This window comes from Phacochoerus africanus, chromosome X (assembly GCF_016906955.1).
Source record: "Phacochoerus africanus isolate WHEZ1 chromosome X, ROS_Pafr_v1, whole genome shotgun sequence".
Taxonomy (NCBI): Eukaryota; Metazoa; Chordata; class Mammalia; order Artiodactyla; family Suidae; genus Phacochoerus; species Phacochoerus africanus.
In genome coordinates this window covers 100,975,821-101,085,741 of record NC_062560.1, presented here as the reverse complement: position 1 = coordinate 101,085,741, position 109,921 = coordinate 100,975,821, and the positions used below count along the sequence as shown (strand labels likewise).

General features: G+C 40.9%; 1 pseudogene; it reads left to right on the top strand.

The window, feature by feature from the left end:
- The first annotated feature begins 32,077 nt into the window (after nt 1–32,077).
- Nucleotides 32,078–105,783, top strand: LOC125118107 (60S acidic ribosomal protein P1-like; annotated as a pseudogene).
- Nucleotides 105,784–109,921: the final 4,138 nt, after the last annotated feature.

Below are 109,921 nucleotides of genomic sequence, written 5' to 3'. Positions count from 1 at the left end.
TTCCTGTTGTGGCGCAGCAGAAATGAATCCTACTAGTATCCATGATTATGTGGGCTTGATCCCTGGCCTTCCTCAGTGGGTTGGGGATCGGCGTTGCTGTGAGCTGTGGGAGCTGTGGTGTAGGTCACAGACTCTGCTCTGATCCCGTGTTGCTGTGGCTGTGGCCTAGGCTGGCAGCTGTAGCTCCGATTCGAACCCTAGCCTGGGAACTTCCATATGCCACGGGTGCGGCCCTAAAAAGAGTTTCAATCTCAATTCTGAATTTATGGGTTTCTGGGTGATAGAGTTAGATTTTATAGTAATTTATATAGGCTGGCTTCATGGTTTAATTTTAACCATATATTACTGATCCTAATTCAAATGTCAGAGTCTTAGATTAAGAACCCAAAGAGGATTTAAATTATGGGCTTCTGCTGTTTTTCACTTGCCTAATTTACCAATTGCAGTAAAGCATGAATTATAGCCTTGCTATTCTCTGGAAGACCATAACTAATACTAGAAATAATAGTAATTGTTACTACCCCTAAATCAAGAGAAACAGTATAAAAGCAGTAACTGACTTGGGATGTGAATGGCAAATTTATTTATTTTGGAGTGAGAGTGAAAAATAGGTAATTTATATATAATTTAGAGGAAAATATATAGGAATGGTTTTGTGATACTCTGCTGTTATTCAAGAGGGGCTTTGAGTGAAGAGAGATTATTTTGGAAACTGGTGGTTTGGGTGGGGTACTATACATCTTTTTAATCCATCAGTCAAAAAAGTCAGAATTGGGAGTTTCCGTCATGGCTCAGTGATAATGAACCTGACTAGTATCCATGAGGATGCAGGTTTGATCCCTGGCCTCACTCAGTGGGTTAAGGATCCGGCTGTGGTGTAGGTCTCAGACCTGGCTCAGATCTGGCGTGGCTGTGGCTGTGGTGTAGGCGGGCAACTACAGCTCTGATTTGACCCCTAGCCTGGGAACTTCCATATGCCGTAGGTGTGGCATAAAAAGACAAAAAAAAAAAAGTCAGGATTAGTGTTTTAGAATCCATGTTTACTAATGTGACTTCTTAACTATAAAACAGTAATCTGAAATATCAGTATTAGGTATATTATATTTAGTTAGAGTTGTGTTCTATTGAATACAGTGTAGAATGAGGATTGTTATCCTTAGCTGTATGAGAACTTTTAATAATTTGTTATGCAAAAGAGAGTTGCGTTTTAAGGGCACTGAACTAAATGTGCTCCTAGTAAATGAACCTCCAGGCTTTTCCTGCCATACCCCTCAGTCAAGCCTCAGAAAAAAAAAAATCTTTCCTATTTCTCTTCCTAGCCCTTCTCTTAGCAGTGTGCTCTTTCACTTATCCTAAAGATGTCAAAGCTACACTATTGCGGGGGGGATTGGAGAGGGTGGAATTCATTTGTAATCTAATTAAAAGCCATTTATAGATACATGGAGTATTGATGGAGTCCAGCCTAAGTGGGTAGGTGTCTCTCATTCATCAGTGATTGATTTAGAAAAACTCTGAAATCAAGAAATTTATTTAGTAAGATACAGACAACAACCTCATTTTTAAAAAACAAAGTTACCGCTATTATATCTTCTCCCCCCATCTATCATCAACAGAAATGTCCAATTCCTTTCCTAGTAGAGGTTGAATCCAGGCTCTGAAACTAGCCTGACTTCCTATCAGGTTTTACCATTATTTGGCTATGTGATCTTTGTCAAATTACTTAGCTTCTCTGTGCCTCAGTTTCTTCCATAACATGTGTGTAACAGTGTTTTGTACCTTAGGCTTGTTGTCAGCCTTAAGTGTGATAATTCATGTAAAACACTTGCCACAGTATTTGGTATATAGTGAATACTCAGGAAAAGTTAGCTATTACTGTTTGGTCCTGGAATGATAAATGACATCAAAGAGTTAATATCTGTGATTAGTATTTTGTCAGTCTTGATGAACATTATCTTGATAAAATAACATACCATAATGAGAGCAGTACCACCATTTTAACCATTAGGTTGCCAATGGTATAGTCATAATTTAATATACTAATCACTTTGTGAACATTAATCAGCTGCCAGTCAACGGCATATCTGAACAGACCTACTTTATGCATCGTTCCTCTATCAAAACAATTCCTTTAACGAACCATACAGATTTCATCTGATGAATAGAGGTCTGCCGAGGGGATGGTACATCTAAAACAGGAAAATACTAGTAACGGGGCACTGCTTTCATAGTGGAACAGTATGTGAAGCAACATTAGCTAAATTACTGTCAGAATCTTTGACATCCTACTATGCTTTTGCTTTTAGTCATTCTATTCTATGACATTTTGAATAAAATATTTTATTATTTTAGCGTTAGTCACATTTTCCTCTAAAACATGTAATTGAAAATTCTGTAGCATTTGTAAGTTATAATTTAAAAAATATAGCCAGAGGACAAAATTCTCTGCAGGTCAGTGTGGCTCCCAATTTGGTAGGGCAAGTCAATGAAAAAATGAATTCTCTGTTTAGCAAATTCTGCTTTACAGTAAACTTTTCAGAAACTTAGTAATTGTGTTCAGTTAGGGTTACCAATGTAAACATTCAATGCCATAGTGTGTGATTACAGGGGAAACCAGAAAATATGTTCTTCTTCCAACACTTAGACTATAGCTTATGTGTTGTAGCTAGAAATAGAGCAAGGGGTTGTTACAGAGAATGCTTCTTTGGAAATTCCCTTTGGCATGTATTTAGCTTCCTTCTCCCCAGGGCTAGAGACGTCTGTCCTTTTTGCCAGCTGCTCTGTTCAGTTGTCTGGACTATTTTGGGTGGCAGTGGGTTGATTCTAGTGGGGAAACAGCTGTATATCTATGCTTTTTAAAATGTCCTATTGAAATACATTATGAAAAAATTGGGGGTGGAAATCCTTCTTTCTGAAACAGTTTTTGTTTGAATTCTGGGGAATTGGCCAGGCTGAAAACTTTAGAAGCCTGAAGAATGTAGTATAGAAACCAATGCTTTATTAATTTTAAACACCTCCTGTGAAAGGGCACCTTAGCAAACAAGAGAATACTATAGACACTTTGCAGTAAAACACTGGGATCTTCAGATATTGTTATAGGTAAGGGGAAGTTGGGGGGGTTCTAGTGGAATAATAGATGCTACAATCAATTAGATGGGTTGCTCATTACCCAGAGAGATTAATGCGATCCTGGCAGAATCCCTAGTCTCACCAGCAGGGCTCTGCTTAAACCCTATCATGTGCTAAACATTTTCATCAACAACCTGGATGGAAACACAGCCTGCTTGCCAGATTTTAGTATGTCATAAGGATGAATGCAATGGATCTAGAATCATGACACAAAAAGAGCTTGGCCAGCTGGATTGTACTGATGAAATTTGACACACACTGAAAGGTCTGTACTTAGGAATGGTGATGTGTTATTGGTTGGCAGAATATTGTTCATACTTATATTCAATTGCTTTCTTTACTACTTGTTTGAATCTTAGTTTCCTCATCTGTAGATACATACTTATGGTAAAACAACAACAACAAAAAAAGTAGTGCAAAGGGCTATACAATGAAAAGGAAATCCCTCAAACCTCCACTTCCCCAGTCTCTTTCTTCATACATTAAAAAATTCTTCAACAGTGTGTGTAAACCTTCTTTTTTTAAGAAAAACACATAACATGTACAGTATTTTCTCCATGATTTTTTTCACATTTACCTTGTAAGTAATTCCATGTTAGCAGATATGTAACTACATAATTGCCACCCCCCCCCCGTGATTTGCTTTAATTATCTGGTATAGAGATTAAAAGCATAGATTCTGAAGCTACACTACCCAAGTTCAAATCCCAGCTCTACTTACTGGCTGTGTGACATTGGGCAAATTATGTAACCTCTCTGTGCCTGCAGGAGACACAGTTGCCTAAGACATAATTTTGGGAGTCTATGAAAATGTTTTAGGTTTAATTTCATTTAAAATCAGAAGAAAAATGAGTTCCCACTGTGCCTCAGTGGAAAAAAATCTGACTAGCATCCATGAGGACTCAGGTTCAATCCCTGGCCTCGCTCAGTGGGTTAAGGATCTGGCATTGCTCTGGCTGTTGTGTAGGCCGGCAGCTACAGCTCCAATTTCACCCCTAGCCTGGGAACCTCCTTAGCCGCGGGTACGACCCTAAAAAGCAAAACAAAAACAAAAGCAAAAACAAAACCCTTAATGAATATTTAACAATGAATCCAGGCTGGATTATATTTTTCTTTATATACCAAAGCAGTTGTAAAATGTAACTGTCAACATTTTCCTGTGGTGAAAATTATCCCACGACATCTAAAGTGCTCAGGGCCCATGGAAGTCATAATGTGACCCTTTGTGCCAGGGTTTCATCATTTGTGAAATACAAATAAAAATAGTGCCTAATGCATAGAATTGTTATGAAAAACACCTGAGTTAATATTTGGAAAGCCGATAGTGTTTAGCACATACTGATTTCTACATGTTTATTAAATAAGTCTAAAATAGGTAAATTATGGACATAGTAAAAACTCAAGGGATAGTTTAAAAAGTATACAACAAAAAGTAAACCTCTCTTTTTTTTTTCCCTAGGGCCACACCTGCGGCATATGGAGGTTCCCAAGCTAGGGGTCTAATCAGAGCTGTAGCTGCTGGCCTACGCCACAGCCACACCAGATCTGAGCCACGTCTGTGACCCACACCACAGCTCACGGCAACGCCACCCACTGAGCAAGGCCAGGGATCAAACCTGCAACCTCATGGTTCCTAGTCAGGTTCGTTAACCACTGAGCCACAACAGGAACTCCGTAAATCTCTTTCTAATCACTGATCCACAGTCCTGCAGTTTCCTTCCTCAGAAATAACCACTTTTAACATTTTTCATGTATCCTCTAGAGATTGCTTGTATAAATCATATAGGTCTTTTATTTATTTAAACTGTCCCCTATTTGGTGGACATTCAGTTGTTTCTGGCCCTTGCTAGTGCAGTCAGTGCTGCAATAAATACCCCTGTACATAGGCCATCTTGCAAATGTGGGAGTCTAACAGGATAAATTCTCTGAAATATAATTGCTCAGTCAATTGCTTTAAATTTTGATAGATATTGCTAAGTTGATCTCTATGCTGGTTGTACCAAATTACAACACTCCTATCAGAAATGTAAGCATGAATGTTTTACTGCACCTGCATCAAAAATAATGTTATCACGCTTTTGGGACTTTGATAATTTAAGAGGCAAAAATGATATCCCATTGTTAAGTGTACACCTCTTTAATTATGAGCGAACCTCAGTAAATTTGACATTTGAAAATCAATTTCCTTTTTTTGATGAATTGTTAATTCATATCTTTTTTTTTAATACTTTTTCAGTTGCAGGAGCTCTTTATCAAGGAAACTAGAGCTGGGTCTGTAATATGAATTGCCAGTTGTGATATGAATTACTAATAATTGTCCAGTTTGTCTTTTGACTTTGGATATAGTGTTTTTTTCCATGCAGACCTTTTAGAATTTTATGCATTCAAATTTGTCAGTATTTTCTTTATGCCTTCTGGATTGTATGTACGATTTGGAAAGTCTTTTCTCTATTTTGGGATTATTTTTTTAAACACTCCCATGTTATTTTGTGTGATTTTAAGAAAATGTTTAAAACTTTGATCCATTCAGAATTATATTGAGGTGAGGAGTGGTTTTCCCTGCAGAAAAGTTTAACTTTTAATGTAGTCAAATTTATCAAATTTCTCCTTATGGCTTTTGTATTTTGCATCTTGTTTAAATGGAACTTTCTTATCCCAAGGTCGTAAATGTATCCAACTAATTTTTTCTAATATGTTTTAGTTTCTTAAAATCTAATTCCATCTGCGGTTTAACTTGGTGCAAAGAATGTGGTAGGGATCTAGAGTATGTCTAACCAGTTGTCATTACATCATTTTTTGAATACAACCATTTCTCCTACTGATTTGAAATGTGCCTTTTATTCCGAAAAGGCCCATATATATTCAGCTCTATTTCTAGACTGTATTTTGTTCCGTTGCTAAGTCTGTCTGTTTATGCATCAGTATCACACTGTTTTAAATACCATAATGTTAAGCAAATATATATTTATCCCTAGTTTATTAGGAGTATTTTATTTTTATTTTTTATTTTTGTCTTTTTAGGGCTAAACCAGTGGCATATGGAGGTTCCCAGGCTAGGGGTCAAATCAGAGCTGTAGTTGCCGGCCTACACCACAGCCACAGCAATGCCAGATCCCAGTGCTGTGACCTATACCACAGCAACGCCAGATCCTTAACCCACTGAGCAAGGCCAGGGATGAAAACTGCGTCCTCATGGATCCTAGTCAGATTTGTTTCCGCTGAGCCACGATGGGAACTCCTATTAGGAGTATTTTAAATCAGCAATGAATGTTGAATTTTGTCAAATACCTTTTCAGCATCTATGAAAATGATCATATTATTTTTTTTGCCCTTGTTCTATTAATACAGTGAATTACATTTACAGATTTTCCAACATTATAAAAATAAATTTCTCCCCAGAAATAAACCCACTTAGTCACTGGTGTATTATTCTTTCAAAATATTTTGTATAATATTTTTGCATTAATATTCATAAGTGAGATTGAGCTTAAGCTTTCTTTGAAATCTGGAGAAAATTTGGAATCTTTTCTATGCTCTGAAACAGGTTAAATAACATTGGAGTTATTCAGAACTTGAAGATTTGGTAGAATTTATTTGAAATCTCTGGGCTTCATACATTGTGGGGTTACTCTGACAATATTTTCATTTATTTATTTATTTATTTTATTTTTTGTCTTTTTGCTATTTCTTGGGCCGCTCCTGCGGCATATGGAGGTTCCCAGGCTAGGGGTCCAATCGGAGCTGTGGCCGCCAGCCTACGCCAGAGCCACAGCAACGCAGGATCCGAGCCGCGTCTGCAACCTACACCACAGCTCACGGCAACGCCGGATCGTTAACCCACTGAACAAGGGCAGGGACCGAACCCGCAACCTCATGGTTCCTAGTCGGATTCGTTAACCACTGCGCCACGACGGGAACTCCTATTTTCAGTTTCTTTCATAGTAATTGGTAGTATGGTCAGGCCGCTCAAGATGGCTGTTCTCTTGCTCTCTGTATATCCCCTGCCTGACCAGTGCCTGCCTCATCTGTACCCTTTGCACATGACTGACCTTCCTAGGCTCCAGCTAGTGATTGTTCTTATCAAAGGGGTGGTGAGGAGCATGCGTGCTCCTTGCTGGTTTCCCTGGTAACTAATGAGCCAACCTGATGTCAATTCCGCCTATAACTGGCAATCCTTTTCCTAGCCCTGAAGCCAGGATTGCTGCTGCTTCCTGCCTGCTGTCTGTCTCTCTGCCCACCGGCTCCCATGGTGGGGCTTCGCTCCAAGACCCTTTCCCTCCAGGTGTGTAAGATCTCCCAGCTATTAAACTATTGTTGTCTGTAGCTAACTCTATGCTCTTTCTTTGGTCTTAAAGCTGGGCCAGTACAGACCATGTAGGCCTGCAGAATGCAGCCCAATAATGGTTTATTTTCATTCTTTTCAAAGAGTTAATTTCGGTGATTCAGATTTTCCTAGGAAATAGCCCATTGCACCCAAGTTTTGAAATTTATCTGTATAGAGTTGAGTAAATTACTGTATAGTAGTTCTTTTTACTTCGTCCATCTGGTTATTTCTCTTTTCAATTTTGTGATTTTCCTCTTTATTTGTATAAAGTGAGTTTTTTCTTTTTCTTTTTTGGCTACTGCACGTGGAAGTTCCTGGACCAGGAATCAAACACGCACAGCAGTGACCTGAGCCACAGCAGTGAGAATGCCGGACCTTTAACCACTAGGCCACCAGGGAACTCCTAAAATGAGTTTTCGAAAATGGCTTTAATGATAGAATTCATATTACAATTCACCCATTTCAAGTGGACACTTAAAAAAAATAAGTGGACACTTTAATAGGTTTAGTGTGTTCACAGAGCTCTACACCCAGCACCATAATCAATTTTAGGACACATTATACACTCTCAGAAGAAACCTTGTGGCCATTAGTGGTCAATTTCTAACCTCCCTCCAAGATCCTCAGACCTAGGCAAACACTACTCTCTTTCTTTCTGTATAGATTTTCCTAGCCTGGACATTTCATATAAAGGGAATCATATAGGGAGTTCCCGTCATGGTGCAGCAGAAACTAATCCGACTAGGAACCATGAGGATGCACGTTCGATCCCTGGCGTTGCTCACTGGGTTAAGGATCGGTGTTGCCAGGAGCTGTGGTATGGGTTGCAGACATGGCTCGAATCTGGCATGGCTGTGGCATAGGCCAGCAGCTGTAGCTCAGATTAGACCTCTTTGCTGGGAACCTCCATATGCCACAGGTGTGGCCCTAAAAAGCAAAAATAAAATAAAAATAAAATAAGTGGAATCATATAGTATGTGGTCTGTGACTGGCTTTTGATCATGTTAAGGATTATCCATGTTGTTCAAAAGTAAATTTTATTCATTATTATCATTATTTTTGCTTTTTTTAGGTTCCCACCTGTGGTATATGGAGGTTCACAGGCTAGGGGTCTAATTGGAGCTACAGCTGCTGGCCTAGCCACAGCCACAGCAACACCAGATCCTTAACCCACTGAGCGAGGCCAGGGATTGAAACTTTGTCCTCATGGTTCCTAGTCAGATTCGTTTCCACGGCGCCACGATGGGAACTCCTTGAAAGTAAATTTTAAAATGCACATCTATAATGGTTTTTATAATTTCCTTTATTAATTTACCATCTATATTAACCAGCTGGGCTGCCCTAACAAAATAACACTAATTGGGTGACATTTTAAACAACAGAAATTTTATTTTCTCACAAATCTAGAAGATCAAGAAACCCAAGATAAAGGTGTCAGCAGGGTTGGTTTCTCCTGAGCATTTCTCCTTGGCTTGCACGTACGTGGCCTTCTTGTTGAATCCTAATATGATCATTGTTCTGTGTCTGTGTCCTAATCTCTTCTTATAAGGATACCAGTCATATAGGATTATAGCCACCCTGATGACCTCATTTGAACTTAATTAGCTTGTTAAAGGCCCTATCTCCAAATACATTCATATCCTGAATTATTGGATATTAGGATTTCAAGATATGAATTTTGGTGGGACACAATTCGGTCCATAACACCTTTTTTTTTTTTTTTTTAAATCAAGCCTGTATAGTCTAGTGTATTTCTACGTTTATTTTCAATCAGTCTGACCTGAGTCGGTCAAAATGCTCAGTTTGTGTGTGTCCAAAATCTGTCTCTTAAAAATAATTTAAAAACTATTTTTTTCTGATCATAATATACGTTCATTACACAAGATTCAAAACTATAGAAATACATAAACTGAAAAGTTAAAGTCTTGAGCCTCCACTGTCAATAGTTTACAGCGTATTCCTCTAATTTTTCTTCTTGACATACTGATACCAACAATGAAAATGAATCATATTGAACATAGCTTTTATAGCATACTTTTTTCACTTAATATAGCATGCACATATTTCCATGGTGGTACTGATGAATCGGTCATTAAAATATATATATGTATATTGCATTTTATGTGCATGTACAGGATTTATTTAAATATTTCCCTATTGGACATTTGGATTGTTACTAATGGCTGTTTCAAAAAACCATGTACGATGCTGCAGTGAATATCCTTGTGCATTTGTCTTTGTACTCCCATGAAATTCTGTAGAATAATTTTCTAGAAGCTGAAAAACTATATTCAAAAGTTATGAATGTTTTTTCTTAGCACTTTTTGACTTAGAGGCAGTTCCTGTAGAAGGTGGAGCATAACACTACTTTTCCTCCAAGTGAATCAAAAAGGTGTTTAGAGGTCCATGGTGGACCCTGTTCTGTCCTGTCTTTTTGAGGGGCCCATTTTGTGTAATTTCCATGTCCATTTTGGGGAAATGCTGATAGAAAATTATTTATTAAAACTTGGCTGTTAGACTTAATTTTTTTTTTTTTTTTTTTTTTTTTTTGTCTTTTGAGGGCCACACCCCTGGCATATGGAGGTTCCCAGGATAGGGGTCCAATTGGAGCTGTAGCCGCCAGCCTATACCAGAGCCACAGCAATGTGGGATCCGAACCACGTCTGCAACCCACACCACAGCTACAGCAACGCCGGATCCTTAACCCACTGAGCAAGGCCAGGGATCAAACCCGAAACCTCATGGTTACTAGTCGGGTTTGTTAACCACTGAGCCAGGACAGGAACTCCTTAAAAATTTTTTTTAATGAGAAATGTACTACCCGTGTTGGAAAAACCTGTGTATTTGACATTGCATTGTTGGATGCAAATTCTTTTTTTTCCTTTTGGCCTTCTAACAGCTAGTGTATGACTCATTTCCATCTCAGCCATGGGATTATGAATTATGATTATAGCTATTCTCCTTTTCCATTAAAGATAATGAACCCACTCGTGGGTACATTTTCTAAAACATGTTCACAATGATGTTGCCACATAATACTGTAAGAATATAATTATTCTACATCTCTGTTATGTCTGATATATTTTGTTCAAAACATGTTCACAGGGCATAAAGTTTACATCTTAGAATTAAGATTTCTATTTAAAATTAGCCTTCACATCCAATATGCTTGTTATCATACATTCATTCATGATCTATGCTAAGATTTTTGTATTTGCAAACACACAATATTTGTATTAAATATAAACGTCCTTACAACCCAATGTACAATAAATGGTACCTTCCACTGGCATAAAACACAGGGAAGAGGACTGTTTCAGTCTCTCATTACATTTTGTTTTTTTCTTTTCCTGTTACCATGCCAGCAATGGAACAGTTTGGTTGTCACTGTGAACTGCCTAGATTAGCCTTCTACTTCAAATCAACAAAGCCAGCATTATCCAATTACAGCCTAAGAATGGCCTAATCTTCCAGACCAGCTGCCATAGGATGGCATAGGCATCCTTTTAATCAAAATTATAGCATCTTTATTTTTTCATTTTTGCCCATTGCAGTAATGGAAATGCTGAGAAAGAATACAAGAACGAATCTACATTTTGCATTATTTGTTAATTTCTTCTCCCAGCATTTTGATATAATGTAGCATAACATTAAATTCAGAGAAGACTTGCCTTGAAAACAGCACTTTCTGCTATATTCTTTTGTCTTGACTGTTGTTGCTTTGAGATTTCCTAATGAAGACTAAAGTTGTGTTCAGACTCCCTTGATTACTCTTTTATTGTTCCTACTTTAAAAAACATGTTTACTGCTTACAACAGTAATGTATGCTCATTTAAAACCAAAAAAAAAATTTATTTTATTTTATTTTATTTTTTATTTTATTTATTTATTTATTTATTTTGATTTCTTGGGCTGCTTCGGCAGCATGTGGAGGTTCCCAGGCTAGGGGTCGAATTGGAGCTGTTGCCACTGGCCTACACCAGAGCCACAGCAACGCGGGATCCGAGCCGCGTCTGCAACCTACACCACAGCTCACGGCAACGCCGGATCCTTCACCCACTGAACAAGGCCAGGGATCGAACCCGCAACCTCCTGGTTCCTAGTCGGATTCTTTAACCACTGTGCCACGGCGGGAACTCCCCCCCAAAAAATTTTTTTTTAAATTGCAATATATAACAGGTAGTGGGAGTAGGGTGTTTCTCCTCTAGAGACACTTTTTTTTTATTTTTTATTTTTTGTCTTTTTGCCATTTCTTGGGCTGCTCCCGCGGCATATGGAGGTTCCCAGGTTAGGGGTCTAATCGGAGCTGTAGCCACTGGCCTACGCCAGAGCCACAGCAACGCGGGATCTGAGTCGCGCCTGCAACCTACACCACAGCTCACGGCAACACCGGATCCCTAACCCTCTGAGCTAGGCGAGGGACCCGAACCCGCAACCGCATGGTTCCTAGTCGGATTCGTTAACCACTGCGCCACGACAGGAACTCCTAGAGACACTCTTAAGAGTTAGGTGTACATTTTTTGCATACTTCTTCCAACATATATGTTATTTTATTCATAAATGTATACATATACATGTTTTTAACCAAGTTTAATTGAAGTATAGTTAATTTACAATGCTCTGATAATTTTAAGTGTACAGCAAAGTGATTTAGTTACATATATACATATATCCATTCATTTTCAGATTCTTTTCCATGATAGATTATTACAAGATACTGAATACAGTTCCCTGTGCTACACACAGTCCTTGGTGTTTATCTACTTTATATATAATAGTGTGTATATGTTAATCCCAACCTCTTAATTTATCTCTCCCTCCCACCCTCTGATATCCCCTTTGGTAGTCATACGTTTGTTTTCTATATGCATGATTTTTTTTTAATGCCCTGCTCTTCTCTCTTTTTTATTTTTAATTTTTTATTAAAGTATAGTTGATTTACAATGTGCTGCTCTTCTCTGTTTTTAAACTTATTTTTTTAAAATAGGAATTATTTCTCACAGAGACAAGAATAAAAAACAAAATAATGAATGCCTGGGCATCCACTGCTCATCTTCATAAAATATTAACGTTTTAATATTAAAAACAGATTTATAAAATAGAAACAAAAATGTGCAGAGTTGGGATCCCCTATATTTTTACCCTTTCTTGATCTCATTCTCCTTTCTTTACACAGATAACTATTATCACACATTTTGTATACATCATTTAGGTACCCAGAAACAGTAAGTGTTGTTTTCTGGGCTGTTAAAACTTGATATGGGAGTTCCCGCTGTGGCTCACTGGGTTACGAACCCGACTAGTATCCATGAGGATGCAGGTTTGATCCCTGGCCTCATCCAGTGGGTTGAGGATTCCATTTACTGTGGTTGTGGCATAGGCTGGCAGTTGCAGCTCTGATTTGACCCCTAGCCTAGCAAACAAACAAACAAAAAAACCTTCATATGAATTGTGTCATTTTATACATACATATATATTTTATACACACACACACACATACACACACACACACACACACATATATGCATCTTGCTTCTTTTCACTTAGTTTAAGTTCTGCTTACCAACCATTTTTCCTTGCTTTTTTCCTCTTCTACATCTACTCTCCAAACTTCTGGTGGATTAATAAAACTTTCTGTATTCCCTTTATCTCTTCTGTTGTTTTAATAGCTATGGATTATATTTTTATATCTTTAAGGCATTTCAACATTTTATGATGCATACTTAAATAACACTTTTTCTAATAAAGTCAACAAACTATTCTGTCCTTATGCTTACTACCACAAGGATCTTAGCGCATTGTGCCGGATTCACTGTTACTGTTTCAACTATTTTCCAGGAATGTATAGCCTCCCCCATTATGGACATCCCCCACCAGAGTGGCACATTTGTTACAGTTGGTGAACCTACATTGATGCATCATAATCACCCAAAGTCCATAGTTCACATTAAGGTTCGCTCTTGGTGTTTTGCATTCTATGGGTTTGGACTGTGTAATGACATGTATCCATCATTATAATACCATAGAGCTTAGTTTCACTGCCCTAGAAATCCTTCATCCTCCACCTATTCATCCCACCTTCTCCCTTAACACCTAGAAATCACTGATCTTTTCACTATCTCCAAGATTTTGCCTTTTCCAGAGTGTCACAAAGTTGGAAACATACAGTGTGTTTCCTTTTCAAATTTGCTTTTTTCACTTAGTAATATCCACTTAAGTCTCCTCAGTGTCTTTTCATGGCTTGTGACCTCTCTCTCTCTTTGTTTTAAAGTGGTGAGTCTCTAGTTCCATTATCTGGCTGTTCTATAGTTTCTTGACTCAACTACTGAAAGATATCTTGCTTGCTTATAAGTTTTGGCAATTATGAACAAAGTTGCTATAAGCATCTGTGTGTAGGTTTTTGTGTGGACATAAGCTTTTAACTCCTTTAGATAAATACCAAGGAACACAACTGCTGGATTGTATGGTAAGAGTATGTTTAATTTTGTAAGAAACAAAGTGGCTGTCACTTTTTGCATTCCCACCAACAGTGAATTAGAATTTTTTTAAAAATTATAGTTGATTTACAATGTTGTACCATTTTCTGCTATACAGCAAAGTGACCCAGTCATATATATTTGTATATTCATATGCATATATATATATATATATATATACATCGATTCCCTTTCTTATATTATCTTCTATCATGGTCTATCCCAAGAGACTGGATATAGTTCCCTGTGCTATACAGCAGGACCTCATTGCTTATCCATGCTAAATGTAATAGGTTGCATCTACCCACCCAAATTCCCTGTCCATTCTACTCCCTTCCACCTCCCCCTTGGCAACCCAAAGTCTGTTCTCTATGTCTGTGAGTCTGTTTCTCTTTTGTAGATAGATTCATTTTTCTCATATTTTAGATTCCACATATAAATAATATCATATGGTATTTGTCTTTCTCTTCCCTACTTACTTCCCTTAGTATGAGAGTCTCTAGTTGCATCCATGTTGCTGCAAATGGCATTATTTGTCTTTTTAATGGCTGAGTAGTATTCCATTATATATATGTTCCACATCATCTTAATCCATTCATTCTGTCAATGGACATTTAGTTTGTTTCCATGTCTTGACTATTGTGAACAGTGCTGCTATGAAGATACAGGTACATGTATCTTTTTGAATTGTAGTTTCGTCTAGATAAATGCCCAGGAGTGGGATTGCTGGATCATATGATAGTTCTATATTTAGTTTTCTGAGGAACCTCCATACTGTTCTCCATAGTGGTTGTACCAATTTACATTCCCATCAACAGTGTAAGAGGGTTCCCTTTTTACCACACATTTGTTATTTGTAGATTTATTAATGGTGGCCATTCTGACTAGTATGAGGTGGTAGCTCATGTAGTTTTAATTTGCATTTCTCTAATAATTAGTGATGTTGAGCATTTTTTCATGTGCCTACTGGCCATCTGTATGTCTTCTTTGGAGAAATGTCTAAGTCTTTTGCCCATTTTTCGATTAGGTTGTTTTTGTTGTTGTTATTGTTAAGTTGTTGTATGAGTTGTTTATATATGTTGGAGATTAAGCCCTCATTGGTCACATCGTTTGCAACTATTTTCTCCCATTCCATAGGTTGTCTTTCCTTTTTTTTTTTTTAACTTTTAAACTTTTTTTTTCTTGTCTTTTTGTCTTTTCTAGGGCTGCACCCTCGGCATATGGAGGTTCCCAGGCTAGGGGTCTAATCAGAGCTGTAGCTGCCGGCCCGTGCCACAGCCACAGCAATACCAGATCCGAGCTGCATCTGCGGCCTACACCACAACTCACAGCAACGCCAGATCCTTAACCCACTGAGCGAGGCCAGGGGTTGCACCTGCAACTTCATGGTTCCTAGTCGGAATCGTTAACCACTGAGCCATGACGGGAACTCCCCCCCCCCTTTTTTTTTTTTTTCCAAGGGGTGCGCTCATGGCATATGGAAGTTCCTGGGCCAGGGGTCAAATCGGAGCTGCAGCTGCCAGCCTACACCACAGCCACAGCAACACCAGATCTGAGCCATGTCTATGACCTATACCACAGCTAACAGCAGCTCTGGATCCTTAACCCACTGAGCAGGGCCAGGGACCAAACCTGCATCCTCATGGATACTAGTTGGGGTTCATTACCACTGAGCCACAATGGGAACTTTTTTTTTTATGTTTTCCTTTGCTTTGTGAATGAGAATTCTTGTTGCTCTATGTTCTAGCCAGAATTTTATATTTTCAGTATTTTATATTTTGGTCTGTTCTAATAGGTGTTTAGTGGAATCTCATTGTTTTAATTTGTAATTCCCTAATGATACATGATGGTGAGCATCTTTTCATATGATTATTTGCATATATATGGTATATCTTCATTCCTTTACTTTTAACCTATATGTATCTTTATATTTAAAGTGGGTTTCTTGTTGACAACATATAGTTTGGTCTTATTTTTTTATTGTTTTGTACAATTTCTACCTTTTAATTGTGTATTTAGACCACTGACATTTAAAGTGATTATTGATATAGTTGGATTATCTACCATATTTATTAATTTTTTCCATTTCTTGCTCTTTTTCTTTGTTCCTATTTTTGTCTTCTACATTTAAGTTCCTTATGTGGTTTTATTTGAGAATTTTATATGTCTGTTTTGTTTCTTAGCATATCAATTACATTTTTAAAAATATTTTCCTTCGGGAGTTCCGTTGTGGCGCAGTGGTTAACAAATCTGACTAGGAACCATGAGGTTGCGGGTTTGATCCCTGGCCTTGCTCAGTGGGTTAAGGATCTGGTGTTGCCGTGAGCTGTGGTATAGGTCGCAGACGTGGCTCGGATCCTGCATTGCTGTGGCTCTGGCATAGGCCCGCAGCTGCAGCTCTGATTAGACCCCTATCCTGGGAACTTCCATATGCCGCGGGAGTGGCCCTAGAAAAGGCAAAAAAATATATATATATATGTTTTCCTTCCTTGGCCTCGCTCACTGGATTAAGGATCTGGCATTGCTGTGGCTGTGGTGTAGGCTGGCAGCTGTGGCTCTGATTCGACCCGTAGCCTGGGGACCTCCATATGATGCGGGTGTGGCCCTAAAAACCAAAAAAATATATATATTTTTTCTTAGTGGTTATCCTAAAGTTTACAATATATTTTCATAAGTAATCCAAGTTTACTTCCAAATAACACTATATTACGTCACGGGTAGTGTGAGTACCTTCTAATAACAAAATAATCCTAATTCCTTCCTCCTGTCCCTTGTATCATTGTTTGTCACCCATTTTATTTATGCATAAGCATACCTGTGTGTGTGTGTGTGCGCGCACGCGCACACATGCATAAGCTTTATATAATTGAATATGTCTTTGCTATTATTTTGAATAAACTGTTATCTGTTAGATCAAAGGATAAAAAAAGTAAAAACTTTTATTTTGCTTTCACTTATTTCTTCTTTAGTGCTCTTCCTTTCTTTATGTAGATCTAAGTTTCTGACCTATATAATTTTTCCTTCTCTCAGAAGAACTTCTTTTAACATTTTTTGTGAGGTAGATCTACTGGCAAAAAATTCCCTCAATTTTTGTTTAAGTCTTTATTTCTCCTTTACTTTTTTTTTTTTTGTCTTTTTGCCTTTTCTTGAGCCACTTCTGTGGCATCTGGTGGTTCCCAGGCTAGGGGTCTAATTGGAGCTGTAGCCACCGGCCTATACCACAGCCACAGCCAACACGGGATCTGAGCTCCGTCTGCAATCCACACCACAGCTCACGGCAACACCGGATCCTTAACCCACTGAGCAAGGCCAGGGACTGAACCCGCAACCTCACGGTTCCTAGTCGGATTCATTAACCACTGCGCCACGATGGGAACTCCAATTTCTCCTTTACTTTTGAAGGATAAGTTCAGGTGCAGAATTTTAGGTTGGTGGGTTTTTTCCCCCAATATTTTACATATTTAACTCAACTCTTCTTGTTTGCATGGTTTCTGAGAAGTTGGATATAATTCCTATCTTTGTCCTGCTATAGATAAAATTTTTTCCTCTGGCTTATTTCAAGAATTTTTTTTTCTTTTTAGGGTCACACTCACAGCATATGGAAGTTCCCAGACTAGGGGTCGAATCAGAGCTACAGCTGTGGGCCTATGCCAGAGCCACAGCAACGTAGGATCCAAGCCTTGTCTGCAACCTACACCACTGCTCATGGCAACACTGGATCCCTGACTCACTTAGCGAGGCCAGGGATTGAACCTGCATCCTCATGGATACTAGTCAGATTTGTTTCCCCTGCACCACAATAGGAACTCCAAGATTTTTTTTTCCTTACCTTAGATTTTCTGTAATTTGAATATGATATGCCTAAGTGTAGTTATTGGCATTTATCCTACTTGGTATTCTCTGAGCTTCCTGGATGTGTAGTTTGGTTTCTGACATTAATTTGTGGGAAATTCCTAGTCATTGTTGCTTCAAATATTTTTTCTGTTCCTTTCTTTCTTCTTCTGATAGTCCCATTACACATATATTAAACTTTTTGTAGTTGTCCCACAGTTCTTGGATATTCTGTTATTTTTTTCAGCTTTTTTTCCCCTTTGCTTTTTGGTTTTAGAAGTTTCTATTGCAATATCCTTGAATTCAGAGATCCTTTCTTTAACTTTATCCAGTGTACTAATGAGCCTATAAAAAAGGCATTCTCCATTTGTGTTACAGTGTTTTTGATCCCTAGCATTTTATTTTGATTCTTTGTTTAAATTTTCATCTCTTTGCTTACATTATCCACCTGGTCTTGCATGTTCTTTACTTTTTCCATTAGGGCCCTTATATTAATCATAATTATTTTAAATTCCTGACCTGTTAATTCCAACATTCCTGTCATAGCTCAGTCTGGTCCTGATGCTTGCTCTGTCTCTTCAAACTGTGTTTTTGTTTTCGTTTTGTTGCCATTTAGTATGCCTTGTAATTTTTTGCTGAAGGCTTGGCATGATGTTTTAGGTAAAAAGATTTTTGGTTAATAGGATTTTAGTGGTATGGTGGTAAGGTGTAGAATGAGGGGAAGTGTTCTATGGAACTAAGATTAGGTCTCAGGTTTTTAGTGAGCCTATGTTCTGGACTATGAACTTCACAAGTGCTTCTTATTTTTGTTCTACCTTAAGTGGTACAGGATATCTAGAGTGGGCTAGAGTTGGGTTTTTCCCTTCCCCTAGGTTGGTTAGACTCTTATTATTAAAGACTCCAATGGGTTATGTGGTGGTAAAATGGTTTATTTTGAGGGCAGTCCTCATTGAGAACAGAATCTTCTGGTGTACTTAAAAATGGTTACTTTTCTTCTACTGGTAGAATGAGAGGATTTTTCTCAGATACTCACTCTGAGAACCTGCTAGAGCTTCTGGAAGCAAAACTCATACATTGTGGGGACTCCCCTCTGACTGGGCTCCTCTGGTGTTTTTAACTCTTAGACTACACTTAGACTAGCCTGCAGCAATTCGTCAGTTATAGTATAGGTTTTCCTACCCTGGTAATGGTTCCCATGGAGGTTTCCACTTATGGGTTCTTGCTCCAATAAGTTGTGATTCTCTGTATTCACTTATGAGTCTCTCTAAGTTGGGGGCAGCAGTGTGCCCTATGACCTCATTTTTCTGATCTAAAAGAGTTGCTGATTTTTCACTTTGGTCAGTGTTTTACTTGTTAGGATGGAGTGATGCCTTCCAGGCTGCTTATGTGCCTGACTAGAAACTGAAAGTGTCTCTGCCCATTTTAGAATTGGGTTGTCTTTTGATAATTGAATTGGAAGAGTTATCCATATGTTCTGGCATTAAGTCCTAGTTTATTTTTGACTTTGTGGTTCTTTTAGCCCTGTAAATTTGTTTATTTTAGAGTCAAAATTCGTTTATTTTAGAGTGGTCAAATTTATCAGTCTTTTATGGCTTCATGTTTAGTGCCATGTTTAGAAAGACCTTTCCCACTCAAAGGAGAAAAATATTCACATATATTTTCTTCAAGTACACTGTGATTTCATTTAACATTTAAATCCTATCCAATCTTGCTGAGCTCAAGATAAAAATGATTCCAATACTAAGAACATCTTTATTAAAAGTGTGTAGACTTGTTATAATTAGGCAATATTTGTCTGTTTTGTTTGTCTAGAAGCAGGCTGGCATTTGAACAATTGGGAAACTAGTGTGTGGCCTCCTCTCCTCCCACTAGATGCCCTTTGGTCCAATCGCCCAATGCTCTTCTGCTGTCATCCAGCTTTCTTAAGAGTGTGTCACAATCCAAAATTCTCTGCCATATCTGTGTCAAGTATTCCTTCTCGCCCAGCTGTCTGTCATGTTCAAAAGAAGCTAATTTCTTTTCATAACAGCTAATGTATTACTCCTCCAAGAGGTATTTGCTTTTTACTTCCTAGAAATGCAGTGCCTTAAACCAGAGTAAAAGCATCTCTGAAGAGTCTTAGAGGTTGGTCTTCAGGGAGAATTTTTTAAAGTGAGGAACTTTTCTTTCTGAAAGTACTCCATGTCAAGTGATCACCTACTCTCTAGAATGGCCCAGCCTCTAAGATTTTGCTCCTAATGAAGGACTGATTTTTCTTGTTTGTTTTTTATGGCTGTACCTGTGGCATATGGAACTTCCCAAGCTAGGGGTTGAATCAGAGCTGCAGCTGCCAGCCTATACCCCAGCCACAGCAATGCTGGATCCAAGCCACATCTGCAACCTAAACCCCGGCTCATGGCAATGCTGAATCCTTAACCCACTGAGTGATGCTAGGGATTGATCCTATATCCTCATGGATCCTAGTTGGTTTCATAACCTGCTGATCTGTGGTGTAGGTCACAGAAGGCACGGCTCGGATCCTGCATTGCTGTGCCTGTGGGGTAGGCCATCAGCTACAGCTCTGATTTGATCCCTAGCCTGGGAACTAAATAGGCAACAAAAACAAAAAAATCCAGGGTGGGAGTTCCCATCATGGCTCAGTGGCAATGAATATGACTCGCATCCATGAGGATGCAGGTTCGATCCTTGGCCTTGCTCAGTGGGTTAAAGATAAGGCGTTGCCGTGAGCTGTGGTGTAGGTCACAGACATGGCTCAGATCTGGCATTGTTGTGGTTTTGGCATAGGCTGGCGGCTACAGCTCTGATTCGACCCCTAGCCTGGGAACCTCCATATGCTGCGGGTGCGGCCCTAAAAAGACAAAAATTAAAAAAATAAAAAATCCAGGGTGGGCAGGCAGGAGGAGGTGGGAGGGATGGAAATTGGAAGTGGGGTGAAGGTGGAGTGGTGGGCAATAGTCCTGAATAGGTAAAGCTGTATCCCTTCCTCAGACCAAAAGAAAGAGTGGATTATAGTTCCTGGAGAGTTTGCTAAGTGAAAGGCTGGACACATTTTCTATCACCTGCCTTAGATCCCACGTTGCTATGGCTGTGGCATAGGCTGGCAGCTGCACCTCCAATTCAACCCCTAGCCTGGGAACGTCCATGTGCCTCGGGTGCGGCCCTAAAGAGACAAAACAAAAACAAAAACAAAAAACAGAGCTATCTATTAAATTCTCTTCCCATCTTCCTTGTCGACTGATTTGAGATGCAAGCCATGTATTTAAGATCATGGTATGATCTCTCTGAAAATGGTCCCACAAGCTCAAGCTTGTTATCGTTGCACCTTCATATTGACTCTCTCATTCCTTCATTTCCCTCCCTCCTGTTTCCCTGGTAGAGCACTCTAATAACGTATTCAACTGAACCTTATGGTTTCTGTGTGTCAAAAGTGATGAATTTCAACACTTTCACATGATTCAACCACACTGCCCATAAACCATTGCTCTGCCTTCTGGGGAACTGAGGCTAAGAAACACTTAATGGTTTTATCCACGTAGTAACATGCTGACCAGGAGCTCTTGTTAATAGTTATTGTTTATTGAGCAATTGCTAGGTGTCCAGCACTGTGCTAATTGTTCTACATACATAATGTTATTTTTCCCATTTTACTCATGCAGAAGTTCACTGGGCCAGGGTTGGAACTCACACCATAGCAGTAACCAGAGCCACAGCAGTGACAACACCAGACCCTTAACCCATTAAGCCACCAGGGAACTCCTGTCTCTGACTTCTTTCAAGCTACAAAAGTAGAGTCAGGTATGGCAAAAGAGCCAGTATGTCCCACAAACCCTAAAATAATTTGATGTTGGTACTTTAAAGAAAAAAGCTGCTGGCCTCCTGGTTTAGAAAATGCAGTGGGGGAATAAGATGAATGGTGACATAGCTCTTCGTAACCTGCACCTCAGCCCAGTATGTAGGCTATAGAAGAAAAACCAGCCTTGAGATGGCTTTATGGGGCATGGTGTTGTAGGCAGAGAATTACCTTTTAGTTAGCAATGGGAGATGAATTGAGCATTCAGGAAAAAAGTGGAGACATAGGAGTGAACTGTTATTTACCATGGATTAAGAGTTCTAGCCCCGTGCAGTGGAAGTGCTGAGAGAGGGAGAGAGAAGGAGTTCAGAAATTGGATAGAGAAGGGAGGAAGAGAGGATTGGCATTGAGAACATTGTTGGATTGTTGATTCCAGCCAGAGTTTGCAATTTGGGTGGTGCACGGGGATCGTGGCACAAAAAGACAAAAAGGAATTTACCCAAGCTTCTCATTCGGGTCAGGCTGAGCTGCTTCCAGATTGCCTCTAGTTTAGCAAGGAATTCCAAATTGCAAAGGCAAGCTGTCCCTGGCAGGGTGGCTTCCAGGGCAGCCCTAGACCTTTCTAATTTCCTTTTTTTAGCAGTCTGAGAAAAATGTCATCTGGTAATTTTTTAATATAGAATACAATCCTGTTTTTCCCCTATTGGAATGTTCATGGGTTTTACTTTCTGCCAGTGGGATTATAGAGACTGTAAATTCACTTTTTTGTCACCTGGCCAGAGAATGTGCATACTGGTAACTCTTGTTTGATAGTAGGACATTATTTTAAAAATATAGAAGGCATTCCTGAGTCAGAGTCATTTCCTTCTTTCTTTTCTATCTTGAGTACTATTTAGAACCATAAATTCCATCAGGGCAGGGACTATATTTGGCTTTTTCACTGTTGTGTCCTTATTGCCCAGGAGTAATAAAAGCTCCAGACATCTTTTTTTGGATGAATAAGAAATGGTTTTTCCCTTAATGGAATATGATTTAAGTATTAATGTTGAAAGTACTGGAAAATACCACTTTCAGATTTTCCATGAAAACTAGTGCTCACTATAACTGGGGAAAAAACTTACAGATTTTACCAAATTAAAAAAAGGTTGCATAGGAGACCGATTTTTATTTTTGTGCATGGTGTGAAAATATGTTCCAGTTTCATTGATTTACATGTGGCTGTCTAGTTTGCCCAGCACCACTTGCTGAAAAGACTGTCTTTTTCCCATTTTATATTCTTGCCTCCTCTGTCAAAGATTAATTGACCATAGGTGTCAGGGTTTATTTCTGGGTTCTCTATTCTGTTCCATTGGCCTGTATGTCTGTTTTGGTAAGTACCACACTGTCTTGATGACTGGTTTTATAATGTTGCCTGACGTCTGGGAGAGTTATGCCTCCGGATTTGTTCTTTTTCCTCAGGATTGCTTTGGCAATTCTGGGTCTTTCGTGGTTCCATATAAATTTTCAGATTGTTTGTTCTAGTTCTGTGAAGGAGACCGATTTTTAAATAAATCAGGAAAAATTCTGATTGAGTTGTTAACATTGGTGGATTGTAAGAAATGTGTCATTTTCAACATGGTTTCAAATGAATGATGTTTGAGGGGCCTGAGGTGGGGTAGGGAGAGGAGAAGGCAGAAGATAAATGGTGAATGGACACAAAATCTAAGCTCTCAGTCCATTCAGGCAGCTATAATAGACATAGACTGGGTGGCTTAAACAACAAACGTTTATTTCTAACAGTTCTGGGGGTTGGCAAGTTAAATACCAAGGTGCTGGCAGATTCAGTATCTGACAAGAGCCTGTTTCCTGGGCCAGAGGTGGCCAACTTCTGGCTGTATACTTACATGGTGGAAGGGGCAAAGGAGCTTTCTAAGCTCTCTTTTATAAGTCCATTAATCTGATTCATGAGGACTCCACCCTCATGATTAAGTACCCCCCAAAGTCCCCACCTCCTAATACCATTACATAGGAGATTAGGGTTCAACATGTGAATTTTGGAGGGATACACACAGTCAGTGTATAGCACTCTGCTACAATCCATTATACTCAAAATCACAAAAAGAATCATTGCCAAAGTAGAGAAGGAACATAGGTAAGACAAAGAACTGCAGATCTGTGATGGCCGTGGGATGAATAGAAATTGAACCAGGGACCTTGTCTTGTCTTCATCTATTTTAAGAAAGAATATGGACAAGACCAAAGCTTCAAGTTTTTTATTTTGAGAGAGACTGTATCAAATTTGAGCTTTAGAAAGAGGCAGTTTGGCATGGTAGTTTAGAGTCTGGGCTAGTGAGTCCTGGTTCTACCATTTATTAGCTGTATGGCTTTAAGCAACTTATGTAACTCAAGAACTCAAGGTTCATTTGTTATGATGATGATGTTTGGTATCTAGTAAAGAAGACTCCAGTTGTTCTATACTAATTTAGGTGTTGCTTCTTACCAGCCTCTAGTCCAATAACCAAGTGGAAGGTTTTGCTTAATTTTAACTTAGCCTTAACCATTTTGGCACTTTGAGCGTGTCATGGAAGAGGATTTACAGTTTGTTGGAGGAAGTGGTCTGTATTTTTCTCTCTCTCTCTCTCTCTCTCTCCTTTTTCCCAATGAGTTTCTAGGACAAGTATAAAAATCTTGGCATTTTCTTTGGTGTACTTCAAAATGGTAACCATAAGGTGGAGCTCTTCCCTTACTCTAGAATCACAAGTGGTTTGAAATTCAATTTTAAGACTTGAATAGGTAGAGATCAGCTTATCAATGAAAGCAACTTAAAATTGTGATCTTGGTACACTAAAAGTAGTCCTGTTTTTTAAATTAATAAAGCTGTAAAAAGTTTGTACTTCAAATATTCTACAACAGACAAATACTTGCTTCTGGAAAAATCAAAACATCTATTTGAAAATTTTAGCTTCAAATCAGAAACATGAGAAATTCTAAAAAATCAAGACAATCTAAAATCAGTTGAATAATATAAAGCACTATACATAATTAATGCTGTGTGTGTGTGTGTGTGTGTGTGTGTGTGTGTGTGTGTGTGTGTGTACACATCTCAATCTCCTTAGGACTTGGAATCTCCGATTGATGTCTGAATGTGCTTGCTCTTGGGAGGACTATGTCAATCCAAGTCAACTGTGTGAAGTCATTTGCTTACCTATTGCAGGTGTCTGCCCCAGGTATCTAACATGGCTGTAGGCCTTCAATGCTGATGAGGATGATGGCCCCAACTATATACCATGTGACCAGCACAGAATTCCAGACATTCTTACCCTGTTCATGACCAAAGTTCTGGGTCCTTATTCTGTGCTTGGTGGACCAAATCTAATGGCAGGGAGTATCAGAGGCTGGTACAAATTGGATGCGTGAGGTTCATCAGGGCTTGATCAGGAAATTCTTAGCTGGGTCAGAAGAGGGCATACCTGGGTGGTGGGATCATGAATAATTTTTGTATGTATATATAGTGCGTGTGTGTATATTTACACACACACATATATCAATATATCTGATTTGAATCAAATCTTTTATAACTATTCTCTATTGGCTGATCTTTTAAAAAAATTCTTTATAGTGAATGTATAGTAGTTTTATAATCAAAATAAAATAATCTGGAGTTCCTGTCATGGCTCAGTGGTTAACGAACCCGACTAGTAACCATGAGGATGTGGGTTCGATCCCTGGCCTTGCTCAGTGGGTTAAGGATCTGGTGTTGCCGTGAGCTGTGGTGTAGGTCACAGACATGGCTCAGATCTGGCATTTCTATGGCTGTGGTGTAGGCCGGCAGCTGTAGCTCCGATTGGACCCCTAGCTTGGGAATCTCCATATGCCGTGGGCATGCCCTAAAAGGACAAAAGACAGTAAAATAAAATAACCCAATCTCAGTTTTGGAAGAACAAACAAACAAAATAAGCAAAGTCGAAAACTAAATGAGATCCAAACCTCTGGTTTTGGAGTAGAGCGCAGAGTATCATCAAAACTAAAATATGGGGCAAATATGGGTATTGACATTGGGGTATGGAGCCAAGAGTCCAGGTTCTTGAGTGGGGAGAACAAACAGAAATTGATTTGAGAACAATGCGTATGGTGAGGGTAGGTAATCCTGAACAAGTGCTTAGAGAGAAAGGAATCCACCCCTTTAGACTGAGAAAGGCCAAGCCTCACCAGGATCATCCGGGTGCCTGATGAGTTCTGTGGTGTACGTGAGGCAGAAGGCTAGCTCCCCAACTTGGCTCCTGGTTCAGTGCCCCTAAATCATGAGTGGGAGGCCAGTGCAGTTGGCCCTCCAAATCTGTGGGTTCTACATCCTAGGATTTAACCAACTGCATGTTGAAAATGTTTGGGTGAAAGAAAATCCAGAAAATTCCAGAAAGCAAAACTGGAATTTGCCATGCACTGGCAACTATTTACATAGCATTAACATTTAACACCGTCTAGAGATGGTTTAAAAATATATAGGAGGATGTGCATAGGTTATATGCAAATACTGAGCCATTTTATGTAAGGGACTTGAGCATCCCTTGGTGGGGGGCTTGTCCTGGAACCAAACCCCACACATACTGAGGGACTACTGTACTCAATTTCCTGGTCTAGGCTTGTTGGGGGTGGTTCAGGGCTGGGGGGTAGCAGCTTGGGTCTTGATGGGCCAGGTGCAGGCCCCTCTCTTTTCTTGGATTACTGGGCTATTCTCAACAGGTGACATCCTAGGGTTATACATTTATTGGCAGCATTCCTGTATTCTCCATGTCCAGGCATGCAGTGATGTTATACCCATGATACATAACAGCTGGGAATGCTGCATAGGACTCCAGAGGGACTCTCTGGTTGGTCCAAAGAAGCACTTTGGTTAAAGGAGAACCTGAGAAGACTTATCTGCCACCCAAACCCCAGACCAGCTGTGAGTCCTGTTAGTTTTTCCTTAAGTAGAGCTCCTTGGTCCTATCACTGCATTTTTCCTCACAGCGCTTTAGTCTCAGGAATAAGAAAAATTGTGCCTTTTCCTTAGTCCCCAGGTGCTTAATGGAAAGCACTGGAAAGCTGCCTAGCCTTCTGGATCCCCCCTTCCTGTGTGTGTGTGTGTGTGTGTGTGTGTGTGTGTGTGTGTGTGTGTGTGTGTGAGTGTGAGTGAGAGAGAGAGACAAATGTCAAAGGAGCCAGCAGAATTGATACCTGGGCTAGAAAGCCCAGATTCAAAGAATTACTATGACTTATGGGGCACCATGACTTATGGGATTAGAGGAAGCTATCAAAGCTGGAGTACAAATTTAAGGATCTAACATTAAAGAAACAAGAGAAAGTTGGTGGAAAACAATTTAGATAATTAGGAATCTAAAGGATAGATACTAGCAACAGATATTTTAAAAATCTGACTTGGGTGTTTGGCATATTTTGATCAGCAGATACACCTTTTTTACTTATTGGACCTTTATAGCTGTGTTGTATTAGCCAATTACTTGACTTGTTTGTTTCCCTAACTCTACTAAAGTTTTAAAAGACATGGAGTTTCATCAGACAAAAGAATTGACAATGATGGAAGATCCATCATTTTGCCTTTCTTGCCATTGAAAAGTGCCTCGGTGTCTTCACTGGAAAAGAAAGATATTAAGGCCCCAACTTGTTTTTTCTATTTAGATCAGAAATGTCATGTCTTTGTGTAATTGGTTTTATTTTGAAACACAGATTTTTTTTTTCAGGCCAACTTTGTTTCTCTGACCCAATTTTTCCCTCTCTTCTGTCACTTGGCTTATTTAAAATATGAAACTGGGAACTAGGCACTTGAGGCCGCATGATGACTGTGTCACTGATTTGGTATGTGATCTTGGCCAACATGCTTAACAGATGAGGCACATAAAGGTTAAATGGGGTTCTAAGGACTGTAAATACTGACCTGCCTCGTTAAGATATTGTTTAGGTCCAGTACATTTTTTTAACCCAAAGCAAAGCAAATTAAAAAAAAAAAAACACAAAATAAACTCATTTTTCTACTCCCTGTCCCTTTCTTACCTCATATTCCCTTCCCTTCCCATATCTGCTGATCAAATCTAGAGTCGAGATGGTCTGTTTTCAAGATGTCTCTCATCCTTCCTCGTCTGGGTTCTTGAACAGTCCAGTAGCATCTTTTGGATGTACTTTTGGGTGCTTAAATCTTTGCAAATGGGGAGTTCTATTTGGGAAAACATAAAAATCTGTTTTGAATTATCTTATATGGCTCATGTAGATCAATACCAGATACACCGAGGGATCTGGACCTAATCTCAATTCCATCCATGGTTAACAATATGTACTTGAGCTGGTTTTGAGGGGTAATAGAAGGGAAGCCTGAAGTCACCAACCTGCTTGGAAAAAACAGGCTTGCTTGCTAAAAAGCCCACAAGAGGATTTGTGGTGCTCGAAGCCATCTGAGAAACCCTATGATTGCAAGCATCAATTTATTCCTGATACTGGGGTTCCCATTGTGGCTCAGCAGAAACTAATCTGACTAGTATCCATGAGGACACAGCTTTGATCCCTGGCCTTGCGCAGTGGGTTAAACATCCAGCATTTCCATGAGCTGTGGTGTAGGTTGCAGAGGCAGCTCAGATCCCACATTGCTGTGGCTGTGGCTGTGGTGTAGGCTCGCATCTACAGCTCCGATGTGATCCCTAGCCTGGGAACCTCCATATGCCGCGGGTGCGGCCCTAAAAAGCAAAAAAAAAAAAAAATTTTATCCCTAACACTATCAATAAAATGAGTATATTAAATAATTTGCCTACTATGTACCTCATATGCCTATCATGTATAGATTAAAAATAAGAACTGAATATGTGTGAATTTCTTAGAAATATAAGTTCAAGGCAGAACTAAAACAGGGTTCTTGTATTATAACATCTATTTGAAGTTCTGGTGATGTAGATTGTGATTCCTCCTAATGCAGTCTGTAATAGCCAGGACTCCAAATGGCTCTTCTCCTGTTCTAACTTATATGCATAGCTATAACCAAATCTGCTAGGAGGACTATATTAGTGTCTTCTGAGTTGTACCAAGTCGGGGAACTATTTAAAGTTCTTCTTGGAGTTCCCGTCATGGCTCAGTGGTTAACAAATCTGACTAGGAACCATGAGGTTGCGGGTTCGATCCCTGGCCTTGCTCAGTGGGTTAAGGATCCGGCGTTGCCGTGAGCTGTGGTATAGGTCACAGACTAGACTCGGATCTGGCATTGCTGTGGCTGTGGTGTAGGCCGGAGGCTACAGCTCTGATTAGACCCCTAGCCTGGGAACCTCCATATGCCGAGGGAGTGGCCCTAGAAATGGCAAAAAGACAAAAATAAATAAATAAAGCTCTTCTTTAAAATACATAAATCTATACTAGAGTATATCGGTTCAGTCACAAATGAGAGAACTATTCCTCTCCCAACCGTGCAGGCTGGAAAACTTTCCCTCCTAAACACCTTCTCCTTTCTTCTGCTCTCCCTCTCAATCTTGTAGATTTCACCTTCTTTGATGGACATTGTCAATCACCTACTCAAATCCATTCTTCCTCTTTTTTTTTTTTTTTTTTAATAAGAGAAACTGGACTTTTAGCTGGGCACATTTTCTTTTTCTTCTTTTTTTAAAAATGATTTTTATTGAGCTGGGCACATTTTCACTCAGCTTTCCTTGTATGTGTCCATATGACTAAGTTCTAGCTGATGAGATCAAAGTGGGTATGTTCTGTTATTTTCAGATAATTCTTTATTTGTAAATATGATTATTTCAATAAATATGATGTTTTAAGTTTGTCATTTCTTCTGCTCACAAATGTCAGTACAACTCACAAATTCGGAAAACTTAAAAAAGTTAATAGTGAAAAATAAATTTATTTAAAAAGTGAGTATATTACATGATAACTTCAGGAAGTCTCCTTAAAAATTTCGAGATCACACATTTCTTCTCTTCTTCCTCCAGCACACTGTCTGGAACAAGGATGCTGGAATTCCAGCATTCATGGACCACCAAGACTCATACCCTAAAAATGGCAGAGTATACACCTAAGAGTCTGGATCCCTGACATGAAATCCCATGAAGACTTTATGCTGCTGCCGTACTAGTCCTAGACTGCCTGCTTCTGAAATTCTCACTTAAGTCACCTTTATTTTGTAGTGGTACCCACAGAAGAAATAGTTTTGAGGAGAAAAACGATGGGTTTGATTTAGGACATGTGGCGTATGAAGCATTGACATATCATCCAGGGAGAAATGTACAAGAATCAGAGCTATGGAAAGGTAGTAGGGCTGAATTAAACCATGTGACTCTGCTTCTGTCTTCCTGCTGTCTGACGTTGTCATTAAAATCCAGAGGAAATAGAGTTAGTTTCACAGAGTTACTTTGGGAAATGTTGGCCTACACTGGAAGGCCAGCAATCATCTAACTGGTCTTACAGTCACTTCCAACCCTTGCCTTTTGAAGGTATTATATACATTGTCCCCAAAGTAACTTCTGGAAACCTTTTTGACTTGTGCCTAGAGTCTGATTTTCTTATGGTGAAACTCAAGGCCCTCTGCAATCTGGACTGAATCCACTTTTCCAGTGTGTTTTTATTGTGTCTTCTCATGCACCCCATGTTTTAGTCAGACTGTTGTAGTCTCTCTGTCCTGTTTGTGCTCCCCAATTTTCTGTTTTATGTCTTCGCACACACTCAGGATCATCTCTAGCCCATCTGATAGTGTGAAGTAGGAAAAGCTATCTCTTCCTCAAGACACTTCCCTCTGATTGATAGAAAATGGCATTTTCATGTGATCTACTAGAAAACTTTTGTAAGAAATGCGCAAGTTGGGAGTTCCCGTCATGGCTCAGCAGTAATGAACCTGACTGGTATCCATGAGGACGAAGGTTCAATCCCTGGCCTTGCTCAGTGGGTTAGGGATCCATTGCCATGAGCTGTGGTGTAGGTTGCAGACATGGCTCGAATCCTGCATTGCTGTGGCTGTGGCATAGGCCAGCATCTGCAGCTCCAATTCGACCCCTAGCCTGGAAACTTCCATATGCCATGGGTTCGGTCCTAAAAAGCAAAAAAGTTAAATTAATTAATGCACAAGTCACTCATCTTTGGAGTAACAAAGAAGTTATTAAAATATGAACACTTTCAACTAATTGGGATGTCAATAGTGTGGATAGTGCCCCCTTAGATACGGCACTCTTTTCATCTCACAGACTGAAGAACCATGAGTGGGGCCCAGTTCATCTTGTCCCTTTCACCTGAAATCGTAGTATGTGAATCCCACCATCTTCCTATGTCCAAAGGCTACTTGAATGCCCCTGTTACAAAGCTTTTCCTGATCCTTCAAGGTGAAAATAAATCTCTCACCCTAAAAACCAAGTGTATTTTATCTGGAGCCCTCTTGGAGTGTTTATCACTTTCTAATAGTATTCTGTTTGTTTATGTTCATGTCTCATCACTCTACTAGACTTAATGCTCTTTGGGGGCAGGATGCATTTATGATTTACTTTTGTAGCTTCATCATACTTGGCAGAGTACCTTATGGGGCTACTGTATGTCTCAGTTTGCCTAAGCCAAACAGGGCTATGCCTGTTGCTCTGATGTAAGTATTAATAATGACTGATTTCACACCCCAAATGTCCCAGTTAGGATGACAAATTATATAGTCACTCTACTTATGTGATATTCATTCACTAAATAATTAATGGATGAATGAATGAATGGTGGAGATCAAGGAGCCATCCATGTGGAGAAAAGTACTTGAACATGTGCAGTTGGTAAGCTCATCAAAAGAGAGGGAATGCAAAAGATGAGGGCCAAGGACGGGGCCTATACGGGGTGCTTCCATTGAAGGGGTCGAGGAAAAACATTGACCAAGGAGACAGATCCAAGGGAGTCAAAAAGATAGGAGAAAAATCAAGGTCATGTGGCAGAAGCCAGGGAGAGAGCTTTAAGAGATTTCGGAGGGCTGAGGTCAGTATTGGTAAAAACTGTGGCTAGGTCAAGCAAGGTGAATTCTAAGAAAAAGCCAGCAAATCTGCCAATTATTAGGTCATTGCTGACTTTCAAGAGAGCAGTTTCAATAGAGTGTAGTCAAGTGGTGGGGTGGAAGCTCAGTGGTGAGGGGTTAGTGGTGAAAAAGGAGTCAGCGAGCATTGACTACACTTGTGAGAAGTTGTACTTCTGAGAGGAAGGTGACAAATAGGATGGTTACTTGGGTCAAAGTCAAAGGAGCCCTGATGGGTTTATAGACCAAGGGGAAGGTGCCATTAAAACTAGCTGATGGATGGAGTTCTCTTATGGTGCCGTGGGTTAAGGATCTGGCGGCATCACTGCAGTGGCGTGGGTTCAATCCCTGGCCCTGGAACTCCCACATGCTGCAGGCGAGGCCAAAAGAAAAAAAAAGAAAAAAAAAACTAGCTGATGGAACAATTTCTCTCCGGAGTGGAGAAGCGATGGGATCAAGTGTTCCAGCAGAGGACATAGCCTAGGCAAGAAAAAGAGACATGGCTTTCTCTGAGACCCAAGCATTGTGGCACAGGCAAAAGGACCATGTGTCATGCAGTTCGAAGAGAGAAGGGGAACGAGGGAGCCTTCCTGGTCAGTCTTTGCGATGAAGTAGGTGGTGAGGCCATCTGTGCGAGGACGGACAGCTGGGGTAGGACTGGGGACTTGAGAGCAGTGGAAACAGTTTGGATTGAGAACAACTGTTGTACGAAATTCCCGAGGGAGTCAACAAGAGGCCTGCCAAGCTGCCGTGCAAGCCCAGCTGAGCTTCAACTTCCCAGAGCGAGTGAGATCGTTATTTCCACAGAATCCAGAGAAAATGTCCTTCTCAAGCTTATTATCAAAATAAGCTTTTTTTTCCTCCAACCAGGAAGAGAATAAAGGAAAACACGCTGGAAGTTTACAATGTGGCAGAAAGTTATGGGCGTTTAGTCTTTCCCCAAAGTCTGTTATTGTTCAGTCATCTGACAGCCTTAGAGCAACCTGAGTGAAAGTGAACGCTTCCACAGGTTGTTTGTGGGCGGTTAAGAACAGACCTAAAGCTAAGCACCTTCTATGTTCAGAGCTACTCAGGGACAAATCTTGAATTGCTATGTCCAGTTCAGAGCAAAAGCCAACACTGACATTTCTGTGATATGGAGCATGAAGTTGCAAATAGCCCGTGATAAAAACCTGATTTAACCAAGCAAAACCTTTAAGCTTACAAGCGGCCTGTTAAATCCACCAAAGACTAAATGTCAGGAGTTGCCCTTTAAAGCCCAAGTAAATGACCACAGGACTGGTGGCTTAAAATGAGAAAAGTTCAACATCTCCCTTGCCCACAGGTAATCTTTCCAAATGTCGTTTCGTCATATATTCATAATTATTACGGTGTTCTCGAAGGAGGATAACATTTGGAGACAACTGTTTGGCCAAAGTGTTAGGCATTATTTTCTTGAAAACAGAATTTGCTTCCTTTGTTTCAATGGGGAATAAGAGTGGCATGGGTCCAATAGCACAGCTGCCCAAGTGCATAAACAAGTGACTGCAATTCTTTTTCATCCACCTCTCTAAGCAAAGTGCAGGATCTACACATATGCACTTGATTAAGGATATTTTCACATTTGTGTTGCCGGACTCTTCAAATGACACACATCTGAGAGGTGAGCAGTTAAACAGAATATAGGTCTTAAGACATACATGCATAAGGCCCTATAAGCGATTTCACTGAGGTGCCTGTAAATTACTCACAGTTTCCCTCTTTTGTTCTCCCAGTGAAAGGATTGTTTATTAAGCACCACCTGCATTATATTATATGAGTAGTCATTTCCTTTGGAAATAATTAGCTTGTTGTTTATGCACCACTTTAACCTCATCAACTGCTATACCATTTCAGGGGCATTATAGAGGGAGGTAAAAAGCAGACCATTTGGGAGTAGCCTTTCTCCATCTCAGGAGGGGTACGGCTTTCTCATCTCAGCCTGAAACAGTTCCTCTTACTAACTCTGCCGTGTAATTCTAATTAGCGATTGGATGGGGATGAGAAGGGCCATAGGCAAAGGAATCACCCTTCTCTCCTAATGAGCCCAGAAAACCCACTTATTTAAATAATAGGGATTATTACTATTATTACCACATTTATTAACTGCCATTACTCTACCAAGGGTGGTGCTAAATGTTTTTTCTGTTATTTCATGTGATTTTCACAACAGCGATGTGGAATGATTAGAATTTTTTTTTTTTATCAGAAACCTGATCATCGTAGAGGTTAAATGATTTCCCCTAACATCCTAAAGCCAGAAAATAAGTGAAAGAGTTGGGATTTGAATCCAAGTTTTCTGATTTTCTATCCCTCGCTAAATATCGTCAGTGGTTAATTGGAGGAACACATTTCAAGGTTTTGATATTCCAAAATTGGAAGTGCCCCTAAAGGCATATCTTTCTTGGTTCTGAAATGTTCGTGAGCAAGTGTGTACCTTCTCTCAACAATGGATTCTTATTTTTCCTGCCTATGGCTAGCTGTCTTCATTTTGTGCTTTTGTTAATTCACTGACAAATTTGCTCTTCCTTGACTCTTACTTGTTCATCTCTGAGTTCTCGTAGAAGTGGAAAAGGACAAGTTTACAGTCTAAAAATATTGAAGCAGTTTACATGAACGGCTGCTAAATTCCAGAAGAGCTCTGATTGAACCAGCTAGTAATTAGAGACTTAGTTATGCCCTGGGCCCAATCATAGCTGCTGAAACATAACTTCCTACTGCATAAGCCTGATCAAAGATAATTAGAAGAGAGCACAGGTGGTTAGTCTGTCGCCTGGGAGAAGAATTAGAGCTAGTTTCCACCATACAGTATCCAGAAAACTTATATGCTAGCATGCTCCAGGCCACACTCACAAGGGTCCCAATTCTCTTCTTTAGCCTCTAGCTGCTGCTGCCCCCGCTTTACTTTTTAATCTTAGTCCTGCCATTATCTGTGCAGTGGAGGGCAGTACTCCTCAGTAGGTTAGGGTGAGCCAGCAGGCAAAGACTGGAGGGGTACATGACACATTCCCCATCAGCTTGCCCTGTTCTCCCAGTGGCTAACTCAGTGCCTCCAGCATGCTCCAGGTTATTTCTGGAGCCCTGGCCGTGTTATTGATGCAAAGGATGTATTGATGTGATTGTTCATAGTGGGTTCCTACTGAATAGTATTTGCCCATGTAGGTTATTAAGCTTTTAGATCTCTTCAGCCATGGTATAGCTCCAAATCCTAATAGGTTTCCAATGGAATGTGGACCAAATATGCAGTCCAATCTATGAAAAAATTTTTTGCTGAAGGCGTGAATTCTAATACCAATTCCGTGAGCTCTAGGCTTACATGTGATTGGCATACGTAGACCTTAAAGGGGTGCAAGATCAAGAATAACAAACCAGGGCAGTTTCTAGAATTATACTATTACTTACAATTTAGAAAATTAACAAACACACAGCCAGGTCATTTAAACAAAGGGCAGCCTTGGAAAAGACCCTCTGTGGAAACAAATATTCACAATTCTGCAGCATACATCTGGTCCTCAACTATTGAAACACAGAGCACAGGTTTCTTTTCCATCTGATTTCCCATTCCCCCTCTCGTGATTTTTTTTTCTTTTTAGGGCCGCACCCACAGCATATGGAAGTTCCCAGACTAGGGGCTGAATCGGAGCTGAAGCTGCTGGCCTACGCCACAGCCACAGCAATGCCAGATCTGAGCCTCATCTGCAATCTACACCACAGCTCATGGCAAGGCCAAATCCTTAACCCACTGAGCGAGGCCAGGGATTTAACCCACATCCTCATGGTTCCTAGTCGGGGTCTTTAACCACTGAGCCACTAAGGGAACTCCATGATTGTTTCATTAGAAAAATTTTTTTTCCTCCATTGTAATGCATTAGATGAAAAGAGTAACCATATTTCAACCCTATCCCTCAATACTACCTATTTCATGCTAATTTATACTGACATAAAGCTAGGCAAAATGCATAGACTAAAAAGGGCCACTTCAAGTCTAGTAATCACAATTATCTTGAAACCAAAAAGTGTCTGAATTTACATCCTCACAAGTATTGGGACAACACAAATACTGGAGCTAAGTGCGTGCATCTTAATTACAATTCAGTGTTCACAATCAAAAGGAACCTTAGGGAGTTCCCGTCGTGGCGCAGTGGTTAATGAATCCGACTAGGAACCATGAGGTTGCGGGTTCGCTCCCTGGCCTTGCTCAGTAGGTTAAGGATCTGGCGTTGCCCTGAGCTGTGGTGTAGGTCACAGACGCGGCTTGGATCCCGCATTGCTGTGGCTGTGGTGTAGGCCGGTGGCTACAGCTCTGATTCGACCTCTAGCCTGGGAACCTCCATATGCCGAGGGAGTGGCCCAAGAAAATGGCAAAAAGACAAAAAAAAAAAAGGGAACATTAGGAGTCCGATTCTGGTGTTTGTTCCTTTACACATAATAGAGAATACAAACGTGCTTGGAAATGAATATGAGAGGAAAATGTATTTTTTGCTTTCATTGATTTATGTGCTAGAGTGAAGAAATGCTATTTGATACTTGTACGTCAATTACATTTATTTTGCAAAAAGCAATGTTCACCTAGAAAATCTTAGTTCTAGTTGCTTCTATTTCTAGATAACATGGATACTTAATTGTTCAGAAGATTGATTAAACGTTGAATTTAAATAATCTTTATGAAAATCCCATTCGTAACAATTTGGTTATGCTTTTCACACATTTCATTCCCTGAGTTTCAGCCCTTTTCTTTTTCTTTACATATTTTAAAAAGTTTTATTATTGGAATATTAAAGCATATACAAAAGGAAAAAATTTAAAGCAAGATTTCAAAGAGATATTTGCACATGCGTGTTCATTACAGCATTATTGACAATAGCCAAGAGATGGAAGCAACCCAATGTCCATAGATGGATGAATGGATAAGCAAAATGTGGTTCATACATACAGTGGGATATTATTCAGCCTTTAAAAAAGAAGGAAATCCTGTCACATGCTACAACATGGAGGAACCTGAGGACATTATGCCAAGTGAAATAAGCCAGTCACACAAAAAACAAATACTACATAATTCCACTCATGGGTTATCTAAAGTAGTCAAACTGATAGAAACAGAAGGTAAAATGATAGTTTCCAAGGGCCGAGGGGAAGGGAAATTGGGTATAGTGTTTCAGTTTTGCAAGATGGAAAGTTCTAGAGCTCTGCTGTATAACAAAGTAGATATACTTAATGGCTACTGAACAGTAGGCTTCAAAGTGGTTTACACTTTATGTATTTTTAACAGCAATTAAAAATGTTTTAGGAGTTCCCGTCATGGCTCAGCGGTTAACAAACTGACTAGGATCCATGAGGTTGAGGGTTCGATCCCTGGCCTTGCTCAGTGGGTTAAAGATCCGGTGTTGCCGTGAGCTGTGGTATAGGTCACAGACTAGACTCGGATCTGGCATTGCTGTGGCTGTGGTGTAGGCCAGAAGCTACAGCTCTGATTAGACCCCTAGCGTGGGAACCTCCATATGCCCTGGGTGTGGCCTTAGAAAAGAAAAAAAAAAAAAAGTTTAAAAATTAGAGTTCCTGTCGTGGCTCAGCGGAAATGAATCTGACTAGAGCTGTTGTGTGAGCTGTGTGTAGGTTGCAGACGTGGATCGGATCTGGTGTGGCTGTGGCTGTGGGGTAGGCCAGCAGCTACAGCCCCGGTTAGACCCCTAGCCTGGGAACCTCCATATGCCTCAGGTGCGGCCCTAAAAAGACAAAAAAAAAAAAAAAAAGTTTTAAAATTTAAGAAATGAAGTCATATGGGAGTAGATGGGCCCCTCATCCAATATGACTCATGTCCTTTATAAGAAGATGGCCATGTGAAGACACAGGCACCAAGAGACTGTGTGATGATGAAAGCAGAGAGTGGGAGTTAATGCAGCTATAAAGCAAGGGACACCAGATTGCCAGGCAACCACCACCAGAAGCTAGGAAGGCCAAGAGAGGATTCTGCTACAGGTTTCAGAAGGAGCATGGCCCTGCAGCATCTTCATTTCAGGCTCCTAGCCTTCAGCACTGTGAAAGAATAAGTCTCTATTGTTTCAAACAACCCCATTTGTGGTAGTTTATTACAGAAGCTCTAGGAAATTAGTACAAGCAGGGATGATATCTTTGTTCACTGCGGTATGCTCAGCATCTAACTTAATGCCTGGCACATAGTAGATGCTCAATAAATATATTTGTTGAATGAAAAAAAATGTACAAAAATTGAACAGCCATGGTATGCTGGTAAACATTTTAACTACTAGCTCTTGGAGAAGGAGCTGATTTGTAGCACGTGCTGATTTTCATGATGTAAATACTTCCACTGCGGCCAATTTCAAGATACCAGGGTGATGTCAAAATTCCTGAAAATTCAGAAATGGGCTCTCCTGAGCAGGTACTATCCAATTCCAGCACTCCACTGCTAGCATAATGGGCCCTCATGTACTCATTATCTGTTTCCACAATTATCAACTCATGGCCAGTCTTGTTTCATTTCTCCCCTTACCCATTCCTCCCCACCTATGTTATTTGAAGGCAAATACTATTTTGATGAATTAAAATTGATGAAAGAAATTTCATCAGTAATGTTTGATTATGTATCTCTAAAAGATAAGGACAATTTAAATCACAATACTGTTATTGCACCTACAAGATTATAGCTTCTTAATATAATCAGATATCAGGTCATGTTCATATTTCCAATTGTCTCATAAGTATCCTTTCTCTGCATTGCTTGTGTGACGCAGGATTTTAAAAAAGAATTATACTATGCAATTATTTCCTAAGTGTCTTTGTTGATTTAATTTATAGATTCTCTCTCCGTCTCTTAATTTATTATAATTTATTTGTTGAAGAAACTAGATCCTTTGTTCTGAGTTTCCCACTGTGTGATTTTGTTGATTTTTTTTAAAAATCAGGAAGTACATAAGGTCTGGTTGCCTCTTTTAGAATATTAGCATCCACCATTGATGATCAATACCTAGGTATATTAACTCATTAAGGGTTGCAAAATGATGTTCTAACATCCCTTCTTCATTTATCAGCTGGAATATTTCTATCGAGAGTACAAGTTCCTTATATCTACTATTTGGTCCAGCATATGTGGGAAAGGCAGGATAAAATTCTTGAGTTCTTCTCTTTGTTTACTGTCTTTCAAAGTAATACACTGGTTTACTAGTATCCTTCAACAATGACCAATTTTTTTTCTTATCCTAGTTATGAACCCCTGGATTTAAATATATTTGGTGGATTTCAATTTACTGCAGCTAATATTTTCACTGATACTGCGATTATCCCATCTCTGGCCATCAGGGCATTTCAGTCTGACAAGATCCTAGTAGTCTTAGCTGCCTTCCTGTCTAGTATAACAAGATATTCCATTCTCAATTAAAATTCCCGCAGGGTGTTAAAGTCTTCTATCTGCTGTCTTTTTACTTTGTATATGGGTTTTTGATATGCAGAAGTTTTTAACAGTTTCTTTATAATTAAATGTATCTTCCCTTTTTGCTTTTGGATTTTCAGTCATAGGAGAGACTTCCTCCTCGGGTAACAGAGGAATTCTTCCACATTTTCGTGGTACTGATAAATGTTTGCTTCCTTGCTTGCTTGCTTCGTTTAAATTTCTGATCCAGCTGGAATTTATCTTGTTTACGGCATGAGGAATAGATCCATTTTATCTTTTCCCCTTATGGCTATCTAGTTATCCCAGCACCATTTATTACCAGGTCCATATTTTCCTCTCTGACTTGAGGTGCTTCTTTTATTTTAAAGCAAACTTGCGTATGTTATTGGCTCTATTTCTGGATTTTCTGTTCTGTTATTGGTCTGTCTTATTCTATTTTATTTATAGGGACTTTATGGTCTATTTTATTATCAGATTAGGCTAGTGCCCCCCCCCCGAGCTCTTATTTTTCAGGCTTTTTTTGGGGCATATTCTTATTTGTTTGTTCTTCTAAATTAACTATGTAATTATTAATTACAGCTTTTAAAATAAAACATGTTTAACCATCTTACAAGCAACCTAATGTTAGTTTCCTTTATTAGAAAAAGAAGGTAAGGAGTTCCCATAGTGGCTCAGTGGAAATGAATCTGACTAGCATCCATGAGGATGCAGGTTTGATTCCTGGCCTTGCTCAGTGGGTTAAGGATCTGGCGTTGCTGTGAGCTGTGGTGTAGGTTGCAGATGCCACTCAGATCCCATGTTGCTGTGGCTGTGGTATAGGCTAGCAGCTACAGTTCTGACCCCTAGCCTGGGAACTTCCATATGCCATGGGTGCGGCCCTAAAAAGACAAAAAAAAAAGAAAGAAAAAGAAAAGAAGATAGTTATAACCCACTTTCAGCTAAGGGTATGAGAATTTCATTTTTAGTAAGTAGTTTTAATTTTTACCTTGAAATCTCTGATCCATTTGGAATTTATTCTGGTTTGTGACATGAGGAATGAATCCAATTTTATCTTCCATTTGGAAGATTAAAAGGCAAGGTAGGTTATAGGAACGAGGCTGGAGATGTGAGTTAACAGAATCATTGTGAAATTTCATTCACAGAAAACACAAGTAGACCTACCACCCCTTACCATCTGTTATACTACTGCCATTTACACTCTGTCCTCAAACCTCATTGATAGGAAAAACTGTTCAACAGCAAGCCCTATAGTCTAGTTACTTCTCGAGGTCAAGGCGAATGTGTATTACTAAGGCAGGAATGTTGCCAAAGACTCTCCTAGTTTATCTACTTGGAATTAGGATGTTGATAGTACTTTTACTGTGTGGTAATACATTAGAATCTGCTTTCTGGAGATACTGATTAATAGTTATTTGTTTGCATATTTGTTGAACAACGAAAATGCAACTATGTGAGATAACTGTTAATAAGCAGAATTGCGCTAACAGAAATAGGACAGTTCTGGAGAATGAAGTCCTGGGGCACACACAATCCTGACCTGGGAGGTTCCAGTTTCTCAACATTTTGAGCAGAATCATCACTCTTGCTATAAAAGCAAAAAATATACACACATATACAACTTGGCTTTTCCAAACAGCAGCACCAAGTGATAAAATGCATATCATGTTATTTAATTTTCACCATCCTGGCCCCCATCTTTCTGTTAGATAAAGCATACCAACCTCCCCTCCTCCACACCAATATTGTTGTTTGAGGCCTTTACCAGGAGAACTCCATCTTGAAGTGACTTCTACTCAGCTTACGTCAAAGAATAGCTGAAGATGTTTGAGAGACAGTCACTAAAAGGTTAAGCATCCACTCCCTCAGGTTCTCTGAATACAGTTGGACACAATACCTGTGACCCTTTTTTTGAGAGATAGTCTTAAGAAATGGTCACATGAAGCAATTCTGCATCTTTCAGAGAATGATTTGTTAAAAATGATTGCAATACTCACTGTCTTTTAACTAAGAACTCTTAAGAAAAATGCCATCTAAAATACAGTACCAGCCAAAAGCTTGTTTCTTTGGAAGAAGTGGAATTAAGATAGTAGAAACTATACTTTTTTTTTTTTTTTTGGTTTGGCTTGACTGGTCTTGGTTCTCAGGATGCTCAGAAATAAACTGAATACTCAGCATGGTAATTATTTTGTTCCTGGTTCTGGATAAATTCTCTTTTCCTATCTTTATTAGAGTTTTAATAGATATAATTTTTATCTTTATTTTCACCATCTGTGGTGCATAAATCTTTACATTATTTATTTTTTACTATATGTTATAGGCAAATAGGCTATAAATGATAAATAAATAAACGCAAAACAACAGGCAAACAAACCAGACCTTTTCTAGGGTGAAATGATGTTTACTTAAGCATTTATCATATGTATTTGACACTTGGCTGGACTGCTACTCTTAAAACTCTTGACTTGGGCATCTCAATCTGAAGAACGATGTTTTTATGCTTATTTTTTTTTTACTGGCTTCTAAGTCCAGAATGAAGCAAAGACTTTTCCTCTATTTCTCTCTCTCTCTCTCTCTCTCTCTCTCTCTCTCTCTCTCTCTCTTTTTTTTTTTGGTGGGGGTTTGTGTTGGTAGGTTGTTGTTGCGTCTTCAAACTTGGACTCTTATCGTCAACTCACCTTCAGTTATAGAAATTTTGTCTGATGCAAGAAGACCAGGATTTTGCCAGAGGGAATTGTCGAGTGTTGATATAAGCAGCTTGCATCAGGCATCATTTTAATGTGCCAAAGAGTTACTGTTGCAACAGGTGACTTTAAGCATCAGGAAGAAAATAGGAAAGGTGAGGGTGGTGAGGGCCAGGGGTGCTGGCAGTAGTGTTAGCAGATGGGAACAGATTAAGAAGAGGAGAGTTGAAGGCTCTAAGCAGAGTGCATAGCAGAGTGGCCCCGGTATTGGGGCTGGCTCAGAACAGCATTCACTGAAGTAAGCAAGTAAAATAACAGAAGAGACTTAACCCTAACCACACAGAATACTCTCGCCTTTCAATGTTCCATCTCCAAAGCAACATCCTCCTGAGTTAAGCACTGCTCTCCTTCCAAAGGCAGAAATCATCTCTTCTTTGTCTGACATCACATAGTACATCATTCACACTGTTTTTATGGCACTTGCCACTTTTTACTGTATTTGTGGGTTTCTGTCCTTCCCTCCTTGAGGGCAGTTTGTTGATCTTTACCCCCAAGAAGCCTGGCCCCGCTCCTGGACTGTATATAGCAGTTTGTTGATTAATGAATGTCACGATGAGTAAGAGTGCAGACTGAACCCACACTTCCTGTTCAGTGTTGATTGGTTTCTTACACTAATGGGCCTGATTGTTGGCCTATTAAAGAGCAGGATACTCTGAAACCACAATTCTCCCATTAAAATTATCCCAGAACTCCAGTCTCAATAGATCTTAAAATCTTTTAGACTGTGTATGAAAAAATTCATGGAACTACCCTGGGATAACTAAAGATCTCTTGATGCTTTGGAAGCTGTGACCTTTGTGCCTTGGTAGCCCACTGCTTTTCATGCCAAAGTCCCACTTTTTTTTTTTCCGCTTTTTAAGGGCTGCACCCATGACATATGCAAGTTCCCAGGCTAGGGATCTAATTGGAGCTGCAGCTGCCGGCCACAGCCACAGCAATACCAGATCCAAGCCATGTCGTGACCTACACCACAGCTCACGGCAACGCCGGATCCTTAACCAACTGAGCGAGGCTAGGGATCAAACCTGTGTCTTCATGGATACTAGTCAGATTCATTTCCACTGAGCCACAACCAGAACTCCCCACTTTTTTACTAACTGATATGCCAAGGAAAGACTGAAATGCTTCTCTTCTCCCCACCTCCATGGTGGCCTCACTTCAGAAGAGGTGACAGCTTTTGTTTCGATTATAATGTTTCCAAAATCTCTATTCGGCAAAAGCCTCCTGTCCTGCAGAAGTTAGTTTTTTTCTTACAATGGGACAAATAATTTGATCTTCCTCATTGTCCTTCTCCAACTTTGCCACAAAGCATGGCTCTCTCCATGTGGCCACTTTGGTGGCCTTGGATGAGCCTTGTCCACATTTCTCTCTCCTTTGGTTGAAGGGAACAGCATTCTTTTTAATCCCCAGTGCCGTGCTGTTGGAAAGGTACAAGAGTGGAGAGTTAGGTAGCCACAGTCTTGTGTAAGGGACTTCCTCAAGAGGCAGCAAAAGGTCTCCTCATGTGACAGTCTCTCCCAGAGTCACTGTTTCAGGAGCACTAAGGTTTTTGTCTTTGTTATAATATTTATGAAGACCTTAAAATCCCCATTTCCTCACACTGGACTTTCATGAAACAGAGTAGGTCATCAAGTGTTACTGGCCTCTCCCTCACCCGAACTTTATGCCCCCAGCCCCTCAGGCACTCAGACTGTTTCTTTTGGCTTATCGAACTATGTTTGCAGGGCAGAATCTTGTATAGGTCACTTCTTATTTGCGTTAAGGTATTATTGTCGTCTTTTTCAGGATTATGTTCATATTAAGTCTTATCTCCATTTTGTTGAATAAATAGCTTCCCATCTCCTGCTTTAATTATTATTTTTTTCTCCAAATTCAGGCATCAAGAAATAATTATGTAAAAGATTGGGAGGAAGGTGGCAGTTCTCTGGGTATCTCTGACATGTCGATTAGGCCATTTCATATTCCATCTAAGTGTCCTGTTAAGTAGAAGAGCTAGAAAGAGAAGCCAGATTTCCTGAACCCCAGGATAATGTGCTATATACCTCAAAAAAATGAGTAAAAATACAAGCTTTTAGGGGCTAAAGATCATATTCTCTTACAGAGCCTTGACTGCCCCCTCAGGAATGTCTTTATAATTTAATTGATCACTGCAAGCTGGACATTCATCCAAGACGAGCAAACATGCCATGTCAGTGAAGATTGGGTCACTAAGACATGTATTTTGAAATATGAAGATGGAGCAGTGAAGTCAGGCCAAGGAATGTGGGTAGCCTCTAGCAGATGGAAGGGGCAAGGAAATGGAGAAAGGTTCCCTAGAACCTCCAGAAGGAATTAAGCCTCTACTGACACCTTGATTTTAAGACTTCTGACCTGCTAAGATAATAGGTGCATTGTTCTAAGCCATTAAGTTTGCAATGATTTGTTACAGCTGCCACAGAAAATGAATCCAGACCCTGTGCTTTTGATTCCTAGGCCTTAAGAGTCTTGGCTGCCTACCAAAGAAGAACCTAAAGAATACCAGGCCGTCTTAAGGAAAAACAGAAAAACATCCTTTCAGTGGTTACAAACCTAACTGCTATTAAGTATAACTCAGACCATTCAGTAGGAGATACTTAGTTTTACGTTTCACCTTCAAATATGATCAGAAACTCTTAGGTCATCTTTAGAGAGTATAAGAAAGGGAAAGAGAGATTCATTTTTTTACCCAAAACTGATGCTTTGAAAATGTTACAGTTACTGTGGTATCTGGTATCCATCCACTAGATGTCAGGAGAGACGATGACAAGGCTCCTACTGATCGCTCCAACCTTCTACGGGGGTAGATTTCCTGAAGAAACTGAAAAGGCAACAATTGCAGAAATTATATAGTAATTGACATGTAAAATACAATAAATATTCTAAGTTTTTTTGAAATATGTACAACAGCATATAGTCTGTGTTCTCATGGTGCCAAATGAAATATTGGCAGCTCTTTTAAGCAGTTTATGGTGGCCCACAGAGGGTTTTCTGGGCATTTCCCACCGACCTGAGGCTTAACCTACACTTTTTGCACTTTCAAACAACACTTCACCTGGAAAGCTTCTCAGCAGCCCAGCACAAGGGAATTTTATTCACTGGTTTTATTTAAGTTAGATCTTTTTTTTCTTTTTTAGGGCCGTGCCCGTGGCATATGGAGGTTCCCAGGCTAGGGGTCGAATTGGAGCTACAGCTGCCGGCCTACATCACAGCCACAGCAACATCAGATCTGAGCCGCATCTGCAACCTACCCCACAGCTCACGGCAACACTGGATCCCCGGGGCCCACTGATCGAGGCCAGGGATCTAACCTGCATCCTCATAGATACTAGTTGGATTCGCTTCCTCTGAGCCACAATGGGAACTCCAAGTTAGGTCATTTTTGTGGCTCTTCTTAGTGTGCATGTGAGAGAAGCCATTGTGTCTTCAGTAGCACTTAATTTACTTTTCTGGAAGATTTAAGCAATTTGTCCTAGATCCTGTCTGCTTTCTGTTCTCAAACTGACCAGCTTGGTTCTGACTGACTACACTTTTCTCTTTAAATTCCAGTTCTTTTGGTTAGCTCCTGGGTCAGACTGGGTGGGTAAAGTAGGGGAGCACAGAAAGGTTTGACTCTAATAAAGATCGTAAATAACAAACGTTAAAGGCACGGACATCAGATGACTCGTCAGCATGGTAATTGGGGTTAAGAGAACAGAAGCAAAAACACCCCTTAAAAAAGTAGAGCACTTCTTGCTGAACTGTGAGGTCTGTGTGTGTGTGCCTGCTTGAGCGTGTGCATGTGTGCACTCAGGCTGGGTTGATTCTCAGGGTGAAAAAGAAATCATAGATTCTTCTATGGCATGCTTGACACAAATTGCCAAAGAACTGCCCATTGGTTGTACAAACAGCCTGGATCAATAAATTGGACCAGAATTCCTAAGCAGGTTATATCTATGCCAAATACAGTGGAAAGCTGACCTTTTTAAATTCCTGTTATTACACCTCAGTGTCATTAGTATCATGCAGTATTTTCAGATAACATAACATACTTTTAGTCCTTCTTATGGTATGGTGTAATTTTCTATGTTTTTTTTTCTATTCATGAATCTTGCTGAGTATTTCTTACCTTATATCTGTAAAGCTTTCTGGATTTTCTTCTTAACTTACCCATGCTCTCAGATCATCTTTGTCTAACTTTCTTAAGTCACCTATGAGAGCCCTTAACATTCTCTTCCTGTATTCTAAGGAATTAGTAGCCCTGCCCTCCATCAGAAGGTTGAAGCTTTCATACAAACAAAGCTTGTCAAAACGTGGACATTTATCTTCCCCTATGTCTACGTTTTTTAGTGATCTTTTAACTTTTATTCACTCTAATTGATTTTTGAGTATGTAAGACATGCATATGGTGAAAACTCAAACATTAAGAAGACATAAATAAATATATTTTTAAGAAAACTTCAGGGAGTTCCCATCGTGGCTCAGCGGAAATAAACCTGACTAGTATCCATGAAGAAGTGGGTTTGATCCCTGGCCTCGCCCAGTGGGTTAAGGATCTGGTGTTACCATGAGCTGTGGTGTAGGTCGAAGACTCGGCTCGGATCTGGCATTGCTGTGGCTGTGGCATAGGCCGGCAGCTGTAGCTCTGATTTGATCCCTAGCCTGGGGACTTCCATATTCCACAGGTATGGCCCTAAAAAGCAAAATAATAAGAAGGAAAATAAAAAATAAAAAAACCTCAGAAAGTGAAAAATTTTCCTTTTATCATAACCCAGCCATTTCATAACCTTCCCCAGAAGGAAAAGCTATTACCAATTTCTTGTTTATTGTTCAAAGGTATTCTAAGCATTTATATACACAATAGCATACTTTACATAACATACATACAGTAACATTCTTTATATACTCTTCTATACCTCACTTTTTTCATTTAACATTATTTTGGAGGTAGTTCATCTCAGTGCATGTAGAAATGCTGATTCATTGTTTGGATGAACCATAATTTGTTGATGGACATCTAGATGGTTTCCAATTTTTCACTATTACAAACATTGTTCTAATATATATATATTTATATGTATATAAATATATATATATGTGTATATATATATATATATAAAATATATATATATATATATTTGTAAAGTCTTTGCTGTGCATGTGGTAGTATATCTGTAGCATAAATTCCAAGAAAGGGAATTGCTGGGTAAAAGGGTAGGTACACTTTCAGTTTTGACATAAATTGCCAAATTGTTTTCATTGGGATAAAAATATTAAGCCCATAAGCAGTGTATGGGAGTGGCTATTTCTTTACACTCTTATAACAGAATGTGTTATCGAAATTGTTATCTTTATTTATATGATATATATTATAGATCTATGTATTCTAGATTTGATTTGAAGTTCCTTCATGGGTGAGATTGAACATATTTCATATGTTTAAGAGAAATTTGTATTACTTTTTTTGGTGAATTATCTGTTGCCCCATTTAACTGGATAGTGATCAAAATTTTTGACCTTAGTCTTACTGATTTCCAGGAGCAGGAACTCCTCCAGTTTGTCTTTTGATTTCCTGCTGAGGATTTTGTGTGTGTGTGATGTCATATTTTTAGATCATATAGTCAACTTAATCTTTGCTTTTATGGCTTCTGGATTATATAGCATCTTGTCTTTCCCTCCCTGAACTTATTAAAAATTTCACCCATGTTTTCTTCGAGTATTTTTATGGTTCTATCATTTCAGATTTAAGTTTTTAATTCATATGGTATGGGGAATGACATAGTGACTTAATTTTCCAAGGTTTTTTGTTTGTTTGTTTTGTTTTTTGTATTTTTGCCTTTTCGAGGGCGGCACCCACAGCATGTGGAGGTTCTCAGGCTAGGGGTCTAATCAGAGCTGTAGCGGCCGGCCTATACCACAGCCACAGCAACGTCAGATTCAAGCCATGTTTTCGACCTACACCACAGCTCACGGCAACGCCGGATCCTTAACCCACTGAGCGAGGCCAGGGATCGAACTCTCGACCTCATGGTTCCTAGTCGGATTCATTAACCACTGAGCCACGACGGGAATTCCTTCCAAGTATATTTTTAACCATAATTTCCCCTGATTATGTTCATAATAGCTGCTCATTGTAAAAAAAATTTGCAGATATGGAAAAGAAAAAAGAAAAATCACCTATCATTCTATTACTTAGAGATAACTACTGTTAACATACTGTATTTCCTTTTTCTTTTTTTCTATGTATATATAGACATGTAGCTTTTTTCTTACAAGATCAGGATCATATGATATATACAGTTCAATATCTTGCTCTTTTTTAAACTTAATATTATGTAATGAGAAAGTTTCCCATGTCAAATGTGCTTACTCTTGAAATATGAGTACTTTTGTTGTCTGAGTCTTAGAAGCTCTGGAGTGATAGAAACTATTTCTGTACAAATGGAAGTCTCATTTTCTGATGAACATCTACTAAATGCTCATTGATAATATCGTGCTTTCCTTTTCATTATTCTAAATCTTAATTAAAAACTAAGTGCCAACATACTTAATATGGGGCCAACTTCTTTATATAATGCTCTAAGAATGAATCACAGTGCTGTATGTTAGGTAACTATTCAATAATATTTTGATATAATACCATTTTGACATTGAACCACACCAAATTTTTATTTTCTGTGAACAATTTACTATTAGGTTTCTATATCACTTAATGGAATAATCATTTAATAATCACCTCAGCAAACAATTCAAAGGGAATATGGTAGGGAGAGATTTGATTTTTTCTTTTCTTTTCTTTTCTTTTTTTTTTTTTTTTTTTGTCTTTTTAGGGCCATGCCTGCAGCATATGGAGGTTCCCAGGCTAAGGGTTGAATTGGAGCTTCAGCTGCTGGCCTGATATTTATGGGGCTGGGTGGAATTTGATAGAGGTAGAAAGGATAAGACATTTCTGGCAGAAGGTTAAAATGTACTCAAGTTCAAAAGTGGTGATATACCAGGTATATTCATTGAATTGACAGTCCAGCTTGGTTGGTGCATGGGTTACATGAGTAAGAATAGGGCGAAAGACTGAGGAGTTTCTAGGCATTACAGTGCTGAAAGGTTTGGGTTGGTTTTTGTTTTTTGTTTTTTTTTGTTTTTTTGCTTTTTTGCTTTTTAGGGCCTCATCCGTGGCATATGGAAGTTCCCAGGCTAGGGGTCGAATCGGAGCTACAGCTGCCAGCCTGCACTACAGCAACACCGGATACAAGGCATGTCTGGGACCTACAGTGCAGCTCACAGCAATGCTGGATCCTTAACCCACTGAGCAAGGCCAGGGATAAAACCTGTGTCCTCATGGATACTGGTTGGGTGCGTTACCACTGTTAAACATGTACAAAAGTAAACAGAACAATATGTCAACTCCTCATGTAGCCATCACCATGCTGTGGCAGTTATGATCTTTTAACCACTCTTATTTCATCTACATGCCCCATTTCTGCCATATTATTTTGAAGGAAATCCCAGACATCCTATCATTTCATACATAAATGTTTTAGTATATGTCTCTAAAATATAAGGATTCTCTACAAAAACATAACCATGAGACCAAAACATAACCACACCTAACAGAACTGACAATACCTATTTCCTTAAAATGATTTAAGAAGGCATGCCATGACCAGTGCAGTGCTCAACCCAGAAAAGAATATGGCTGCTTCCCCAAGTATAAAATATTGTGTTATTTAATTGAATGAAGTTGATGTTGCATAGAAATTTACCTAAATGCAGATAACAGAAATGAACCATTTTTTATGAGTGGTGAATGTGATAAGTTACTTAACTGACACAGAGTCATTTAGAGATTTTTTTTTTAAGCATGCAATTACGTCAGAGGCCGAGCTTGGAAATTATGTTTCTCAGAAGGATAATGGCATAGTCAATTTTCATTAAAATAAAACTGACAAAATAATTTTCTCAACCTTTTAAAATCTTTCAGAGAAATAATAGGGCTTCATTTCTTTTAATCTTTGGCACCTTTGCCTGGAACTGCCCAAGAAAGAGAGCAATTTTTTTTCCAAAACTAAGGTTAAAGAGAGATAATTAAAGGAAAGGAAGAAATTAAATAGCTCGGTATCCCAATAAATTGTGTCCTTCTAAGGAAACTGCATTATATTAGAATAGATTATTATCTGAGGGTTGGTTGGAAAAGTGCTGCTATCACGGTGGAAATGCAATTATGTTGTGTTGGATGTTGATTAAAAGAGGGCCATTGAAACCCAGAAGCCTCCTTGTTCCCCTGTGTGCCTTCATCCCTGTGACATTAGCCACCTGGAGCCCTGTTTGTTCAGTTGCCCATCTGATAGAATAGCCAATCTCCTCATTTCCTGTGCTGTGGAAAATGATTTTATTCAGCAAGTGACTGAACCCTTCTTTGGAATGGAAATCACTGATGTATTTGAGACAATGTATTTGGCACAAAGCAAAGATGAGTCTTATATTCCTTTTTCTTGCAGACCTTAATCAAAGACTGCTGTTTTGCTTTTAAAGACAACAGAAGGTCTGAGTGGGTTTGGTAGAGCAGAAGTTGCTTTAGAAGTTAAATAGTTTCTTTATTTTAACTTTATTTTCTGAAACCTTACTATTCTCTAACAGAATGGGAGAGGAAAATGAGCGTCTCAGAACACCTGTTCCTACTGCTAAATTTTAGGTGTAATTCGGCTCCTCTGTGAGGTCACAAAGCCATTCATATATAAGGGGACAATTGTACATTATAGTGAGATGCTGATGCTTGTGCTCAATGACTTTAAATTCGAGATAGTTAGAAGTGGGATATGCCAAATGGATGGTCAACAGGGACCTGCTGTATAGCACAGGGAACTCTACTCAATATTCTGTGATAACCTATATGGAGAGAGAGTCTAGAAAAGAATGGATATGTGTATATGTGTAACTGAGTCAGTTTGTTGTACAGCAGAAATTATCACAACTTTGTAAATCAACTATTCTTCAATACAGTTTTTCAAAATGAAAAAAAAAAGAAGTGGGATATGCCCACTTTTAAAAAATTGCACTTTCTTTAAAATATAGTAGTTTAATGAGAAACAGAGGCTTCTGAGTGTAGGAGGCAGAACTTGGCATATATTTTATCTTTCCTCATTTTCTTTTTCTATCAGGCCTTGCTTTTGCTCTTGGGTTGTGGTTTGTTCTCTATTAGTCTGCTGCTAACTACATTAAATATATGCAAATGTAATTCCTCTAGATTATAAGGCTCACTCCTCTTCTGTCTAGCATGGAGATGAGCAAAATTTCACCAGATTAGACTAGATAAATGTAAACTGTGATAGCAGCCCCTTTATCTGTAGTTTGGACTTCCAGCAATCTTAACTGGCCTCGCTGGAAGATGGCCAGAATCTGGAAGGAAACAAAGAAGGCTTTGAGAGTTGGAAAGAACTCTCACAAAGACCACGGACTTTACCCTGTAGGAGAAGAATCAGGAGAGGCAGTCAGATCCTAACCTTAATCAGTAACATTATTTTGAACACAATTCTAATAGACTTCATTATCTGGCTTGCTGGCCCACAGCAAATTAGATGAGAGGCTGTTAGCAGCAGGTCCATTGAGAGCCAGGAGAAATAACAGCTAAAAGTTTGAATGCAAGGGAGGAGTAGAATAAGTAGGATTTAAAAAGACATACAAAAACTGAGAAAAGCTCAGCAGTCTGAGGCCATTGAATGAGGAGGCAAATAGCCCCATGGCCTGCAATAGCCTGGACCTTTAAACATCTCCACCTTTAAGAGTAGGAACTATCTTTCTTCTCTATATGTATTCCTAGCATTTAGCCTATAAAGTAGTACAAAATAGGTTATATTCACTCTACTCCAATGAGGAAGGCAGGAAAAAATTCCATCCAAAAGAAATGTAATTAAAAACACGTGAGTAAATACTTGAGCACATGATTACTGGATCTTATGGTAGGTTTATGTTTAACTTTATAGGAAACTGTTAAACTTTTCCAAAGTGCCATTTTGCATTTCCATTAGCAATGTTTCAGAGTTTCGGTTGGTCCACAGCCTCATTGCACTTGGTTTCGTTACGTTTTAAGCTTTTTTTTTTTTTTTTTTTTTTTTTTGTCTTTTGGCGGCCCGAGGCATATGGAGATTCCCAGGCTAGGGGCTGAACTGGAGCTGTAGCTGCCAGCCTACACCACAGCCACAGCAACTCGGGATATGAGCTGCCTCTGCGACCTACATCACACACCTCATGGCATTGCCGGCTCTTTAACCCACTGAGCAAGGCCAGGGATCAAACCCATGTCTTCATGGATCCTAGTTGGGTTCATTAACCACTGAGCCACAAAGGGAACTCCCTGGTTTTAAGCTGTTTAATATCCTGATAGATAAATAGTGGTATATCATTTTGGTATTAATTTATATTTCTCTAACAGCTTATGATATTGAGTATCTTCTCATGTGCTTGCTTGCTATCTGCATATCTTCTTTGTTGAAGTGTCTGTTCAAATATTTTGTCTTTTTAAAAATTGGGTTAGTGTTTTTCTCCATGTTATCGAGTTTTTGGAGTTCTTTATATATTCTGGGTATGTCTTTTATCAGATCAGTTTTTATCCAAGTGAGGTGAAAACTTATATTCACATAAAAACCTGTACACAAATGCTTATAGCAGTTTTATTTATACTTGCTGAAAAGTGGAAACAATTCAAATATCTTGCAACTAATGAATAGTTTTAGAAATTATAGGAGTTCCTGTTGCGGCTCAGCGGGTTAAGAACCTGACTAGTATCCATGAGGACGCAGGTTCGATTCCTGGCCTCACTCAGTAGGTTAAGGATCCAGCGTTGCTGTGAGCTGCAGTATAGGTCACAGATGCGTCTCAGATCTGGCCTTGCTGTGGCATAGACCAGCAGCTGTAGCTTCAATTTGACCCGTAGCCTGGGAATTTCCATATGCTACAGGTATGGCCCTAAAAAAAATTTTTTTTTAATTATAGTGCCTCTGTAAAATGGATTACTACTCAGCAATAAAAATGAACAAACACCTAATTCACACAATATGGCTGAAATTACAATGCCTGTGCTAAGTGAAAGAAGCAGGTTCAAATGACTGTATACTGTATGATTCCACTTATGTGACATTCTAGAGAAGGATGAACTATAAGGACAGAAAATAGATCAGTGGTTGCCAGGATCTGTGGGATGGGGGCAAGAAGGATGTTTGAAGGGTGATGAACTATTCTATATATTAATTTTCTTGGTGATTTGTCAAAACTCATAGAACTAACATGACAAAAAGAGAATTTTACTCTCTATAAATTATACCTCAGCTTTAAAAAGGAAGTAAAAGGAGAATTGGGGGTAGCAAAAGAAAGTAAGAAAGTAAGCTTTAAAACTATGGAAGATTCAGTATGTGGCCATATTTCTGAAGGGTGTTCAGTAAGCTAGCATATTCAGTTAGTTATTAGAATTCCGTAAGAAGTTTAGCCCTGTTTTTAGGGGAACACAAAATATTTTAATTACCTGAATTTCAACTTATAGGGAATTGTAAATGCAGTAGCATCACGCCTTTTTTTAGCAGTGAGTTACTCATGTGATGGACATATAGTCATGGTAGAAGAAGAGAGGAGGAAAAAACCCATCAAAAAAGATGATTATCAGCTTCTCTGATTTCTCCTTAGTTCACATGCACATGGAAACACACGCTCACACACACACACAGAGGAATTATACTCCACTTTTTCCTTTCTTCCTTTCTTCCTTCTCCTCTACCTCCTCATAGACCAGTCTATCCATCCATCCTTCACACTGGAGCCAAATCTCTTTGTGTCTCAGGCACACAGCCAATAGCTCAATCTCAGATTTACTTATTTCCAGTGAACATTCCTACCAGTGTGAATTTGCTCACATTCGCCCCTTTGCCTGATATACCCTATCCCTTTGGCTCCCCTAATCTCTGAGAGGCAAAATTTATCTTTCAAGATCCAACTCAAAACCTGCTTTCTGCACAATCATCCCATTTATGAGTGGATTTTCCTTCCTTGTGTTTGTTTAGTAGAGTTGCAGAAAATGCTTATTGCATTGACTCCAAGTAAAATAAAAGAATAAATATATGAATATTTTCTCCCATTCCATAGGTTGACTTTTCATTTTGTTTATGGTTTCCTTTGCTGTGCAAAAGCTTTTAAATTAAATTAGGTCCCATTTGTTTATTTTTGTTTTTATTTCCATTCCTCTAGGAGACAGATCCAAAAAGATATTGCTGCAATTTATGTCAGAGTGTTCTGCCTATGTTATTCTCTAGAAATTTTATAGCATTTGTTCTTACATTTGGGTCTTTAATACATTTCGAGTTTATTTTTGTAGATAGTCTGAGAAAATGTTCTGATTTCATTCTTGTATATGTAGCTGTCCAGTTTTCCTAGCACCACTTATTGAAGATACTTTTTCCATTGTATATTTTTGCCTCCTTTGTTGTAGATTAATTAACCATAAGTGCATGGGTTTATTTCTGAGCTCTTTGTTTTGTTCCATTGACTATGTGTCTGTTTTTTTGCCAGTACCATACTGTTTTGATTACTATGGGTTTGTAGTATAGTCTGAAGTCAGGGAGTGTGATTCCCCCAGCTCCATTTTTCTTCCTCCAGATTGCTTTCACTATTTAGGGTCTTTTGTGTTTCCATACAAATTAAAAAAAAATTTGTTCTAGTTCCTTGAAAAATGCCATTGGTAATTTGATAGAGATTGCATTGAATCTGTAGATTTTCTTGGGTAGTATGGTCATTTAACAATATTGATTCTTCCAGTCCAAGAACATAGCATATCTTTCCATCTGTTTGTATTCTTCAGTTTCTTTCATCAGTGTCTTATACTTTTTGGAGTACAGGTATTTTGCTTCCTTAGGTAGGTTTATTACTAGGTACTTTATTTTATTCCTAGGTACTTTATTATTATTTTTGATGTGATGGTAAATGAGATTGTTTCCTTAATTTCTCTTTCTGATATTTCATGGTTAGTGTATAGAAATGCAACAGACTTCTGTATATTACTTTTGTATCCTGTAACTCTACTGAATTCATTGATGAGCTTTAGTAGTTTTTGGTAGCATCTTTAGGATCTTCTATGTATAGTATCATGTCGTCTGCAAACAGTGACACCTTTACTACTTTTCCAATTTGGATTCCTTTTATTTCTTTTTATTCTCTGATTGCTGTGGCTAGGACTTCCAAAACTATGTTGAATAAAATTGGTGAGAATGAGTATCCTTGTCTTGTTCCTGATCTTAGAAGAAATGCTTTTAGCTTTTCACCATTGAGTATGATGTTAGCTGGGGGTTTGTGATAAATGGCTTTTGTTATGTTGAGGTATGTTCCTTCTATGCCTACTTTCTGGAGAGTTTTTATTATAAATAGATGTTGAATTTTGTCAAAAGATTTTTCTGCTTCTATTGACGTGACCATATGGTTTTTATTCTTTAATTTGTTAATGTGGTTTATCACACTAATTGACTTGCAGATATTAAAAATTCCTTGTATCCCTGGGAAAAATCCCACTTTTTCATCTTTTTAATGTATTGCTGGATTTGGTTTACTAGTATTTTGTTGAAGAAAAGGCAACCTATGGATCAAAATAGATATTTCTCCAAAGAAGACATACAGATGGCCAACAGATACATAAAAAAAAATACTCAACTTTGATAATTATTAGAGAAATGCAAATCAAAACTACAATGAGTTATCACCTCATGCCAGCTAGAATGGTCCTCAACAAAAGTTCTGCAAATGATAGGAGTTCTCTTGTGGTGCAGTGCATTGAGGATCTGGCATTCTCACTGCAGCATCTGGGGTTTCTGCTGTGATGCAGGTTTGATCCCTGGCCCAGGAACTTCTATATGCCGTGGGTGTGGCCAAAAAAAAGTCTACAAATAATAAATGCTAGAGTGGGTGTAGAGAGAAGGGAATCCTCCTACACTGTTGGTGGGAATGTAAACTGGTACAGCCTCTAAGGAGAACAGTATGGAGGTTCCTTAAAAAATGAAAAATAGTTACTGTATAATCCAGTTATCCCACTCCTGGGCATATATCTGGAGAAAACTATAACTTGAAAAGATACATGCATCCCAATGTTCATTGCAGCACTGTTTACAATCGCCAAGACATGGAAGCAACCTAAATGTCCATTGACAGATGATTGGGTAAAGAAGATGTGGTACATATACACAATGGGATACTACTCAACCACAAAAAAGTATGAAATATTGCCATTCGCAGCAACATACTTGGACCTAGAGCTTGTCATACTAAGTAAGTCAGATATAGAATGACAAACATCATATGATATCACTTATATGTGGAATCTAAAAAATGATAGAAATGAACTTATTTTCAAAACAGAAATGTACTCAGGGACATAGAAAACAAACTTATGGTTACCAAAGGGGAAAATGGGAGTGGGGGAGAAGGGATATATTAGGAATTGGGGAATAACATATATATACTACTATATATAGGATAACAAATAAGGACCTGCTGTATAGCGTAAGGAACTATGCTCAATATCTTGTAATAACCTATAAGGGAAAAGAATCTGGAAAACAATATGTATATGTATAACTGAATCACTTCACTGTACATTTGCAACTAACACAACATTGTAAATCAACTATAATTCAATTTTATTATTATTATTTTGCTATTTAGGGCCACACCCAAGGCATATGGGTTCCCAAGCTAGGGGTCGAATCAGAGCTGCAGCTGCCAGCCTATGCCACAGCCACAGCAACTTGGGATCCAAGCCACGTCTGTGACCTACACCATAGCTCACGGCAACGCCAGATCCTTAACCCAATGAGCAAGGCCAGGGATCAAACCTGCAACCTCATGGATCCTAGTCAGATTTGTAAACTGCTGAGCCACAGTTTTAAAAGAAAAAACAGGAGTTCCTGTGGTGGTGCAGCAGTAGCAAACCTGACTAGTATCCATGAGGACGAGGGTTTGATCTCTGGCCTCGCTTAGTGGGTTAAGGATCCAGTGTTGCCGTGAGCTGTGATGTAGGCTGCAAACACCGCTCAGATCCCGTGTTGCTGTGGCTCTGGTGTAGGCGGATAGCTACAGCTCAGATTCAACCCTTAGCCTGGGAACTTCTATGTGCTGTGAATGTGGCCCTAAAAGGACAAAACAAAAGAAAAGAAAAAGTAAAAAGAAACAAAAGGAAAAAAAAACATTTGGTAGAATTTGCCAGTGGAAAAACAACCAAAGAACTCTCCCAAACAAAAAAGAACAAAGATGTACACGTTACCGATGCTGGAGAAATGTTGAATAATGAGCCTGTACCATTGGCTTTGTTTGAAGTGGTATAGTGTAGTGGCTAAAAGCATGGAGGCACCACTTGATTTAGGATGGACTACCAGCTCTGTGGTGTACTGGCTGATATATTGGAGAAATTATTTAACCTCCCAGTCTCAGTTTCCTTATCTGTAAAATGGCAATAATAATATTACCTACTTGGAGTTATTGTGAGGAATAAATGAATTAATCTATATTAAGTACCTGGCACAGAGGGAGACCCATGTAAGTGTTGGCTGTCATTATTTTGAAAGCAGTCTTAATACTTACAATTAATTTTAATCAGATGGGCTAAATATGTTAAATCAAAGGCTATGTTGCTTTCAAGGGGATATTACCATTAGAAGACATAGAAATGTAAGATAGCATTTACATTCATCCCATCCAGGCATGTCAGAAAGATCATCAGCACTGGTTCCATTAAGAATTCTAACCTAAGTCTGTGAAAATGTATCATTTCAGCCTGCGTAATAGGACAATAAAGGGGGCTGCATTGGCAGAGGCAGGAGAAGGGGAAGTCAGCTGCGTACAGACCTCTCTGAAGAGAGCCCTTATAGCTGGCCTGTTCCACTAGCAGCCATTTGATATTCTAGGCAGCTGCCTGACACTGAACTTTGGTGCCCCACAGTGTAATTAACAGGCACACACACAGCTGCCTTGTCAAACAATTGGCCAGACTTGGCAGTGCCCGCTGCAGAGGCGGGGTGGTGGCAGGGAGCACCCAGGATATGTTCATCACCTTGGGCACAGAGCTGTCCCATCAACTCCATAATCACACTGCAGCTGCTTCCTAAGCACTTCTCAAAGCAGTGCGCCTACTAATTTCTTAGAGGGATCCCTCCGAATTCCTTGATTCTTAATGATTTTCCATTCTCTAGCTTATAAAACAATCCACTAGCTTGAACTCCTTGATGCTATCCTTGTCAGCTGCGACTGGCCCATTAACTTTTTGTTTGTTTGTTTTTAATTCCCCTCTAAACCACACAAAGACTTTTCACCCCTGTTAACACTGACCAGATAAATCCTGCTCTGGGAAGAAAGTGTTAAAAGGAAGCGTGATGTTAGGGAAAAAGCACAGGACTTGGAATCTGGAGACCTCCCTTCCTTTTTGTTCTAGCTCATTAGTTGCATGACCTTGAGAAAGTCGTTTGTTCTCTCTGGAACTTTGCATCTTAATGTGTACAATTAAGAAGGTTAGGTTAGGAGTTCCCATTGTGGCACAGCATAAACGAATCTGACTAGGAACCATGAGATTGCGGATTTGATCCCTGGCCTCCCTCAGTGGGTTAAGGATCTGGCTTTGCGGTGAGATGTGGTGTAGGTCTCAGACTCTGCTTGGATCTGGTGTTGCTGTGGCTGTGGTGTAGACCCGAAGCTGCAGCTCCAGTTCAACCCCTAGCCTGGGAACCTCTGTATGCCTTGGGCACAGCCTTAAAAAAAAAAAAAAAAAAGTAATGTTAGAGAAGGCATTTCTGGGATATTTATGGCTTTGGATTTCTACTACTTTTAAACCATTTCAGCAACTCTGGACCTTGGGTACTGGATGCAGTGGAATCCTGTGTAAGAATCTCAGAACTGTCCCTATCCTGAAACTGCTCCTTGCCAAATAACAAACTATGCAAAAAAGGATCCCTATCTTTGACATTTCCAGTCTAGTTTGTTTTCCAGCCTTTCTTAAGGGTGCTGCACAATCCTAATATGGGGCTGTATCCAGAATGCTCCAGCAACTTTTGGTGAAAAATTTAAGAACAACACGATCAATTCTAAGTCCATTTTTGCTACTCCATGCAGAGTATATTCCTACCCTGGTCTTGCTCACTTAGGTGATGTTGTTCCACCTTTTATCTGTATCAGCCATGAGGTTGCTAATTTGAGAAGCATTCGGTTGGCTTTAGCTGGGCCCATTTAGTTCATTTTCTTTGCAGTGATGTGTTGGTTGTCTCATATTTAGGGGCCTCCCCTAGAACCTGGAGGACTGCAGTCCACCCATGACCCCCTGCAGTCTCACTGTATGTTCTCTGCACATCCTTATCCATTTGAAATCAGGTTGAGGAGAGCACCAGGGACAGCTCAGATGAGACTGATTGCCTAAAACAGAGGTCAGCAGCCTCAGGGTATGTGCGGTCAGAAGGCTGAGACTCAGAAGAGTCCAGTACTGCTGGTTTTGCCTTGGGGAGTGAGACATGTTTGTGGGTAAGAGCCAATAATGCACATCTCTCCCCAGCTCTGCATTCAATGATATCCAGTTGATACCTGGATAATAACCAGGGTGGAAGTATTTTCACTATAGAATCTGCAAATATTACAAATCAGGGATGTTTATTTTTTCAATCTTTTTTCTTTCTTTTGTTCAGATTGGATAATTTCTATTGATCTATCTTTAAGTTTTCTGGCTCTTTCCTCTGCCATCTCCAATCTGCTATTGGTCTCATGGAGTCAGTTTTTAATTTTGGTTGTATTTTTCAATTCTAAACTTTATATTTAGTTCTTCTTTATATCTTCTACTTCTTTTTTGAGACTTTCCGTTTTTCCAGTTGTCTCAAGAATGTTCATGATCGCTTCAACAAGCATTTTTATATTGGCTGTTTTAAAGTTACTAACAGATAATTACATCTGTGTTATTTTGACACTGATATCTGTTGATTGTATGGTCTCACGTGAATTGAGATTTTCCTGGTTCTTTGTATGCCAAGTATTTTTGGATTGCACACTGGACATTTTGACTGTTATAAGACCCTGAGTCTTATTTAAATCCTATGAAAGATATAAATATTTTAAACGGGAAATCAACCTGGTTAGGTTTGGGATGCAATTTCCAATCCACTTCTGTGGGCTAGTAGTGCCGATTTCAGTTCGATTTTTAAAACCTTCACATTGCTAGTTGGATCTGTCCCAGTTATGTGCCACCTAGTGGTCAGTGTAGGACCTGGACAGTAATCTCTGTCTTGGTTCAGTTCTCAAAGTTTTTGGCATGGTCATTGGGTTCAGGGTGATTAGCATCATATGTTCAGCTTGGGGGTGAGTCCAGAAGTTTATAAACAACCTTTTGGGGTCACTTTCTTGAGGTCCTCTCTCTGTAATCTCCTCAATACTTTCTAACTCCCTGGGACTTCTTTTTTCTGGTCTTCAAGACAGAGATTAAGGACTTTAATTTTCCCACTCTGCTGTGCTTCTGTACCTATGTCCACTTCCTGCGCCACACGACGGGAGGAGAGAAGAACGCAATAACAACAATAACAATAATAATAATGATAATAGTAATAACATGGGGGTTTGCCCATGGGAGTTACAGTTCTACTGATCAAAAATGAAGGTTGTGGCCCATGCAGATTCTTTTACCACCACTGCTTCTGGGTTGTTTAGGACCTGGGCCATGAGACAGTGGAGAGAGATTTAAAAAAAAAACCAAAAAACAAAAAACTGCTTTGACCATTAGGAGTTTCTTTTCCCCATCCTTGAGCCAGGACTAGAGTTTCTCCTGCAGCTTTCTATATTCGTGCTGATGCCAACCTTTGGGTTTTGGCTGTGTTGTGTTTAGTGTGGGGGATAGTACAGAGGGAAAGTGGTAAACTCACCATCAGTTGAGTAATACTTCAGATTCTGGTTTTCTTCCTCCATCTGCCTGCTATACTTTTCAACATTTTCAAATAACTGCTTCATGAATCTATCTTGGTTTTATAGCTGCATTAAGTAAGAGAGAAAGGGTATATTGTGTTTACTATGTCTTGCCTGCCTGGAGCTGAGAGCCCTTTGTTTTTTCACTGAGATCCAGTTGTTAAACGTTCATCAGCACACTACTGGCTGATTGTACCAAGTGTGCTATAAGTAAGGTAACTCCTTACACAATCCCTCATATTACTTTCACGCAGGCCTACCATCTCCCCCCATGTGACTCTGAACAATTAGTTACTCTGCCACTCTAGGCTTCAGTGTTCTCATTTGTATCTTGGGGATAATAATAGTACATGCTTCACTGGGTTGTCGTAGGGGTTAGATGAAATAACACAGTACCTAGAACACATAGTACAGACTCAATAAATGGAAGTGAAACTATTAAAAAAGTTAGAAAAGGCTCATTGTGTTTCAGTCTCTTTCAGAAGCGGAGAAGTATGTATTTGCCCAGAAATAAAACCTAGAGATGAAGAGGCCTTCTAGCACAGTGGTTTAGAGCTTTGGCTTTGGAGCCACTGGGCAAATCTCCAACTAAGCTACTTACTAGCTTTGTGACATTGGGCAAGTCATTTCACCTTTCTGTGCCATCAGTAAAATGAGTTCAATGATAGTACATACTTCACAGAGCTATTGGGAGAATTAAAGGAGATAATACATGAACTATGCTCATTAAATATTGGCACTATTAATATTGTAGCAACTGAATTTAGTGTCCGCTGTGAGTTATGCCCTACAGGGCTATTTAAAGGATGATTCATGAATAAAATGCTTATAGATGATTTTATTAATATACATATGTGTGTATGTGTGTATATATACATATATACATACACATAGTATATCAATATTGCTTTGGGTATAAATAGACACATTTTATATCATATGTTATGTGTACATGTATACACACACAATCATCTACACACACACATCATCTACAGGCATATCTATAAAATATCCAGTAAACAGTCCTCAGGGCCTAGCTCACAGTAGATACCCCCCCCCCCCACACACACACACAGTCTGGGGGTGTTTTGGAATCTGCTGTCTGCCCTAAGACACTACCCAGTCACCTGGTCTCTGCAGCATTGCAGAGCCCAGAGTCACTGTCACGCTCTACTTTAAAACACTTGACAATGCTTACTGGACTATAACGAAGAGAAATTAATGAGGACACAGTTAATCATTCCAGATTGACTAAAGGCTCTGTAACTTCCTGCTTAGCATTGTAGCCCTCAGTTCCCTTCAAGTTAACAGCTTGTGACTCTTTGGCCTGCCCTTTCCATGAGCTGGACTGACTGCTCACCCGACTCTCCACGGTAGCAGCATGTGCATTATTTCTGTTGCAAATGGTTGCCGGAGCTAGAATTAAGAGAAGTGGTTTTGCTGATACATTATTTTGTGGTTTGTCTAACACCCTTTTTCCAGAGCAGCATTTTATTGCCTCTAATTTTCCTTTTTGGGTGGCTGGTTGTATTTACTTTTTTCTTTTTATACAGTCCTTTTGATTTTAAAATGTCTCCATGCTCTAAGGATATTGAGATTCTATTTTACAGCTTTGACAAAGAGTGGCACATTTGAATATTTGATATTCAAAGCTGCAGCAGCAAAAGCTCTTAATGTGATAAGATACTGTACTATGTGTCACCAGCATCTGCTCCCTTTTGGGAGAGAGCCTGGTAGATAGAGTTCTGCACAGGTAGTCCAAACACTGATGTCAAGTCCTGGGTCTGACCTTCATTTCCTTGGAGTCATAGGGCAAGTCGCATCACTGCTCTGGGTTTCACTTTCTGTCGTCTGAGTATATGCAGGCTAGGGGCTCCATTAAGGCCATGAGTGGAGCAGATGGAGGCCACCAGGAGCATAGGATGTTCCTGGGCCCCTGCTGGGAAAGCAAATGATTTAAGGAGCTGGTCTCTAGCCAATCTCTTTTGCTCTTCCTCCCTCAGGCTGATAAAAGTTCTGGAAAGACAAGTTTTCTGTGAACCACGGAGGCTTGAGCCAGATAATTTCTGAGGCCTTTTCGCTCCTAAATTTGGGGATTATCACGGGAGGGACTGGGTTAAAGCAGGTGCAGGAATATAGCTGCAACTGCTGCTGTTATGCTTCGGGGCCCCAAGCAGGAGGGGGAAAAATCTAGTCTTTTAACCTTGTGGGTTTTGTTTCCTCATTTCTGAAATGGGGATAATAATACGTACACTGCTTAGAGCTCTGAGCAGCTGTGAGGAGCAAATGTGACAATGCTGGGAATGTGGTCCTGGTAGCACTCCCAAGCAGAGGTAAGCTGCACTCAGGCCCCATGTGGGGAAATCTGCTCCTTCCCTAGCTTCCCAGTCTGGACACCAAAACATTTTCTTTTGTTATGTTAATTTTATTTATTTATTTTTCTTCTCCTTCTCCTCCTTCTTCTTTCTTCTTCTTCTCCTTTCCTCTTCCCCCCCCCCCCCCCCCCCCCCCCGTCTCTACGGCCACACCCACAGCATACAGAGCTTCCCAGGCTAGGGGGCTAATCGGAGCTGTAGCCACTGGCCTACAGCACAGCCACAGCAATGCCAGATTCTGGCCACATCTGTGATCTACACCACGGCTTGTGGCAATACTAGATCCTTAACCCACTGTGAGAGACCAGGGATTGAACCTGCATTCTCATGGATCCTAGTCTGGTTCTGAGCTGCTGAGCCACGATGGGGACCCAATTTCTTTCTTTTATGGCTGCACCCAAGGGGGTTGGGAGTAGGATTTTCCAGGCAGAGGAAGCAGTGTATGCCAAGGCATTGGGGTGTAGGAAAGTGTGGCGTTTATAGACAGCTGCAATAGCTTGGTTGACTCAGGAACAGAGACTAAGGGGTGGAGTGATGGGAGATGAAGCTGCAGGGATAAGCAGTAGCTGGATCATGAAGGACTTTGGACATCATGCTGGAAGAGAGCAGGAAACTAGTGAATCAACATGATCAGGTCTGTGTTTTTGAGAATATAGTATTGAAAGAGAATTCAAGGCAGTTCCCGTTGTGGCTCAATGGTAATGAACCCGACTAGTGTCCATGAGGATGTGGGTTCAATCCCTGGCCTCGCTCAGTGGGTTAAGGATCTGGTGTTGCCACAAGCTGTGGTGTAGGTCTCAGACGTGGCTTGGATCTGGTGTTGCTGTGGCTGTGGCGTGGGCTGGCGACTGCACCTCCGATTCAATCCCTAGCCATTCGATCCCATATGCTGCAGGTGCGGCCCTGAAAAGACAAAAGAAAAAAAAATGAAGATAATTCAAGACTCTCAAGCAGAGACCAGTTAGGAAATGTGGCAGAAACCCGCAATTTCCAACCAGGATATGGCAAGGTGTTTGGATATAGGGCAGTAGCAGTGTAGATAGAGATTTAAACTTGGCTCTGCTGAGGCAGTAGCAACTGGGCTCTAAGAGCAGTATCAGCTAAGTATTAGCTCTAGAGGTCAAGGCATATAAGGACTGGGAAAAGGCCCTGGATTTGTCTCAAAGGAGGTCTCTGGTACCAGGACTATGGATAAGGATAGCAGGAAGTGATGATGGCAATGCTTTCATGTGCCAAGTGCAAGAGAGCTTTAGAAGGTGCAGTGTGTTGAGGTCAAGTCTAGGACGGTTGATTTTTTTCGTTGCTTTGCTTATGTTAAACAATACAAACTGGTGTTTGCGTTTTTATTTGGCCTATAAAATATTCTAAGTATTTTGAGTCAACAACTAAAAACCATGAGATTTTACATTTTAAAAATCCAAATTTCTGGTTTCTCTTGAGAATCCAGAAGCACTGGCCGCCCTGGCCCTGCATTTGGTCATGGTCATGGTCAGCTAGAGTAACTACTACTTGCTTTAGATATGTTTGCTCTTCAATCTGCCATGAACCTGCCCTCACACTCTTCTGTGGCTTGCTTGGCCGGTGCAGACTTTAAGCTTATGGTCCCCAGGTTATCTCAGGCCTGGCTTTAAAGAGAACTGAAGGCAGCTGGATTGCTCATACAGGATGGTCCTTGTCATCATAGTGAAGAGACTAGGTCATCAGCTGAGAATTAAAGATAACAGAGGAAGGATACGGTTTCAAAAACAAGCCCAGAGACTAGACTTTTAAATCTTGTCTTGATAACAAACATACCAGGCTTTTAAAAAGTCTTCTTACATGTGGAATCTTCTCAAAGGCCTTTTATAAAGCATTTTCTTATTGCTCTGTATTGCGATTGTCAGTTTACATAGATATCTTTCCCACACATCTTGCGAACCTCTTGTGAGTCTGTGCCTTTTTCTTTTCCTTGGCTGTGGGTCTGAAATAAAAGAAGGTGCTGAACATACACATCTGTTGAAAGGAACAAATGGGAGGAGGTAAGACTGTTCCTCTTTGTTGTCAGGGGGACCAGATGAGACAATGTTTGTTAAAATACATAGCACAAAACCTAGCACATAGTACACAATTGCAAGATGAGTATTCAGCTATAAGCAAATAAATATCAGTTCAGTGGTTCAAATATCATGGTACCATGACCTAGTTAAGTGTCATACTGTGGGGTTTTTTCCTTCTTGCATATGAAAATATTTAATGAGCAGACACTCAAGAAAAGCTGGATCAGAGTTCCCTGGTGGTTCAGTGGGTTAAGGATCTGACATTGTCACTGCTATGGTGCCAGTTACTGCTGTGGTGTGGGTTTGATCCCTGGCCTGGGAATTTCTGCATGCCACTGGTGTGTACAAAAGCAACAAAAAGAAAAGCTGATTTCCTTCCCTCCCTCTTCCCCTTCTCTGATGCCTATGTTCCTACGTTCCTTTGACCATGATAGCAAGGCCCTTACATGTAGTCTCTCCCACTCAGCAGGGCCCTCATCTATACACTCAATTCATTGGTTGTATATTATAAGCCTGTTACATGTACAGCTCTGTAGTAGGCACTGTGGAGATAGCAGAGGTAAGATTCAGTTCCTGCTTCTTGCTCTTTGCCTGGTAAGGGAATTAGACACATAATCAAAGAGCTTTATATACACAAAGCAAACTATTCTGTGTTGTACAAGAGAAGATAGAATGCCCTTAGCATTTTTGAGGGAGGAGCCCGGGAGTTTGGAAGAATCAGTAAAGGCTTCCTGGGAGTTCCCTCGTGGCTCAAGGGTTAATGAATCTGACTAGCATCCATGAGGACACAGGTTTGATCCCTGGCCTTGCTCAGTGGGTTAAGGATCCAGCGTTGCCGTGAGTTGTGGTATAGGTTGCAGATGCGGCTCGGATCCTGCATTGCTGTGGCTGTGGCGTAGGCCAGCAGCTATAGCTCCGATTCGACCCCTAGCCTGGGAAGCTCCATATGTCATGGGTGTGCCCCCCCCCAAAAAAAAAAGCAAGAGAAGAAAAGGCTTCCTGAAGGAGGTGATAGCAAAGATGGCACTGAAAGGAAGAGATTTCAGCATGTGGAAGTGGACGGGCTGCAGAGGCAGCTCTCTGCCTGCAGAAAATGTTTCCCTTGGAATTGTGCCTGGTTGTCAGAGGCCTTTTGAAAGTCTAAATCAAGTAGACATACTGGTTCCTCTTTTGCCAAGAGGTCTATTTACCCTCTTTGAGAACTTCGTAGACAAATGATGCAAAAGCAAACTAAACCCCCCAAAGTATGACACTTAACTAGGTCACGATACCATGATGTTCAAACTATTGAACTGATATTTATTTGCTTATAGCTGAACACTCATCCTGCAAATATTTATTGAGCATCTATTATATGCCAGGCACTGGCACTGTTGCAAGGCACCGGGGCATGTTAAAGTAAATGTGATATGGGCTATGCCCTCAAAAAGCCTCTAATCTACTGAGACAGATATGAAAACTATGTAATATGGGAAGTAGTCTAAAAGGAGTCTGATCAGAGTGTAATGAATGTGCAGAGGAGGAAGTAATTAAATCTGTAGAGAGGTTGAGGGAAGGTGTCACAAAGGAAGTGACCTTTTTTGTGGGCCTTGAAGAATAAGTAGGATTCCTCAAGGCAGAGAAGGGCAAAGAAAATGAATGAATATTAATCAGAGCCAGAGGCTTTGCACTTAGCCCGCAGTGAAACTTGTGATCCAGGTATTACTGTTACCATTTTGCAGATGAGGAAACTGAGGCCTAGAGAGACTAAGTGACTCATCTTAGGCCACACAGATAGTCAGTGTCTAGTCAGTGTTAGAGTTAGGCTTGAAATTCAGGCCTCTGTGGCTCTACTATACCAAGCTGCCTTTGTGAGGAAGAAGCAGGGCCCCGTGGGGATGTGCTGGCATGCTAGGCAGAAGCAAAACTTTTGCTGGAAATGGACAGAATTTGGGTCAACAGGGCCTCACTTCAGCTGTGACCATGATTGCCTGACCTTGGAGCACTTAGAGGGATGATTATCTCCTTTTAGGCCTGCTTTTGAAATGGGAAGTGTTCCGTGTGTATGTGCTTACATCAACTATAATGTTCAGTTCAGGAAGCATTTATTCACTGAATTGGCTGCAGCACAAGGGATTTGGGGCTGTTTGGCCATCTTCACAATCATTTGTGCAGTGATAGATTGGAACGATTCTCAGAAGACTCACTGGAGCTCTTCAGTTAGCCAAAGTCACGAGATTGATGATGCTATTTCCTGGTCCTTACAGACAGAGAGACATGGCCTGAAAGTAAAGGCTGAAAGAACTTATTTTTCAAGAAGCAGCCCTCTTGAAGGTACAAAATGTTATATATTTAATAGCCACTTTAAATTCTTTGTTCAACAAGCGATGGTTTAAATAAAGAGATAGGTATCCAGATAGAGGATAGAAAAAGCATATCTCTTTAAACCCATCTGCATGCATATATGCATATATGAGTAGTTAACTAATTAGAATGTGTGTAGTAGCTTAATTGATAAAAATGACCCCAAAGCAAAGTCTAGTGTAGTAGCTCCCTGCCCCTCTTAAGAACAACAACAAAAATCCCCCCTGCTTCTCCTTTGAGCACAGGAAATGTTTGACTAAGGACTGATGATGTTGTTAGTAAAAAGAAAAATGGTAGAACCCTGCCCACTTTGCTAATGGGAACAAAGGTAGCAAATATTGGGAAGTAGAACCCTCAGTGCTCCCGACAACAGTACCATAGACCGTGCACCTAAAGAATATCCCTGTATCTCTCCGTGGGGAGATGTCGGCCCAAGAGTACAAAGTTTCAGTAATGCAAGATGAACGAATTTTGAAGGTCTAACGTACAGCATGGTGACTATAGCTAACAATACTATATTGTGTGCTTGACATGTGCTAAGAGGGTAGATCTTGTGTTCTTACCCCCTCCCCCCCACCACACACCAATGAAAATAAAAAAGGGAGTTCCTGTCATGGCACAGTGGAAACAAATCCGACTAGGAACCATGAGGTTGCAGGTTCCATCCCTGGCCTCACTCAGTGGGTTAAGGATCCGGCATTGCTGTGAGCTGTGGTGTAGGTCACAGATGCGGCTTGGATCTGGCATTGCTATGGCTGTGGTGTAGGCTGGCAGCTGCAGCTCCATTTGGACCCTTAGCCTGGGAACCTCCATATGCTGCTGGTGTGGTCCTAAAAAACAAAAGAAGAAGAAGAAAATAAAAAAGAAAATGGTTTAATCGTGAGGCGACAGATATATTAATTACCTTGATTGTGGTCATCATTTCACAACGTGTGTGTATAACAAAATGTCCAGTTGTACACCTTAAATGCATACCATTTTTATCAATTATACCTCAATAATTGTGAAAAAAATAACACTTCCTTGTATGCCACTGGTTAAAGGCTTTGAAGTAATGTGTGTGCACATATAGAGACCTTTTAAATTACCAAGCCTTCTCAGTCTTTTATTTAAAATAATTTTTAACTATATCCCCTCACAGTATTCTGTTTCCAGCTGGTTTCAAATCTATTCCTGCATAGCTGTTCAAAAACTCAACACTACTTTCTTCTTCCCAATTGTCTTTTATTCAGTGAAAATAGATTTATTCTTTGTCTGATTAAATAACTAATACATGTTTATTATTGAAAGTGCAAAAATGGAGTTCCTGTCATGCCTCAGCGGTAACAAACCCTACTAGGATCCATGAGGTTGCAGGTTCGATCCCTGGCCTCTCTTAGTGGGTTAAGGATCTGGCGTTACCAGGAGCTGTGGTGTGGTTCACAGACATGGCTCAGATCTGGCATTGCTGTGGCTATAGTGTAGGCTGGCAGCTGCATCTTGGATTCGACCCCTAGCCTGAGAACTTCCATATGCTGCAGGTGCGGCCCTATAAAGAAAAAAAAAATGCAAAAATAACATACAGAAAATATAAGGAATAAAGTAAAACATCACCTGAAAAACCACCATTATATGTTGGTTACCACCCATTTGTTCATCTCTTGTATGTATTTACACACAGATGCAATTTTCCAATTTTGGTTGGTTGTTTGTCATCCTTCACTGCGTAATCAGTGTTAACAACAGGATATGTATATCCATCTCTGTCTTCAGGTGGTATAACTATGTTAAAAATAGATAGGCATATACACAGATAGGGGTTTAAAGACCATTAAAAAGCATCATGTTATATATTTTCCTTTGCTTCCTGCTTTTATTACTCAACAGTGGAATCGCCAAGTTACTTGGAACCTTTGAATATCTGCATAGTGTTCATGGATGGATATATAATTTATTCACTTAGTCCTCTGTGGAAGGCCATCATTTTTGCTACTAGTTTTTTGCCATGATAGAAACAATCTGATGTAAACATCTTTGTGTATGAATTTGTGTTAGATCTCCTTACTACTGGTATTTTTATTCCTTTGAGAGATTTTCACACCAATGGAATTGCTGGGGCAAAGAGTATGTACGAGTTTCATATTTATAGATATTCCCAGATTGCTTCCCAAAAGGCTGTGAATAGTTAACATTAATGTAAGCAGTGTGATGAATGCACACTGCTTCCTTCCCATCCTGCCAGCAGTAGTTGTTAGTACTTAAATATTGGCCAAGCTAATGGATGAGAAAGACCTTAACTATTTTTAAAAATTTGTATATCCTCAAAATATTATTGTTTAATGACCATTTGGATTTATATACTTCTTAGTCTTCATTTTCCTACTGTGTTTTTATCAGTTTGAAGGAACTATTTAAGTATCACACATATTAATCTCTTATCTGGCATATGTTTTTGTAAGTTTTATTTTTCAATGAATCATTTGTCTTTTGAACTTGTTTATGGAATTTTTCCATAGAAATGTTTAGAAAGAAAATGGTATGGTCCATAGGTATAAGTTTTCCTTTATGGTTTCTGAGTGTTCTATCTCAGAAAAAAGATTTCCAAAACCACTAAGTTAACACATATATTCTTCTCAACGTTCTTTTAATTTTCTTGTGTTATTATTAAAACTTATGTTTTTAAGTTTAGATAAATTTACTCTTAACAGCGGGGTATTATAGAATTGAAATTAATTTTATTCTAGATGGATAGCCCATGCCAGACTAGTTTTATTAAGTAAATTGCCCCTTTCTTACTGAATTGAATTACCAATTTTGTCATACATCAAAGCCCCAAAATCTCTATAATGGTTCCATTGATCTATGTGTCTATTCCTATGCCAATATCATATTATTTTCTTTACAATGGCCTCATGATATACGCAGATTCACAAGCTATTTTTTCTATAACTTTTTTTTTTTTTTTTTTTAGGGCCGTACCCACAGCACATGGAAGTTCCCAGGCTAGGAGTGGAATCAGAACCACGGTTGTTGGCCTATGCCACAGCCACAGCAACGCAGATCCAAGCAGTGTCTGCAACCTATACCACAGAGCCACAATGGGAATGCCTTTTTTCTATAATTTTATTAGCTATTCTTAGACATTTATTGTTCCATCTAAGCATTAAGATTATGTACTCTGTTAATAAAACAAAGCAATACAAAAATTTTGGGATTTTCATCATAATTGCATTGATTTTATATATTCATTTTGGGAGAATTAAAATTTTTTATTATAGTTAAACATTCCATCCAAAATGATGGTATGCTTTTTATTTATTCAAGAAAACTAACTTTGGGAGTTCCCATCGTGGCTAGTGGTTAACAAACCCAACTAGTGTCCATGAGGATGTGGGTTCAATCCTTGGCCTCACTCAGTGGGTTAAGGATCCGGTGTTGCCGTGAGCTGTGGTGTGGATTGCAGGCGAGGTTCGGATCCAGCGTTGCCTTGGCTGTAGCACAGGCCAGCAGCTGCAGCTCCCCGAATTGACCCCTAGCCTGGGAACTTTTATATGCTGCAGGTGCGGCTCTAAAAAAAAAAAAGATAGAAAACTAACTTTAACAGCTCTTACATTCTAGCCTATGTTCTAAGCCAAGAGTCAGAATAAGAGATCTAGTTATTGAACAAACTAAAAGCGAAAGTGGTCACTGTTTGCTGACACTTCTTATATTTCTCTCTGTAAACTCTAAGAGAGTAAATGGAAAGTTAATTAGCACTAATTATAGATATTAGAAATGTGGTAAGTACAGGAGTTCCCTGGTGGCCTAGGGGCTGAGGATTTGGCATTGTTATTGCTGTGGCTCAGTTTCGATCTCTGGCCAGTGAACTTACACATACTGTGGGCATGGCTAAAAAAGAAAAAGAAAAAAAAAGTGGTAAGTACAAAATACATAGAAGCACTCAGATAGTTGCTTGATTGATATGAAAACATTACACCCAGATTTTACTATGTGATTCATTTTTTTTCTTTTTAAAAAAATTTTTATGGCCACACTTGCGGCATATGCAAGTTCCCAGGTCGACGAGCCGCATCTGTGACCTATGATGCACCTCACTGCAACGCCAGATCCTTAACCCACTGAGCAAAGCCAGGGATTGAACCTGCGTCATCATGGATACTCATTGGATTCTTAACCCGCTGAGCCACAATGGGAACTCCCTACTTTGTGATTCTTAAATCTGCTATAATGCACCCATATGCACGCAACATTAAAAAACTTTACTGCTAGGTTTATTTTACTCTTCTAAATGTCCTTTGTAACAATTAAGAATCTTTAACATTATTTACACTAAAGTATGAGGTTATTGCAGTATAGAAGGAAAATAATTGCATGTGATGTATCATTGTGTATTGCATGCAAACATATCCATTAATAAGGTCCTTAGGGATTAAGTAATTATTTAAAAAAATTTTTATTATAGTTGATTTACAAGTAATTACTGGTTTTTTATTTTTTATTTTTTGCCTTTTTAGGGCCACACCCGCAGCATATGGAGGTCCGCAGGCTAGAGGTCTAATTGGAGCTGTTGCTACTGGCCTACGCCAGAGACACAGCAACGCGGGATCCGAGCCGCGTCTGCAACCTACACCACAGCTCACGGCAACCCTGGATCCTTAACCCACTGAGCGAGGCCAGAGATTGAACCTGCAACCTCATGATTCCTAGTCGGATTCGTTAACCACTGAGCCACGATGGGAACCCCATAATTACTGTTTTAAATGCTTTATATTGTGTTGAAATCTTTGGTGGATGGTTACGTAGATATCTAAGGATGCTTTAGTAATATTTGAGGAAATTGATTAGAATTATTGAGAGGGCTGGGGATACATTCTTTTTCTTTTAAAAATATGGACTGATGGAGTTCCCACTGTGGCATAGCGGAAATGAATCCAACTAGTATCCACGAGGATGTGGGTTCGATCCCTGGCCTTATTCAGTGGATCAGGGATCCAGCATTGCCGTGAGCTGTGGTGTAGATTGAAAACATGGCTTTGATCCTGCGTTGCTGTGGCTGTGGCGTAGGCTGGCAGCTGCAGCTCGGATTCGACCCCTAGCTTGGGAACCTCCATATGCCTTGGGTGTGGCCCTACAAAAACAAAAAAAAACAAAAGAAAAGTGAACTGTAGGTTTCTGCTTTTATAAAAATTTTTAGTCGACATATTTTAAAGTATCGAACAGATTCTGGTAATGTGTGATAAATGTGCCCCTCCAAAAAGTAGATTTCCTCTACTCTATCAGCAAAAACAATTTGGGAATAAAATGAGAAAAAAAATGCATCCACAAAGGTGAGTGATGTGGGGTTAGCCAGAGTAGTGTTTGACTCTACCTATGACTAGACGTCTCTGAGATGGCTCCCAGTGATCCCAGCTTCCAGGTATTATTGTAACCTCCTGCCATTGCATGTGACTCAATCTAGTGACTTGCTTCTAATGAACAGAATCTCACAAATCTCACAAAAGAGCTGGATGTAACTTTTGAGATTAGGTTACAAAAAGACCATGACTTCCTTCCTATCTCTGAGCCCTCACTCTGGGAGAAGCCAGCTGCCAACATTTCAGTCACCCTATGGAGAAGTCTATGTGGCAAGGGACTGTTGTCACTGGCCAGCAGCCAAGGTGGATCTGAAGGCTTGCCATGGCCCCGTGAAAGAGCTTGGAAGCAGATCCTTTCCTAGTCAAGCCTTGAGGTGACGGCAGCCCTGGCTGACAGCCTGATTGCAGCCTGGGGAGAGACCAGGACAGAGGCATCCAGCTAAGCCACGGCCAGAGTTCTGATCCACACAGACTATGAGATAGTAACGCTTTGCTGTTTTAAACCAAGTTGTTTTTGTTTTTTGGTTTTTTTTGGTTTTTTTTTTTTTAGGGCCGCACCTGTGGCATATGGAAGTTCCCAGGCCAGGGATTAAATCAGAGCTGCCGGCCTACGCCACAGCTCATGGCAACACCGGATTCTTAACCCACTGAGCAAGGCCAGGGATCAAACCCTTGTCCTCATGCATACTAGTCGAGTTCGTTTCTGCTGAGCCACAATAGGAAATCCCTAAGCCACTAGTTTTGAGGTAATTTGTTATGCAACAATAGGTGAATAATACAAAACCAGAATGCAAGAGATGCGAAGAGCGTCGTGCAAAACAGGCTTTCAGTAAATATGTTTTGAATGAATCAATGAATGATAAGGCCGAGAGAACTGTCCTTTCCTCACCTCTCACATTTTGTCATCTGAGTCCCTCCCAAATCAGCTCATCTTTTTTTTTCTTTTCTTTTCTTTTTTTTTTTTTGGTATTTTTAGGGCTGCGGGTGTGGCATATGCAAATTCCCAGGCTAGGGGTCAAATTAGAGCTGCAGCTGCTGGCCTACACCACAGCCACAGCAACACAGGATCCAAGCTGCGTCTGCAACCTACACCATAGCTCATGGCAATGCCGGATCCTTAACCCACTGAGCAGGGGCCAGGGATTGAACCCATGTCCTCATGGATACTAGTCCGGTTTGTTAGCACTGAGCCACAATGGGAACTCCTCAAAGCAGCTCTTCTTAAGCATAGAATCTTACAAAAATCTCTTCTGAAAGAAGTTGCAATATACCTCTTACCCACTCCTGTAAACATAAGACCTAAAATGAGTCCAGAGACCAGGCAGGGAACCAAAGCTGCGTCACCTCTCCTTCTTCCTCCAGAGACACATTTTCTCCCACAGTATCCTGGTCCACAGAGAGGCAGCTCTGTTTCCAGGAGAGGATACCTTTAACATCATCACCCCTAAATGAGGAAACTGAATTCTCCTCTCCATCTCAGGACACAGTCTTTAATATCTACGTAAAGGGTCCGTTGGGTGGTTTTTTTCCCCCCAACAAAGGAAAGTCCAATTTAAAGGAGCCTTGGCATCTCCTCCACTTAATTATCAGAAAGAAACTGCTTGGAGCTCAGAAGTGACACTTTGTTGCTGTTTTTCTTTTGCCCAGCTGTAAAAGTATATCTTAGGAGTTCCTGTTGTGGCTCAGCAGTAACGAACCTGACTAGGATCCATGAGGACACGAGTTGGAACCTTGGCCTCCCTCAGTGGGTTAAGGATCTGGCATTGCGGTGAGCTGTGGTATAGGTCACAGATGCAGCTTGGATCTGGTGTTGCTGTGGCGCAGGCCAGAAGCTGCAGCTCTAATTTGACCCCTAGCCTGGGAACTTCCATATTTTGGGGTTTAGATGTTCACAGTGGCCCCTTAGGAGCATTGTAGCCCATAGGACCACCCCCCCCCCTCCATGTTACTTACTGATCAACTGTCCTGGCTCAGTTTCTCCCCTGGATTTGGATGTACCATTATATCATAAACACTTTTTTGCACTTAAAGCCTTGTGAGAGGGACAGTGCATTCATAATGCCAAATATTAACAAGGGGATGGTAAAAATGGAGGCTAATTCATGTTACTACGTCTGGCCACAGATCACCTGGAAAAGACTTAAAATTTCAAGTGATCATATTTTTTCCAAACTATGAAAATGAAGCTCAAATAACAGAACCCAACGAATTACTTAATTTTTTTCATTATTTCATTAGTCTTCTCCCCAAATAGCAAAAAGGACCTGAACGATACCAATTTCCTAGTATTATAGGTTAAACTTGTTCTTATCTAAAAAATTGTACTTCTCTGTTCTAATTTCATACAAACTTTTTTTTATCAAGATAAATGTTGTGGATATAAGCACTTCAGATTTGTTTACATCAAAATTCAAAATTTAATTCCACGAAATTTTATAGACTCTACTATGTACACATATCTCACTATACACATATTTCCCATCTCAGTGATCTACTAAGAATTACAAGAAATGTGATGATAATGACCTTTTTTATTGAGTGCTGAGTAGTGCCAAATGCCCTTCCCCGGATGACTTCCTTTGGTCCTCACAGGAACCTATTAAGTAGTAGTATTATTCTCTTAATTGTACACATAAGTAAAGTGAGTCCTAGAGAGGTCAAATAACATGGTCAGTCACAGAGCTTACAACAGTGGCACGGGGGATAAAGCCCAAGTCTGTCTGATGCTGGGGCTCTTAACTGACAAAGGACTATAATGCCAAGTTCGTTAAAGTGACTCTGCTGTGAAAACCTGCTGGGTAGCCTCCAAGAAACCAAAGCCTGTGGGTCCCTTGGGATGGGGGAGTAGAGAGCAGGGTTGCAGAGCTGACACTCAAAGGAACTGCTGGAAGGGCATCACCAGGTGTGAAGCCTGAGGCTGAATTTTACTCATGGGTGGAAACCTCACCTGGCCCAGATATAGTGAGGACTGACAGATTGATGGCTCTTTTTGATTCTGCAGGAGATGGTGAATGATCATTTTAAGTCAGTAGTGATTTAACTGATTAACCCCACTACCAAACAAGACAAGATCAAATGTGGTAAGTGGCATAAGAGAGCCTTATATCAAAGGCCATTAGGGTTTAGTAATACAAAATAATAATAAAAGCGTGCATACCCAGAATGCTTTCTCTGTGCCAAGCATTGCGGTAGATGCTTTACATGCATCACCTCGCTTAGTCTTCATAAGGCTCACCTTATGAAGCAGTGTCTTTTCTCCTGTCCATGGCTAAGTCCAAGAAGGTCAGTATTTTGTCCAAGGCCATCTGGCTAGTAAGCAGTGGAGCTCAATTCAAGCCCAGATCTGTCTGGTTGACCTCAGAGAATATCTAGGTGGATGACTCAGGACAGTCATTATGAAGCAGGTGGCATCATAATGCCTCCCTTCAAGGGATAGGTAGATGGTCCCAGGCAGAGATTGCTCTGAGCAAGAGGGTGGCGCCTGAGCAAAGGCATACATGTGGGAGGGCGTGGAGCTGAGAGCATGAACAGCAAGTAGCTCTGGTTGGTTGAAGAGTTATAGGAGAAGATTGAAGAGAGCACTTGGGACTGTATTTTGGAGTCTCTGAATTCCAAGCTGAAGAAGTTGCCCTATGTAGTTGCGTAGTTTGCTAGGGCTGCGAAAACAGAGTACTACAAACTAGATGGCTTCAAGGACAGAAATGTATTGTCTCAAAGTTCAAGAGGTCAGGAGTCCGAGATCAAGGTGTCAGCAGGGTTCTTTCCTTCTAAGAACTGTGAGAAGGAGCTGCACCAGGCTTCTCTCGATGACTTATAGATGATCTTTTCTCTGCATCTTCACATTGTTTTTCTTTTGTCCGTATCTATGTCCAAGTCCCTTATAAGGATACCAGTCAGGGAGTTCCCATGGTGGTGCAGCGGAAATGAATCTGACTAGGAAACATGAGGTTGCGGGTTCAATCCCTGGCCTCGATCAGTGGGTTAAGGAACCAGTGTTGCTGTGAGCTGTGGTGTAGGTCGTAGATGCGGCTTGGATCTGGTGTTGCTGTGGCATAGATTGGCAGCTGCAACTCCGATTGGACCTCTAGCAGCCTGGGAACTTCCCTATGCCACAGGTGCAGCTCTAAAAAGACCAAAAAAAAAAAAAAAGAAAAGAAAAAGAAAAAAAAGGATACCAGTCAGATTGGACTAGAGCCCACCCTAATCTCCTCTTTTTAGCTTGATTACCTGTATAAAGACCCTATCTCCACTTAAGGTCGCATCCTGAGATACTGAGGATTAAGACTTCAACATATGAATTGGGGGAACACACAATTCAGCCTTATAACACTAGTCAGGCAGATGGTTCAGTGGTTTCAAGGAATCTGCTTTATTTTGAGATAACTTGTTTAATGTCAGACTTTCAAATTGGGTACATAAAAATCAAGTGATGCAAATCATACGAAATAAAGAGGATAATATATCTCAGAGGCATCAGTGTGGTGAGAAGATAAACTCTTTCTATTTAAAACAAGAACCGACTACAGGACACTTTTGCATGAAGAAAAGGGGCATTATTCATGTCCAGGGAGATGCCTTTTTGTTTAGGAAAATGTCTCGATGGCATATTTGAGTTTAAATGGTGAACCACATATTCCTCACTCCAGCCTTAACATTGTTTGAAAGGGGAGAATAAAACAAAAGGAGAATTAGATTTATCACTATATGAAGGGTTGACTTTGGAAAATGGGAATTGAATGGCGATGATAAAAGGAGAAAGGAAGATGAGAATAATAAGGGGGGAAGAGAAGGAGAAGAAGGAAATCATGATGGTAGGAGACATGAGGGAGAAAGTTGGACAATTCGCTATGTTGAGAGTAGACTGGGATGTATAATATTCAATTTTAAGTTGTTTATTAGATTTGAGTAATGTGCTGCCTTCCTTTCAAAAAGCTTCCACATGTAATATACTTCTTTTTTTTTTTCCCCGTCCTTTTAGGGCTGCACCCGTGGCATATGGAAGTTCCCAGGCTAGGGGTTGATTTGGAGCTACAGCTGTCTGCCTACACCACACCCACAACAACACAGGATCCAAGCCGCATCTGCGACCTATACCACAGGTCACAGCAATGCCGGATCTTTAACCCACTGACCGAGGCCAAGGATGGAACCCTCATCCTCATGGATACTTGTCGGGTTTGTTATCGCTGAGCTACAATGGGAACTCCTGTAATAACCTTTTGATAGTGGTGTTTAGGGGAGATAAATGGAAAAAGGGAAGAACTCTCTGGTTAGGAATACATGGAAAAAAGAGAGGAATGACTATAGAAGGCAAGAGTTCTGGAAATTAAGCCAAGAGGAGACCACTACTTATTAGCAGTATGGCCTTGAGGAAGTTAACTAACCTCTTATGCCTCAAATTCCTCATCTTGAAAGTGGGGACAAAAATGGAACTTATCGCACAAGGTTGCTGTGTGTGAGCAATAAATGAGACAACGGTTGTGAAATGTTTGGAACAATACCAGACACTCAATTAAGTGCAAGATAAATATTAGCTGTGGGAAGGACCAAGGGACTTCCAGCAGCACTTAGAGTGGGGGCGCAAAACCCTTTTTTTCTAACAATCGAAAGGAAAGACAAGGCCAGAAGGAGGGAGGTCTTGGGAACACCCAGGCTGGAAACATCTGGGTTGCTCTGGGGAGTGAGGGTAGGCCTGTAGGAGTGTAGTATGCATAGGAAGAATGAAATTAACAAAGTTCCTGGAACAAAATCAAGGGCAAATAGCTCTTTTAATTAATTCAGTCAATGATGGGTGCTCGCCATCTCACTGTTGCTCCTTTTTTCTGCCTGTCTCACAGCTTGGTTCTGTTTTTAGCAATTATGCTGCTGAATGAGTGCCTCTTCCGTACCCATTTGTATTTTATTCTGACAAATTGCAAGGATGCAGAAAAGCCTAGAGAAAAATATCACTAACACCTATGTGCCCACCACCCAGTTCCGTCAAATCTTAACCTTTTGCTTTGCTTTCTTTGTTTCTTTTTTATTCATTTATTTTTAAGAAATGGTGCATTTTAGGTACCCCCTGGCTACTTTTTCCTCCCTTCCTGAATGCCTCTCCCTGGAATACAATTCTCTGGCATACACGTGGATGAGGCTCCCCAGAGTTGTGCAACTGGATCCTGCGTTCAGTGTTTATCTTTCTTGTGCATGCAGTCGTACTTTTAACATCGACAGGAGTTCCCTCAGGAGTTCCCTCGTGGCCTAGTGCTTAAGGACTCCGCCTTGTCACTGCTGTGGCTTGGGTTCAAGCCTTGGCCCGGGAACTTCTGTACACTGTGGGCATGGCCCAAAAGCCCCCACCTATGACTGTATCCATAAACAATATTCTTTTACAGACTTTAAATATTACTAAAGGTACCACCCTGTATTTAACCTTCTGCAACTTGCTATTTTTATTTTTTATAAATCACGTCTCTGTTATTAAATTCATCTATGCAGATACATGGAGCTTCATTCATCATGTCATTAGCGTAAAATGAAATTCCGTTCTGTGAATATTCCACAGTTAATCTTTTCTCCTGTTGCTGGACACTTAGTTTTGTTTTTGTTTTTTACTGTTTTTAGTGAGTTTCTTATAGACAGTCAATAGCTAAGTTAGGTTTTTCTAAACCACTCTACCTACCCCAGTCTTTCGTTATTTTTTCACTTTTTAAATTGATATAGTTGATTTACAATTAGATTCAGGTGTACAACAGAGTGACTCAACATTTTTATAGATTATCCTCCATTAATAGTTATTATAAAATATTGGCTATATTCCCAGTGTTGTACTACATATCCTTGTAGCTTATTTTATTTTATACATAGTAGTTTGTATCTCTTAATCCCCTATCCCTATCTTGGCCCTCCCTCCTTCCTTCTTCCCACTGGCAATCGCTAGTTTGTTTTCTATACCTGTGACTCTGTTTCTTTTTTGTTACATTCACAAGTTTTTTATTTTTCTCGATTCCACATATCAGTTATCATGTGTAGTATTTAATCTCTCTGATTACTCACTAAGCATAATACACTCCAAGTCCATCCATGTTGCTGCAAATGGCAAGATTTCATTCTTTTTTACGGCTGAGTAGTAATCAATTGTGTGTGTGTATGTGTATGTATATATGTATATATATATATATATATATATCTTTATCCATTCATCTGTTGAGGGACACTTAGGTCGCTTCCATATCTTGGCTGTTATAAATCATGCTGCTATGAACATTGGGGTATATGTATCTTTTGAATTACTGTTTTCCTTTTTGTTAGATATACACCCAGCAATGGAATTGATGGATCATATGGTAGTTCTATTTTTAGTTTTTTGAGAAATTTTCCAAACTGTCTTCCACAGGGGCTACACCAATTTATATTCCCGAAAAAAGTGTACAAGGGTTCCTTTTTTTCCACATCCTAGCCAACATTTGTTATATGTGGTCTTTCTGATGATAATCATTCTGACAGCTGTGAAGTGATGTCTCATTGTGGTTTTGATTTGCATTTCTCTGATGATTAGCAATGTTAAGCATCTTTTCATGTAACTGTTGGCCGTCTGTATATCTTCTTTGTATTTATGTATGCATGTATGTATGTATTTATTTGGGCCACACCTCTGGCTTGCAGAAGTTCCCCGGCCAGCTGTAGCCAGAGCCACTGCAGTGACAATGCTAGATCCTTAACCCACTGAACCATGAGGGAACTCCTGTATGTCTTCTTTGGAAAAATGTCTCTTCAGGTTTTCTGTGCTTTTTTGGGGGGGGGGGGGTGTCTTTTTGTCTTTTTAGGGCCACATCCAAGGCATATGGAGGTTCTCAGGCTAGGGGTCCAATCAGAGCTGTAGCCGCCGACCTATGCCACAGTCAGAGCAATGTGGGATCTGAACCACACCTGCAACCTACACCAGAGCTCACAGCAGCGCCGGATCCTTAACCCACTGAGGGAGGCCAGGGATCGAACCCACATCCTCATGGATGCTAGTCGAGTTCAATAACCCCTGAGCCTTGACGGTAACTCTGTCTGTGCATTTTTTTACTTGGGTTATTTTTTTGATGTTGAGTTGTAAGAGCTGTTTATATATGTTGGATATTAATCCTTTATTGGTCATATCATTTGCAAATATTTTCTCCCATTCACTAGGTTGTCTTTTCATGTCATCAAATATTTCATTTGCTATGCAAAGCTTTTAAGTTTAATTAGGTCCTACTTCTTTATTTTTGCTTTTGTTTCCTTTGCCTTAGGAGACAGATTTTAAAAAAATATATTGGTGCAATTTATGTCAAAGAGTGTTCTGCCTATGTTTTCTTCTAGGAGTTTTATGGTTTCTGGTCTTACATTTAGGTCTTTAATCCATTTTGAGCTTATTTTTGTATATGATCTGAGAAAATGTTCTAATTTCATTTTTTGACATGTAGCTGTTGTTTTCCCAGCACCACTTATTGAAGAGACTGTCTTTTCTCCATTGTATATTCTTGCCTCCTTTGCTGTAGATTAACTGACCCTAAGCACATGAGTTTATTTCTGGACTCTCTGTTCTGTTCCACTGATCTGTGTGTCTGTTTTTGTGCCAGTACCATACTGTTTTGATTACGATAGCTTCATAGTATAGTCTGAACTCAGGGAGTGTCATACCTCTAAGATTTGTTCTTCTTTCTCAAGATTGTTTTGATTATTTGTGTGTTTTTGTGTTTCTATACACATTTTAGAATTATTTGTTCTAGTTTTCTGAAAAACACCATTGGTATTTTGATAGAGATTGTATTAACATCTTTATGACATTGAGTCTTCCCACTCATGCGTATAGTATAATATTCTTTCTTTCTTACTTTTCTTTTCTTTTCTTTTTTTCTTTTTTTTTTTCTTTTTTTTTTTTTTTTTTTTTTTTGGCCACCCAGAGGCATATGGAGCTCCCAGGCCAGGGATCAGATCTGAGCCACACCTGTGAACTAAGCCACAGCTGCAGCAACACTGGATCCTTAACCCACGGTGCTGAGCCAGGGATCAAACTCACATGCCAGCACTCTCAAGACACTGCCAATTCCATTGTACCACAGCAGGAGCTCCTAATAAAGTTTTCCTTTTGTTTTTCAGTAAAATTTTATTATTTCCCCCCCTCCACAGTCTGGTACATATTTTGTTTGATTTATTCCTAGACACTGTATTGGTCAGGGCTCTCCAAGGGGGGAAAAAAATAGGATAGAGATAGATAAGAGATTTGTTATAGGAATTGGCTTTCATGGTTATGGAGACTGAGAAGTCCCGTACTCTACTATCTGCAAACTGGAGAGCCAGGACAGTCAGTGGTATAATTGTCTGGGTACAAAGGTCTAAGAACCAGGAGAGCTGATGATGTAACTCCCAAGCCGAGGCCAAAGGCCTCGTGTAAGTTCCAGAGTCTGAAGATCCAAGATCCAGGAGCTCCAAGGTCCAAGGGGCAGGGGAAAAAAAAGCCGGGTGGTGGGGGGAAACATTCCAGCTCATAAAGAAAGAGAACGTGTCCTTCTTTTCCTTTTTGGTTCTTTCGGGCCCTCAACAGATTGAAAAATGCGCACCCACCTTGATAAGGGCAGATCTCTTTTATTCAGGCTACTGATGCAAATGCTAATCTCTTCCGGCAACACCAACATAGAATCACCCAGAAATAATCTTTTACCACCTATCTGGTCGTCCCTTTGCTCAGTCAAGTTGACATATAAAATTACGCTGTTATAATTCTATTGCTATTTTATTTCATTTGGGCCCTGCCCACAACATACAAAAATTCCTGGGCCTGGGACTGAACCTGCGCCTGCACCTGCTACAGACAAGTTCTTAATCCACTACACCACAGCAGGAACTCCTAAGCTTTGTTTTAATTCATGTATTCTGTCTGCTTCTTGTGTATAGAAATGCAATAGATATTTTTATTATCTCATTATCTCCTTATATGCAGACAATCCAATCATATCATTTGAATATAAGGACAGTGCTTTTTCCCTACCTTTATATCTTTCAATTTCAGATATTATACTTTTCAATTCTAGAATTGTCATTTAAAGGTGTGTGTGTGTGTTTCCCTCTTTTCATCTATTTTCTCCATCTTTTCCTTTCTCTTAATAAATGTATTCATGATAGATATGCCTGGGACACTCTCCTGGGCATGTCCTAAACTCTAATCTTTATATAGTGAGTTTTACATTGCCTTCCACAGGCTTGACAGATGTCATAAAATGTCCTGAGGACAAAAATCAGCTATGTGTTCAAGGGAGTCAAAGTTTCTGCCAAGTCTCTTCCTAAATTTTGTTAGTCTTCCCAGAGTATAAGCTTTTGGTTTTGTTGTTCATTTTTACTGTATTAAAAAAAAATTATTGTATTAGGGGAGTTCTCAATGTGGTGCAGCAGAAATGAATCCGACTAGGAACCATGAGGTTCCAGATTCGACCCCTGGCCTCACTCAGTGGGTTGAGGTTCAGGCCTTGTCGTGAGCTGTGGTGTAGGTCGCAGACGTGGCTCGGATCTGGCGTTGTTGTGGTTGTGGTGTAGGCAGGCGGCTACAGCTCTGATTAGACCCCTAGCCTGGGAACCTCCACATGTCAAGGGTGCAGCCCTAAAACGACAAAAAGACAAAAAAAAAATTATTGTATTAACTTCTGCAATCTTTGTTACTTCCTTATCTTTCTAAGTTTTTGAGTTGTGCAAATGTTCACTATTTTTATTTTCTTTCTGAGATTAGTATCTGAGGAATAAATGTTTTTTAATTGTTATGTGCAAAATTGTGTAAATATCTATTAGAAAAGCTAGATTTTTTGTTCAACTTCAGTATAATTGCTAGATTATAAAATTCTAGTTTGTTTTTTTTTTGTCTTGTCGTTTTTGTTGTTGTTGTTGTTTTTGTTGTTGTTGCTATTTCTTGGGCCGCTCCCGCGGCATATGGAGGTTCCCAGGCTAGGGGTCGAATCGGAGCTGTAGCCACTGGCCTCCGCCAGAGCCATAGCAACGCGGGATCCGAGCCGCGTCTGCAACCTACACCACAGCTCACGGCAACGCCGGATCGTTAACCCACTGACCAAGGGCAGGGACCAAACCCGAAACCTCATGGTTCCTAGTCGGATGCCTTAACCACTGCGCCACGACGAGAACTCCCTAAAATTCTAGTTTTGAAGCGTTCTTTATACTTTGATATAAACATCAAGTCACTTCTGCTGATCGTAAAATATGCAATTTATTTAAGTTACTAAATGGTTTTCTTTTAATGAATGTATGAGATTGTTAACATGCCAAATAGTCTTTCAACTATCTTCATTTTTGGGTATCATTTCTTATAATAACACACGAACAGAGGGAGAGCATAACATATTTATATTTCCATCCTAACATTTTCTCCTGGACAGTCTGGTATTTCCACAGCAAATTTTGAATTTTCCTAGCTTGGCTTCAGTCTTTTGCTCCCTTCTCACATTACAAGAATATTAAACAGAGCTAGAACTTGAAGTGAAAATTTAGTAAAATAGAAACCTCCAGAACATCTCCTGGGTCTTATTAAAATAAGATAGCAGGTGCTGTTGCTATAGCACTCAAAGGCCATGCTGCTTTAAATTGCAGCTCTGTTACATGAGGCTCAAGCCTCTGTAGACCCCTGATTTAACCATTACTGCATTGTATGGAACATATATTATCAAATCAGAGTGTCTTAGAAATGTGAATATGAATGAGCCTTGGCTGAATACCCTTATTTGGCTTATTTGAAAGGCCTTAAAAAAATGAGTTGGTGTTCTTGGACCCAATTTAATTTGTAATGAGTCTAAGAAACTAAAGAATCATTACCATGGGGTTCCAGAATGAAATCAATCTTTTGTTGCTGTTGTTATTACAACATTTTGCCTCTGTCTTTGATGTGATGCTTTTAAAGTGGAATAGCAACTATTAACCGGATGCAAGCAAATGGAGACTCTCACATTTCAAAAATCCAAAAATTTCCCAGCTGCCACTGATTGACATTTAAGTCCTAACTAAGTCCACATATTGCTTGAAAATTTAGAATGTTTGTGAGGAGGGGTCGTTCCCCCTGGAGAGTTGCTCAGTTTGTATAATGACAGCGCTGGCTTCTAGTTTTTAGGGAGTTGATGAGTATCGTGACTTTCTCTGTGGTGGTCAGATTTGGGGCATTAGTTTCCAAAAGCAATAATCTTCTTGACCTTCCTTTTACATCACAGAAATAGAACTGTTATTTTCTGCTCTTTGGATATAGACAAAGAAGTGGTGATGCTTTAAGTCATTTGAGGAGATGCTTGGGAGTAAGAATATGTAAGCCCTCTTAAAGGAAAAGACTTTCAAGAGATGATTTCAGGGCCCAGCTTGCATAAACCAGAATCTAAAATGTTATAACGGACCATTCAGGCAACACTCAAGTTTATAAAAAGGGATTTATTCCCTCATTTTGTAGGGAGCATGTTTGGAATTTGGCATTTGATTTCTCACAGAATCAATGCTATTTCTGATTAGGCATCACGGTGGGCCTACAAAACCCTAATTTATGTTACACTTATGATTTTTTTCTCTTAAGCTTTATAAAGTTTGTTTGTTTATTTTGCTTTTTTAGGGCCACACCTGTGGCGTATGAAAGTTCCCAGGCGAGGGGTTGAATCGGAGCTGCAGTTGCCAGCCTACATCACAGTCACAGCCACACCAGATCCGAGCCGCATCTGCGACCTACACAGCAGCTCATAGCAACTGAGCTTAACCCACTGAGAGGGGCCAGGGATGGAACCTGCGTCCTCATGGATACTGATCGGGTTCGTTACTGCTGAGCCACCATGGGAACTCCTGAAGTATATTTAAACATACAACATACCTTCAAAAGATTTCAAACACTTAGGAATCTAACCAGTCTGGCCCATATTTAGAAACTCAGCTGGGGCTTTGTATTTTGCTTAATCCCCCAAATGCACCACCATGAAATTGACCAACCATGGGAGGGAGTGGTGCAGTGGAACTCGGAATGCTTCAGGAGTCAAAATGCACCTCCCGTGAAGAGGAGGTACATGGAGAAGCTCCAGACATGAACTGGCCATAAACAGCCAGATGGAGCCCGAGCTGGGAGCAGCTGGGAGCAGGGGAACTGGCTTTTCAATCAGTCATGCTGGAACTCAGAGTGAGGAAAGCTCCCACAGAGCCCCTGCAGCTGCCGACCTGCCCCAGCAAGATGAGGGGCAAGTGGGGAAAGCAGAGTTAAGTTCATTAAGATACCAACTGATTGGCATAACCACCAGCAAAATCCAGACTGGGAAACTATTAATCAAAAATAGCCTAGGTGGGGAGTTCCCATGGTGGCTCAGTGGGTTAAGAACCTGACTAATATCCATAAGGATTCAGGTTTGATCCCTGGCCTGGCTCAGTGGGTTAAGGAGCTGGTGCTACTGTGAGCTGTGGTGTGGGTTTAAGATGCAGCTTGGGAGTTCCGTCATGGCACAGTGGTTAGCGAATCCGACTAGGAACCATGAGGTTACAGGTTCGGGTTCGTTCCCTGGCTTCACTCAAGGGGTTAAGGATCCGGCATTGCCGTGAGCTATGGTGTAGGTTGCAGATGCGGCTCGGATCCCGAGTTGCTGTGGCTCTGGCGTAGGCCGGTGGCTACAGCTCCGATTCAACCCCTAGCCTGGGAACCTCCATATGCTGCAGGAGCAGCCCTAGAAAAAGGCAAAAAGACAAAAAATAAAAATAAAAATAAAATAAATAAAATAAAACTCATTAAAAAAAAAAAAGATGAAGCTTGGATCTGGCATTGCTGTGGCTGTGGTGTAGGCCAGCAGCTGCAGGTCAGATTCAACCCCTAGCCTGGGAACCTCCATATGCTGTGGGTGCGGCCCTTAAAAACAAACAAACAAACAAAAAAGATGTCAGGTAAAAAAATAGCCTGGGTGTTTCACAGATAAAGGATAAGGGAGAGAGAGGAATGGAGGAGAACCTGTAGATTAACAGAAACTTAAAAACAGATCTAATTTTTAAAACAGGCAAGGCTAAAACATAGTGTCTAGAGATGTACATGTAGATGACAAAACGTTTTTTTTTTTAAGGGTCGCACCCACGGCATATGGAGGTTCCCAGACTAGGGGTCCAATTGGAGCTGTAGCCACCGGCCTACGCCACAGCCACAGCAATGAGGGATCCGAACTGCATCTGCAACCTACACCACAGCTCGCGGCAATGCTGGATCCTTAACTCACTGAGCAAGGCCAGGGATCGAACCTGCATCCTCATGGAGGCGAGTCAGATTCGTTTCCATGATGGGAACTCCTAAAACTTTTTTTTAAGACAAGGAAGTGATTACTATAAAAGTCAGTTGTTATGTATTACAGATAAAGCTTATGACCTGTGCAGCGCACATGGAAGGGCTTCTGGGATAATTGATACAGTTCTATATTTTCTTGATCTGATCATGGTTATAAGCCATGATCCGTGTAGTTTTCCTTATCTGTTTTACTTTACAATAAAAATCATTGGAAAAAAAAAAAAAAGCAGGCGAAGGGTATACCCATGGAGTCAGAGCACTGAGCAACTACTGGGGGCTTGACATGGTTGCTGGAGCTTTTAAAGGCAGGGAGAGGAAAGAGCATTCCCATGGATGGAGTGGACTGGAGAAGGAAGAGATGGATACGAAGGCAGTGAGAAAAGATGAATCTAAGGATTCAAAGCTTGAAGAGGATGGGACTACTTTGAAGTAGCTTTCAGCAGAATTCTGGGATGAGGCTGCTATTCCTCATCTAGGGAGCAGAGATTAAGGATGCTTGTGGCAGTGCTGCCCCAAATATGATCTGGGGCCAGAAACAAGTGTTCCACATGTTTTTGTTCCATTTCAAAAGCAGAATGTCAGCAACCTGCCTTAGGATGTTATGAGTTACTGGAATTCCTGTTGTGGCTCAGAGGGTTAAGGATCCACATAGTCTCTGTGAGGAAGAGGGTTCGGTCCCTGACCTCACTCAGTGGGTTAAGGATCCAGCGTTGGCGCAAGCTGAGGTGAAGTTCGCAGATGCAGCTCGGATCCTGCGTTGCGGTGGCTGTGGCATAGGCCAGCAGCTGCAGCTGCAATTCCACCCCTAGCCTGGGAACTTCCATATGTTGCGGTTGCCCCCTAAAAAGATTAAAAAAAAAAGATATTATGAGTTAATAATACATAGTCTGATATTTAATCAAAATTTTACCAGTATAGGTCAAATTTACACAGGATTCCTAGACCAAGAAACGCCTAATAAGCTGGGAAGAAGTTAAAAACAGACAGCCTGGGAGCTGGTAAGACAGAGGGTGCATGTTGGTGATCAGCAGCAACAGGGTGCAGGTTGGGATTTAAGGTCAGGGCGCTCTTCTTTAGGAATACTGGTAAGAGCAAAGCAGAGCCCCTGTTTCAGAGCAACTGAGGCAGCAGGGAAATTAAATAGATAGAAACTTAGGCACAGGAGTTCCCGTTGCGGCTCAGTGGGAATGAATCTGACTAGTATCCACGAGGACATGGGTTCGATCCCTGGCCTCGCTCAGTGGGTTAAGGATCCAGCATTGCCATGAGCTGTGGTGTAGGTCTCAGATGTGGCTCAGATCCTGCATTGCTGTGGCTGTGGCTTAGGCCAGCAGCTATGGCTCCAATTGGACCCCTAGCCTGGGAGCCTCCATATGCCATCAGTGGGGCTCTAAAAAGACAAGAAAGAAAGAAAGAAAGTGGGGGGAGAGAGAGAGGGAGGGAGGGAGGGAAAAAGGGAGGGAGAGAGAGAGAGAGAGAGAGAAAGGAAAGAAAAAGAAGAAGAAGAAGAAGAAGAAGAAAAAAGAAAAAGAAAGAAAGAAGGAGGAGGAAGAAGGAAGGAAGGAAGGAAGGAAAGGAATGAAAGAAGGAATGGAAGGGAAGTCAGGCCCTAAGCCTTCTGCGTCCTGCCTAAGTACGTCCTCCTTCCTATCCGTCCCGTCCTCCGTCCCGTAAGCTTGCGTTTCCTTTCCTCCGGTTCCTTCCGTCCGCCGTCCGCTCCGACTCCAGTCCCTCGCCCTTCCCCCCTTCCGCCCGGGCCTCCTTTCCTGCACTGCCGCCCTGCCGCCCCCTGTCCGCACGGATACAACCCAAAGCAAGAAAACAGAAGAAGAAGAGAAAAAGAAGAAAGAAAAACAAACCGCCCCGATGTAATGCAGTGCCCCACATTCTCATTCTCGTGTACAAGGCATAGTGTTATATACGGCAAGGTCAACAGCCAGGTTGACCGCATGTAGTCATTTTGACTTACAGAACTCAGGCTCCTCCATTTTCCCTTAATGAGTAAACAGGATTGATTCCTGAGCTTGGGGCAGACTTGGAGTGGGGTTGTGGGCAGTCAGGTGGCCCCAGCTGTGAAAATTATTTTACTCTTTCACTCCTTAATCAAATACAAATAAAACTCTGTTTTTGTGACTATTTTTTTTTTCCTCAAGAGATTTGATTTGATTTGGTTTTTATGTTAAGAATCCCTCCTGGATAGTGTGGCTTATCCCCTATTGCAGCACATCAGGAGGCTTATTGTGTCTGGGTGTCTCACTTATAATATTAAGATTGAGCAGCAGGGAGCCAGGTAGTGTAGGGCTGATTCCTGTGTTACGAAGGAAGCTCTTCAACCTTTAACCTAATGATTTCAGGGTCTGGTGCTGATCATTGCCTGCATCCATTATGTCATTAAAGGTAGGAGATTGGTGATTTTCCAGTGTTGTGCTGCATTTTTAAGCTAGAATTCTATTTTTTTTTTTTTTTTTAGGGCTGCACCTGCAGCATATGGAGGTTCTCAGGGTAGGGTTCAGATTAGAGCTGCAGTGCCTGGCCTACACCAGAGCCATGTCTGCGACCTACACCACAGCTCATGGCAACACCAGATCCTTAACCCACTAAGCGAGGCCAGGGATCGAACCCATGTCCTCATGGATCCTAGTCTGGTTCGTTAACCACTGAGCCACGAAGGGAACTCCCAAGCCAGAATTCTATTAATGAAGGAATTTCCCTCAACTATGTGAATATCCTGAAATACAGTTCTTGGAGACACGGTAGGACAACTACTTGATTCTTGCTTTTTACCTATTTTCAGAATGATTTGGTGACCTAGTAAGTGCCAATGGTGACTAACCTTTTTTTATTATCTCATTACGAATTCATAGATTTGTATATATTTCATGTGCTTCAGGAAATCACACTGATTTTTTCACTTTGATACTCAAATTGTTCCATTTTAGGCCAGTGAGAGCCCCTTTAACGTTAATTCCTGAGGCCTTTTAACATGACCATAATAGTTGTTGATGACTTGCTTTCTAGCACAAGGAGACATCCCAGGCTGATCTAGTACAGCTCCTGCCCCAGAAATGGAGTCAGGCATTTCTCTAAGGAATCCTGGTTTTATTCAGTGAGGAATGATACTCAGAGATTACAATTTTCCAGGATGCTTATTGCTATGAGGTGGCCATTGCTTCTAGGTCTTATCAGTGGTCAGGCTAGAAATTACCTTTTTGTTTTAAAAAATGAGTTAAGAGTTCCTGTCGTGGCTCAGTGGAAATGAATCTGACTAGTATCCTTGAGGACACAGGTTCGATCCCTGGCCTTGCTCAGTAGGTTAAGGACCGGGAGTTGCCGTGAGCTGTGGTGTGGGTCACAGACATGGCTTGGATCCTGTGTTGCTGTGGCTGTGGTGTAGGCCAGCAGCTGTGGCTCTGATTAGACCCCTAGCCTGGGCACTTCCATAAGCCTCAGATGTGGCTCTAAAAAGAAAAAAAAAAAAGAGAGTTATAGTGATATTTCCAATTCAAACTTAAGAAAAAAGGATTTTTACTTAACTTCTTCGAATTTATACTTCTATCTCCTTTCTCTTATTTTGAACATCTTGGTTCTTAGAATTGACGTAGTTACCTATAATTGTTCCAAACTAAAAATAATGACATTACCTTTAACAATAAAACTACTGAATGCAGTTCAGAATTTGTTTGAAGAATATATCCAGTTTGGGGTATACAGTGAAATTTCTGTATTTTAAAGTCAACTTGAAATAATTCTCTTCTCTATGTGGGTTTGTCACCAATTTAGTATAAAGTTAAGCTTGCTTCAATTTGCTTTTTACTTTTAGGGTTTTTTCCTTTTGATTAATTTTGTTACAAAGTCAAAGTATATAACAAGGTATATTTAAGGAAGTCTCAAGGCTACCCTCTCTCTTCTAACTTGACCCCTCCCTCCCCCTTTATTAGTAATTGTTTTAGTCCAACCTTTGTTTCTCTTTGAAAATATAAGTGGACTGGGAATCTGGGATTAATAGATGCAAACTACTGCCTCTGGAATGGATAAGCAATGAGATCCTGCTGTACAACACTAGGCACTGTATCTAGTCACTTATGATGGAACATGATGGGGGATAATGTGAGAAAAAAAAATGTATGTATGTATGTGTGACTGGGTCACCTTGCTGTACAGTAGAAAATTGACAGAAAACTGTAAACCAGCTATAATGGGAAAAAAATAAAAGTCATTTTAAAAAGAGAAAATATAAGTGGATGAGTGTATGTGTGTTTCCCTTTAGAGTTGGCTACTCAAAAAGTGGCATACTACAAGCATTGTTTTACCCTTGTTTTTTCCCATAATAATAGATATGAGATAAATCATATCAGTTTATAGAAGTCTTCCCTATTCTTTTATTTTCTTAAACAGCTGTATGGTACCCATTGTGTGGATGTACCATAGTTTATTCAAGCCATCCCTGATTTATGAACATTTAGTTTATTTCTGGTCACTTGCTACTACAAATAATGCTGCATTGAATCCATATGCTATTTTATATTTTGTTCGTATATCTTTGTTGGTGATAACATGGATATAATTTTGAATGTGAGCTTCAGTTGAGCAAGACTAGTTTCATATGCTAGTGGCTGGTCAATAATAAGCGTTCTTTGGAGTTCCTGTCGTGGCTCAGTGGTTAACGAATCCGACTAGGAACCATGAGGTTGCGGCTTCCGCCCCTGGCCTTGCTCAGTGGGTTAAGGATCTGGCGTTGCCGTGAGCTGTGGTGTAGGTTGCAGATGCGGCTTGGATCCCTCATTGCTGTGGCTCTGGCGTAGGCCAGTGGCTACAGCTCCGATAGGACCCCTAGCCTGGGAACCTCCATATGCCGCGGGGAGCGGCCCAAGAAATCACAAAAAGACAAATAATAATAATAATAATAAGCGTTCCTTGCTAATCTAGTACTGCCGTCTGCTATAAAGGGGGGAAATCCTGAAGGTAGTAGGTGTGTTCGCAGGTAACTTATAACTCACTGCCTCTCAGCATTACTCAAAAACATCATACCCACTCCAGTCTCTGGACTTTTTTTTTTTTGTCTTTTTGCCTTTTCTTGGGCCGCTCCCGTGGCATATGGAGGTTCCCAGGCTAGGGGTCGAATCGGAGCTGTAGCCACCGGCCTACGCCAGAGACACAGCAACGCGGGATCCGAGCCGCGTCTGCAACCTACACCACAGCTCACGGCAACGCCAGATCCTTAACCCACTGAGCAAGGCCAGGGATCAAACCCGCATCCTCATGGTTCCTAGTCGGATTCGTTAACCACTGCGCCATGACGGGAACTCCTAGTCTCTGGACTTTTGCTCTTCCACAGCCCACTTGGCCCAGAAGACTTCTCTCCTTCATGAATTCCAATTTGAACATTTACTGTCTTTATGCCCATTTCCTCTGACCTTTGAACGTTTTTAAAACTGTTAAGTTTTTAGTTCGAATATTTAAGAGGATGCTAATCTTCACCCTGCAATTAGGGTGTACAGCTGCTAGATGGCAGAAGTGTCTTGGTTATGTTCTCATGGTCCAAACCCCAAAGCATGGGCAACTTGGGCAAGTTTTTCTGAGCCAGTTTCCTCATCGGTAAATTGTAAGGAATGGGGTAGATGATTTCTAGTCTCTGTCCCTATCTTCTATAAGTCTAAATAATTTCCTAAATATTTCCAGTTTCCTCTGACCACTTCTTTTATTTCCTCTTGGCAAGAGAGATAAATGAGCTACAGGCTTTTCCTAGGCTGAGGGCATAATACTCAGTAATTACCACTATTTGAAGAGAAAAATTAATAAGAGAAGCCCTTTTCCATGTTATTCTTACCAGAGTGAAAATCCTCCTCTTGCTTATCCGTCATCTTTTTTTTTCTCTCTCTGGTAGCTACTGGCTAGGTATTACTTGAATCTATATTTGTTTCATTTGATGCTTTATTTACTTATTCAACAACAACGTGTGTGTGTGTGTGTGTGTGTGTGTGTGTGTGTGTGTGTTTCAGTTGTTGAATATATATGTATATATTTTTAGGGCCGCACCTGCAGCGTAAGTTCCCAGGCTGGGGGTGGAATCAGAGCTGTAGCTGCAGACCTACGCCAAAGCCACAGCAACACCAGATCTGAGTTGCATCTGCAACCTACACTGCAGCTTTCAGCAATGCTGGATCCTTAACTCACTGAGCAAGGCAGGGATCCACCCCACATCATGGATACCAGTCAGGTTCTTTACCCATTGAGCCACAAAGGGAACTCCTGCCATTTTTTTGTTTTGTTAAGTGAGGGTGTTAAGAAAGGACAATTGCCACCAAAAAATAAGGAACATTTCAGTGCCAAGAAAAGAAACTGTAACAGAAATACTCATGAGAGATTTGTAGTAAAGAAATTCTTTTAAACTGAACATAAATTTAGTCAGGAAACATTCTGGGTTTTTTTGTTTGTTTTGTTTTTATTTTTACATCTTGCCTTGTGAAAACATTGTCACAGACTAATGAAAGTCTGTGGACCGGTGTTTACGAATCACCATTTTAGGATGGTAATTTTATTTTGTGTTTTATTCTGACTCATGTTTCCATTGTGCTAGGCTTCAAGAAATAATCCTCAAACTCAATTGAAGTCTATCCTTGGAGTTAATGCGTTTTAACAAAAGCATTATTGTTTTGACTGAGGAGGTGGTGTGTTATGCTGAGAGTGACACTGATGAAGTAAAAATGGCTTTGTACACAGTTAAGTGTTTGTAGCCCAGATTTTACAGATGATGACAGAGACACGGAGCCGTTAAGTGAGTTAGTACCCTCAACACAGTGAGTCAGTAAAACAGACAAGAATAGAACAAGACTCTGGACTTTTAGGACGTATAACCACTCAACCACAATCAGAAATTAGAAGAGATTAACTATGTGATTTTCAGTCGCTTTGGCTGACTCATTACCCTAATGATACAGCATAATTCTTCTAACAGATATGTATGAGTTTATACCTTAGTCCCAGGCTGAAATTAGCTTTATCCCTGTTACACTTGGCTGTGGGATAAATTCACATTTTGCACTAGCAAGTGAGCAGACAGTAAATTTTAGCCATGGTCTTCTAATGTCCCCCTTAATAAAATTCTGTGATGATGCCCGGACACACAGGATCTTGACAATCAGTGATGCAAACAGGACTCATTCTGAAGGGCCTCCCCTCAGCTGAGAGATCCTAGAATTCTGTGATTTACATCTTCTGACATACAGGCCAATACCAGGTCAATTAGATCAGGGGTTAGCCATTTTAACCAGATTTTCTAAAGATTTTGTGCATATTGAGTGTCCAAAGCCATTTTTCTTCAACAGTGGAGTCATAGGGGAGATTTTTTTAAGTTTGATTTTATATTTTGTTGTAAAAATCATGAGAGTTTGCAAGGAACCACATTAGAGCCCATTACATATTATTATAAGTAATCTCATATAATTCTTTCTAATCCTAATCTACTCATCTTTGGAGATTAAATGTTATCCCCTTTTTTAAAAGGAAAAAAGCCTAGGCTTAGAGTGGTAAAATTCCAAGTGGCCTTAAAGGACTGTCAGGCTGTCAGCAGATGGAGTTGTTAGACAGTGACTAACACCACGTAATCCCAGCCCTAGTCATCAGAGAAGATGGGCCCTTTAACGTTAGGAGAGGCCGAAAGAGAGGAACTGAACTAAAAACCTGGCCAAGACCTACAGGCCTTGTTGACACAACCTCACTTCGCAGGAGAAGTCCTTGCGGCTATTGGGTGTGACTGGGCTCCTACCTCGCCTTGGTTTACACTGCCCCGGCTCTTTGGGGGTCTGCAACAGCCCTGAGCCTACGTTTCCTGGACTGGTGTGCTTTATCAAGTAAGGGAGCACTCATTTGGTTTACGTTCATGACTTGTCTCACTCCCCAAGTGGCTGTCTCACTCCCATTCACTCTCTCTCTCTCTTTTTTTTTTTTTTGGCTTTTGTCTTTTTATGACCACACCCGCGGCATATGGAGGTTCCCAGGCTAGGGATCTAATTGGAGCTGTAGCCGCTGGCCTACGCCACAACCACAGCAACATCGGATCTGAGCCGAGTCTGCAACCCACACCACAGCACACGGCAATGCCTGATCCTTAATCTACTGATCGGGGCCAGGGATTGAACCCGCATCTTCATGGATCATAGTTGGGTTCATTAACCACTGAGCTACAAAGGGAACACCCCACTCTCTCTCTCTCTTTTTTTAATTTACCTAACATGAATCTCAGTTCGGCTTAGTGGGCACTAGCCACAGCTTCTATTTGCTTATGTCAGCTTAAGAATCTTCTGTTGGCATCCTTACCTTGAACCTACCTATTCACTCTCCCTATTCACTCTCACCTCTTCAAGCTGTCTTCCCTTCATCCTAGTTCTGGGCCTTATATAGTTTCCAGTAGGTTTGGGATTAGAATTGATTATATAACTCATATCTAGTCTTTGACATTTATTCATTCATATCCATTCATTCAAAATATATTCATTGTCTACTACTCAATATTCATTGAGTGATGGAAGCGCTAAGGATAAAACAATGTGTAAGACAGCCATGGTCCCTGCTCTCATGGAGTTTAAAATTTAGCAAGAGAGACAGCCATTAATCTAATAATCATAGATATGAACATATAAGTACAAATCAATACCAATTCTCTCTGAAGGAAAGAAACATGTTTTATGAAAGCATATCAAAAAGTAAGTTTGCCTCAAATAGGAGTGGAGTTGGAGTCAGGAAAGGCTCCCCCTTAAAAAAGAAGATGGGAGTTCCCACTGTGGTGCTATAGGTTAAGAATCTGACTACAGCAGCCTGGGTCACTGTGGAGGCGCAGGTTTGATCTCTGGCCTGGTGCAGTGGGTTAAAGGATCTGGTGTTGCTGCTGTTGCAGTGTAGGTCGCGGCTGTGGCTTAAATTCAATCCCTGGCCCAGGAACTTCCATATGCTGTGGGTTTGGCCATAAAAGAAAAGAAAGGAAAAGAAAAAAGCTGGAGCTGAGATTTGCAGAAGTACTTATGAATAGATGAGGCCAGGGTTGTGTGGGGGCCCATTAGGGTGTTCCTGGAAGGCCATCTGTAATAGGGAGCAAAACTGGCTAAGGGCCTCAGCTGGCACTTCCCTTGGGCTGTTCCCTCCCATGATGGCATACGGTGGCAATACTAAGGCAGATATATGGACGCATTTGTTGGCCAACTTTGACTCAGGGTCTTCCAAAAGTTTCCTGAGACTTCGCGGTAGTCTGGACTGCTTCCATCCAACTTCCTCCTCCCTCCCTAAGGGTCAGGCTCCATCACAGCTCCCTCTCTATTCTCTTTCACACAATCGTTTCTCCTAACAAAGTCTTTCCATGTGTAATCTTGTCTTGACGTGCTTCTTGGAGATGTGGAATAACGTCAGTAGAGTGGGTATTTGAGATACAGGAAACAGCGTTTATTTTCTAGGCCTCGATTTGACTTGCTAAGAAAACCAAAAGCTGTGAGCCTTCAAAAAACTTAATTATTGGTAGCTGTATACATAAGACCAGATTATCAGGAGTCAAGTCAGAAGGGGTGAGGAGGAAGACGGGGGCTGGCAGCATGCCCTGCCATTCCCTTTTGCCATCCAAAGGGTGAGGAAAAGTCTCTAAGCAGGCATCTTGGGAGTACTATTATCTTTATTTCCCACCATCTCGCATGGCTGGCTCTGGTTTGTCTACCTGGCTACAGATGTCACGCTTTTGCTCCACATTGAGTTGCTATAATTACCAGGGGAGGAAATATGGGTAACACAGTAGTGAATCTGGAATCCAGGCTTTACCTCTTTCCTAGATTATCTTATTCAGAGTCTGTCTTCCAGCTTCCACAAATCTCATTTTTCTTGGTCTGGGCCTTTCTACAAGTTCTTTGCCATATCTTTTGTCTTTCTAAACCTGAAATATTTTATTTTCCTCACTCAGTTAAAATGCCCTTGTGTTTTTTTTAGCCCTCATTCTTGATGAGGCCGAGAATGTTCTAAAAAGCATCAGACCAGAGATGGAACCTCAACTCAACCACTTCCTACGTGTGAGACTTTGTGGAAGTTATTTATGAGCCTCGGTTTTCTTATTTATAAAATGGAGATAACATCCCCTGCCTCCCAGCATAGTTGATAGGATTAAATGAGTTACGGTATATAAAAAGACCTAGTACATAGTAAATATAGAAAATATTAGTTCCCTTTTGGAGTTCCCATCATGGTGTAGTGGAAACGAATCCCAATAGGAACCACGAGGTTGTGGGTTCGATCCCTGGCCTCGCTCAGTGGGTTAAGGATCCGGTGTTGCCGTGAGCTGTGGTGCAGGTCACAGACATGGCTTGGAACCCAAGTTGCTGTGGCTGTGGTGTAGGCTGGCAGCTGTAGCTCTGATTCGATTCCTAGCCTGGAAACCTCCATATGCTGTGGGTGTGGCCCTAAAAAGAAAAAAAAAAAAAGCAAGAAAATATCAGTTCCCTTTTAGCTCCCATACCATCCTTCCTCTTTGCATTCTTTCTTCCCTGGATGCCTGGTGCCCACAGCAGATTTCTCCTTCCCAAGGCCATGAGAGCCTTGGGAGAGCTATTTCCTTTTTATCTTTCCACCTTCCATTTATCCGAGGGCAATTAGGCCCTTTCTCTTATTCGTTACCTTTTATTATTCAAATCTTTGGTGCATTCAAAACTCATGTAGGAGTTCCCATGTGTCTCAGTAGGTTATAGATCTGGCATTGTCACTGCTGTGGTGCATTTTTGATCCCTGGCCCAGGAACTTCTGCATGCCACAGGCATTGGCAACCCCCTACCCCCACCCCCCAAGACAGAAACACAATAGCAACAAAAAACTCATATAAAAGGATTCAACATGGAAGTTCCCATCATGGCTCAGCGGTTAATAAACCGACTAGCATCCATGAGGACGTGGGTTTGATCCCTGGCCTCGCTCAGTGGGTTAAGGATCCAGTGTTGCCGTGAGCTGTGGTGTAGGTCACAGACTCGGCTCAGATCGTGCATTGCTGTGGCTGTGGTGTAGACCTGCAGTTGTAGCTCCAATTGGACCCCTAGCCTGGGAACCTCCATATGCCTCAGGTGCGGCCCTAAAAAGACAAAGGCACACACACACACACACACACAAAAGACAAAGACAAAAAGGCCCAAAAAAAAAAAAAAAAAGGGATTCAACTCATCATAGAGACAGGGAGTTTACAGGGCCACAGAATGAAAAAATTGCAAATTACCGATTAGACTCCATTCATCCATTAATTCACCTAATATATCTTGACTTTAGGTCTCTGCTGTGTGAAGCATAAGTATCCCAAGGCTTACTTTTTCAGGATAGATCATAGCATAGAATGGGGAGCAATATAAAATTTGTCAATCAAATATCAGAATTCTAAAATCCCACATCCCACTAGAAAGAATGTCATACTGGTCATTTGATCTCTCCTTAGGCCCTGATGTCCCATGATGCTGTGGGAGTCTGCTTTTCCACTACAGTTTTTCCACTACCTAGCTACGTCAAATTGGACAAGTTACTTAGCCTCAAAGACTCTGTTTTTTCATTTGCAAAATGAAGTGGCTACAGATATTTCCCCCCAGAAGCTGTTATGAGGATTAAATGAACTGACCTGTATAAAGTGCTTAGCACAATGCGGGGCACATAAAAAGTACCCACTATGCATCCCCTTTCACTGGCATTACCACTGGCATTATTATTCAGGTGAGGTGAGCCCAGATTTTAAATATTCGCACCATTTTCCCTTTTCATTTGGAGGCGGACAGGGATGACAAATATGAGTGCCAAGTCTACCACTTGGTAGCAATGAAAACTTCGGTAAGTCATTTAATACTGCTAAACCACGATTTTCAGATCTGTAAAATGGGGAGACTAATGGCCCCTAGTTCATAGGACTGTTGGGAATATTACATGAGATAATGGGGAAGGCACCTAGTCCAGTGCCTGGAAAAACACAGTAAACACTCATTCAAAGTTAGCTATTAGAATTACAAAGTTAGTTTCCTTTCTTCTTTTTCCCCCTTTTTCTTCTCCTGGCCACACCTGCGGTCTATGGAAGTTCCCAGGCCAGGGATCGAATCCAAGCCACTGCTGCAACCCACACCACAGCTGTGGTAATATTGGATCCTCAACCCACTGAGCTTGGACTGGGGATTGAACCCATGCAGCCTCAGACAAAGCCAGATCCTTAACCCACTGTGCCACGGCAGGTACTCCAGTTTCCTCTCTTCTTACTCCCCATTTCCATCTCCTATTTCTGGGGTGGGGCTCTGTTCAGAGGAAGCAAATAAATAAATATGCCTGATAATCAATCTCTTTATCCCTAGAAAGATATACCCTATGTAGGCAATTAGTCCCCCTCTGGCTAAATCTCTCCATTTCAGCCTATGCCCTGGGCTTTGTCTTTTATCCCCAAAGTGTTCATCAATTTTGTTTTACTAAAAAGAAGAGCAGCATCCCCCCAAACACACACATACTCCTCAGGTAAATTCTGCTGCCTCCTCCCCCATATGGATTCTATACTTTTTGAAAAGCAACTTTCCTTTCATGCAATATAATAGGTCAGTAAATAGGAGATTTCATACATCACTATCAGATCAAGAGACCTCATGGACTACACTGTGTGTCCTCGACCCCTGCGCCAATTTCAATCTAGAAGCGCCTGTGACCCATTAATGTCAAATGCAATGTGCTCAGCCTCCTACACTCTCCGCCAGTCTGTCTGAGGATGCTTTGGCCTATCGATGCATTAAAGCCACTCTGATCTGCAGAAATCTTCAAGTCATCCTGTGTGCAGAGAAGGGGAGAAAAGAACATATGTAGTGGGGTGGGGAAGAGCAGAAATCAACTGAATTATAAAGCACTTACTTGCCAGGTTGTAAGAAACATTAAACTAAACAGCCTGAGCAGTCCATTTGCTGAAAAGACATTTAATTATTTCAGTGAGAACTAGTTAGAGATGAGAGCCCATAAAATAAACAAAGAGATACTAGCGTTTGATTTTAATGTCTTTCTATTTTGCCATAGGCCACAATTTAATTAAAATTTCTGAATAGAAAGTCGACACATTCTCCTCCCTAGCAGCCAGACAGTAGAGATAAAACATCCCCAATATCTTCCTGGAATTTTGGATGTTTTTAGCTCAATGCCCAAAGCTAGGCGATCTCTGCCAAATGTCCCCCTCCACCCTGCCCCACCCGCTGATGAGAGATGTTTGTGCTCGTTAAGCTCCATGTTTTAAATCTGGGCCAAGTGCCCACGGGTCATAGAAACTTTGCTATTTATTTTAGGGGAAAGTGCAGAACTGATTATTGAAAAACTGATCTAAAGAGGTGGAGGCAATTGTGGGTGTTGGGGAGAGACGTGTTTTATTGTTGTGATTTTCATTGGTAGAGCAAGCACTGAGTCAGAATTTTGGTTCTGGATTCTAGTCCCGGCTCTAAAAATTTGTTTTAAACTTCTCAATACCTCAACTTTGCCATCCGTGAAATGGGATAGGATAGGCTGCTGATCCTTCACGGTCCCTCCAACTCTGTTCCATGTCTCTCATACTGTAAGGCCAATGTGGCTGTAGCATAGACATGGCCACACAGCCAAATAGTTTGGAGATGGCAGTGGTTCTTCTGACGGTGGTAATGGGGTTCCAGAAGGAATTACACACATCAACACATCTATTTTTGGTTAACATCCAATAACTAGAGCAATGGCTGGCTCATAGTAGGTACCCAACATTTATTGGCCAACCATATAACTCTTTCATGAGTGTTTCAGCTCTAAGCTTTAATAACCTAGCTTCCAAGTGCACATTGTGCAGATGTTTAAGATGTTTCAGTGTACTTGGGGAGAAAATGTGCTTAAGAAGTATTATGTTAGCATGATGGAGGATAATGTGAGAAAAAGAATGTATATATGTATGTGCGACTGGGTTACTTTGCTGTACAGTAGAAAATTGACAGAACACTGTAAACCAGCTATAATGGAAAAAATGAAAATCATTTTTAAAAAAGCAAAATTGATAAAGGAGTGGAGGCTAATTGAAAAAAAAGTATTCTGTTAATTTAGGGGCCATTAGTTAGTAAATTGCTACCATGAGGGATTTTTTAAAAATGTTATCTATATGCCCATCAATTTGGCAAAATCCTAGGGGCAGTAATCATTTGTATCTTACCTTAACACAGGTTGTGTGTTTTTATTTAACTTCATGGATATTAAAAATAAAGGCTTAAAGGAGTTCCTGTTGTGGCGCAGTGGAAACAAATCTAACTAGGAACCATGAGGTTGCAGGTTCGATCCCTGGCCTTGCTCAGTGGGTTAAGGATCCAGCGTTGCTGTGAGCTGTGGTGTAGATCGAAGACACGGCTTGGATCTGGAGTGACTGTGGCTGTGGTGTGGGCCGTTGGCTACAGCTCCGATTAGACCCCTAGCCTGGGAACCTCCATATGCCGCGGGTGTGGCCCTAAAAATACAAAAAAAAAAAAAAGGCATAAACAAACGATTTTTGTAGCAATCTAACTTTCCATTCATTTCTCTACATTTATAGCAAATGATAAATGCATTATTGATATATTTATTTTTTCTGTTCCACTTAGAGAGTTCAGGGAGCTGCTCTGACCCTAAGAAAAACCTTTATGTTGGACTTGTTTTGTGGCTCTTACATGGATGTCTTCTTGTGTCCTCACATGGCAGAAGGGGAAAAAGAGCTCTTGAGGGTCTTTTTTTTTTTTTTTTTTTTTTGGTCTTTTTAGGGCTACATGTGCGGCATATAGAAGTTCTCAAGCTAGGGGTTGAATCACAGCTCCAGCCACAGCAACACCCAATCCGAGGAATGTCTGCGACCTACACCACAGCTCACAGCAGCATGGATACCATTAGGGTTTTTTTGTTTTGTTTTTTTTTAACCACTGAGCCACAATGGGAACTCCTTAAGGGCCTCTTTTTTTTTTTTTTTTTTGTCTTTTTGCTATTTCTTGGGCCGCTCCCTCGGCATATGGAGGTTCCCGGGCTAGGGGTCGAATTGAAGCTGTAGCCATCAGCCTACACCACAGCCACAGCAACTCGGGATCCGAGCCGCGTCTGCAACCTACACCACAGCTCACAGCAATGCCGGATCGTTAACCCACTGAGCAAGGCCAGGGACCGAACCCACAACCTCATGGTTCCTAGTTGGATTCGTTAACCACTGCGCCACCACGGGAACTCCAAGGGCCTCTTTTATAAGAAGGGCACTAATCCCATTCATGACGACTGCCCTCATGATCTAATCACCTGCCTCAAAATACCATCACCTTGGGGGTTAGGATTTCAATGTAGGAATTTGCAGGGAGAGACAAACATTCAGCCTGTAGCAGATTCACTCTCCGATTATTCTATTTCTTTTCTTCCTGACTCTGGCTAAGCTTCTAAACTGGCTGCCTCTGCTTCCTCACTCCCCATTCACTCCTCAGTGCGGCGTCATCTCGCACTGGTACTGTTCTCGCTGACATCACCAAGGACCTCCATATTGTCAGACCAATGTATATCTTTCTTGTAACAGTTTACAGCTTATGAAATATTCACTACCCCCTCCTTGCAAAATCTTCCCTCTTTCAACTACTGTGACAATCTTCTGTCCTTGTTTTTTTTTTTTTTTTTTTTTTCTTGGCTGCATGCATGGCACACAGAAGTTCCCAGGCCAGGGACTGAACCCACACCACAGCAGTAACCAGAACACAGCAATTGCAATGCTTAACCCCCGAGCCATCAGGGAACTCCTTTTTTCTCTTACCTCTTAATTCATTCTCTGGCTCCTCTTCTTTGGCCGGAATCTTCATTGTTGTTGTTTCTCAAGGCTCTAAACTTGACCTTGTATTTTGTCCTGTATTATCTTCCTAGGCAGCCTAAACCACTACTATTTACATAGAGATGATGCCCTGGCCCCAAATCCTGCCTTCAGCCCAAATCACTCTCCTAAGCTCCAGACCTACATTTTCAACGTCCTTTGCAATATTTCCACCTGGATGTCTTATTGGTACCCCATCATGTCCCACGGATCATTTCAGTAGTCTTCAGTTTCACCGCTATCCTATTAAGCTCTCCACACTGCTAGCAGAGTAATTTTTTAAAAAATATGTAAATCGAATTGGGTCACTCTCAGCTCAGAATTATTTAGTGGTTCTTCATTGCTTGTAGTACTTCTTTTAGGGCACATATGGCCCTGCATGATCTTTACCTTTTTCTCTAGGTTCATCTCTCTGCATATCCATCCTTTTTTTCATTCAGCAACACTGGGCTACATGAATCGACTGATAATACCATGTCCTTTGATATAGTCAAGCCTGTGCTGAGGCTGTTTCCTTTTCTAAGTCAACTTAAGCCCAGCTTCCTCCAGAAGGTTTTCCATAACTCAGATTCTCCTTCCTCTAGTTTGCCATGGTGCCATGAATGGACCTTCATTATAGTAATGATTGCTTCTATGGTGTTATTGGATTTGATTAAATACTCATTTCCTAGTTTTAGAGATGAAGCAAGGAGAAGTCTTTCTTGTTAGGTGAGTGCATCTCTAGAGTGGGACACAGATTCCCAGCCTAGGGATAGAGGACAAGCAGGCTTTGATAATACCTTCCATTCTCCTGAGTTCTGTTGGGGAAGATAAGGGTACATTTCCTAACCAAGAGGGGGAGTAAGGGTGACATTTTATTTCTGTTCCAAGTAAGGCATGCTGTTAGCAGGGTCTCAGGTTAAGTGGAGCTGTCCTAATAATAGCCCATGGACTCTCAGCAAGGATGAGTGCTTTCGTGGCCATCTAGCAAAATGATAACCTTTTGTCTGTAGGTTCCCATCATGGTACAGGCTCTATTTATGTTCTGTTGCTTGGGATGTTCCTCCTTTTGGTGAATACTGGGTATTGTCTTTTTTTTTTTTTTTTGTCTTTTGTTGTTGTTGTTATTGTTGTTGTTGTTGTTGTTGCTATTTCTTGGGCCGCTCCTGCGGCATATGGAGGTTCCCAGGCTAGGGGTTGAATCGGAGCTGCAGATGCCGGCCTACACCACAGCCACAGCAACACCAGATCCGAGCCGCGTCTGCAACCTACACCACAGCTCACGGCGACGCCGGATGGTTAATCCACTGAGCAAGGGCAGGGACCAAACCCGCAACCTCATGGTTCCTAGTCGGATTCGTTAACCACTGCGCCACCACGGGAACTCCTGGGTATTGTCTTAATGGCCATTGGGAAGGAGGGGTAGCCAGACAAGTAGGGTCCGGGTAGCCTAAGCACGTGGAGGGTGACAAAATATTCAGTGGCTGGACCATTGAAGTGCATCAGGGGAGATCCAGCGTTTAGAGGCTAGAGTTCTCCAAACAAATATAACTCACCAGCACTTAAAAAAAAGCCTACATGAAAATCAAAATAGTGGTTACCTCATTGTCATAGAGTTGTGATTGATCTTATTGCACAAGGGAAGCATCTGGTGTGTTATTATATCTTGATCAGGCGGTAGTTACTTCAGTGTATACATAAGTAAAAATTTATTGAACCATTCACCTAAGATTTGTGCACTTTATTGTATGCATGTTATAGTCCAATAAAAAAGTATAAAAAATGACAGAGTTCCCTGGTGGCACATCGGGTTAAGGACTCAGTGTTGTCACTGCTGTGGCTTGGGTCACTGATATGGTTTGGGTTTGATCCCTGGCCCGGAACTTTCATATGCCATGGACACGACCAAAAAAAAAAAAAGTTTAAAAAATGGGCAGAAAAAAGTAGCCCATCACAATTTATATTTCAAACAAAGCATTGGCACATAAATTTAAACTGCTTTATTATAATCATGTTTTACTCAAGGCCTTGATGGGACAAATCGATGACCAAAGAAAGAGATTTCTTACAAAACGATATTCCCCTAGATGTGCTTAGGCCTCGGCAGAGACTCTTATCTCTTTACTTGCCCATCTCCCCCATTGTACTGCAAGCTTTTGAGCCTGGGATGCATGCCTTTCCTCTGTATATTCCACGTGTATAGCACAGAATAGCTGCTTAAATAATAGTTACTTCTGGAGTTCCTGCTGTGGCTCAACGGGATCAACGGCATCTTGGGAGTGCTGCGATGCAGGTTCAATCCCCAATCTGGCACAGTGGATTAAGGATCCAGTGTTGCCACAGCTGCAACCCAGGTAGAGACTTCGGCTCAGATTTGAACCCTAGCCTGGTGGCAACTCTGTATGCCTCAGGGTGGCCAAAAAATAAAAAATAAAATAAAATAAATAAATACTAGTTACCTCTACCATGGTTATAGTGTTTTCTGCAAAAGAGTAAAGCAAAGACTGCTTTCCGCGGCTGCTGCTAAGGGGCTCAGTCCTTCTGAGGAAGTTAAGGCCATGTTGCGGTGAGGCCCTCACTTCATCTGGCAACTAGCACCACGCCCGGCAGTCCCCACCTAGCATTCGTCCGCACCATGGCCTCCAGTCTCGAAGCTCACCTGCATCTACTCTGCCCTCATCCTGCACGACAGTCACGGAGGATAAGATCAATGCCCTCATTAAAGCAGCAGGTGTAAATGCTGAGCCATGCTGGCCAGGCTTGTTTGCAAAGGCTCTGGCCAAAGTCAACATCGGGAGCCTCATCTGCAATGTGGGGGCTGGTGGACCTGCCCCAGCAGCTGCTGCTGCACCAGCAGGAGGTCCTGCCCCAGCCACCACCACCGCCCCAGCTGAGGAGAAGAAAGTAGAAGTGAGAAAGAAGAATCTGAGGAGACTGGTGATGATATGGGCTTTGGTCTTTTTCACTAAACTTCTGTAACACATTCAGTAATAAAAAGCTGAGCTCCTTGCTGAAAAAAAAAAAAAAAGAGTAAAGCAAAGACTATCTTTCTTTTACCTTCTGCCATACTTTTCCATGTCCTTGTCCTCCATCTTGGTGCCCCTTTCACCTTCGGCTCCCTGCTGCTGTACCTGTAGCATCCACTCGCCTGGGAGAGGGGGCACTGTGCCTTTCACATAGTATTGTCCTTTTGCATTCATTAAACTCTTGCTTCCATTAAATTCCTGCAAGAGGAGTTCCTGTCGTGGCGCAGCAGAAAGGAATCCGACTAGGAACCACGAGGTTGCAGGTTCGATCCCTGGCCTCACTCAAGGGGTTAAGGATCCAGCATTGCCGTGAGCTGTGGTGTAGGTCGCAGACACAGCTCAGATCCCATGTTGCTGTGGCTGTGGTGTAGGCCAGCAGCTGTAGCTCCGATTAGACCCCTAGCCTGGGAACTTCCATACGCCAGATCTAAGCTACATCTGCAACCTACACTACAGCTCACGGCAACGCCAGATCCTTAACCCACTGAGCAAGGCCAGGGATCGAACCTGCGTCCTCATGGATGCTAGTTAGATTCATTTCCATTGGGCCATGATGGGAACTCCATGACTTCTTTTTTTTCTCTGCAACTTTTTAATGGTAGAAATTTTTGCAAAAGATGGGAGATACTTTTAGGCGGGATATTGTGCCCAGTTCTTTTCAAATCAGACCATGTAGTTGTTGTCCTAGTCTGTGTTCTTCTGAGAAGAGCCCTGGCTATCTGGCCTATAGGTTCCATGCAACCTGGGGCAACGTGGGTGATACAGCTTAGTCCTTTGCCTCTTGCTCTGCGGATTGGCAGTATAGTATAGATGCTAAAAGCAAAGACTCTGAAGCCAGATAGCTTGGGTTGGAAGTGCAGCTTTGCCATGTACTAATTGTGAAACCCCGAGCAAGTTTTCTTCTTTCTCTGTGCCGCAGCGTCCTCATCTGTGAAATGGGCAGTAATAGCAGTATTTACCTCATGTGAGGATTACATGATTTAATAGAGGTAAAGAGCTTAGAACAGTTCTTGTCACTGTAGGAAGTGCTACAGACGTGTTACCTATTATTGTCATTATTATTGGCAGTATTTGTATTATTTTATGTCTTTTTGGTGAGAACTGTGTTGGATACATGTGCCAATGGTCTCGGTAGGGTCTCAGGTGGGGTGAGAAATGGTGCCTTTAGGCAGATACATATATTGTTCCAGGAACCCAGCCTATGACCCCGTATGCACCTCAGGACTCTTGAAGAGCAGTTCTGCCAAGAGTCAGCGTACCTGGAGGCGCAGTTTACCTGGGCCACAGTGAAACTGACAGCACTAACGGCCTGAACCTAGCCAGTACCCAGATTGGGACTTAAACCCAGCCTAAACCCAGACTGGGACTTGAACCTGTGGTTTTAAATTAGAATCACTCGCCCAGTGTCTGGACTCACTGAGATTCAGGTTCTTCATGTCTCGGTGCAGAAGGAATTCAGCAAGAGACAAAGCAATAGGAAGAAAATAGATTTATTAAGATAGGACGCTTGTGAGAGGTGGAAGCGGGCAAGCAAGGAGGCTCTGCCCCGAGGATCTGGTGGGCTACAGTTTTATCCTCCAAGGGGCATGGGGATCAGAAAAGACCGCCTCTTCCTTTCTGGGAGTACTATCTCCTTCTTGGTATCCGGTAAGGTGTGTTTTCAAATCAGCAGAAGGGCGGTCCTCAAACTCCTGCCCTTGGTCTGAATCTGAATGCAGACCTTATCCCATCCCTCACCCAACGACCTGAGGCAATTCTCTTGCCTCCACTTAGTCAGGCAAGCCTGCCTTGTTCTGATGGCTTTTTTTGAGCAATTTATTAACCTACATTGGTCTCCCAATGTCCCCTAGGTTTCCCTCTCTACCTATGGTCCCTTACTGGGACTTCTACAACTACCTGTGCCTACCCCATCCCTATCAACAGTGAACAACTCGTAATTGTAATCATTGAATTACATGCTAGAGTGGTGCTGCTCTGGACTCAAAATGGCCAGATGTTTGCAACCTCCACATGTAAAGATTTATATTTAATTCTCTGAAATTTTCATGGCACCGATGTTCATTCATCCCGTGGGTGACTGGATGGGAAGCAAGCTCCCCTTTTGCAAAAGCTCTGGAAGGGTAGGCGTAATCACTGAGAAAGAGTGCTGGAAAATAAGAGAAGCACTCCCTTCATTGTCAGAGAGCAGGTGAGACTTGCAGAATCCTCACCTCATCCCTGGCTGTTCCAGGAAACCGAGCTCCCACTGATCTCTCTGCCTCTGATCACCTGCTAGCACTGACTGCCACTCAGTTTGGCACTTAATTATATACTGCCTAGGGTGAAATCTCCCCTCCCCAATTAGAGGCCTGCACCAAGAGTGGCCCTGTCCACCAAGCAAAAGCTTCAGGAGACAGTTGATATTTGAGAGGGAGAGTCCCAGCTTTAGGTTAACTACTTTTTCCCCAGGATCCTCTAAGCTATATGCCTGTACCCAGATCCTCAGATAAGCTACATAACTGGTTAGGTCTATAAGGATATATATAGGAAGGGGCACCCTGGCAGGGTAAGGGAACCCAAGAGAACTGCTCTGTCGTGTGGCTCCCAGTCTCCAGTTTTATGGCAATGGGGTTAGTTTCCAAGTTGTCTCCAGCCAATTGTCTTGCTTGGCCCAGGGTCCTTCTTGGTGGCGAGTGCACCTCTCAGCCAAGATAGATTCCAGCCCCAAGGATCCTGGGAGGTTGGCAGTCTCCTCTCTCTTCTTGGCCCCTCCCAAATCCTCCCTGTTAGCCTTCAGGGCGGCACCACTTTCCTTACCAGGGGCTCATCAGGGCCGTGGAAGCAACCATCGTCACGCTTGGCCAAGGTGGGCAGTTTTGGTCGATGGTCCCCTAACACAATTGCTTTAAACTCTTCCCCACCCCTTAAAATAGCCATTATAAAATTGTGTTTCATCACCAGTGTTAATTTGTGTTTATATTTTCCTTTTATTGTATTATGTTTTTAAGTGAAAAGTAGTTACAAATCCAAGATGGAAGGAGGGAGCATGTACATAAATCCTGTTTAATATTGCGTCTTTTTTTTTTTTTATCTTTTTAGGGCCACATCTGCAGCATATGGAAGTCCCCAGGCTAGGGGTCGAATCAGAGCTGCAGCTGCCAGCCTACACCACAGCCACAGCAACATGGGATCCGAGCTGCGTCTGTGACCTACGCCACAGCTCACAGCAATGCCGGATCCTTAACCCACTGAGCGAGGCCAGGAAGCAAACCCATGTCCTCATGGATACTAGTTGGGTTTATTACCACTGAGCCACCACGGGAACTCCATAAATCCTGTTTAGAGTGAACAAAATTATCCCCATAATTCAAGTGGCATACTATATGTTAATGAAGATGAGGAAACTGAAGTGTTTGTTGGCTGGGTGGGCTGGGAGCAGGCTTGGAGGGAGTTGTAGGGAAATAAGGGACTTTTGAACACCTGTGGCTTCTGAAGTGTCAGAAAGTAGAAAGAAGCTGTGAGAAACAGAAAAGCTTAGGCCTGTGAATGTGACAGAGGAATGACTGCCTGGAATCAGGGGGTAAAGGGGGGCAAAAACCTCTCTCTCTGTCTTATCCCTTCTAAACGCCTTCCATCTCAGCAACCCTAAATTGGCCTCTCTCCCTCCTGGCTCAGGACTCCCCTTCTAGACACAGAGTCCTCTGGTCCTGGGGACTCTGGTGTATATTTGCCTGCTCACACGTCATTGATTATTACACTGGCACATGGGTGTCCCAAAGCCATCTTGGATGCCATGTTTGGCGCAGATGCCTGGCCTTTTTATCTCCTGGATTCGAATATACATGTTTATCTATTATGTGATCTGTAATCTGTGTGCTTGGAATTAGACATGCAAATATCTTTGTGGCCAGCTTGGTCATTTTTCATGCTCTTGACCATGGGATGGAAGCTTACTTTGGTATGTCATAGAGTGGGATTCTAATCTCCAAGGCCCTTTCAGACTCTCTGGCAGTGACCAGGAACTGAGAGAGATCTTGCAGCTGATTGTAGCTACAATGTGGATTTGGAAAAATTCTGGCATAATCTCTTGGTCATGATTTTG